The 104,836-nt window shown below is 40.1% G+C and overlaps 14 protein-coding genes across 17 annotated transcripts; 8 read left to right on the top strand and 6 right to left on the bottom strand.

Annotated features, from left to right (window-relative positions):
* Window positions 1-12,379: 12,379 nt before the first annotated feature.
* On the top strand, window positions 12,380-16,489 carry LOC113774739 (serine/threonine protein phosphatase 2A 57 kDa regulatory subunit B' beta isoform). Its single transcript, XM_027319350.1, has 2 exons — window positions 12,380-13,956; window positions 15,763-16,489. The coding sequence occupies exons 1-2, from the start codon at window positions 12,784-12,786 to the stop codon at window positions 16,063-16,065; spliced, it is 1,476 nt and encodes a 491-aa protein (XP_027175151.1). The 5' UTR covers window positions 12,380-12,783; the 3' UTR covers window positions 16,066-16,489.
* Window positions 16,490-23,877: 7,388 nt separating this feature from the next.
* Window positions 23,878-25,230, bottom strand: LOC113773451. Its single transcript, XM_027318099.1, has one exon. The coding sequence runs from the start codon at window positions 25,228-25,230 to the stop codon at window positions 23,878-23,880; it is 1,353 nt and encodes a 450-aa protein (XP_027173900.1).
* A 6,380-nt stretch (window positions 25,231-31,610) lies between these two features.
* On the top strand, window positions 31,611-35,691 carry LOC113775797. The gene is made up of 4 exons (XM_027320813.1): window positions 31,611-32,023; window positions 32,179-32,289; window positions 34,342-34,410; window positions 35,158-35,691. Exons 1-4 carry the CDS (start codon window positions 31,874-31,876, stop codon window positions 35,206-35,208), a joined length of 381 nt encoding a protein of 126 aa, XP_027176614.1. The 5' UTR covers window positions 31,611-31,873; the 3' UTR covers window positions 35,209-35,691.
* Window positions 35,692-36,439: 748 nt separating this feature from the next.
* On the top strand, window positions 36,440-37,684 carry LOC113776499 (transcription factor MYB27-like). Its single transcript, XM_027321677.1, has 4 exons — window positions 36,440-36,628; window positions 36,724-36,853; window positions 37,050-37,150; window positions 37,296-37,684. The coding sequence occupies exons 1-4, from the start codon at window positions 36,493-36,495 to the stop codon at window positions 37,658-37,660; spliced, it is 732 nt and encodes a 243-aa protein (XP_027177478.1). The 5' UTR covers window positions 36,440-36,492; the 3' UTR covers window positions 37,661-37,684.
* Window positions 37,685-39,659: 1,975 nt separating this feature from the next.
* LOC113773160 (probable pectate lyase 12) lies at window positions 39,660-43,391 on the bottom strand. The gene is made up of 5 exons (XM_027317723.1): window positions 43,340-43,391; window positions 42,877-43,253; window positions 41,215-42,118; window positions 40,170-40,372; window positions 39,660-40,018 (listed from the first exon to the last, which is right to left on the bottom strand). Exons 2-5 carry the CDS (start codon window positions 43,005-43,007, stop codon window positions 39,841-39,843), a joined length of 1,416 nt encoding a protein of 471 aa, XP_027173524.1. The 5' UTR covers window positions 43,008-43,253; window positions 43,340-43,391; the 3' UTR covers window positions 39,660-39,840.
* A 7,158-nt stretch (window positions 43,392-50,549) lies between these two features.
* Window positions 50,550-52,271, top strand: LOC113772857 (alpha carbonic anhydrase 7-like). Its single transcript, XM_027317347.1, has 7 exons — window positions 50,550-50,712; window positions 50,809-51,020; window positions 51,242-51,348; window positions 51,460-51,574; window positions 51,700-51,867; window positions 51,992-52,045; window positions 52,183-52,271. Exons 1-7 carry the CDS (start codon window positions 50,595-50,597, stop codon window positions 52,255-52,257), a joined length of 849 nt encoding a protein of 282 aa, XP_027173148.1. The 5' UTR covers window positions 50,550-50,594; the 3' UTR covers window positions 52,258-52,271.
* Window positions 52,272-52,275: 4 nt separating this feature from the next.
* LOC113772856 (E3 ubiquitin-protein ligase RZFP34-like) lies at window positions 52,276-55,726 on the bottom strand. Its single transcript, XM_027317346.1, has 13 exons — window positions 55,549-55,726; window positions 55,227-55,339; window positions 54,993-55,080; window positions 54,811-54,870; window positions 54,205-54,237; window positions 53,929-54,006; window positions 53,801-53,844; window positions 53,419-53,459; window positions 53,253-53,335; window positions 53,082-53,173; window positions 52,910-52,979; window positions 52,767-52,808; window positions 52,276-52,672 (listed from the first exon to the last, which is right to left on the bottom strand). The coding sequence occupies exons 2-13, from the start codon at window positions 55,313-55,315 to the stop codon at window positions 52,535-52,537; spliced, it is 858 nt and encodes a 285-aa protein (XP_027173147.1). The 5' UTR covers window positions 55,316-55,339; window positions 55,549-55,726; the 3' UTR covers window positions 52,276-52,534.
* Window positions 55,727-59,053: 3,327 nt separating this feature from the next.
* LOC113773450 (aquaporin TIP1-1-like) lies at window positions 59,054-60,143 on the bottom strand. The gene is made up of 3 exons (XM_027318098.1): window positions 60,091-60,143; window positions 59,630-60,002; window positions 59,054-59,425 (listed from the first exon to the last, which is right to left on the bottom strand). The coding sequence occupies exons 1-3, from the start codon at window positions 60,141-60,143 to the stop codon at window positions 59,054-59,056; spliced, it is 798 nt and encodes a 265-aa protein (XP_027173899.1).
* Window positions 60,144-68,613: 8,470 nt separating this feature from the next.
* LOC113775953 (zinc finger protein ZAT5-like) lies at window positions 68,614-70,035 on the top strand. Its single transcript, XM_027321012.1, has one exon. The coding sequence runs from the start codon at window positions 69,014-69,016 to the stop codon at window positions 69,926-69,928; it is 915 nt and encodes a 304-aa protein (XP_027176813.1). The 5' UTR covers window positions 68,614-69,013; the 3' UTR covers window positions 69,929-70,035.
* A 5,875-nt stretch (window positions 70,036-75,910) lies between these two features.
* On the top strand, window positions 75,911-77,942 carry LOC113774926 (tankyrase-1). The gene is made up of 6 exons (XM_027319586.1): window positions 75,911-76,148; window positions 76,291-76,382; window positions 76,965-77,043; window positions 77,128-77,222; window positions 77,368-77,463; window positions 77,539-77,942. Exons 1-6 carry the CDS (start codon window positions 75,968-75,970, stop codon window positions 77,617-77,619), a joined length of 624 nt encoding a protein of 207 aa, XP_027175387.1. The 5' UTR covers window positions 75,911-75,967; the 3' UTR covers window positions 77,620-77,942.
* Window positions 77,943-80,036: 2,094 nt separating this feature from the next.
* Window positions 80,037-82,734, top strand: LOC113773365 (ras-related protein RABE1a-like). The gene is made up of 9 exons (XM_027317996.1): window positions 80,037-80,299; window positions 80,950-81,022; window positions 81,121-81,221; window positions 81,424-81,489; window positions 81,666-81,763; window positions 81,857-81,919; window positions 82,147-82,239; window positions 82,337-82,428; window positions 82,663-82,734. Exons 1-8 carry the CDS (start codon window positions 80,227-80,229, stop codon window positions 82,415-82,417), a joined length of 648 nt encoding a protein of 215 aa, XP_027173797.1. The 5' UTR covers window positions 80,037-80,226; the 3' UTR covers window positions 82,418-82,428; window positions 82,663-82,734.
* Window positions 82,735-82,739: 5 nt separating this feature from the next.
* LOC113773364 (ras-related protein RABC2a-like) lies at window positions 82,740-87,349 on the bottom strand. 3 transcript variants are annotated; one of them, XM_027317994.1, is made up of 7 exons: window positions 86,623-87,349; window positions 85,842-85,910; window positions 85,163-85,228; window positions 84,206-84,310; window positions 84,070-84,086; window positions 83,565-83,693; window positions 82,740-83,163 (listed from the first exon to the last, which is right to left on the bottom strand). In XM_027317994.1, exons 1-7 carry the CDS (start codon window positions 86,774-86,776, stop codon window positions 83,056-83,058), a joined length of 648 nt encoding a protein of 215 aa, XP_027173795.1. In that variant the 5' UTR covers window positions 86,777-87,349; the 3' UTR covers window positions 82,740-83,055. The 3 variants fall into 3 exon arrangements, with proteins under 3 accessions (XP_027173795.1, XP_027173794.1, XP_027173796.1); XM_027317993.1 differs by having other exon boundaries at window positions 84,070-84,147; window positions 84,267-84,310; window positions 86,623-87,347; XM_027317995.1 differs by lacking the exon at window positions 84,070-84,086 and having other exon boundaries at window positions 84,189-84,310; window positions 86,623-87,348.
* Window positions 87,350-91,845: 4,496 nt separating this feature from the next.
* On the top strand, window positions 91,846-95,118 carry LOC113773362 (splicing factor 3A subunit 2). The gene is made up of 6 exons (XM_027317990.1): window positions 91,846-92,244; window positions 92,828-92,904; window positions 93,419-93,484; window positions 93,686-93,760; window positions 93,845-93,919; window positions 94,463-95,118. Exons 1-6 carry the CDS (start codon window positions 91,923-91,925, stop codon window positions 94,850-94,852), a joined length of 1,005 nt encoding a protein of 334 aa, XP_027173791.1. The 5' UTR covers window positions 91,846-91,922; the 3' UTR covers window positions 94,853-95,118.
* A 1,214-nt stretch (window positions 95,119-96,332) lies between these two features.
* Window positions 96,333-99,995, bottom strand: LOC113773363 (phosphatidylinositol 4-phosphate 5-kinase 9-like). Of its 2 annotated transcripts, none has more exons than XM_027317991.1 (5): window positions 99,886-99,995; window positions 99,157-99,344; window positions 98,283-98,440; window positions 97,220-97,382; window positions 96,333-96,877 (listed from the first exon to the last, which is right to left on the bottom strand). In XM_027317991.1, the coding sequence occupies exons 1-5, from the start codon at window positions 99,982-99,984 to the stop codon at window positions 96,598-96,600; spliced, it is 888 nt and encodes a 295-aa protein (XP_027173792.1). In that variant the 5' UTR covers window positions 99,985-99,995; the 3' UTR covers window positions 96,333-96,597. The 2 variants fall into 2 exon arrangements, with proteins under 2 accessions (XP_027173792.1, XP_027173793.1); XM_027317992.1 differs by having other exon boundaries at window positions 96,333-96,874.
* Between the last annotated feature and the right edge of the window lie 4,841 nt (window positions 99,996-104,836).

Below are 104,836 nucleotides of genomic sequence, written 5' to 3'. Positions count from 1 at the left end.
ACTTGCACCGAGTTACCAGCTCAGTCGAATCCAAGAATATGGTCGGCCAGTAGTAACCAGACAGCATTCCTTTCTTGGCCAAAACCCTCGGGCCGACGTGGTTTCCGCAGATGCCCTCGTGCAACTCACGCAGGATGTAGTTTCCCTCCTCCGGAGTAATGCACCTCAGCCACGGGCGTAGGTAGGATTTCTTGTAAAGCACCCCATTTGAGAGCTCGTATCCCCGCGACCTGAGGAGGACCCTTCGCGCCTCCACCCGGTCTTGAGGGAGCTCTCCATTAGCTAAATACCGTATAATGGGATCCATCCATGAGCTCACTACTTGAATAACAAGCAAGTCCACCTGGTCATACGCCCGATTTCTGACGACTTCCACCAAGACTTCTTTGTTCAGCGTGCCGACCGAGGTGGAAGCTAGCTTGGACAGAGCATCCGCCCTCTTATTTTGGCTCCGAGGGACCTGCTTGAGCGCGAATACTTTGAACTGGGCCCTTAGCTCATGCACTTTGGCGACGTACCTTCTTAGGGGCTCCTCCTTAACTTCGTAGCTTCCCCCTACCTGGTTGACTATCAGCTGTGAGTCGCTGTAGACTTCTATTGACTCGGCCCCCAACTTCCGAGCTATCACCATCCCTGCGACCAGGGCCTCATATTCGGACTCGTTGTTAGAGGCCCTGAAATCAAACCTCAGGGCGTAGGCCAACTCATCCCCCAGAGGGCTAGTCAGGAGGAGCCCGGCTCCGCATCCTTCCTTGCTTGACGATCCATCTACGAACAGGGTCCAGACTGGAATGATCTGATCAACTTCGCCAGTGGCCTGTTCGATCTCGACAGCCTCTTCGGCGTGTTCAGCCTCCGCTGCGTCTCCGATCTGTCCGGCCTGAGCTCCCTTTGTGGCCTGCCCGACCTTGACATGCCCCTCCGCCTGCTCGGCCTTGAAAGCCTTGGCGGCTCGCTCGACCTGGGCAGCTTTTTCGGCATGCCTGGCCTCTGCCGTGCCTTGGGTCGTCCGGGATCGGGTCGTCTGCGCGGCCTCGACAGCTTCTCCGACCTGCTGGGCCTCGGCTGTGTCTCTGGTCCGTTTGGCCTGCGGCTCCGGTTGTCCGAAGGAGACCCCTTCGGCTATAAAATCTGCCAATGCTTGGGCCTTAATGGCCGTGCGAGGTTGGTAGCCGAGGTCGTATCCGGACAGCTCCACGGCCCACCTCACCATTCTCCCTGAGGCGTCAGGCCTTGAAAGAATTTGCTTGAGTGGCTGGTCGGTCATAACCACCACAGGGTGAGCTTGGAAATATGACCTGAGCTTCCGAGCCGCGTGAACTAACGCCAAGACATATCGCTCAATCGAGGTGTACCTTGTCTCCGCGCCCTGCAGAGCTCGGCTGACATAGTATACAGGCTTCTGGACTTTTCCTTCTTCCCGAACTAGTACCGCACTGATCGCCTCCTCCCCTACTGCTAGATAGATAAATAAGGTTTCTCCATGCGCAGGAGAGGTCAAGGAGGGCAATCGTGCGATGTGGGCTTTCAGCTCGTCAAACGCTTGCTGACACTCGGGGGTCCACTCGAACTGAGGGCCTCTTCGCAGGGCCCTGAAGAAAGGAGAACCCCGAACTGCAGATTTCGACAAGAACCTGTTCAAGGCCGCCATCCTGCCAGCCAGCCTTTGAACCTCTTTTATGCTTCGGGGAGGAGCCATGTCCATGATGGCTTTTACCTTGTCGGGGTTAGCCCTTACTCCGTCTTTTGATATCATGTATCCAAGGAACTTGCCCGACCTGACCCCGAAGGTGCATTTCTTGGGATTTAGCCGCATCCGCGAGCTCCGTAGGACGTCAAAGATCTCCCTGAGGTCGTCGACGAACTGCTCCTGAGTTCGGCTTTTCACCAGCATGTCATCCACGTATACCTCCATGTTTTGGCCGATCTGGTTCTTGAACAGCTTGTTGACCAGCCGCTGATAGGTCGCGCCTGCATTTTTCAAGCCAAACGGCATGGTGGTATAACAATACGTACCGCATTCGGTGATGAAGGCAGTCTTCTCTTGATCCTCCTTATCCAGAGCTATCTGGTGATACCCTTTGAAAGCATCCAGGAAGCAGAAGATCTCGTACCCAGTTGTTGAGTCGACCAGCAGGTCGATGCGAGGGAGAGGGTAGCAATCCTTTGGGCAAGCCTTATTCAGGTCGGTGAAGTCCACGCACATCCGCCAAGCCTTGTCCTCCTTTTTGACCAGCACCGGGTTGGCCAGCCAGGTCGGATAGTGGATCTCCTTCACAATTCTAGCCTCCAACAGCTTGCCCACCTCTTCTTTAACGACCTTGTTGCGTTCAGGTGCAAAGTTTCTCTTCTTCTGCTTCACTGGCCGGATGCTCGGATCCACATGCAGCTTGTGGACTGCCAGTTCGGGAGGAACTCCTGGCATGTCATCGGCACTCCAAGCAAAGATCTCGGCGTACTCCTCCAGGAGGGACTCCAGGGCCCTCCTTACCTGCTCGTTTAGTCCAGATCCCGCCTTAACCACACGATCAGGTCGCTCGGGGTTGACAAGCAATTCAAGCAGATTTTCGTCCGTCTCCAACCTCTCCTCCTTCTCAGTAGGCTCCCAGGGCTCCAGAAGGGCTGTCTGCGCCACCAGCTTCTCCTTACCCTTGAGGGTTGCAATATAGCATGCTCGAGCTACCTCCGGGTCCCCCTGCACCTCGGCCACTCCCTCGGGAGTGGGAAATTTCATGCTGAGGTGTAAGGTCGAACAGACAGCTCGGAGTGCGTTTAGGGTTGGACGTCCCAATATCATGTTGTAGGAGGACGGCTCCTTTACCACCGCGAAATTTACCTGAACAGTTCGGCACCTTGGTGACTCCCCTATGGTGACCTGGAGGGTTATCATTCCCTCAGGCCTTACCGGCGGACCTGCAAACCCTATCAAGGGGGTACGAACTGGAATGAGCTGTTTATCTTCTAGCTGTAGTTCTCTGAAGGCCTTGTAGTACAACACATCGATGGCGCTCCCATTGTCAATGTATACCTTTTTGACCTTATAGTTACATGCGACGACCTCTATCACAATTGCCTCGTGGTTATTGGAAGCTAGAGGTACCGCATCCTCCGGCCCGTAGATGATCTCCTCGTACATCTTTAAACGCTTGTTTGAGCTCTCCCCACTGGGGGGAGGCCTGTTATTTCGCCGAGCCGAATGGCTATCCCCTCCAGCAGGTCCCCCTGCAATAGTGTTGATCACTCCCGCCAGAGCCTGCTCCCCGCGTACCGGAGTCCGCTCCCGAGGACCCCGAGGTCGGTCGTGCGAGCTGGGCGCCCGATCTCGCTTGAATCCTCCTTGCTTATGATCAGTTCGCCCTTCGCGGACGAACTGGCCAAGATGACCCCTCCGGATCAGCTTTTCAATTTCCTTCTTAAGGTGGCGACAGTCTTCAGTGTCGTGGCCCACATCCCTGTGGTACGCACAGTACAGGTCCTGATCTCTCCTGCTTCTATCCCCGGCCAAGGGCCGGGGAGGTCGGGATAGCCCTTCCTGCTCCATCACCGTGAGGACCCGAGCTCGGGGGGCAGTGAGGGAAGTCCAAGGCTTGTCTGCCCCTAAGGGTCGGCTTTCTAAGGCCGGATGATCTAGGCAACTTTTTCGCACCTTGGTCAACACGTCCACGTCCCTTGGTCCTGCTGTCCTTCCGGGCCGCTTGTCGTCCTCTGCCTCTCGCCTGAGCGCTCTTCAAGACGATTGGTGGGCCTCCTCAGCATTGGCCTTCTTCATGGGCTCGATCCCAGCATCTCCCCGAACGCGCTCGGGTGTTCGCTCCACGAGCTCGGTTGTATAACTCTGCTTCCGGTAGCCGTTAATGAAAGCAGCCATGACCACACCCTTGTCATCCGATCACCGGACCTGGAGGGATTCGTTATTGAACCGCACCAATGTTACTCACGGCAATGTGATTCTCGACCCCTTTGTTTGGATGGGGTCATAAGATGAGCGTGCTTTTAGAAAAGGCTCGTGCGGAGAACGAACTGTGCTGAGAACCATCGAGCCGAGCTGGGTGAAAGAACTGATCGATCGTCGGTGCAAGTCCCTGGAACCACTGCCGAGCCCTTCCTTCTAGGAACATCGGGAAAGGTCTTGCACCTGACCCGCATCCGGCGGGCCGTTTGGCAAGCGCATCTGCGTCATGAACACGAACAGGTGGTCTTCCGGATCCGTAGTAGCGTCATAAGATTTCATGGTTGGAATTTTGAACTTCGCGGGCAGTTGGTATTCCTCGATGTCAAGCGCAAAGGGGGAAGTAATGTACCTGTCCGCCTCCGGGTCGAGCATCAGGTCCAGCTCGTCCCGTACCTGTTGTCGCTCCTTCCGAGGGGAGAGCCCCCGGACAGGCTCCGGATGTTCAGTTCGGGAGTTCTTGTGAGATGGCTCTACGACCTCGACCTGTTCCCGCGTGAGTTCCCGACGCGCACGCTTGGCCCCGTGATTGGGGCTCCCAGTCCGGGACTCTGACAGGTCGGCTCCTTGGACCTTATGCTCCTTGTCGAACTGACCTCCCGACTGCCCTTTGAGGTAGTCAATGATCGCCTCGAAGGTGGGCAGGTTTGCTGCCACCGTTTGCACCAGCTGTTCGGGTGGGATCCGTGAGGGCCCTGCCCCGGTTCCTTCAGGTGTCGGGTCCCGATGAAGGTTTTGGGGACCACTTCGCTCCATCCCCTTGGATCCACCAGCGTTCCTCTGCGACCTCGTTTTCGGCATGATTCGCGAAGAAAAGTAACGTTTTCCCACAGACGGCGCCAATTGATGCGACTGCCGAGGTGAAGGTCCGACCTAGTCTGGAACCTGGGGAGCGAGCTGCTTCGTCCGACCTACGCGCGAGCGAGACGCGGGGCTAGGTCCCCTGTAATAACTCCGACGAGCAAGTCAGTAGTGGATGTGTAAGTAAAGAGTAGAGATTGTGCTATGAATAGCGTACCTTGTGCCTCTCTTGGGAGTAGTATTTATAGATGCTCAGGTAGTAGCTTCCTGGTAGGACAAGGAGTCCTTACTGGAGTGAATGACTCCTAGGGCTCCATGACACAAGCCTAAGGATGCGGACCTCGTAGCCCCTCAGGCCCATACGCCTGAGAGGCGGCGCCCGCATGGGCCGACCTGAAACCCTAGCCCAGCTCCTCCAGCCCGAGCTCGTGGGTCGGACTGGGCTGTACGTGGCCCGGGCCGATGCGCGTCTGGGCCCCACTACAGCAACAATTATTTCTGTCTCGTACAAGAGTGGTTTATCTTCCAACAATAATATAGAAGTGGGAAAATCATTTTGATTGAACGGGCAACAAGCGATATAGTGATTCTCAGCAGGACCCACTTAGCCTTCTCTTTTGACTTCTTGAAATGGAGGTGTAACTGATTGGCCTGTAATAGTTACACGTACACTCGTCACCTGAACATCAATCGCAACCATAGCATGCGTGCAGTTCTGTGCATTCCTCAGGAGTCTGGGCCAAAGTGTCTGCAGAAGTCTTAACCACTTGTTAAATGCACACAAGAAGTTTTGTAGTTCAACAATCACATCGAGTAGAAAACTACATGATCATGGAGAAAGAAGGAGCAAATGGCCACGAAGACGTGTTTTTTCTCTAATTTAGAGGGAGGAGATTCGATGTGAGGAGAAACTCTATCGAAAATGATCACGGAACACCGTCACATATTATGACAAATTTTTGTGGACCTCCCGCGCCAAGGCTTGGCAGACCACTGGGCCTTTGGCTGGCAACTAGAGTTCGGGCAACTATATTCCCACATAACAGAAATCCCGCGGCTCCCCCACATGCCTAACAACAGCTACTAACTTAGTGAATATACCCGAATCTTTGCCTTTGTTTTTTACCTGGATAATTTGTCAGTTTCAATGGAGCCAAACCAACTAATTATAATTTTCTCAATTAAGATGTCTTCCATCACCCTTTTACTCTCCCTGATCCAAAGGATCATCGGTGGCCAATCAAGTTGCCCAAATTTTTTACCTCCTTGATGAAACAGTCAGGATCAAGTTAGTCCGAGTCAAGCTATTGTTTCTGTGGTAAAGAAGTCTAAGGTGGAGAGAAAATATTGGAAGGAGTCCTTCTGGGCCAGAATCCACTTGCCTAGTGCAGTTGTTTCGAAAAAATAGTGGATGCTTAAATCCCAAAAGTTTTGGTGCAGCCATATTTACAGTTCAAAGGCAAAATATATTTCTAATCACAGAAGGGTGTGAAGGTTCAGAAGCTGCATGTAAGAGCTCGTGGAAGATGCAACAATAAAAGGGAAGCCTATACAAAAAGGAAACCTTAAACCATGTAACTTTTTACTTTTGCAGCTCATCATTTCTTCAAGGAGGTCTTTAGATTTATCTAAATTGAGGTGAAATTTGTACTTGTATGAAACAAAAAACCAAAAAACAACAAATAGATATATCCATAAATAAATAGAGGGCTAATCTGTGCAAACGATTGCTGAACTTTAACAAGAGTCTCTTTTGGTCAATTGAACATTTTTCCATATTAAATTGATAATCCAACTATTGCAGGTGTCACATTCTACTGATTTAGTCAATTTCATCCATTAGCTTCTTTAACTTAGGACCCTATATCTAGATTCCTCATCCACTCTAGGGTATTTTAGTCAGTTTGATTCACCCAAATATGAGTTTTTACCAAATCAGGAAAAAAAGAGAACAAAAATTTTCTCATGGACAACATCAAGAAGCTAGCAGCGGAAATTTTAATAACACTCCTACCATTAAATACAGTTGATGTACTCATCCTTTTTGTTGTGCGGTGCGTAACATCACAGCTAACAGACTTAATTCCCAATTTGCTCACTCACAAGCTCAAGCAAAGAGTGATAATTTGGTGGAGGTAGCCCAGATAAATCTGTTACGAAGAACAGTCCAAGATTATGATGTTCTCCGAAGTGCACTATTGCCATTCAAACAATCACTTGCTTTGCGTAGTGGTGTGCTGGATCTATATTATTTTCCTTTAGGGCAAAATACTCTTTGCCCCTATGGTTTAGCAATTTTTCATATATATATCCCTATAGTTTCAAAAACTATATATAATCCCCTTATAGTTTGGATTAAAATGTTAAAGTGACGGAAATGATAATTTGTAATGGAACATACGAAAATGTTGAAATTGCTCTTGTTTAAAAATTAAAATTGCTGAAATGACCAATATATATAAACATAATATGTATGGCACTCTAATTTCGTATGATTTTATATTTTATCATATAAACCTTTTTTGGTTTAGTGTTTTATCATAACCCACTTATAGTTTTCAAAATATATACATAATCCCTTATAGTTAATAAATAATTTTTAATTTTACATAGGGGTACTTTTGATATTTTATTTGACTCCGTTATGAAATACAAATTCCGTCATTGTAATACTTTAATTCAAATCATGAAGAGGTTATGTATGACTTTTGAAAGTATAAGGGAATTATCTGAAAAGCGCTAAATCACAGGGGATAAAGGGTATTTTGCCCTTTCCTTTAACCAGAGATTTACAGTCAACTATAATGACCAAAAACTGGTTCTTGGATCATTTTGGAACCGGGGAGGGGGGGGGGGGCGGGGCTATCTATCGGGAAGTAAGACGTACACGAGTTTTAAAACTGTTCAAGACAAATTTATGGGATTCAACTTTGAAAAAAATTGAGTTCCTTAAATTTATGCATGTTAACGGGTTGAATTTTATTCAGATGTAATCCGAATTTAATATACTTGAGTAGGGTTTGTATTGTAATTTTCTAAATTTAGACCCTACCCAAATCAGACCCTGTAAGAGACCCAGGCCCAAAACTTAGTATGAAATCATATTCCTTCATTGAAACTGGCAAATCGGGATTGTATTCATGTCCAAGAACAACAAGCCAAAACTTAGCATGAAATCAAAATATTCTTTCACCTCCTAAAACCGTTACAAAAAACTGGCCATGTCAATGTTTCATTTTAGGTAATAATCAATATTTTTAAACTCGGATTAGAGAATGAACTGAAAAACCTTCCGATTCATGGTTCGATCAGTTCAATCGATTCGATCCCCGTTTAAAGGTTTAATAATTTTTTATTCATTTCAGTATTAAGAATTTTGAATAAAACTAAAATATTTATTTTAGAAAATAATACTTAATAAAAACCGATTAAACCTCCCAATTTTTATCAATTCAACTGGTTCTTGATCAATTTTGATCGATTCAATTAATTATTTGATTTTTAATTAAATTGGACCGGAGACATGACCGATTTGTGGTTAAATTGGTGGCCAGTCCGATCGGACTTTCAAAACATTGGTAATAAAGAGGTGACATCGGCCTACTTCTTGGTCACCCCGCATTCTGCCTATGCCGATACCAACCCAATTGGTCACTCGAGGCCAGTCGAGCTCCCAAATGGGGTACCCAAGTCATGGATCTCGTGAAGAAAGATGTCGTTAACATGATTGATGTAACTTGTGCCATCTAACACTATAGCGGGCTACCTCTGTCGTCAAATTCTGGCCCGTTGGTTCCACTATCCAATCGATTACTAATCCTCGAAGACAGATTGGGCAGCAAAACCCATTTTCTGACTGAAAATTTTGGCCAATAGTACCCCGATTCATTCATTGTAGGAACCTTGGAGTTTAAATGGTAAAATAAGAAAGGAAAATAGGAGACACAAGTTAGGCTTGGTACTCCCTCCGTCCCACTTTGATAGTGTTGTTTTCTTTTTTCGTCTGTTCTAAATTGTAATCCACTTTCCAATTGAAGAATGTAGTTGTATTTTAATTTTTCTAAAATACCCTTATTCAATGTAAGTTGTTGTTACTATAAACTTACTCCATTTAATGAGAGTTAATTCTTTTTTTTACCATCAATTCAAGTTCCCATAAAGTTGTACTCTAATTAATGTGAGGGTATTTTAGGAAAATAGCTACCTAAATTGATTGTTCCAATAAAGTTAACTACTTTTTATTAAATTGTGTGAAAAAAAAAATCAAAATTATCAAAGTGGGACGGAGGGAGTACTGACTAAAGAGCACATCAATACTTTAGACGACGGGATGCAAATTCAAATTATACGCTGACAAGGCAAAGCATAAACTCATCATTACCAAGAATCGAGAGAAATGAATGAATGAATGAAGGCACTTGGACTCGCAAGGAACCGGTCTCCTTTAACTGTCTTAAACTGTTGTAGGAGTATTAATTAGTGGGAGACTCCCTCCGGTGGAATTGGACTTTAAGCCAAGTCACACTGACCAATTAAGCTCTTTGACTTTGAGTGAGGGAGCTGATGAGTCGGTCAAGTCATGCCTGCCGAAAGCCGACGGCGCTCTCTGGTCTTCGAAATTTGCTTGGTCAGGCGCCTTGTTACGTTTCCTTTCTTCTCTTTTTTGGTACCCAAAAAAAAAAAAGGAAAAAAGACTTCCTTCTCTTTTAATTTTATATTCGGTTGGCCTTTTCTTATTTTCACCTTTGCTAACTTAACTAAGCTTCATACATCGTTGTCAAAGAAAGAAAGGGAAACCCAGAAAAACTTTTTAACATATCAAGGAATGGAAAATAAGAAAAAAAAAAGACGTGCTTGGATAGCTATTTTTTATATAAAAAAATTACTTTATACATTTCTTAATTATTTTTTTAATCTCGCATTCATCACATTTTTATAGTATATAAAAAAATTACTTTATACATTTCTTAATTATTTTTTTAATCTCGCATTCATCACATTTTTATAGTATATACATATATATTTTTTTTTTTACAAAAAATCAAACTATCAACTAAGTGCAAATCATTGCAGAGCAAAATCGCCGAAACATACTCCAACCTTTCCATACCTCTAGCCCACATTTCCAAACCTCTAGCCCACAATACCCATAAATATATATATATACACACACACTCGCTCCCGTTCGCCTACTTATAATGGATTCGATTATTTATTTAATTTCACGCACATCTATTCATGCATTTTACGTGCCTATAATAAAGTAAAAACATGTTATCTGATCATCTTCCGATGCCAAGTTTCTTTTTTTTTGTTATTTTATTTGAAATCTTCTATCATGTATCTTAAAATAGGGTACAAACGAATCGAATTCGATAAAATTAAGTTAAAACTCGACTCGATTATATCAAAATTCGATTCGAGTAATTCGTTTGCAGCCCTATTCCTAAAGGCATGCACGAGAGAAGTAGTGGATAGGGTATCACTTTTTATTGGTATAACGCAGTATTCGAAGTGAATAAACGTAGTAGGTTTATTTAAAGGGATAATTTCAGAAACCTCCCCTGAGGTTTCTGACATTTACACTTACCTCCCCTGTGGTTTAAACAATTACACTGACCTCCCCTGAGGTTACTAATCCTTTACAAATTCAGTCCAAATAATTAAAATATTATTTTAGAGAGTGAAATTAGAATTTTGTACCTGATTTGTGCTTTGTGTTACATGTCCAATGAATGATAAAGTGTTACAAATTAATTAACAATTAATAAACTTTAAGAAGCGTAGTTTATAGGCAAATACGTATTACATATTTCAAAGTATCAACTCTTTACGGGTATTTTACTTTCAAATATTTACTTTATTACAAATATTTATTCTCAAATACAGATTTGTATTTACTCTCAAATATTTAATTTTTGTTAAACACAAAACCTACCAGTTTTTCTTCCGTAGAAATATTAATATAACACTTTTTCAATTTTAGTTATAAATATTTATGTATTTAACATAAATTAAATGATTCATGATAAAATATCCATAAAGAGCCAATACTTTACTCATGTAATGGATGAAAGCCATAAAAAATTAATATTTTATGAGGCCATTTATTTTTTAAAAAATATTTAATTTATATTAAATAGATAACCTACTGATTTTTTTTGCAAGAATATTACTGTAACACTTTTTAATTTTTAATTACAAATGTTAATATATTTATCATAAATTAAATATTTGAAAATAAAATATCTGTAAAGAGCCGATACTTTAAATAAGATATGCGTATTTGCCTATAAACTACACTATTTAAAGTAAGGAGTATAGTTTATTGATTTAAGTTAAAGAGTGTAGTTTATTGATTTAAGTAAGGAGTGTAGTTTATAAGCAAATACGCATAACTTATTTAAAGTACCGTCTCTTTACAGGTATTTTATTTTTAAATATTTAATTTATAATAAATATATAAATATTTGTAATTAAAAATTAAAAGGTGTTACAATAATATTCTTGCAAAAAGAAAATCGATAGGTTATCTATTTAATATAAATTTAAATTTAAAAAAATAGCCTATAAAATGTTAATTTTTTATGGCTTTCATCCATTACATGAGTAAAGTATTAGCTCTTTATGAGTATTTTATTCTGAATCATTCAATTTATGTTAAATACATAAATATTTGTAACTAAAATTGAAAAAATGTTATATTAATATTTCTACGGAAGAAAAACTGGTAGGTCTTGTATTTAACAAAAATTAAATATTTGAGAGTAAATACAAATCTGTATTTGAGAATAAATATTTGTGATAAAGTAAATGTTTGAAAGTAAAATACATGTAAAGAACTGTTACTTTAAATAGGCAATACGTATTTGCCTATAAACTACGCTCGTTAAAGTTTATTAATTGTTAATTAATTTGTAATACTTTGCCATTCATTGGACATGTGGTACAAAGGACAAATCAGGTACAAAATTCTAATTTCACTCTCTAAAATAATATTTTAATCATTTGGACTGAATTTGTGAAGGATTAGTAACCTCAGGGGAGGTCAGTGTAATTGTTCAAACCACAGGGGAGGTAAGTGTAAATGTCAGAAACCTCAGGGGAGGTTTCTGAAATTATCCCTTATTTAAAGGCAGGAAGGAAAGAAGAATGGTGATACTACACTGGTACCACACTCTTAAAGAACTTGAGACAACTGAGGGACACAATCCTGCAACTGTGAGATTAAGACCCTTTAGTGGCTAATGGAGTACTTACTTTGGTTCAGACTCAGACCTCATACTTATCTGCGATGCCATTGGGGGAGAGGGACAATCCCATGTGTCCTCTCTGCATTCCCATATTTTGACCTCGGCCCACGTGTACGCCCACATTTATCTAAGGTTTATACTCCCGATTATCAAAAAAAGGGCAAAAAAAAAAAAAACAGATAATGGATAAAATCCGATTCGATTTACTACTCTCCCAATCCTGCACAATTTCTCTGTTGAAAATAATCAAAACAAAAATTGATAAGTAAAACTCGTTTTCGGTAAGAAATTCCAGAAAATGTTAAAAAAAAAAAGAATCTCCAATGATTCGTCCTCGCCATGCCCACTTTAATTTATCTCCAATTTCCTCTCTCTCTCTCTCTCTTTTCGTTACCTTATTCTTTCTCTGTCTAAAATATTTACATAGATATATATGTAAATCTATATCTCTATTTCCCTCTCTCTAATCCGTTTCTCAATTTAATCGCCGGGAAAATTTCCATCCTCTTCCTCCGATCACCTCTCCGGCGATCCATGAGCTCAGCTCCAATCCATCCCCTACCTTACAGCAATCGTTTCCCTCTGTTTCCAGAAGTAGATCCATTCACATTCAAATTCGACACCCTTGCTACAGAGAAACTGAAACTTGGAAATTTTCTAGGGTTTTGATCTTTAATGCTCTTAATTATTGTTTGATTTTTTCTTAATTTGGTTATTTATGTATTTAACGGATATATAGCATCTGGGGTTAGGGTTTTTGGATTTGATTGGGAGGGAGGAATGTTTAACAAAATTATAAGAAGAGGGCACCGTAAGGTGTCCAAATCAGATGGCGCGGATTACGGTTACGCACCCCCTGGTGGTGGAAGGAGTTCCGGCTCCGTTTCCACTTCCAATGTGGTGGTTAACCACGCCTCTCGTGGTGGAGCTCTTTCCAATTCCGGACAGCTTACGACAACAATGCCTGCTGCAGCGCCTTTGCCCCCTTCCGGGACCATCGAGAGCCTGCCTTTGTTCCGGGATGTGCCAGTCACTGAGCGTCAGAATTTGTTCTTGAAGAAACTGCAGATTTGTTGCTTCCAATTTGACTTTTCTGATACGTTGAAGATGGTTAGGGAGAAGGAAATCAAGAGGCAAACTCTGGCGGAGCTGGTGGATTACGTACAATCAGGGTCGGGGAAAATTACGGAGAGTAACCAGGAGGAAATGGTGAGGATGATTTCATTGAATATATTCCGGTGCTTACCTCCTGCTTCGCATGAAAATACAGGGTCTGAGAATGTAGACCCTGAAGAGGAGGAGCCGTATCTCGATCCCGCGTGGCCGCATTTGCAGCTAGTATACGAATTGCTGTTGCGATACGTGGTTTCATCTGATACGGATACTAAGGTAGCCAAGAGGTACATTGATCATTCATTTGTGTTGAAGCTACTGGATTTGTTTGATTCTGAGGATCCAAGAGAGAGGGAGTATTTGAAAACCATTCTTCATAGGATATATGGGAAGTTCATGGTGCACAGGCCATTTATTAGGAAGGCTATAAATAATATCTTCTACCGGTTTATATACGAGACAGAGAGGCACAGTGGGATTGGGGAACTGCTGGAGATTCTCGGAAGCATAATTAATGGGTTTGCATTACCTATGAAGGAGGAGCATAAGTTGTTTCTTGTACGGGCACTTATACCACTCCACAAGCCAAAGCCGATTGCCTTATATCATCAGCAGTTATCATACTGCATCGTTCAGTTTGTTGAAAAGGATTACAAGCTGGCGGATACAGTCATAAGGGGTTTGTTGAAATACTGGCCAGTCACTAATTGCCAGAAGGAAGTTCTCTTTCTAGGGGAACTCGAAGAAGTGCTAGAGGCAACACAAGCTGCTGAATTTCAACGTTGCATGGTCCCTCTTTTCAGACAGGTAGCTCGTTGCCTCAACAGTTCTCATTTTCAGGTTTGTGGCAAACTTTTGGATTTTAGTCTGTTATTATTTCAGCACAGAGCTACAGTTTCGGATAAACTGATCGCTTCAGATTCCTTGCAATTGTTGCTTAAAATGTATTTATGCATTGTAACATTCTGATGCTTTATAACCTTGTATAAATTTCATTAATCCCACTTCTTCCAAATGCTTTTACTGTCGTATAGCTGTTTTTAGAAACTTTAACTGTCAGATGGATGCTGATTTAGAAACTATAACGCTGTTTTTGTTTTCACTAACTCATTGAGCCGTTTATATTTGAGCCACTAGGCATTTTATTGTTCCTCATTGTTTGTGTGCGTGCCTTTTTTTTATTTTTTCCCAAAATTCAGTTGGTGGTAATACTTTTGTCTTTCACGTGATTAGTTCCCTTTCACGTGGTTAATCTGTCTCAGTTTCTTTTGCATTGTACGCTTGACATATCCAGGTGATATATCTTTAGTGGAGGGTTTGAGAGATGGTGCCCAAATGCTTAACCTCTAGAATCCCTTTTTTGTATAAGCATATATTTGCAACCCTGTCTTTTCCCCTCTACAACGTTGATGACCTTTTGTACCTGCTTAGCAGTGCAACTGGGTCTGTTCCTAGAGCTATGTTAAAAGCATTTAGATATCTTACGTGAAATTCGACTTTTTCTTTCTTTTCATACTGAATTTGACTTGTATGATAAACTTCCGTGCAATGTGTTTGTAAGTTATTGTTTGCAAAGTAGGCAGTTTGGGAATGTTGTGCTTAGGGATAAAACATGGTTCCCCTTCTGCTATCAATTTTGCTGACGATGTGAGAAGTATCAAGAGTTATTTAAGTGGTTCATCTTTATGCCCTGATTGAGCCTTGTTCTTGTGGCTGCTTCATGTTGGATGCGCTTGTGATTAAATTTGTGACTTTGCCTCCTCGCTGTCATCTATACGATTAACCTAATGGTTGCATCTTTGTCATTGTTATGGATTTTTTGCCCATATGTCTTGTTAATTGATCCTTTCTGGAGTTCTGTTGCATCTGTTGGTGATTATGCTAAAGCTGTTTCACACAGCTGGTATCAGCTTAAGTAGATTTTGATGGGGATCCAGCTAAACTTTTTGATATATTTGATGTTAAGGATTCTGTAGGAATTCTTTTGTTGGAACAATTATTTAGTAGCATTAGTTGCTGCTTGTCACTAGGGAGCAGGTTCGATAGCCACAATTACAATGCCAGTGTTGCATGTACTTGGTATTGTAGGTTAATAAAGAAAGTGCTTTGTTTAAAGTGCTGGTTATCACCTTGGACAGCATTTGTGGTACGAGCGTATTAAGTTAATAAAGATGCACTTCTTTTGACTCTGTCTTCATTATCAGTATTCTGCTGCAGTGGAATACGAAAATTGACTACAATCATAGCATAAATTTTTGCTTTCCTTTTCTTTTCTAATATGTAAATGATATGTAAAAGGATTGTGTGATCTAACAAGATATCAGCATATTTCTTGTTTATATTATTTGGCAGAGGCTGTTACGGATTAGATTTAGTTTGTAAGATATACTGAAATTTGAAATTCTTTTTCTTTTTCTTTTTTTGGGGACCATTTGATGCTATTTTACAGCCTGTGCTGTATAATTATGAAATGAATAATATTTGCACGCTATAGTGTAAACTAGTGCAGGATGCAAGTAAAAATCCTCATCCATCTTTGCAATTTTACTATTTTGGCATCTTAGATTTTTGTTGGCTAGTATCATAGTATACATGCAAGAGATTTTATGTCTACTAGATCCTTTCTAAGGCTATACATAATTTTAGGTTGCCGAACGAGCTCTCTTCTTGTGGAATAATGAGCACATTGTGAGCTTAATAGCCCAGAATCGGAATGTGATATTACCAATTATATTTGAAGCTTTGGAAAAGAACATACAGTCTCACTGGAATCAGGCAGTGCATGGATTGACTGTAAATGTCAGAAAAATGTTTTTGGAGATGGATGTCGAGTTATTTGAGGAGTGCCAAAGGCAGTATGCAGAGAAAGAAGCCAGAGCCAAAGAGTTAGAAGAGCAGCGACAATTGACATGGCAAAGATTGGCTGCTGCTGCAGCACAAGGGGGCTGAATGGATGTTGTCATGGAATACCTGATCTCTCCAGGTGGTATAGATTGCTTACCAGATTAATGGATGCATGATCCATGGACATGCTCTTCTCTTATTGATGGTATTCTTTCTTTTTACTCTTTAAATTTTCATTTTGCCTGAGCATTGAAGATAATGGGTGATGTAGCAGGCATGTAATTTAGATGTATTAAAATTTCTGACCATGTTCCCCAAATTAAGAGTGGTTTGTGCAATATCTCTTGTATTTGTTATACGTTTTCCACCAGATGAGGGAAATTTTAATTCTCTTGTATTTGTACTTTCAATAGCGGTCTTGTTTTCTGTCGATGTAGTTGTTTGAACCATACCTCTTCCCCTCTCCCTCTATCTAGAGAAGCATTCACTAGGAGAAGTTACAGTGATTTAGTGGAATACTTTCATTGCTTATAATGAGAATACTCTCTGCCTGTTTTGTAATGCATTCCTTATACTTGATTCCTAAAATGAAGAAGTAGGATTAAAAGGTCGTGCTGTTGTGGAAGAGCTGAAACTAAGAAAATATTTAAGGATGGCCAGTCCATGATGGTACATGATTTAGATTGCGTTTTGGTTACTTTGATGTTGAAAAATTTGGACGTTACTGGTCCAATTAGCTTCAATTTTGTTTATAGCTTCTCGAGCACAAGTGCTTTTCTGTGAATCTACGAGACAAAATGCCTAATTGGCACTAGATACTGGGGACAGGGTTAGAGGTGGTTAAATGATAGAGCTGCTACGTTCCACGCATCTTCTTGGCGAAGCAATGCCGTCCGGTTTGCTTGAAAAGTGGCGTACTACTTGCATGCGATGCGATCTACTATTATATCTTTCTAAACATCAAGAACATGGCTAATTTCTTGGATTATATTTTGGCAAACACGGTCGATTTTTTGTTATTCTTCGCGATTATGATAACTTACAAAAGGGGAGTAGAAAAGTGAAGGTATGAAATTTGGATTGGAGAGATGTTTGGCTTTACGTGGTTAATGTTCCAGAGGGTTATGGGATCTCTTATCACAAATGTAACAGCAGACGGGACGGGGACAAACAGAGAAAAATAAAAATAAAAAGGACTAAATAAAAGGGATGTAAGCCACGAAATTCTCACTTCTTGATAAGGTCCTAATTCGCTTATCAGCGCCGCGCCGGTCATGAGATGAGCCCTCAAACGTTACTGAAGAGGTGAATCTTGTCCTGCTGGAGTGAGCCTTCAGCTTTGGGGAAGAATCCTTACTCTGGGCAGTTCACTGGGATGAGGTCACCTGCTGAGATCACGAGAGGGGTTGAATTCCCCAGTATAGCTCCGAAGCTTAAGTCAGCTTGGCAGTGAAGAAATAATATAGTAGTAAAGAAGATTAGTATGCTTTACCAGAGAATTGGTCATCCCCTCTCTTAGTGGATACGTTGGGTATTTATAGGGGATTCGTTGGGAAGAGGGACTGGCATTGTGGGTCCCTAAGGATCGGAGATGATCAGTGCATCTGGTGGATTTGACTGCCCTTTATGAAAAGGTTCGATTGGACACCCGCCAGGTTCAGACGGCGTGTGTCAGAGTAGCTGTCCATCAGATGTCAGGTGTGTCAGGTGTCATTTCCTATCTTTTGTAGGCGTCTATCAGTCAGGCGTCACCTCGGCTAACGACCTGAAGATTTTAGCCGAGGTGGTACACTGGTTATGATGTCCTCGATAAGTAACGTGCCGAGGCGGCGCCTCAGGATGTATCAGAGTACCAGGCCTCGGATTATCTAAATCGAAGTGACCATCCTCACCAAGCCCCCCAAGCTTCGGGAAGGGCAATGTCGTGGTTTTCCGAGGTCGTTCCTTCCCGAGGCTAATGAGCGGGTAGAACACGCAACACAGTAAGGACACGTCAGGACTGTATGGATGGGACTGATAGAGGAATGAAACGATGGCTGTCAGCTTTGACGTCGGATCCGTAAAATCAACCGTCAGATGAACAGTATCTTCATTAATGAGGAGAGAGAGTGAGCGCTTTAAGGAATCCCAAAGGTTCCGCCTCTTCGGTCTCCCCCAGTTGCCTATAAATAGGGGCCCTTTTTACCGTTCCATTCTTCACCAAAAATCGTAAATCACCTCAGAGCTCTGTTCCTGCGCTTTTTCACTTCGGCAATTTTCCCAAACAACCTCTTCAAAGTAAGTTCACTTCTTTCTTCTTCGTAATAATGGCCAGAACGGCCCGCACACACAAGGAAACGGTAAGGCCTAACTTTACCGAGGCAGAGATGCCTGACCCCTCCGAGGAAAGAACTGCTTCCGACGTCGGGGAAGGAGGTGCTGAGGTGTCTCACCAAGCCGGGGCAACTGAAGGGCAGCAAGATGCCGAGGCGGGGCAGCACGAGGAGTTCGAGATCGAACCCGAGGTCCTATATAACGATGACCTCGGGAATGAGGTCCCTAGGGACGCAGGCGTGCAAGAACCATCCTCTCCTCCGAATGTATCGACACTTAACTACGGCCAGATGCCTGCCTTTAGCAGTAACATGGGGCGAGCCTCCATTGCCGAGGTGGTCCGCAAGTATCCCTGGAGGAAGGACTACAGTATTTATGTACCTCAGCCACACCAGTCTGCCGCACTGCCTCCGAAGGGTAGAGTGGCAATTTACGTGGAACAACTGGAGGCCGGGCTCAGGGTGCCCACAACAAGATTTCTCCGGGACTGCCTGAGGTACTGGGGGTGAGAATCACTCAGCTCACCCCGAATGCCATTCGCGTCCTCGTCGGCTTCCAACTGCTTTGCCGACATCAGGAGATAGAGCCCACTGTCAACCTCTTCCGCCGTTGTTACTCGCTCAAGAACAGCGGAAGTGAGAAGGGTTGGTTTTACTTCGGGAACAAAGTTCCTAAAGTAGTGGTTGACGCTCCGAGCTCGATAAAAGAGTGGAAGCGAAATTTCTTCTTCATCCCGACCGAGTACTTCCCCCGGGGGTTCTGGTGGAAGCCTTCCACCCCGGTTAAAGAGACGTCCCCGGGCAAGTTAGAGGAGCGTAACCTCCAGAAGTTAACGGGGTCGGACCTCAAAATTAACTGCTGGGATTTTCCCGAAGTGGTGCTCGTGGAAGGAGGCCTCAGCCGAGCATTGATCAGCTCGGATCACTCCATCCTCATTTCTACTAGGCTGAAAAGACCTAGTACTTTTCTATTTCCCTTCTTTATTTATCCATCTTGAGTTCTAACTAACTCTTTCACTCTTTGCAGTGAAGAAAATTTCTGATCTGATAACCTCGGGAGACGTCGAGGTAGTAAAGAGACCACCCAAGAAACGCAAAGACGCTGCTGAACCCTCCGCCAGGCCAGCTAAGAAGGCCACCGCGACAACGGGCAGCCGTGAGCCTGCCGTGGTGATCGTAGGCGAAGGCTCCCACACCTTGGCCACGCCTAGGAAGAGTCTAAAGCCTCCGCCATCCCGGTAGGGGTTCCTATCCGAGGCGTGACAATAGCCACTCCACCTCGGGGTCAAGGTGTGACCGTGCTCCCGGAGAAATCTGTCACGGGGTCATCGTTGTTCAACCTCCATCACGTGCCCTCGAATGAGGCCGGGGAGGACAAGAGGCACCCCGGAGCGCACTGGTGTCCGGAGTGGGAAATCAACGTCAACGACTGCTGTAAAAACCCCCTGGTCGCGCATGAGCTTCTGGTGCACTCGGTGCTGCCTCGGGACAACACCTACACAAGGAAGCTCACTCCTGCCGAGTTGATGCAGAGCGCCTCGGTCTCCTGGGCTTCCATCACGGCCTTCTTTGCCGAGATGCTCCAACGTTATGGGCATTTCATGCAGAATTACGAGCCACCTGCCGAGCTTCAGAAGAGGATTGCCGATCTAGAAGAGAAGCTAAGGGCAACTGAGTTGGAGCGAGACAAGGCCGAGGTGGAAAGGAAGAAGGCCGAAGTCGCGAACAACTCCCTGATAACTGCCCTTGATGAAGAGAGAGGGAGAAGGACCCAAGAAGAACAGTCGACCAAGGCGGCAATAGACAAGGCCGAGGTCACTGCCGTGGAGGCATTCCGGAAGTCGAAGTCCTTCACTCACGACCTCGGCGAACTCACACGCCCAACCTTTATGCTTGGCTACACTTCGGCTGTTAACGATGCGATGCCTTTTCTTTCTTCTGGGCAGCTGGAGTCCCTTCAAAGCGCTCCTCACTACAATGAAGATGCCAAGGAGCTGTGCGACCGTATGGCCGAGGGCATCCAGGCCGGGAGAGACTTAGCCGAGGTTCGTGCTGAATTCAACAAATGGCTCCAGGAGTTTGAATTAGATGGTGAGGGCAGTGAAGGGACCCAGGCCGACGGGGAAGCTGAAGGTCAGCAAGGCGCCGAGGCCGAAGGTGAGACCGTGGGAGGTCAGGATCCTGGGGTAGGGAGTGCTTAGGAGCACGTGCTTTGTAATAGAGGGCCGAGGTCATAGATAACCATGGCCTTTCACTTTTGTAACTAGGGGCCGAGGTCATAGATAACCTCGGCCTTTTACTTCTCGCACTTCAATAAAGTTGACTTTTTGTTCTTGCATATTTTTGCCTTCTTTTTGATTGAGTTCGGTTTTCTTCTTTTGACTACTGCTTTGTCCCCTTATTTTTCACTTGTAATGAAATGAGAAGAAGTGAGAAATAACTCAAGACTTAAAATTAGAAACACGTACCCCTCAAGGGTAATACAGCTTAAGATTTTCAGCGTGCCAAGTTCGGGGCACCCGAGAACCATCTCGATACGCCAATTTACAATATCCATTTTGGCTGGACTCCACAACTCGGTATGGTCCCTCCCACTTAGAGTTCAGTTTGCCCTAAGGTTCAGCTCGGCTGACCGAGTTCTTCCGGAGCACGAGGTCTCCCGGGTTGAACCGTAGGTGTTTGACCCGAGCATTGTAGTAACCAGTTAGGATATTCTTATAGAGAGCAACTTTGGCGGCGGCCATATCACGTCTCTCCTCGGCGAGGTCGAGGTCAACTCGCAGTTCCTCCTCATTGACTTCGGCGGCATATGCCGCCATTCGTGGACTTGGGGTAATGAATTTGGCTGGGACAACAGTTTCGGACCCATAAGTTAGAGAAAATGGAGTTTCTTGCGTTGCTGACCTCGGTGTGGTTCGGTAGGACCACAACACGCTGGGAAGCTCTTCCATCCATGACGATCCAGCTCGATGGAACCTGGTCTTGAGGCCGTGAAGGAGGGTACGGTTGAAGTTTTCGGCCTGTCCATTGGCTTGAGGGTGTCCAACCGAAGTGAAATGCTGCTTGATCCCTAAGTTTTCGCACCATGCCTTGAAAGGATTATCCGCGAACTGCCTGCCATTATCCGAGATGACCACTCGGGGCAGGCCGAAGCGGCAGACCACACTCTTCCAAAAGAATTTTTAAACGGCAGCTCCAGTGATGCTTCTCAGAGGTTCAGCCTCAACCCATTTGGTAAAATAGTCCACTGCCACGACCACGTAGGCATAATTTCCCGGAGCCCTGGGGAATGGGCCGATTATATCAGTTCCCCATTACTCGAACGGCCACGGCGAGGTGATGGGAATCATAAGATTGGTTGGCTGGTGGTGCTCATGGGCGTGGTGCTGGCAAGAGGGGCAACTAAGGACCATGACCTGGGCATCCACCCTCATAGTGGGCCAAAAGTACCCGAGCAACAGAGCTTTTTTGACGAGCATCCTATAGCCGACATGAGCACCACAGAGTCCCTCATGAATGTCCTGGAGGATCCTTTCGCCTTCTTCTGACGTAACGCACCGCAGCCAGGAGCCAAGGTACGACCTCTTATACAGGAGATTCTGTCGTAGGGTGTACCGAGTTGCTTTGCGTTGAAGCTTTCTTGCTTCAGCTCGGTCCTCAGGGAGCTCATTCCGGCTGAGAAACCGGATCAGGGGGCCCATTCAGGTGTCCCCAGGGTAGACGGGGTACACGATCTCCCCTATGTATCCCGGCTCGGCTAACACTTCCACGAGGACCGTTTTATTCAGGTCAGAGAAGGAGGTGGAAGCGAGGCGGGAGAGGGCATCAGCCCTTCTGTTCTGTGACCGAGGTATCCTTTGGACTTCAAAGGACTCGAAGTGTGCTACCAGCTGGAGGACCTTGGTGAGGTAGCGACGCATCATCTCTTCCCTGGCCTCGTATTCGCCTAGTATTTGGCACACGACGAGCTGAGAGTTGCTGTAGACTAGAATGTGTGCGGCCCCGAGCTTACGAGCTAGCTGCAGGCCGGCATTGACTGCCTCGTATTCGGCCTCATTGTTAGAAGCAGTAAAGTCAAACCTCAACGCATATGAGCATATTTCTCCTTGGGGGTCTTTGAGGAGCAAGCCTGCCCCACTACCCTCACTGTTAGACGAACCGTCCACATGCAAAATCCACCGTTGAGACTCGGCGGGAGCCGGGGTGATGGCTGGGATGGCTTCCTTTACTTCATCAAAGGTGAGCTCGGCTAGAAAGTCCGCAAGAGCCTGAGCTTTGATTGATGTGCGAGGTTCGTAAGACAGGTCGTATTCTCCCAGTTCGATGGCCCACTTGGTGAGGCGTCCATAGGCCTCTGGCCGTGATAAGACTTGCCGAAGTGGTTGGTCAGTTCTCAGGCAAATGTGGTGGGCTAAAAAGTAGGGCTTAAGCCTACGGGCTGCATGGATTAAGGCCAGCACGAGCTTCTCCGCCTGAGTATATCTGGTCTCCGGACCTCGGAGGACTCGGCTGACATAATAAACAGGCATTTGTACACCTTCTTCCCTTATCAACACGACACTTACAGCTTCGGCTGCAGCAGATAAGTACAAGAATAACTTGTCCCCTGGATTAGATGAGGTGAGTGTTGGGAGGTGATGAAGGTATTCCTTCAGTTGTTCGAAGGCCTGTTGACATTCCTCGGTCCAGGAGAAGCTGTCCGCCTTTTTTAGGACCTTGAAAAATGGCAACGCCTTGGAAGCTGATTGCGATAAGAATCGATTCGGGGCGGCCAACCGCCCCGTCAGCCTCTGGACGTCGCGGATGCACCGAGGTGGAGACATTTCTTGAATTGCCCTCACCTTGTCTGGGTTTGCTTCAATACCCCGCCTGGAGACGAGGTAGCCCAAAAACTTCCCCGAAGTGACCCCAAGAACACACTTCTTGGGGTTTAGCATCATTCGCGTCTTCCGAAGGACTTCTAGGACTTCTTTCAGGTCGGACAGGAATGTGGAGGTCGTCTGGCTTTTCAGAAGGATATCATCTACGTAGGCCTCGACAGTCCGTCCGATCTGAGATTTAAAAGTTTGGTTAACCAAGCGTTGGTACGTGACCCCGGCGTTCTTCAGTCCGAAAGGCATGGTGGTGTAACAATATGTGCCTTGGTCAGTGTAGAAGGCGGTTTTCTCCTGATCTTCCGGACTCATTCCGATCTGGTGATACCCCTTGAAGGCATCAAAAAGCAAAGGACCTCATAACCCATTGCCGAGTCCACCAAGGTGTCGACCTTGGGCAATGGGTAGCAGTCCTTAGGACAAGCTTTGTTGAGGTCGGTGAAGTCGACACACATCCTTCAAGCCCCGGTATCCTTCTTAACCATGACCGGATTAGATAACCAGGTGGGATATTGGACCTCCCGGATTATCTTTGCGGGCAAGAGTTTGTCCACTTCTTCACCCACAGCTCGGCTGCGCTCAGGGCCGAGGTGCCTTCTTTTCTATTTAACCGGGCGGACTTGGGGGTCGACATTCAGCTCATGTATCATGAGATGGTGTGGGACTCCTTGAACCTCATCTGCAGCCCAAGCAAAGACGTCCCGGTATTCTCTGAGGAGGTCCACCATACCTCATCTCATCTGCAGTCGGGTGCCGACGCGGATCGTCCGATCAGGCTTCGTGGGGTCCAGGGGAATCTCTTCGACCTCATCCCCAGTCTCCAGCCTTGGAATCTTCTCAGCTTGCTGAGGATCAATGCAGTCTATCGAGAGGATATTTGACCTCTTCTCAGATCTCACATCGGCGGTCGATGTAGAAGCTGCTTGTAAGGTGGCGAGGTAGCACTCCCGAGCAGCGCAGACGTCGCTGCTGACCTCGGCGATCCCCGCGGGGGTAGAAAACTTGAAGCTCAGGTGGTAGGTAGAGTATACCGCCCGCAGGGCATTAAGGGTAGGTCGACCCAGAAGCAAGTTGTATGGGGAGTCGGCCTTAACTACCACAAAGTTCACAGGGATAGTTCGGCAGCGGGGGTGGTGCCCCACGGTCACCGTCAGGGTCACCATGCCCTCGGGGTGGACGATGTGTCCCCCAAACCCTACGAGGGGAGTTCGCACCGGGGTCATATGCTCCCTAGCCAGCTTAAGGCTCTCAAAAGTACGAAGGTACATGACATCTACCGAACTCCCTGGGTCAATGTAGACCTTCTTAACGATGTAATTGTTGGTGAGCACTTCGATCACTAGTGCCTCGTGACTGCTGGAGGCAGCTGGGACGGGATCGGTAGGGCCATAAGAAATGACTTCGGATAGGCGAGAACTCGACTCAGCCTGATCCGGGTTAGCTTGCCTGTAGGTCCTCTTCCGAGAATTCTGGCTATCTCCTCCCATCGGACCTCCGGCAATGGTGTTGATGACTCCGGCAATGTTTGGCCCGTATCCCAACCCTTGACCTGAAGATCCGTCTCGAGGAGGCCTTTTTGGCTCCCTAGGATCCTCAGGAGGTCGGCAGCTGGTTGTCGATGTACGCCTTTCGTCTTGGCGTTGGTCACCTCGTCTATCACGTCGGTTTTCGTCACGCTGATGACTTCCACCTCGGCGGATGAACTGCTTCAGGTGTCCCTGCCTGATGAGGTTCTCAATCTCCTTTTTGAGATCATTGCAATCCTCAGTTTCGTGCCCTATATCCCGGTGATACAAGCAGTAAAGGTTCGAATTCCTCTTATCTCGGCTGCCGTACATCTTGGAGGGTGCCTTCCCGAGGTTGTTTTGTTCCATTACGGATAACACCCGAGATCGGGTGGTGTTCAGGGGAGTCAGTTCGGACTCGGGGATGGGTGACTTCCCCTTGGAGATCCTGTCAAACACACTGCGACGATCTCGGCCGGGACTCTGGAAGCCGCTTCCTGTCCCCGTTTCACTTCGGCCAAGCTCCTTCCCTCTTCGGGGGTCAGCTCTCGGGCGGGCAGCTTGGACTTCTTTTTTCATGCAGTTGAGGTCCTCGGCCTGTATGCCCTTCTCGACTTTCAACCATTGTTCGTGGAGTGTGCGGGGATACTTCTTGTGGATCCCCGTGTTGAACACTCCGGACACAAGCCCATGGGTGAATGCAGCAATGGTGACTTGCTTGGTATTTGTACGCTTTCCTCATGGAACCTCTGGACGTACGACCGAAGTGACTCCCCCGGGTTCTGCTGCATGTTCAGCAAGTAAGCCGAGGTCCTGGTCGTAGATCGGGAGGAGATGAACCGATGGAGGAATCTCTCCACTAATTCCCCCAGAGTCGAGATGCTCCTAGGTTCTAATCCCCAGAACCATTTTCGAGCTGTCCCCTGGAGAAACACTGGAAAAGCTCAGCATATGACAGGGTCAGGGATGCAGTATAAACGGAAGGCTGAGATGAAGGCGTGGATGTGATCTTCGGGATCACCTCGGCCGTCATAAGATGGTATCGAGGGGAGCTTAAAGTTTGGAGGAAGCCTTTCCTCATTAATGTCATCGGTGAAAGGTGGAGCCCTCATGTAGTTCACCCCGGGTATTCCCAGGGGCCGAGGTTCTTCCTCAGGTCGTCGCCCCAAGAGCCCCCGGGAAAATGCCTTGGTCAGGGAGGCTACCTTAGAGGTGGCTTTGGAGAATGCCCGCTTCGAAGCACTCCGGCTTAGGCGCCTCCCATCAGATTCCTCGTCAGATGAACCTTCAGGGGATCCATCTGACTTCCTTTTGGAGGACTCAGCTTTCTGTTTGCCCTGCCTTTTTAGGTACCTCCCCAATTCCTCAAAGATGTTGGGGTTCTCGGTTACAAACTCGGCCATACGTGTTATGGCTTCTTCGTTTGCGGGTTGAGTCCTTGGGGACTTCTGCCCTTCTGAAATATCTTCCTGTTGAGCTGCATTGCTTTGCTCAGCACCAATAGTGAGAGCTTTCCTGCTCTTAGAACGCGTAGGCTTCATATTCTGATATCTTCACGTTCCCACAGACGGCGCCAATTGAAGAGGTGAATCTTGTCCTGCTGGAGTGAGCCTTCAGCTTTGGGGAAGAATCCTTACTCTGGGCAGTTCACTGGGACGAGGTCACCTGCTGAGATCACGAGAAGGGTTGAATCCCCCAGTATAACTCCGAAGCTTAAGTCAGCTTGGCAGTGAAGAAATAATATAGTAGTAAAGAAGATTAGTATGCTTTACCAGAGAATTGGTCATCCCCTCTCTTAGTGGATACGTTGGGTATTTATAGGGGATTTGTTGGGAAGAGAGACTGGCATTGTAGGTCCCTAAGGATCGGAGATGGTCAGTGCATCTGGTGGATTTGACTGCCCTTTATGAAAAGGTTCGATTGGACACCCGCCAAGTTCAGACGGCGTGTGTCAGAGCAGCTGTCCATCAGATGTCAGGTGTGTCAGGTGTCATTTCCTATCTTTTGTAGGCGTCTATCAGTCAGGCGTCACCTCGGCTAACGACCTGAAGATTTTAGCCGAGGTGGTACACTGGTTATGATGTCCTCGATAAGTAACGTGCCGAGGATGCGCCTCAGGATGTATCAGAGTACCAGGCCTCGGATTATCTAAGCCGAAATGACCATCCTCAGTTACCCAAACCCCCCTCCCCCTGATTATAGCGTCCGTTTGTCATCTGCCAGCCAGCCACGGAAGATTTTGGTGTATCTACTTTATGAATTAGCACTTTCATATAGTATTTTGATTGAATTCGGGGGCTTCTCACATCGGAGTGAGATAATGAAGTAGGTAGGTACCTTCTTCTCTGCCGAATCGAAGTAAATACAGCCACCTCATTAAGGATTGGTGAAATAGGTGGGTAGCTTAACAACATTTTTTTTATTTTTTTTCTTTAAATAGAGAAATGGATAATTAATTGAGGATGCTAGTTGCAGTAAATTATCTATTGTGGGTAGACACATTAAATTTTCGGAGTTACAATAATAATTGCATGGTTCATCAGTCAACAGCCACTACGTGTAAATTTAGGATTTGAGGAATGTCAAAATATCTGAAAATGAAAGTCGATCTGGTACCGCTGGGCTAGGAAACAATTCCAGAAAGAATTTAGTGGTAGTAGTAGTCACTAAATATTGGATGAGATAATTCTCTAATTCTGGGGCCTCTGCCTCCAACTCTCACGTTCGCTGTCTAATTTCTCTTTGGTTCACCCATTCTTTTTTGCTTTTTGCTCTTTTATCCATTAATTTATCCCGACTGAAGACGCTTATCTTCCGTTCTCCTTCAGTCCCACCCCACACTCAGCACTGCAGTTCTTTTCCTCCAAACAACACCTCATTCTGAGAGCCGCCGCCGCCGCCGCCGCCGCCGGGTGATACTCTGTTTAATATTGGGAGGACTTAAGTTTACTACGTAGTAATATAAAAAGATGTCTAAAAAGGGTGGAGCAGTGCTGCAAAAAGATGTGCCCTGGAGGGCCTCATCCCCTGCAGCCAAGCCCCTCCCCAAAATCCACCAATCTCCTCTGCTTCGCCTTCCTCAGACCCGTTATTCCAATTATGCCCTCTCCCTCATGAAGGTTTTTTAACATTGCTCCTCTCTCTCTCTCTCTGTGGAATAAGGGCTTATTTTATTGTCGGTAGAAGAAAGTTTTGATTTCTCTGATAATTTTTTTCCTTTTTCATTTTTTCTTTCAAAGAAATGAAAAGTTTCCATCTGGTGCAGCACCAAAATCCAATTGGAAGCGGGTTAGGGCAGGAGGCTATAGTGGAAGCTGCGGGTCCAGACTGTATTGTACCAGGCCAGACTCCGCCCCAATGGTGAGAGCCTTTCTGCTCTTAGAACGCGTAGGTTTCATTTTCTAAATGTTTTTAGTTTTTCACAGACGGCGCCAGTTGAAGAGGTGATTTTCGGGTTCAGCAAACGGTACCTGAATGCGGGAGTAACTCTCCTGAAATGGGTACGGCCCCGTAGAAGTCACTTGCTCAAATTGTCAGAGGTGGGGTAAAGTCCTTCGGTTTACCTTCGACGATCTAGTTAGTCTAATTTCAAGAGGGAAGCTGGAGATTTTAAATATAGTGCTTCTTACAGTGTTAAAAGCGTCTCCCTTTCTTTTGAGTGAGATCCCAGTATTTATAGGGGACAAATGGGAAGGAATGACAGTAGGAATCAATTTTCTAAGTCCTGACTGACTGAGCGTGTCAGTTTGTCCCATCAAGTCTATCGGACGGGTCCCATCAGATGTCTTGTCTTCCTATAGGTGTCAGACTGTGACCTGTTCTTAGCTGTCCCATCAGACTAGGACCTCATCCCAAATCGCTCCGTGGACTGGGATGATTGGGTCGGATGGCGGACTCGACTGTGCAACTCACCTCGGTACGGTAAGCCGAGGTGAAAGACTAAGAGCCTTATTGCCAAGGAGGGTGCAGCCCAAAAGAGTCGAGGTGGTTGAGTCAAACCGAAACAACCACCCTCAGCGATCATTAAGGATTGATGAAATAGGTGGGTAGAACAACATGGATGGAGGCCATTTTTTTATTTTTTTTCTTTAAATAGAGAAATGGATAATTAATTCAGGATGTTGGTTGCAGTAAATTATCTATTGTGGGTAGACACATTAAATTTTTGGAGTTACAATAATAATTGCATGGTTCATCAGTCAATAGCCACTACCTTTAAATTTAGGCTAATTTCTTAGTTTATAGGTTAAAAAAAAACAATTCGCCAAATGTACCTCTGACACGGATCTTTTCTCAAACTATAGCGACCGTGCTGAGTCAGCACGGACGCATAATTAAAAATTCCACCGAAACCTGCTCTGTACAAAATTCAGTGGGTGTCAGAGCGGACGTGCCTAGTCAGCACGTCCGCGTCTGACACATGCACAGACGGTAGTCAGTTTGGGATATGTTTATTGTAAGGATAAGTGACAGCCGGCTGGGCTCAACTGACAGAAGCTTAGTCCATCTCATTAAGTTTTGCCAACCTCCTTTGGATGGAAATGGAAGGGAAAAGATGCTAAAAATATATTCCAGAGAAAGTTCTATATTTTTCAAGTTCAATTCATTTTTCAATTTTTTTAAAATTGGGAATGGAAGTTGAGAGGACAAAAAAAAAAAAAAAACTCCCGGGGGGTTAGGGGTGGGGGGGTTGAAGAAATATAGAGAAAAAAAAGAGAGAAAGAAATAGAGAGATTTCCTTAATATCCAACTAGTCCATTTTTCTTCTACTCTTATCTTCTTTTTTTTTTCAGTGGGAAGAAATATTGGAGAGAGACTTATTCACTAAAAATTGTTGCAATGCCTTTTGCTCATCAAGCAAGTATCAACAGATTTATACAATATGGTAACGTTTTCTTGATCACCTTTTCTTCTCTCAAAACAGCTCCCAAAAAAAAAATTTTTTTTGTACCACAATCCTTTCTCTTCTAAATTAAATTTTCTCTCCTCGTTATTTTTTCATTGAACTGCCAAAGTCGTACACTTGAGTTTCTTTAAAAGGACATGAACATATGAAGGCAAACCTTTTCTCCTAAATTCTCTTTAAGAAATTTAAATCTCTTTTTTTTTTGTGTCATATCGAATTAAATTAGCCAAGGACATTCCTTGCATAATTAATTTTCTTTTTACGAAATTCGCATCTCTTGTATTTCGTAATAAATGATTAAATAAGAAATAAATAATTCTCACACGTTTTATATTTTGTACCAAATTTATACCTTATGTCACAATAAATAATCAAATAAACAAAGATAATCCTTGCAATATCAATAACTGCACCTTTATTTCTCATCAGAGGCAGATCTTCTCTGAAAATAAAAATAAAGGCACTTTTTTTTACCCTTACCGCGTTTCATGTTTGGCCTTAAGAAATTAAGCATAAATTCCAATGTTTCATAAAAGTGTATTGTGGCACCAATAGTTGACTTTCGTTGCCTCTTTATCTCTTTGATTACGGAAGAATTGCAAGGACAAGATTTCAACAAAACAAGAATTGGAAAAGAAAGAGACAACTAGGCCTTGCAAAATGTATTATGTTAATGATAAACATATACTAAATAAAAAATTTAAAGAATGACCAAAATTGTTCACACTATATAGATTATTTGTTTAACCCAAATTACCGTCCCAAAAATAATGGAATGTAGCATTTCAAAATTCTTCAAGAGATCAAACTGCTCTTTAAGTCTTGACTTGCATCCTTGTGCGCAATTAATAATTTTTTTTTTAAAAAAAACAAAATTGTAATGGAAAATAATGGAAGACCCGAATTGCCATGCAAAGCCAATAATACAATCACTACTCTGTCTTCTTGTCATTCAATTTTTAATTTAATTTAATCGAAATCACATGAAATCATAATATAAATTTATAGATTTTCAAATCAGGAAGAATTAAATTAAATAAATCACGAAATTTTTTTTGATATTTTACCCTTTGTCCAGTTACAATTTTCCTGACATTTTAATTTTTGGACAATATTCCAAATAATTCCCCTGCTTGTCCTCCCGCATACCAGTAGCAATAGTACCTTTAACTTTTCCAATGGAAAGCAACAAACTCAAAAGCAACCTAAAAAATCAGTCAGGAAAAGCGTGGAATCTTATTCCTGGTTGCACATTGATTGTTGAACCTACTAAATTGCATTCCAAGATAATTGGATTATCCCACTAAGGGGAAGCAACAAATACAACAAACTACCCGAACTGATGTGGTGAGACACTACTGCTCTCTGATGGGCAAATACGCAGACGCAGTCAGTGGGTGTCAGAGAGGACGTGCCTAGTCAGCACGTCCTCGTCTGACAGATGTTCAGATCAGCAGTGGCCTGGTCAGTCGCGGACGTGCTGATTGGGCACATCCGCACTTGACCAAACTGACTGCCGTCTGCGCATGTGTCAGACGCGGACGTGCTGACTAGGCACGTCCGCTCTGACACCCACTGAATTTTGTGCAGAGCAGGTTTCGGTGTAATTTTTAATTATGCGTCCGTGCTGACTCAGCACGGCCGCTATAGTCAGACGCGTCAGTCGCGGACGTGCTGATTGGGCACATCCGCACTTGACCAAACTGACTGCCGTCTGCGCATGTGTCAGACGCGGACGTGCTGACTAGGCACGTCCGCTCTGACACCCACTGAATTTTGTGCAGAGCAGGTTTCGGTGTAATTTTTAATTATGCGTCCGTGCTGACTCAGCACGGCCGCTATAGTTTGAGAAAAGGCCCGTGTCAGAGGTACATTTGGCGGATTATTTTTTTTTTAACCTATAAACTAAGAAATTAGCCGTAAATTTAGGATTTGAGGAATGTCAAAATATCTGAAAATGAAAGTCGATCTGGTACTGCTGGGCTAGGAAACAATTCCAGAAAGAATTTAGTGGTACTAGTTGTCACTAAATATTGGATGAGATAATTCTAATTCTGGGGCCTCTGCCTCCAACTCTCGCGTTCGCTGTCTAATTTCTCTTTGGTTCACCCATTCTTTTTTGCTTTTTGCTCTTTTATCCATTAATTTATCCCGACTGAAGACGCTTATCTTCCGTTCTCCTTCAGTCCCACCCCACACTCATCACTGCAGTTCTTTTCCTCCAAACAACACCTCATTCTGAGAGCCGCCGCCGCCGCCGGGTGATACTCTGTTTAATATTGGGAGGACTTAAGTTTACTACGTAGTAATATAAAGATGTCTAAAAAGGGTGGAGCAGTGCTGCAAAAAGATGTGCCCTGGAGGGCCTCATCCCCTGCAGCCAAGCCCCTCCCCAAAATCCACCAATCTCCTCTGCTTCGCCTTCCTCAGACCCCTTATTCCGATTATGCCCTCTCCCTCATGAAGGTTTTTTAACATTGCTCCTCTCCCTCTCTCTCTCTCTCTCTGTGGAATAAGGGCTTATTTTATTGTCGGTAGAAGAAAGTTTTGATTTCTCTGATAATTTTTTTTCCTTTTTCATTTTTTCTTTCAAAGAAGTGAAAAGTTTCCATCTGGTGCAGCACCAAAATCCAATTGGAAGCGGGTTAGGGCAGGAGGCTATAGTGGAAGCTGCGGGTCCAGACTGTATTGTACCAGGCCAGACTCCGCCCATTAAATTACTTGGTCTTAAGGTTCTTTTCTTCTTTCCTCCTCTTTCTATGCTATTCTGAATGGGTTGGTTGCATGAAAAGATGACCAATACAACCTTATTTTGGGTTTAATTCTCTGTTGCTTTGATTTCCTATTCACTTTTATGATGGACTTTACTTGAATTTTCTTTTCCTTCTTTTTGTAATTCAAGAAGAAGTTCTAAATACACCAACATATGGCAATTACAGTCTAGTCATATAAAGTTTTTATGGTTATAATGCTATAGTGCTTTTGATCTTTTTTCTGATGCTACAGTTACTTGAAATCAAAGGCTTATGTTTTTTGCTGCGCTTTGTGGTGCCAATGATGTTTTCAAAGAATGGTGATGGTGGTGGTTGGGTTGGTTTATGGTAAATGAGTGAACGGTAGTTTCGTGGGGGGTTTTCAGTCCTTTGTTTAGAAAAATTGGCATAAGTTGGGCATAACTTATTTATCATGAGCTGAATGTCAAACAGAATAGGTAAAAGGTACCTGCTTGCCCGTTGACCAGACTGGGCTTAGTTTGCGAGTTTGGGATAGAAAAGAATGAGAAACCTTAAGTTGCAATGGAAAAGAATGGAAGAGAAAAGAAGGGAGAAGGTTATTGTATCGTTTGAGAGTTTAGAAAAGAAATGGAAAGATATAGGACGTATATGTAAATTTATTTTTCTTATGTAGCATTCTGAGGGCAACAATAGCATTTGGAAAAATTAAAATAGGCATCTTCCAACTTTCTGTCCATATCCTCCCAATTTGGATATTTTTTTTTTTCTAACTGTAGTGCTCCATTCTATCAGTCCGAATCCATCCGTATCCTTTCTCTTCTTTCCTCAAATATATCCCAAACAAAGGAAAGCCCAACTTTCTTTTCTTTCTAAATCCCTGACTCTCAAACTAGCTCTGAATGTTTCCCAAAGATGACATTTCAGCTGTTCTGCATTCTAATTCTTCTCTAAAGCATGTGGATTTGTGTAAAATGTTATTAAAGCTCTTGCTGTCAATGTGCTTCGAAAGGGAGCTTTTGGGTTGAAATGGAGTAGGAAAATAATTCAGCATACAGTAACCTAAACTTCAGACATTGACTGGAATGAATGACCTTGCTTGCAAATAAACAATGATTCTCTTGGCTATATTTAACATTCACTCAGAAGCTCAGTAACTTATGATGGATTTCAAATCATGATGGTTTTTTTAACTTTATTTTTTCTTGCCTTTTCCTGATAAGTGCATTTTGGGACATAAAAATGGTTATTTTTAAGTTCCAGATCTTCTGGATGAGTTAAGCTGATTGTTGAAAACCTTCTTAAAGTTTTGTTATGTTTGATGTGAGATGTTGACTGATTGACAGGCATTGGACGAGAGACTGTGATGTGTGTGTTTAAGGAGGGTGATTGATACAAGCAGTGGGAGTTTGATTGTGAATATAACGACTTCCAAATAGGATTTTAATGAACTTACAACTCAAAGCCTTGTTATGTACAATTAGCTTCTTTAGGTAAAATTGGAGTAAATTTGACTAGTGGTCTATGAGAATAACTTAACAGATAATTTGGAGCCCATCCCAAAAAACTTATATACACAGATACCTAATAAGTGATTTTCCAGATGTTTGCCTTTTCTTGCACATCTGTCTTGCATCCTTCAGCTGGGTCATTAACCTTTCTACCTTTAACTAACTTGACTTGATGGAAGAATATACTATTGTTTCAATTTTAGGTTTGGTTTGTTTCCTGATATATTGGCTGCTCATTTCTTATCTTGTTTTGTTTTGTTTTTTGTTTTTTTGTTTTGGTCGCTCTGTAGAGTGAATTTGATAGACTTGATTATCTATAATACACTGTCTTCCATATCTTTGGTTTTAACCCACCTATTATCATTGTCTATCTTTAGAATGAAGTTTTAAGATTTCTTTGCCATATTTTCTGTCACAGCTTATTTAAGCTTCTTTTTTTTTTTTTTTTTTTGCATTTGATTTGAACAACCATCTGGTCCTCATCCTATAAACGTCAAGTATTCTGATGTCTCCTGGGTTTTCACGTCTTGCTTTGTCTCAGGTGTGGCCTATTGACATTGACCTGAAGTTTATGGAACCTGTTGGGCGAGAGCTCCAGTTAGTTGGCAAGGTGAAGTTGCATTCTCTGACTTGATATTTTCCACTTTCTGTTTACATAAATACTGTTAAAGGAGGCAAAGTCTCAGGTAAATTAGGAAAGTGAACTTGCAGTTTTTCCTCCACAATAAGAAGTTGCAGTACCATTTTGATGTGGTCTGTTGGTGTTAAAATTAGAGTAACATTCTTTCTGCATGGATAATTGAGGTATATGTGTGTCCATCGAGTTTTGTTTGCTTCTACGAGATTTTTAATTGCTATTTGCTTTCTAGTTTCTCTACATATTTTATTCTACAAATTGATGCTTGGAGTGGAACTTGTTTTCGTACTATTATGGGATAAGAAAAACATCATGGAGTGGGCCCAAAAAATTGGACTTGAAGCATGTTATGTGCTTGAATGGACTGGTGTTACCAACTTCTAGTGTTGATGCCCTGCATGAAAAGATTAGATTGGGCTCAATTTATGGACCCAAAATTTACAGGTTAACATATGCTTGCAAAGGCATGCACTTGCATTGGCTGTGGGAACCTGTACGGGGTCCTGTATATCATCTTGTGGATGGTCTTAGACTGACTCGGGATTTTGAAAATAGTTGGTGAAGGGATGATTTGAAGCACCATTCTTTCCTGCTTCTGGACTGAAATACTGGTGAATGATAATTATAACAAAAAATGCCACGTTAAGCTAATTTTGTTAAACCTAGTTCTTTGTTAACTTCATTGCCTGATATATTTAACTTCTTGACCTTTGGTTGCAGTTCATGGATTCGGCTGTTGAACTTATGAACAAGTCCTTTATTGACCGCTAGTGGTGTTTAGGCTGTGAGAGAGGATGGGACATGCCTTATAAAAGCGAAGCAAACTCCAAGTGTAGTTGGCCCTGTATTTTTCCCCGTCCAGTTTTGATTGATACTCTGGAACTTTTTGTACTGAAGAGGCACATATAGTGAAGGATTTGTGCCTTCTCTCCATGCACTGTCCACACCCACGCTCCACGGGGTTTCAAACCTGGATGTCATGTGGAGCTATAGAGTTTAATTTGTATCTGAACTTGCTCCTCTCGATGTTTACATTCTAGTCGAGTTTGTTACTGAAAGATCGTACCCAATTCATTCACTGGTCTAGAATATAGATGTTTTTAGAGTATGGGGGTATTATCACTTCTGGTTGTGGAAAGGAGATGCTCGTTTAGAGGTTGCGTTAGTTTCTCAAACTCGATAATAACGGGGAACAGCAGTATATCTTTGTTGTAGAATGTCAGAACGTGGGAAGAAAACCAAAATTGCAGTACAGTCAATATTCTCCTTAGGCCTCTTTTATCCTGTGATAGAACCTTCTGACACAAAAATGTGGTTGAATTGCAAGAAAATCTTGCATTTCAACACGACTCATTTCGGATACATCTTGAGGTGCCATTGCCTCCTTCTTAGGCATATGGTTTACCAATGTGAGACCGCAAGGTACAAAAGCATCCAGAATTTTCGTTGCTTGCTATCTTCGTAATAGAACAAATGCTTTTTGCCTTAATCTTTGGATGATCACATGTAAAATTAGCTGTTGACAGGTATTCTTTTTCATTGTCAACGTTGGACATTGTCAACGTTGGACGAATGATAACTATGTAAAATTTAAATTTGAAATTTAACTTTTACACACATGTCATGAATCCAACGGTGATAGTATATACACTGTAAGTGTGTATAAGATTTACTCCATTAATTATAATGGGATAGAGAGTTAGAGACAAAACGAGTACACTGACTGCTATAAGACTGGCTTCTTTTATAGCAGAAGTGAATGACAAATTCTGTAGACAACCGACCAGAAATAGTGATGCAAAAAGGAAGATAAAACTTCCCCTTGATCATAAAATCCAAATTAATATAAAATTCGTGGGGAAAGACCTAATGGGAGAAGCCTCTTGAACATGTAATCCACGAGGAGATTTGAGTGTTTTCCAGCGAGTATGCCATGTAAGATGTTTGGAGCCATTTCCATGCCCCCTTTTTTTTTGGTCTATTAATTCTTGCTCACTTTGCCACCTAGTACCTTGTATAAGAAGGATACTATGCTTGTGGTATCTTGTAATAACTATGGACCACTATCAAGTAGCCATGCAAGAAGCGGAAATGCGTAAAGGTCCCGGGCTTGAGGAGGAAGATGAAAGATTAATTGCTGCTGTATCTATCCTAGGAGAACGACGATGGGATTCTTTAGCAAAAGCATCAGGTGATGATTCTGCATCCATCCATCATATGGATCTTGACTTTTGAAGCTAGCATGAGCTGGTAATATATGTAAAAAAGTTGCACGTGCATATGCAGGGTTAAGGAGGAGTGGAAAGAGCTGCAGGTTGCGATGGATGAACTACCTCCGTCCCAATCTAAAACACGGCCATATTACTGAAGAAGAGGAGCATCTCATTATCCAACTTCATAAACAATGGGGTAACAGGTACTCTTCTTTATCTACTTCCTTCACAAAGATGATTAACACATACGCAAAACAGTTCACAGTAGACAGGTTGTAGAACTAACTAGACAGAAGAAATTTAAGACAACAAAAGAAAAGCTAGCTAGCCAAACACCGGACTAAAGCAAGCATTCCTTTTTCCATGATTAAATTAGATGATTCGCTATCCATTTTGCAGGTGGTCAAGGATTGCTCGTAGTTTGCCTGGAAGAACTGATAACGAAATAAAGAATTATTGGAGGACTCATCTAAGAAAGAAAGCATTAATTCTGGAACAAGGTCTATAGTGAATTCTTCATGCTTCATGATTTTGCTGCACTTCGATTTTGAGCCATTCTTCCCTGACATTTTTTTTTTACGTGCTTATAAATTATAATTGCATCTTGTTCTTTGCTTTCCTGACATATTCGTAATGTTATTGCAGAAAGCTCCGCGTCCAACAGTCGACAGAGTGTTACTACAACTGCTAGTACTGCTGCTACCACAAATAATTCCGAGCAAAACTCTCCGCTTGGAATATGTGAAGCCTTCAGTTCATTGCATTCGAACAATGGAGACTGGGATTCTGAGAAGGACGATTATAATCTGAGGACTTGTGGTGACCTTTCTGGCGAGGTTGAGAAGCTATCCAGCTTGGGATTAGCCTATTCACCTTATGCAACGAGATTAACAGACTGGACGTCAAACTGGCCTAATTTGGAAAATTGTGGTGACGAGTATTCTTCTAGTGGATATGATGATGAGACTAATTTGTGGGATAGTTCACTCTTCATTTGGAACATGCACTAGTTAGTTCTCAAGGGCATTAATTTGCCACCAAAAACAAATAATAAATGTTGTAGACTTGTTGTATTATATGTGTTCCGAGAGAATGTATATATCAATTGCAAAACAGCTCGTGCTAATGAGCTGTTTTTGTTATATTTCTTGGCGCTCATCATCTGGTCAAAAAATTTTAATTAAGGCTTTTGTCAGAAACCATGCGTTCTATTTTCTTGGTACTTCTTCTTGTAGAGGGATGGGGACCATAGGGTGCTTTCTTGTCACTTGCTAATTATTAGATGTCTGATCTCTTGGTTCCTAATCGGCGGATTCGAACGGGACTAAAGAAAGAAAGTCGCACCTTTAAACAGAAAGGGCGTATTACTGCACATCTTTTGAATTTAATTACAAGAAAGATGATGGTCGCCACAGTGATTCAAGTCCGTATAGAAAAATGTTGATTGATTGATTGACTGACACATAGACGTTAATGCGAGGAGAAATTGAAATGTGGATGAGTAAATGTTTTTGTAGCTCATCCCAACAAAGACATTCCTGTTCTAAATATTATCTTTGTCACAAATAAATTTTATTTGATTGCCGTATGAACTTCTGAGTGAGATATATCATATATGAAAGGACAAAAACAATTGCATTTGTCAATTGTTTAGCAATCGAGGGCTTGATTAAATGAGAGTTGATCAAGTGGATATGCAGATTTATCCGTACCAATTAAAACAATTGACTAGTAAGATGCTCTGATTTATCATATTGTGCATCAATACGTGAAATTTACACAGTATTGCTACATCTTGAGCATCAATTCCATGCTGTAGCAGCATATACACAAAATTGTGTTTCAAATTAAACTGCGTCTTTGTTCTTGTTTTTTGCCCACTTTCTTCCTTCTTTCACAAGCGCAAGTGCTTTTTCTGCAATGATCTTTATAGGTCGTCGTCACAAGGGTTGGTCAAGTCCCAAGTGACCAAAAGGGGATAATGTTTTTGTCATATGGGAACTAATTAAATCAAGATTCGGAAATGAGATACATGTTTATCAGTCCAAATAAAATGCACTTGCAAAAAGAGATCATGCAGTCTCGAAACTTTCCTAGTTATCAAATTCATTTTCATCATCTTCTTTATCCCATAACCTACCTCACAACTACATCATCCGCTTCTGCCGCTCTTACTCATTCATTTGCTTTTATAAAGTGCGAAAGAAACAAGTTGCAATCTTCATGTGCAAACTGGCCTCCTCTCAATTAGTAGAATGACGAGCACTTACGCGGGAAGGGGAACATATAAAGCATTAAAATAAAATCAACTGACTACATACAAATAAATTTAATCTTTTTTCTTCACTCAAAATAATACGAAAAAAAAATTCTGATCTTTGATCGGATGCAAGGTTGATCAAAAGCTTCCGAAGAGCAAGCCTCAGTCAAAAAAAAAAAAAAAATTTAAAATGCTGTTTCTGTAATGTATGACATCATTGATCCAAGGCCAGCTTGAAAATTAAGGGATTTCCTCTTTTGGTGGATACAAATCCTTTAGGAACCATGCTTCCTTTAATCATGTTGGAACCATCTTTAAAGTAAAATAGAATATCATGCTCACCAATAATGGACTCTTTTAGTCGTCTATTATAGCTCCCTGAATCCTGATCAGCAACTTGCTCGAACGCTTTCTCTTTGGTTCTGAAAAAATAATTAGCCACTGCCCGCTTCTACTTATCCTGTTGTTTTGAAACCTTTTTGTCTAAGACCTCTCCTTCAAAGGGAAAAAATGGAACAAAGAAAGATAGTAGTATGTTGAACCATGGGGTTTTAGAATAAGCCTTCTTTATCCTCCTTTCTTCTTCTGGGATGGAAACTGTTGTCCTCTCCTGAATGTAACTAATTTCCTTCCTAACTAAGATATACAACACAAGTATAGAATTCTTACAGCCATATATATAAAGAAAAGAAAATGCTCACACTTGGATAAACTCGATTTTCAAAGACCCAAGTTTTAAAAACTAATAAGTCTACCAAAGTTTTGGCCAGAGAAAAAAGCGTTAAAGTGCCGTTAATGATTCAAATTGCATCAAGAAATTCAAATTGCTGTTTTTTTTGTTTTTTTAGTCTTGTTGTCGTTAGATTCCTTGCGGAAACAACATGGACGTCAATGGTTAAAACTTCAACCCAAAAAAAAAAAGAAAAGTAGTTATGACTCAAAAAACAACAATGTTGACAGAGCCAGGAGAAAGGATAACAAGGTGGGAAAGGAGGGGGTTTTGCAGCTGCCGGAGTCGTCGTCGTAGTCATCGTAGTCATCGGAGTCTCCGCCCAGATCACTCCCACCAGTTCCGTTACCCGCAGTCCACCGGCCCATCCGACTACCCCTGCTTACAACCAACATTTTAACAAAGGCTTTAATTCGGTCGAAGCCAGCAACAGCCCGACCCTTAATGGGCCAGAAACTGAAAACGGAGAGGGGACAAGAAAAGGGGGGAAAACAAAAAAAGTACGGGAGAGAGAGAAAAGGGTAAAGACCTGGAGCCCCAAACCCCGGCATTCATGGTGAGCTGGTCAATATATGCAGCAGACTTGGGCTCCACGCTGTATGCCTTCTCGTATTTGACCTCAACGCCCTCGCCAGAGGTTACAAAGTAGGCTCCATTTACCATAATGTCCCCATCACTCCTCCAATTCCAGCCTTTCCATGCATCCTCTGCTGTCTCCACGCGCTTCGTCACCTGCCCCAATGCAACACCAGTCAAGCTCCAATATCAGCAGCATCCAATGCAAAATTAGTACAGCTATATCTAGCAGACCCTTACTTTTTTTTATTAAAAAAAAAGAATGAACTTTTTGGGTACGCTGCTTTTGTTTTTTTTTTCTCTTAATAGTGAAAGCTACTCGATGATACCATGACAACAGAAAATTCTCCCAACCAATGATATATAATTGGTAGTGTAAAACAAATTTTCTTGTTTGCTGGAAATTATGAAAATCCGTAGTGAAAATTTGAACCATGAAGAGAACCCTTATATATATATATATATATATATATATATATATTTTTTTTTTTTCGATACGATAGCTTCCTACACTATAAAGAGGGAGGATCTAAAGAGGTCTTAGGGTAAGTCGAAGAGAAGTGAACCATCGCCGGACAAGATCACATTTAATTATAACAAATTGGTGAGAGACAAGATTTGGTGATAGCCACCAACATTGCCTCCTACCCTACCAAGCCTTATTGCATTGGTGGTGAGACCTTGTATACTCCAAAGTTTTTGGTATTTGCAAGTGTTGGTGCTAATGGTAATTTAATCTGTATGATGGTCAATATGAATCCTACCAATACCATACATATTTCGTGATCAAACTCAAATGCTACGTTTCTTCTACTCCCTAGATTGCAAAATAAACATTGAATGCTCGTAACTAGGGGTTACTCGTCGTCGTCCACCACCGGTGTCTAAACAACAAATTTGTAGTATAGCATCAGGTAAATAATGATGATCCAGAATGAGAGTGGTGTTATATAATTACTATTATATAGTGAGTGAGTGGTAGTAGTAGAGTAGAGTACCTCCTTAGCATTGCGGTCGGAAGGGGCGGTGTAACGGTTTCCTTGGCTATTGATGGTGGGATTTCCGCTTCCCCCAATGGCGTACATCTCCCACCGTGTAAAGTCATTGTTGACCACATGAATATACCCTCTCCGGCACCTGGGCATCCTCTGAATCAACTTTTGACCGAAGTGATTGAATGCAATGGTGACCTGCATCCCCGAATCCGGCAAATAATCGTCGCTGTGCCCCAGTAGCATTACCTCGTTGTGGTGCGAGAAATGGTTGTTCGAGATGGTAATCCCCGTGGACCCCATCACCGCATCAATCAGCCCGTCTTTACAGTGTGATAAAGAGCAATGATCAATCCAGATATCCCTCGCTCCGAATATGGATATCCCATCACCGTCCGATAATGTCCGCCACCCGTAGTGCGTGGGGCTCGACCGTATGTTTGTCTCCCCCGCCTGGTAGCAGTGATGTACGTGAATGTTGTGGATTATTATGTTAGTGATGTATTGCAGCGTTATGCACCCTCCCCCCGTTATGTGGACGTTAGCCCCCCGGCCGTCCATGGTTTTGTAGGAGTTGAAAATTAACTCTTCGGATAGACTGATGACCATGTTGGCGGCGAACACTATCCAGAGGGGCTCCGTTTGGATAACGGCGTAGCGGAGGGTGCCTGGGGCAGGGTTCACAGGGTCGTGGTCAGAGGAGTCGGTGACCACGTAGTAACGCCCCCCCTTGCCCCCGAGGGCGTACTGTCCGAAGCCGATGGCGCAGTCGGCTAGGCGCTGGCGGTCGAGCTGCCAATTGGTGTCGCAGCGCCAGCAGTCGTCGATTGGATTGCCGGTTATGCAAGAGGACTGGTCGTTGGACTCGTACGACAGCATTTGTCTTCTTGAAATTGACACATTTACTTTTCTGCGCAATGATTAATTAAGAGGTAAATTTAGTATCACCTCATCATATGCTACCCGTCTCTGTTTAATGTTTAGCAGCTTATTACTACCAAAATAATTTTCATCTTTGTTCTAATCACCACCATTGATGGAGAAAAGCCATAGTAAGAATGTGGACTAATTAAAATACGGGGTCCAGTAATAAGGGGGCTAGGGAACCAATAAATACGCAGACAATGACGCAATTTCTTCAATCACAAAAATAACAAAAAAAAAAAAAAAAAAAAAAAACAGGGACAAAAGTTCTTGGCTTGTTTAGATTTGCCGGAGAAGCAAAGAGCTGCAGGTCCCTAAAGAGAAGAAAAATGCAGTACACAATGCATCCACCCAAAGGGACGATATATATATATGGAACTAGCAAAGAGCTACATTTACATTGAGCAAACAACATCTATATTGGACGAACTTATCAAGTAGTGCTGTCTATTCAGTCCCAGTTGAGGGGTGAAACATGTCACCCAAAAAGAAAATGCTCATGATACAACAAGGTAGTTAAACCGGATCTGTAAGACCTCAGCAAAAAAGGAAGGCCTCCCCTTGTTCTTTCAGAAGAAAAAGAAATTCTCAATATACATTAACAAAGAAAAAAAAATGGAAGGGGTAACATCTTTCTGTTTGGGGTGTTTAGACAAAAGCGAACCTAGACAAGTTTATAATGTGGCTTGCTAGAGTGCCAAAAACAGGCGACAGAGTCTAGTAAACTGTAAGAGATGGTAAAACCTGTGGATATCTTCAACAACAGCTTCAGGGTTGGGGTGTTGACCTGGAAGAGTAAGGTTGTGGAATGCTGAACCAAAGGGCAAGAATGAGATGGCAAGGCAAGCAAGGACAATGCAGGTACTGTGGAACATCTTCACCACTGTGTTGATTTTTGAGACAAATTGATGCACTCGTTTCAGTGCAGGGGAAGATGCCTAACGCTTATAAATGCAGCATTGTTCCGTATGCAGTAAATTGAGTTGTTTTCAGTGAGACAGTGAGCAAAAAGAAAGCTGAATGGTAAAGTTAAGTAACTATATGTGGCTGGTGGGATTAATGTAGATGGAGAAGAGAAGATGCAGTCGTGGCTTCAACTCTTCTTCCTCCTCCTCCTAGTCCTACAACATCAGAACAAGAGCCCCTGTTATTTTCCTTTTGCCATGATTTATAATGATCTTGTTCAAAGAATCTCGGGGATACTCACTGTTGCAAAAGCTAAAAGATTGGGAGGGAAAAGAGGTCCTTCTAATATGCTTTTCTTTTCCTTTTCTTTATTTTTTTAATTCTTTTCTATATATATATATATATATTGGGTCTCTGGTCTGTCTAAAATTCGATTTCATTCTTCTGGGATGGCTCACTGCACAGTCTTCTGGTAAGAGAAATTCAGAACTGCTAGCATGCGTTGATACGCTATTTTGACCAAATAGCGGCAGTTATGAAGTTTAAGTTTCGACAAAGCAAAGGCAACAAAAAGAAATAAATACAAAAAAACAGGGACAAAAGTTTTCGAAATTCTAGCCGTGAGACTAGTAGTCTATTTTGATCACTTCATTACCCAATATGGTGAATTTGTTAATAAGTTTTAAACAACCGAAAAAAGTTTTGACAAGCTAATTGTTACCACTGCTATCTATATTGTAGGATGAAATTACTACTAGTTGATAACCCAAGCAATGAAAGGGTGGGTCCTGGGTAGTGTTGTATAATCTCAATTTTTTTTTTCGAAGATGATAACAGTTGTATAATCTAATTTATCCTATACTAGGGAGAGGGGGCGGACCTAAGGAGGTCCAGAGATAACCCGGAGAGGATAATTATTGTACAATCCCAATTGCTAAAGTTGTTTTCTCATTCACATTCTCAAATGAACTAAAATTTTTGAAGCAAAATAATGATCTCGTTCGATAAAAAAATCTTTAAAAAAAAAGTTCGGATTAGTTTTCGCCTAGTGCTAAAAAATGCTTAAAAAATACATGCGGTGTCCTTTTTTTGTTGTTGACGCGATAGATTTTACAACTACTCTTACGTTTATTCTACATTAAGGGGAAGGGATCCAGACCAAACAGATGTTTTTACACCCATTGGTGACTTTTTTCATCCAATAAGAGTTTTAAGCATATCTCTGGTGGCCAACTACTCCAGAGACAGTTGGTTTCTCATCGACCTAGATCAAGGACAGTGCGAAAAAGACAAGAAGAAAGGTAAGAAAGAAGGAATCCTATGGTTATACCAGTGGGTGAGGTAAGTTGCAAAGGACGCAAGTCAGAATAACGTTAGTGAGTGTGCTACTAACATTTGACTCCGCAGTACAAGTGAAAACGGGATATTATATAAAAACTGGAATAAATTTTTAGATAAGACATAAACTTGGTAAATTGAAATAACAAAAAAAAGTTTTGGATAAGGTATAAACTTGGATTAAATTGTTGTCCCAAAAAAACCAGATCAAATTGTTGGACAAGGATAAAATTCAAATACGCAAGTTACTAAATCCACAGCCCATCGATTCGCTTCGCTTGAGTTGTCAATGATTAAAATAATAAATTCCTCTAAGAGAGTATTTAACACCGATTAGTATCTGTTAAATCAAAGGGGGTGACTGTTATTTTTTAAACTTTAAGGGGTCTACTTGTATTTTGGCTAAACCACAGGGAGGTGGATGTAATTAACCCAAAAAAATTACAAACTGTGTATGATTAAGAAGCAAATAGATGAGTTGGAGCGGGGCTCAAGTTCAACTCAAACCAGCTTTATGGATTATTGCGCTGAACTGAGCCATGTGCCGCTACCTTTTTTCACACTCCCGTTTCAACGTTTCTGGCTTCGGGTTATATGTTTTTTACGGATAAAAATCCACAAACAACCCAGTGGTCCTCTGGTCCACATTTAACTGAAGTTTGTCCCAAAAACTGGGCCTACGTCATAAAAGTCGTTACTAATTTACTCTATGCGCCACCATCAGCTGATATAGGGATCGGCGACGAGCTTCCTTTCTTCCGTTCGGTCTTTCTTTCTTTCTTTCTGGGGATTCCGGAAGGAATGGAGCGCCCATTTAGTCGTTGGACCCTTTGTTCTTTTCATGCCATTGTCTCTCGTTCATGCTTACTGAAAACTTTATGCTCCTGTTGAGCTTTTCCAGGTACCACCCGTGATTAACTCACTTGCATAGGTAAAAGCTTCCCTTATTTTTGGCTACCCTTCTGTCCTGTCCCAAACCAACTGATTTTCGTCAATTGTTTGTGACAATTCCTAATCTTACCCGGGAAAATTTTTCAGAATAGACATTGAGTATTCACATAGCTAGCATAAGACTCTTTTTTCTTTTTTTCCTTTTATCAAGTTCTCAATTGATGGACATCTTCTAACGAGTTTGGCAAGGTTGAAAATGTATAAAGCTTAGAGGAAAGAAGTCCATGCTAGCGCATAATCAAGTTCCACAGCATCATTTATCATTATTAAAGAAACAATTATAGTTGGTATTTTTAGTGTTGCACTGATATGCTTTGCCCCAAAAGTTTCCCAAGGATCATGCGCTTTGATACCACTTTCACTTTGAAGATGCTGAAAAATTGTGCATGGATAAGTGTCTTTTAAATAGGTAAATCAACGTTTTTCCAAAAAAAAAAAAGAAGAAGAAGAAGGTAATCCAGTTGCGGCCGGCATCGGGATTACGTAATTAGAGGGACAAACATTAACATTTAAATTTGGAACAATTCTTATATACACTGACAGTGTATACCATATCACGATTGGATGCGCGAGATATTTGTAAAATTTAAATTTCAAATTCAAATTTGAATTATATGTCATGCATCTAATAATAAAAAAGTATATACACTGTCAGTATATAAAAAATTAATTCTTAAATTTAATCAACAAGAATTAACATTTCGTGGAAGGCGATAAGTACCACGGGGATGACCATTTTCCTTGGCATATTGGAAGGTCACTGGGCCAGGCCTTTCATTTATTTATTTATTTAATTTTTTTCATGATCCTTCATGGCTGTTGTAAAATGATGCGGATAGATGACACGAATATACAAGTCCAGTCTGGCCTAAAAAAGGCTCATTACTCGTATGTAGGAGAAGAACACGCATGCTTTAGACAAACGCAGAATACGTTAAAGAACCATCTTTTCTCTCTGTGTCTAATCTCGAAACTGTTGTCTAAGTAATAATAATTGAGGTTACCTTTTCTTGACTAGTAATTGAGGGGTTTTGCATTTTCACCTTTGAGGCTTCCCTACACATGCACGCATAGGAATAGGATAGGAGTATTATTGGTGTAAGATGTGGACTGCAGTAGATGGTATGTTTTCGTCAACAAATACTGGATTGATGAATGATGATCAATTGAATATTAAGATTGGAGGTGTGCTCCTCCTCTTTAGGGTATGACCACTTACCTGGCAACCAGGATTCGAGTCCCGGGTTAACGTCTTCGGTGTGGAGTGGGGCCTTCTCTCCCGGAGCGCTGGGGGATTAATTGGGCCCGTAAGAATTGACCCGGACACCCCCTGTGTCGACCAAAAAAAAATAAATTAAGATTGGGTATTGTTCATTCGCAAGGCGAAATTCTTCGGGGACTGATTTAAAGCGACTGTGGAAAGGATGCTTTCAATTTGGATCCAACATAAGGCGGGCCAGTGGAACTCATCTTTTGACTCTTGTTTCCGCTCTGTAGGCCCATCAAACTTGACCTTTAACCGTTTGGTGGGTCGCTCACTTTTTGGATTTTCATCATTGTGCATAAATGGCGGCCAGGTAATTCAATGAACGACGAAAGACGGATTTGTAGCACATCAACAATTGAGCAAAACTGTTATCCATATCATTCCTTAATTCTCTATTGTTTTTTTTTTTTTGGTCTTGCAAAAAAGTGGTTACCTCTTGCTAATCGGAGCTGGAAAGACTTTCTTTGAGATTAATTCAAGCCTGGAAAATTATATGAGTGGGCCGGACTTCTGAGCTTAAGCCCATCTGACGCAATCAAGCTCAACAGACGAAGGACAGGCTCTCCTAAAAACAAAACATATATTGCTGCTTCTTGGAAGGGAGTACCAAGGACTAAGGAAAACTGGGAGCTAGTTCTTGAACGGGAAATGTTTTGATAGATTTTGGCATTTGCATAGGATGCATTAGCGTAAATGTACTGGGCAATTTTGACGTATAGGTAGCTGCTTGCTACTGTGTAAGAATTTACTAGTCCTTATCAATAAAATTTTCAAGCTTACCTGAAAAACAAAAAGGGGGAGTTGTAATTATGTTGCATTTTACATATGAAGCATTTAATCCTACCCACAAAAAAAAAAAAAAAAAAGTTTTTTGTGGATTAAAAGTAGAAACCGCTAATGCTATTACAGTACAAGTTTTTTTGTGTTTCACATGTGTCATTGTAGGTGGTCCGAGGAAACGAATTGGAATTTGGCGAGGAAGATGCTAAACGCGGCCATCATCAGAAGTCCTGCTCCGGACTTCCCCGTTTTCCTGAGCATTATTAACCCGCACGGTAGCTGGTGCATACGGATTTTGGCCACCGTCCCAGGAATGCCTTGGAATTTTATGATGATTGTTCAAACCAGGCTGATCATCATCGTACGTCGAAATCTCTGTTGCCACGTTCTCCTCTTGTGCCCCCGCGGCCAAGTTGATGTTGGCCATTCTTTCAATCATCAGCATCCTTCTCCCGTTGAGGGCAAAACTCGAGCTTAAAGCCCCGGGAACCAAAAGCAGTAAGGCTATTAGGAGCTTCATCGGCGGAGAGTGGATTCCTGAAATCGATCATCAACTTCACAGGCGGGTGAGGTGAGTCGAAACTCGGTGGCCGTTTATGCCTACGAAGCTAATACTCCTTACATAGAATTCTACTGAAGTGGGTGGAGGACTCAAGAAAAATCTGTGACTATTTAATGCGATTGGCAAAAGATTTTGTCTGGTGGATTCAGCCTGCTGTTGTAATGCTCCATTTTGTGTCTCCTGCAGATATTTTTCTACAGGAAAATTGGAGACAGAAAGATTATCAAATAGAGAAGCGCCATCTCGCGCAGTGATAGGGAGGGCCACTTACACACTCATTGTTGCTGCAGTTTGAAACATACAGAGTCTGATCATCAATTCATCATCAACAGCAAAAAGCGGCAAGCGAAGGTGCACTAAAATTCCAGATTGTTCTAATTCAAAAAAAAAAAAAATCTAAACCAAGATGCACTAAAATCAGGGCAGGCACCTTTCTTTTTTTTTTGTCTGGCGGAGGGGATATTCGAACCATCGGGTAAATCGAACCCGACTAATCCCCCATCGGCCCTGGAGGAGAGGCTCCATCCCCGAACACATTAACCATGGAATTTGAACCCTTGCAAAAATGGACAACAGCTGCCTTAAAAGACCTGTCGTGACCAATCGAGCTACTCATGAGGGGCGGGCACCTAACACATCCGTGTTCGTGTATAATATTTCTCACTAAAGCTAGTAGGTGCAGTTTTGATTCCTCTCGGATTTTCTGCACAGCTGGTGGTGTGATGTGATATATTGGGCTTTCCGCGAAAGTCAGTAGACAATAAATACTGGCCTTGAGTCCTCTCAAAAGAAAAAGATATACCGGTCCGTCTTAGGTGTCCATACCTTGTAAACAGTGATTTATGCATTTGCTGATGACTGTATTCCTGTACTCTTCGGATGTTAAGTATTTTTTTTTTCTCTGCCCTAAGGAAATTAAACGTTATCTAAGCAAAAAAGAGAAACTTCCAAGAATTCTGGTAGCATCACATCAAATTGCGTGGAGGTCTAAGAGTAAAGGGACTGATATACTTAAAATCTAGAGATAAAAGGGCATACAATAAGTAATAGGATTAAGAGAATTGCGTGTGATATTCAAAATTACATTTTGTTTGTAATTTCCTTCTTGTTGAAATTATAAATTAACTGAGGAAGAAAGGGTTATTTTTAAAATGGGCAATGTCATAATTATTTTAGATAAAAAAGGGGGTCCGTGTATAACACGACTAATTCTTGATGTATAAATTAGTATGATAAGGAAAGAAAGATCGCAAGGAAACCAAGAGGATGAAGGAATGCCTGTCATTGATAGGAGAATGAGTGATTAGGCTCTTATCTACCTAATTCGATCACGATTTTTAATTATATCAAAGCTGCACATGATGATTAAGAACTAAAGTTTGCCATATGCATAGTGCAGTAAAGACGGTTCAAGGGTAAATGACCGAACTACCACTTTCCAGAGCCTAGGAAAGTGCAATTAATTCATATCACGATGGCGCTTGGGACTAATTCCTCATATTATATTGTTAAACAAAGAAAAAATCGCAAGATTTTGACAGGGTTATGATACGAGACTTTGACTAAGCCCAGCAGCAAAAAAAATTTTTTGTTAAAATTTCTGAGCTGAGCCCGGCAGCCCACGTTCAACTTTTTTTTTTTTTTAAAAAATGATATCATCAAAAGCAATATATATATATATATATATATATATGTGGGGATATTAGACGATGGCTCCCCACTTTGATGGTTCCTGCAGTTGCTTCCGGTATGATATGAGGGGATGGATTGTGGATTCTCACTTCATGGGTTCCATCTTTATTCAAAATTAACCCTTCAATCTGCACGAGCTTCTTGCCTACACCAAGGTCCTGAATAGCGTATTATATGATACTCTGGTCAAATAACAGGAATGAATACTTTGGATAGTTTATTATTCAGTTTTTAAATCCATATAGAGCAGCAAGAAATGATGATAAGGAGCACAATAACAATTTCGGTAGTGTAGTGCAGTTGCTGCGGAAAAATTGTAAGGTCGATACAGAGTAATTAAATTGGAAAAAATGATTTATGCTAATATACCATTGTATATCAAAAGGTTTTCAATTGCGCATTGGTTACAGTCTTGGATTATTTAGCTATCAATATCATACTAGAATTAGTCAAGAGTAATAATGGAAGCAAAACAATTTTTAATCATGGAGTTTGTAAGCTTCCAATGCCTCATAAATTTGCAAGGAAGAGAGAGAGAAAGATACCATCACTGTGAATTGAAAAATAAGCGCACAAGGCAAGTCTCCACAACTACTTTAGAGAAACAGTAGTGATAGCCAACTTTTGCCAGAGATAGACAACAGCAACCTTTCAATATGATGGTTTGGTAATCAAATAGACTGTATTATTATATCTCTGTTGGCATTTTCTGATATTAAGAATTCTCATGTTCATACATAGCCGACAACATTTGAATCCAAGAAACCTGCTGGAAACTCCAACAATCCTGTGACAGCACGACACACGTAATCAACCCCATAGGCCTACTATCATCCTGGACAGCTATAATGCTTATAAAAAACATATAAGCCTCAAGAGATCAAGCATCCATAGCAACAACTCTCACGCCGGAATTTGGGTTCTTCCATCTCTAGCCTACACAAATATTTGTCTCACTCAACAAAGATGAAGAACCAAAATAACACTACTGCTTCCTTTCTTGGTTCGGTAATTGTTTTGCTACTAGTAGTAACATCTATTCTTCTTCTATTTGGTGCAACATCAACCAAAGCTCAAGAAGTTGGTAATGCCCGAAACAATTCCATGTATAATCGAACTTCTCGGTATAAATCATAAATGTATTCCTGATCTGGTTTTCCTTCCAATATGTTGGATGCAGAGGATGAGAGAGAATTTGATTACGCGGAAGGAAGCAAGAAGGGTCCAAAACGGTGGGGGAAGCTAAAGAAAGAATGGGCAGCATGTAGTAATGGAGCCTTCCAATCTCCGATAGATATGTCAAACGAGAGGGTTCATTTGATTTCGAAACCGGAGAGGCCCATATACAAGCCCACCAATGCAACCATAAAAAACAGAGGCCACGACATCTCAGTAAGTGATTCTTATATTTCTCATTTGTTCTTCACTTGTTTGTTAATTTCAAGCCAGCCCTGTGCAGAACAACGACCACAGTCTATCCACATGAAAATGCAGCTTCTTCCCTTTCAACAATCTGCCTCATTCACCACTAAATCCAGAGTTATCCGACTTCTGAGATGTGAATTGTCAAAAGAACGCTGCTTTAACTGATTTCCCTAAAACCAATTTTGCAGCTTCAATGGGGAGGTGATGCAGGATCGATTGCCATCAACGGCACCGTGTACCCTCTCAGACAAGCCCACTGGCACTCTCCCTCTGAGCACACCATTCGAGGCAGAAGGTAATTATCCCTATTTTCCGGTTTCTTGTGTTCTTTTTTCAGGTTTTGTCTTTTAATTTGTTGTGAAGACAGTCGGCTCGATGAAATACTCTTCCCATAATTTGATTACAGGTATGACTTGGAGTTACATATGGTTCACCTAAGCACCGACCCGAATTTGAAAAACAAGATTGCCGTTATCGGTGTCCTCTACAAGATTGGCAAGCCAGATAAATTTCTGTCCAAGGTAACTGCTGACACTGTCAATTTTATGCCTTTGGTTATTTATGCCTTTCATCCACTTGGAATAATTATTTTCATTGCCCAATAGTTTTAACGGTATAAAATGGATGTTGAAATGCTGTATTGCAGTTAACGAGCTACATCTCGACTATGATCGATGAGAAGGATGAGCAGAGAAGCTTGGACGTTGTTGATCCAAGACAAATTAAGATGCACAGTAAAAGGTACTACAGGTACATGGGCTCGCTCACCGTCCCTCCATGCACAGAAGGCGTTACTTGGACCATCAATAGAAAGGTAAGATCCCTCAAGATTCATTCATTCAACCTGGCTAGAGCTTGCCCTTGCCATCAGCTTTCTTGTTTCTTATTATATTGATTGTGTTTGATGACATTCTCACCAAAACCTAAACTAATTTCAGGTGAGGACTGTTTCGAGGGACCAAGTGAAGTTGCTCCGAGAAGCTGTACACGATGTAAGTTGCAGTCACCAAGACCCCTTTTTTTTTTCCTCTTTTCCCAAGCATGATTGGAGGCTTCTTTTCATTTTCTCTCTTTTTTGTTTTTTAAAAATTTATGTTGACCCCTTTTTTGGTTCTACATTTTTGGACAGTATGCAGAAAGAAATGCAAGGCCCATTCAACAACAAAACGGAAGAGACATCTATCTTTATGGCCCAGCATCATAAGAATAATCAAGAACTGAATCATCGTTAACCATGTCTACTATGCATGTTTCAATTTGTTATTCTTTTTCCCTTCCGGGCTCCATCTGGAAGGTTGATGCAAGCGATTACAAGACTACATCAATCAAATATGCTTCAGCGGAAATTTACAGACTCTGTGATTAAATTAATCTTTTTTCTTTTTTGAAAGTCAAAATAATATCTCGTTTTACAAAGTCGAATATAACGGATAACTTGTAGCAGACTACCGTGACCAAGAAATCGGTCATCCAACCATCTCTTAGATCCTTGAGGAGCACGAAGCCGGTCCTCCTCTTGTCTGCCTCGTATTATATGAGCTGCATTTCAGACACTTGTGTGCCACAATGTGGAAGTTCACCTCAGACGTTTCCCCACAGTCATTGCAAAGTATCCAAACCTAACCGATTGCAAAAATCATGCTTAGATTACAACAGCATAATCCCAACAACAGCAGCTGTAAATTTGACAAAAACAAAAAAAAAAAGTAGTACCATCTTATCCCGATAAATTTGAGGCATCGCTGTAGAAGCAACCTGGGCATCAAACATTGACAAGTGATTGTCAGTTTAGGGTAACGCCCAATTAAAAGACATATTTGCCACATAAATGTCAGTAACCACAACACTGGTAATACCTCCTGATCAAGCTTTTCCCACACACGAGACATATCGCAATATGATTTTGAGCAAACAGGACATGAGTACCTGCAGAATTGATTTCCAGCAAGGGACATGTTCAATAAGACATTGGTTGTCGGAGTAATGGATGTTTCATGAAATAATATATCCGCAGGGAAGAAATCTTACTTGAAATGTCTTTCCATCTCTTTCACACAATCAAGATGTATAGTGTGACCACAAAACAGGACTGTAATGTCTTTTGTGGTATCAAAAAGGTACTGCACGAGAAAAGAATAAATCATAAACAAAGTAATCCGATCAACTTTCTATCATCGTACATATGAGTTTCATGATTACCTCGAAGCAAACAGGGCAGTTGTGGTGCATTGCTCGTTCTATGCAAGTATGTGAATCCTTTAACAAATTCGAATAGCAACACCCTGAAACACAAAGAAATATCTTGCATAACTGATTTGAAAATGTAGTTAAATTCAAATATTGTTCCATTCATGATCTCGCTTACCACATCCATTGCAATGAAAGAAGTTCTCTTTACCTCCAGTCCTGTGGTTAAAAAAAAAATATATTTTAAATTGAAGAGAATGGCGTGAAATAAAAATAGAAAATGACTATAGGCGTGAGTAAACTAGCGAAATCCTGAGAAGCTACAAGGAAAACAAATCACATATGCAATGATGCGTTCCACCAATAATTGCATTTGTACAATTGATATAGTTCTGCAACCACTACACAAATTAGAGGTGACTCAGGGAACACAACTCTAGAATCAGAGGCCACATTGTTTGATCAGTATGCAAGTCTCCAGATAAAATCAAAAGCTTATTGTGAACTTAGAGGATTCATTGGAATGAAAAGAGACGCTTGAACAGGCAAAAGATTTTAACCTGCAGATTCCACATCTATCACAGTGGTATTGATTCTTTGAGACCTAGACAAGGAAACCAAATCACTTAAGCAAAACGCAATAAGCAAACCTTGAACTTTGGAAAGCAAATGCATAAATAACTCTTACATCGTCATCAAAGAAGTTGCATATTGAGCAAAAGTACTCTCCCATACAAATTCCACACTTGACACATTTTTGTTGAACCTGCAGAGCAAGGAAAGTCAAAACTACTACTTCCTTTTCTATTTTCGAATCCAGACATATGAACTAGTCTTTGTTTTCACAACTATATCATCCTCTTGGACTACAGTCCATCAACAATTTCTTACTCCATCTCGACAAGAAAACCACAAGAATTATTCAGTGCCACTACAAATTTGGAGTTTGGAGAAAGAAACTTACATCTTGTTCTGTATTGCACAATGAGCAAATGACCTGAAAAGAAAAAAAAAAATCAGCATTGCTACATGTACTTAGTTCAATAGAATGAGCACCCATAGGAACTAATACCAAAACAGAAACAGAACGCTTTTACAGTATAGATTAACGAATTACATTGGGAAAAGAATATATTAGTACAACAAAGACAGGATAATCACAACAGAGACACAATTGTGATACCACAAGACAATAAAGTGCAAATTCATAAATGAGAGTAGCAAAGCCTCATCCAATACAGCAAGCATTCTGCGATACAAGCCACAACTTATCCACACGCAGATAAGCAAAGGAAAAATAAAAGGTTGAACACGAAAGGTGACAAAATTCTTGTGACCAGAAACAGTCAGAAAAAAAAAGAAAAGAAAAGATAAATTTCCCTCTTTTTTCCAAACTTAGAAGGAAGAAAGTGTAGCAATGAAGCATAGTGTCCTTCCTTTCCTTTCTAAACGACAAAGTTTATTGGAAAGAAATCAGCAAAACTAATAAAGAACCAAAGGCGAGCCCAAAAAAAAATCACATAAAAGGGCTAGTGTGCTAATAAAGCAGAGAATTTAAAGATGAGCTAACCCTTTTAATCTCATGGCGAGGAATATCATGCCTTCTCAAAGGATCAACTTCAATGGAATTCTGTTCAAGAATCAATTGACCATTAAAATTTTTTTTTTTGGGCCTGCACTAAACGAGATACTAGCTACTAATATTCAATCACATTAAAATAAGATAACCGTAAAATTAATAGAAAAGGGCACCTTTAATTCGTCGTGGCAATGCCTACAGTCAAAAATCTCATCACAGCAAGGTGCTCTTATCTTACATCTCCTTTTGTAGTGTGAGCACCTGAACAGGGATCATTATAAACAACTCTCAACATTAGCAATCATGTCACCCCGCGGGATTACAATTTAGCGTAATCGGCCGTACAAATCCCAAGGACAGAAGAAAAACATTGGAGGATCAAAATGAAGGAAACGAAGAGTGAATACCCGTAGTGTCCAGAAGCCATCTCCATTAAGGACTCGTCAGTGCGAGACGAATGAGAAATGCTCTGATGCTTCGATCCACTACTCTCCATTGTTTCTTGGATTGGATTAGACACCTGAAGAATCCACAAAGATTACCATATTGACTGGTGTAGAATATATACAAAAACAAGAGACAGAACAGAAGCGTTAATAGATTCAGACAATCTAACGAGTTTAGCACCAATAATTGATGGACAAGATGGGGCCATGCTAGTTTTGCATTATCGTGCAGTGGAATGTAACCCAAGGAGAAAATAATGCAGCCAGTTTTAAGTTTAACCACCTGAAACGACGCCGTAGACGATCAAGCACAGGAGCAGGAGGAGCAATTTTATTTCCGCACAAGAAGGAAGAAACCACCCGTGGTTAAAGCAGTGCTTAGATTAGGATGTTGAGTTTTTTTTTTTTAAACTGTACTAGAATTTCTCAAATCGATCCCACAGTCTCACCTAGATATGCCCTTCCAATGGATGGCCTTTGCATGTGAGGACTGGTGGTCCGTGGTCTATATATATACACCCTTACTGGATGGTCCAAAGTACCTTTAAGATGCCAATTGCCAGCTGCAGTTCAATACGCAGGTGGAAAAATCCACGTCTGGTTCAAATTTTAAAGGAAAAATCGTTCAAACGCGTCGAATATTTTGTTAAAAGAAATTTTTCATCATTTACATTTAAAATACTAATTTTATGTTCCTTACAAATTTAATTTAGCAAATTTTAATTCAAACTAGATTTTTAACAATTTTTTAGTCTAAAATTACTATGTGACCCATATGCAGTCATTTTTTATATGCAAAAAATCAAAATCTCATTTTTTAAGTGATAAAATGAATATGGATTAGGACAAATCTCAAATTTTTTTTCAAAAATGAATGAGGTTTAAATCAATTTTTAATTTTTTAAGGACAAAAATGAATATAAATCGGGTCATTTATTTAACTATAAATGAAATCTAACCTTTTTTCTCAAAAAAAAAAACTATGTATGGATCATGTGATGGATTCAGGCAAAACGTAATAAAAATCTAGGTTGGGACTAAAATTTATCAATTTGATTTTGTAAGAGACACAAAGTTACTATTTAAAAAATGAAAGACAAAAAAATTCATTTGGCCAAATGTAAAAGATGTTTTGATCCATTTTTCATTTTTTTATTAGCCTATATCCTAAGTTTTTGTTTATTTTGAAATTTGAGAAATGTTCAGTGAATTCTATTTTTTTTATAACGGCATTCTCACTATCTTTTTTTTATTATATGGTCTAATAAATGAAAATTAAACTATATAATAATAATGATAGTGGGAATGTCATTATAAAAAGTAAAGTGTTATTAATATTTTTTTTGAAATTGTATTTATAATACACGACTTTCCTTAGCATGAGGTATACGCATGCAATTAATATGCCATTTGAAAGAAATACTTATGAAGTTAGTGGATGAAATAAAAGAAAAATGTTAAGCACCTTTTTTCTTTTTTATGTATGTAAGAACTTGGCAGGTAATTCAGGGAAAGCAGTAAAGCTGGATTCTAGTGGGGTGGGCGGGCTTTGAGCGAAATAGACGTGTGAACCACAGTTCAATTATGTTAATCTGTCAATTAATAAATGAATTTTGGTATGAAATGAATTTTGAATGGATCTAAATAGTTATTCAATTAAACTTATTTAATTGATGGCCAGTGAGTTGATTTGACTCATCCATTTATACTTATTTGAAAATAATTATACATTTAAACTCAATTTTTAGTGAATATTAAGCAAATAAATATGAATTTATTGTCGATCTAATAACAATAAAATGTCATTATTTCGTGTCAAATAACATGCAAAAAATTAGAAAAAGGGTAAAATTTCATGTGAATCATAAATGAATAATTGAATATATTCCTACCTTTTTTTAAATGGATATAAATAATAAAGAATTAATATCAGTGTATATATTATCAATATTAGATATATAATACATATATAAAATTTAAATTTAAAATGTAAAATTTTACTCATAAGTAAATTAACTCAATTATACTGTTACTCAGCATGACCGTTCAAACCCTCTTCGAGTCACCTATTTTGACAGATGTAGACGGAAGGAAAGGAGACAAGCTGGTTCGAGGAACGGAATGGATGGATAGGGTCAGTCAGATCTTTCTATCCAAAAAAAAAAACGTCAGATCTGATGAGGACTGGGTCCACTTGGCTGCTGCTGCTTGCGTAAATGTAATGCTACGATCTTCAGGACCAGAAATCGGATCTTCTGAGAGACCACAACGATGACCTCAAGTTGGATCCTGGATGCTGCCGATTTGCAATTCAGACTGTACACTTGAGAATGAGAATTTCCCCAGAAAGGTAAAGAGCGAGAGGCAAAGGAATAAACCATTGTACAGTCAAGAATTTAGGGCCGGCAATTGAGCGACTCCAAGACAAAATCGTATATTTGTACAGAAAACCTCCCACAACTAACAAGTTTGCTTTAATGGTGCTAGACATAAATTCCAAAGCGAGTTTTTTTTTTTTTTTGAAAAAAAATTGTATTATTTGCCAGGACGACGGAGGAACGTAAGTAGTGGGTTGAATTAAAAATAAAAAAGGTCAGCTGGAAAGCTGTAATTCCTGGTTGGCGAATACATACACTTTCCATGGATTGAGCTATTTGTACAAGATAAGGGAGCAAAAGAATATGGCACCATATTCACCTTGGAACAACAGCTGGGAGGAATCCTCTGTTGGCTACAATCAATTAACAGGAGATTGCTGTGAAATTTCGTCGATTTTCGGTCGCTACTAAATCTTTTTTGACGGCTGTTGCTTTCATCTGCGAATCCCCCAACACGGAATGGTGGTAAAGTGGTGAAAAACTGAAAAGGAGACCCCTTCTTGCTCTACTTCAAACTCAGAATAACTTATCACCGCCATCCACGTTGTCTATCTCTTTGAGTATTGATACTACTACTACTATCACTCGGCATCTTTGGTCGAGCATTCGTTTTGCGCAGAACGTGTGAAGAGATAAAGTGACCTGGAACGAATGCGCCACTATTTTATTCACTTTGGTATGGTTCCATGAAACCTCTCCTGTTCTCCTTTATTGATCCTTCTCTCTCTCTCTCTTTTTTTCCACTTCTGAGTTCTGATGGTAATTGAAAAGATTGGACAGAAATAACGCATTTGGTCGAACTCTTCTTTAATGTTAAAGATAATAGTTATGAATAGTCATCGACTTCTGAGAAAGGCCGGTAGATGGGACCTATTATGAAACGTACAATATATCACAGACGCATGATCATTGCATTTCAATCGAGTTATTCTATTCCACCTCTTAAAAAGAAGAGAACTTAAATCAAAATACTCAATAGCATGGCGATACATTACACCGGGATTAGAGATGAAAGATCGTGCCGTTAACAGCATCCCTTCATAAGTGCAGGGGAATGTCGGAGAAGCATTGAAAGAAAATGCAAAAACAGGTGAAAAGTGGAATAATACAACCCAACTACCACAAATACCACAGCCAACACTCATCTGCGACGATCCAATTCCAAATGAAGTTCATCGGAAAAATTAAAGAACAAGGAATAAACCCTTACAACAAGCACGAGAAAGAGAAAAAAAAAAAAAAACTGAGGGAGGAGTTTAGGTTGTGTTTGGATTGTATTTTTTTAGATATTTTGTAGAAAAATTACTGTAACGATTTAATATGTGTGAGGTAAAAAAGTGATTAGGAAATGTGTTTGCGAACCTGCCTTAGTTTTTCCGGGATCAACAATCGTCTTCGCGCTTCCGGTCCTCAATTGTCAGTTGTTGGCAACTCCTCGTGGGACTGGGGGATAAAGAAGAGCTCATAGACGACTCCAGCAAGGCCACCACCTATGAGTGGACCGGCCCAGTAGACCCAGTGGTTCTCCCAGGTCCAGCTGACCACTGCGGGGCCGAAAGACACTGCTGGGTTCCTTGACGCACCACGAAAGGCCCCACTAACCAAGATATTGGCACCCACGATGAAACCACTAGCCATGGGGGCTATGGTTCCCAATCTGCCCCTCTTTGGATCCACTGCGGTGGCGTACACGGTGTACACCAGTCCAAATGTCATCACAGTCTCCAATACTAATGCGTTCCACACGCCAACTCCGGCGGACAAAGAAAATGCAGCAGTTTCCTGCCAAAGAAAATAAAATGAATAAACTTAACCGCGAGTGTGAACAGATATCAGAGACACTGCGCTTTAATCTGTTGCAAACGTGTTTTTTTGTTTTTTTTTTTGGTTTGAAGATCGTGAAAAGGAAGGTATGCAGGGGTGTGCGACTGTGCGTAAGAGTTTTCCTCGATGCCATGCAATGATAGCTGGAAAGACCAAACTCACCAAGCCACCGGTGGCGAGCTTAAGAAGCAAGCAAGCCACGACGGAGCCAAGCAACTGAGCAATCCAGTACAGGATACCACGGAGAAGGGTAATGTTACAGCCAACAAAGGCACCAAAGGTGACGGCAGGGTTAACATGGCCGCCGGAGATGTTGGCGCTGACTGGAACAGCCACGAACAGTGCGAAGGCGTAAGCTATAGCGGCAGCAATGAGGCCGGAAGGGGTATTGGCTGCATTGTTGGTCAGCTTGCTAAAGGCCATGCCTGACCCTTCACCTGCAAACACAAAGATTAGGGTAGAAATGAACTCGGCCAGCGCTGCCTTGAGAGCGTCTGGGTGAGCGGCCTCCTGGGGCCCTCCGATTGATCGGCATCTTGGGGTGATCGATCAAGATCAACGACTGAAAATTGGGAAAGATGATATGATCACACTAAGACTGCTTGAGCTAGCACTTCTCGTACTGCTCTCCACATCTCATTCTCATGCAGTTCCCGTTGCTTTTATATATAGTCATAATTCAATGCCAATATGCGATTGCCGTGCCTGTACCTTCTGTATCCGGTTTCCGGTTAACTTCTTATGCAAACATGGAAGAGTCATAGTATCTACTAATATTAATGGTGAACAGTTTGGGAAGATGCGGTTTTGTTTTTTGAATTGTTTAACAGCCATCGTGGTCTAGAGACTAGAGAGAGCATTGGAATTGGATGAGATGGATTCAAATAATGCAGAGCATGAAATATAGGGGCAAGCGGCCTGAAAGATGGGGTCGCGGTTTAGTGAGTTTGGTGCGATCAATTTTCTTAGTACATATCTTAATTAGAACTTGGTGTCTTCGTCTGTTCCCCATTAAGTGTACTTGTATCGCTTGGCATATATTTAACCTAGGATCATCATTATCGACCATCGAAGACCCCACGAGGGAATATATAAATCCGAATAATGATTCACAAATACTTAGTTTGTACGGCATTTTGTTCATTCATTTCTCTCAACGTGCATTAATTTGGGGTAATAATTTTGCTTTGATTGAGAGAATTACAACCAATGATGTTCTAAAAGAGGTAAACAATCCTTTTTCCCACCTAACTGCCATACCTCCTCTTCCATAATGATTTACTAATAGGGACTTTGCAACAGCAATGATAATCACAGAACGAAACGTAGCATTTTTGTCAATCAAATTATTTTGCTTTTCAAACGAAGGAAAAAATGAAGAAGAATATTATCAAAAACTTCTATATATCCTTGCCACTTAATCTTATTCATATGTATATCGCACGGCACAAGGAAGACCCTGATAGAGCTACTATATATTAGTCTCTTCTTTTTGGCTAAGTAGTACGTAGTAGTAGCACATTTTGATTTTACCTGCTGCTATAAAGGGAAAGAAAGGGAAGTGCCCCGTAAAGTGGAAATGCCAAAACGAAATAAAATTCTATGCTATCTCCCCATCAAACAGGGCAAAATGTGGCATGTGAAGAAGCCCCGCCGCGAGTGAAAGTAGGACAAATATGATCACATGAGGCACCGCCGCGAGTCATGCAACCAGGCTGGCCTTTTTGATTGGTCAGGTGATACTAACTGGCCAATCATAATTTCAACGGCTAGCTGGAGAGCTGATCCTCTTTTAGCAATTGTTCCGGACCATCTATGGCTTAGCTTGCTGCTTCATGAGAGGATGCTTATTCTGTACTGACTAAAGGTCGTTCCATGAATCCCTCCCTATTCAGTTCTTTTTCAGCCCGAAATACACTCCAAAATTTCGAACTCGTGACAATTTTGTGGAAACAGGATAGGATGGTGACAGTGGGTAACTTTGTGATGGGGCTACTGACAAATTTTTTTAAGGGAAAATCGTTTAAAACGTCCCTCACATTTTGCAAAATGACTTTTTTCGTCTTTCACTTTTAAAAATATACTTTTACGTCCCTTACAAATTCGCATTGATCAAATTTGATCCTTATCTAGGTGTCCGACTAGTTTTTTGTCGGAATCCACCACGTGCCTTGCACGTGACTATTTTTGAAGGGCAAAATTGTCACATCAAAGTTTACATCATCCAATCCATAGTCTCTCACATTTCACAAAATAAATTTTTTTATCCCTCACATTTCACAAAATGAATTGTTTCGTCCCTCACATTTCACAAAATGAATTTTTTCATCCCTCATTATTCATGTGTACGGATAACTTTTTTTTTAAAACTAATGTATATATCTATTTGATCTCACATGAACAATACGAATAGCATGTAATATATATCTATTTGATTTCTCCTGAACGTACTGTTCATGTGAAATTAAAATAGATATATACAGGAGTTTAAAAAAAATTGTTAGTTTTTCACTCATGTTCATTCCTTTTACTTGAAAATTGAAAACAAAGAAGGCATTTAATTCTAAACATTATCAAGTGTTTATATCGAATTAAATTTAGACAGAAAAAAATAAACAAAGGAAAAGTATGACAAAAAGAAGTAAGTAATTGACACTTTCAAAATTTAAAATAATTATAAGGCAAGAAATTCAACTGTTGGTCTTAAAAGTAGCGAATAAAAATTTCAAATTTAAACTGCAATTTGTTAGCATGACTACAGAATTCGAATTAACACCTATTAATTAGATACTCTTATTAAACAACTCAATAAATGAATTATTACTAAAATAAAAAAGGCTACAAATATTGGATAGATTCACATGGTGAAATCACATATATATATATATAGGTTTAAAACAAAATTATTAGATTTAAACCCATATATATATCGATCTGTTTAGGTGAAATCAAATAGAGATATATTACATATTATTTGTACTGTTTAGATGAAATCAAATAGATATATACATGAATTAAATAAAACTATTCGTACACGTGGTCAACGAGAGATAAAAAAATTCATTTTGTGAAATATGAGGGATGAAAAAATTTATTTTGTGAAATATAAGGGACGAAACAATTCATTTTGTGAAATGTAAAGGACTATAGATGAATTATGCAAATTTTAATTTGACAATTTTGCCCCTAATAAATGATCACATGCAAGACATGTGATGAATTCCGGCCAAAAACTAGTCGGAAACCTATATAGGGACCAAATTTGACTAATGTAAATTTGTAAGGGACGTAAAAGTACACTTTTAAAAGTAAGGGACGAAAAAAGTTATTTTACAAAATATGAGGGACGTTCTGAACGATCTTCCCTTTTTTAATGGGACTAGTTTTTTCACCCACCGGCACCTCCCTTATATCCATCTTAATTGCCGTGCTCCATTTTTGACCCAACACCCCTCCGCCCGTGAACCCTTTCTCTTTCAGCCCGAGTTTCTTTCGCGGCTGCAGCAGCCATCTCTCCTTGGACGGCAACTTCGCTCATGCCTACTACAATTCTTACTTCATCTGCTAATTTTTTTTTTAACCGTCAACATTATTCCTTTTCCTACCCAAAAAAAAAAGAAAAAGAAAAAGAAAAAAGAGCGGCACTCGTTATTATTCCTTTCCCTCCCAAAAAGAATAAATAAAGAGGAGGAATAGACGGCCCACATGGAAATCATAGACTCGTTACTAACGTTTCGAAATTGGGCTTAATCTTTTTCTGAAAACAGGCCCAAATTAAGTTGCCCGCTTCCAATCACAACTGTTGCCCATCTAGCAGCACTGTTTCTTCAAATTGTTGTTCAGAGACAATGGCGGGTTTCACCTTCAACTAATCAACTGTATTGCATGCATAAGGTCAATTTAAATCCAAACCTTTAATGCAATTAATTGAGTTGCAGTTTTTTTAATGTCTGTCTCTCCGTGAACAAGAGAATTATTTCCTGTTCAAAGAATGGATTAAACAATAAAACATAACTATTTTATTGGGCAACCGAGAAAATTAGGCCGTAGATATTGAATGATTGATTGATATTGCGATCGAAATAAAGATTTAGGAGTGATTTAGATATCGACATGGTCTTGGATAAAACAAAAAAAAAAGAAAGATATTGACCGGTAAAACTCCTAGTTTGAACAAAGTAACTCAAACTTACTAAAAGAGACAAGATTGTTGAAAATAAAAAATTAAATTAAATTCATTTTGAGAAAAAGAACAAAAGACTAACTCTACAATATTAATGCGTGCCTATTATTGTCATTAGCAGCCTTGTTTTGAAATGCTAAAAAAAAACTAAATGCTTATAAAAAGTCTTTTTGGAAAAAATAAAATACTCACAAAAAACACATTGGAGATCGTATCTAGTGAAAGGGTTTAGCGTGGGAGTGCACATCAGCTTCCACCGAGTCAACCGTGTCCTCACCCGATCGAGAGGGGTTCTCACTTCTCATCAGGCTCACGGGCCATTCATCCGGCTGTAGCAGTACTTACTACTTTATGTATGGAGTAGAGGTAGGAACTAGAAAGCTGAAAGCGGTACTCGATCGTAACAATTAATTAAAAATCTTTTATCATCCCATCATTAATTTTGCCTTCTCTCTTTTATTTATGCAGTATCTGTTTTTTCAAGGGCGATGTAGCTTTTCATGTCTGATTCCTCCTCAGCAAAGCAACACAAAAAGAAGATCCTTAATGGATCGGGATCGAGCATGATGACTTCTGAGATCCATTTCATCATGTTAATCAATACTAGTGTGTGGAGAAGCACTAAAATTACTCATATAAAATAGAAAAAAAAAGGACGATTTTTTTAGCTACTACTCTGCTATCTATCGTGGTATAGCAATGAAGTTTATTACCACTGCATATCCTGATACGGTGCATGCTCCACCAATTAAGCATCTCTTCCCCAAACTTCCAATATAACCCAAGAAAATCTGTGATGTAGACCGTGTATCTTAATCGTGCCTTGATTATTATCTTAATCTGTAATGTATACATTATCATCGTTGAATTTATGACATATGTATAAAAGTTAAATTTCAAATTCAAATTTTGCATGACTGCCATTCACCCAACGCTGACAGTATATACACTATAGTGTAGAAGAAGATTAATACATATAACAGTACAGGGGCAAAACACATGTATCCTACAGTGCAATTAAATATGTGTATAGGATGGGTTTGCCAATGTTTGACAGAGGATTAATGAAACGACCAATGATTGCCCTCTAAAACTAAAAAAGAGAGGAGGCAGTAGCAGCAGCAGCAGTAGTGCTCATATTGCTCAACGCACAAAACATGCTAGTAATATGTGATGCAAAAAATTTCAAGTCCTTCTTCGCCGACATGCCTGCATTGCTTGTCAATTCTTCTTCTACTTTAATTACTTGCATAGCTGTTGTCTGCTACTAAAAAATATATTAAAAATCGAGATACACATGTCTGACTGACGGACTGCATTCAAATTCTACAAATGCAGCATGATCCCACGATATCATCCCAGAAAAAATTAAAAAAAAAATGTCCATGAGAAAAGTGATGCAGAACCAAGAGAAAAATGGCAGTCGACAGATGTAAAGCAGCCTGAGTTATTCACGGCAGCCTACAAGATGATATCATTCTCAAGTATTTCAGGAGAGGAAAATAAAACTCAAAAAAAAAAAAAAAAACTTTTCTTTAGGTTCTTCAGAACTGCTCTCTCTCTCTCTCTTTGAATCAAAGAGAAAGAGAGAGAGGATAGGGAGTTACGTGCCTAGGTCTCGCAATCCACCTTCCCAATTCCACTCACATCCTTACGCCAAGAATCTTCCCTTCTTCTTCTTTATTCTTAATCACTCCTATCGCTACATGCGACTCCCGTTTCTCCGACAGCCAGGAAATCTTTGGTACAGCCAGCCACCGCACCGCCCCCTATATTCGTTGGATCCGACTACTTTTCTTTTTTAAACCATCCCATTGGGCCATTATTGATTTATGGGCATTCATCTATAAAACACTTTTCCGGTTCTACACATTATCTTTGTATTTGCCGTCCGCCCACTCAACCCCCCCATAAAGAAAAGAAATCGTTCACGTATTTCTCAAATTCATTTCTTAGGCTGTATTACTTCTAATTCGGGAAAATAGCCAATTTCATCCCTAAACTTTTCACTAGTGTTGATTTAATCCCTAATTTTTATTCCTAACCAATTTGATATGTGAACTTATTTTGCAGTTCCAATTAAGGACTTCAGTGGCGGCTTCATCACCTAAAACTAATTTGACTCTTAATTGACAAGGTATTTTAGGAACATCGATCACTTATGGGGCTATAATAAATCAAGTAAATTGTGTAAAAAATCACAATATTAAACTTTAAAAAAGAAGTACATGGTGATTTTTTACACGATTTAAAAGTTTTATTTAGTGATTTTTTATAAGATTTACTTGTTTTATTATAGTCTCGTGATAATACCCCTATTTAATTAGTCAATTAGGAGTCAGATCAGTTTTAGGTAGTGGTGTCATCATGAAGATCCTTAATTGGAACTACGAAATAAGTTCAAGTATCAAATTAGTCAGAAATAAAAGTTATGGACTAAATCGGCACTAATAAAAAATTTAGGGACGAAATTGGCTATTTATCCCTTCTAATTATTATGGATTTCTTTTTCCATAAGCTCCGGTGTGTGTGTATATATATATATATATAGGTTTCTCCTCTTGTTTTTTTTTTCCCCTTGGAATTTCTTTAGCAGTTTAAAATTGCAACTCTGCCAAGATAAAGTGCGTCATTCTAACCTCACCTCCAGTTGATTTGAACCATGTTGGATGGAAGGGGATTAAAACCATGTTGCAAATAAGATTGTGCATAGCTTAGCAAATTTTGCTAAAACATACAACCTTCTCGAATCTCTCTAGAGCTCTCCCCTGACTTTTGTCAAATAATTAGTGTTGGATGATTTCCAACAATTTTCGTGATTAATACAACCTTTAATTTTTTTCAAAAACAAAAAAAGCCAAGTAATTTTACGTAGCATGACAAATTAAAGCACTTGTCTGAATTCAGTTGCTTTGATTAGGTGTAGTACGTTAGTGGAACTGTATTGATTGGGTATTAATTGTAATCAAAGAATACTCTGATTTGATGACATACATGCATACATACACTAAGCAGCACGTTCATTTATGTACTGCTGTAGGGGATGGAATTACATTCATGAAAGATGGATATTAGTAATTAGTTGTCCATTGTGTGAAATAAGTCGATCGAACCAAACATTTATTAATTTGCTTCGCTTGTAGGTGCTGCAATTAGGGGTGTTTTTCATTTGAAGATCTAATTCGGCGGCGACGTGCGTACTTGCCACTACTCCCTTAAGCCAATTGGTCATACAATAAATAAAGTATGAGACTCGTCTCATTTAATTTTCATTAAAAATCGGGGGGAGGAAAAGGGCTAAGGAAGCTGGGAGTTGGACGTCCAAACTTGGGACTCATAAAAGACTAAAAATAGACAGCGCACCTAATTCCATACAGACTAAAACGACGATGCAACAACAAAATTTCCTTCACCAAAATTCTCGATAGATTGTAGTGTTTTAAATTTGTTTCCTTCTGAAGGGTAATATTTAAGAATCAATCATTTATACACTGACAGTGAACCCGCATTCATCTTTGAATGTATGACACATAATCTGAATTTGAATTTGAAAATTAAATTTTGTATATGTGTCGTGCATCACACCGTAATAGTGTATACGCTGACGTCAGTGTGTATAAGATTTACTCAATATTTAAAACTGAAATGTTTCTGGATTATACTGCAGCTGTGCATTTGCCCTGTGTAAAATTTAATTAATACAAATGAATGTATGTAATGTAAACTTTATGGGTTGAACTTTTGCATGCTAATGGTGGCCACAGCACACTGGACACTTACACTTATTGTTTGATCAAAAGCACCAAATTCCAAAAGCTGCTTCATGCATGAACCAAGTCGCACACTGACAAGTACGTAACGTAATTAGCTCATTCAATCATAAAACAAACAAATTTTATCCCCCTGCTCCCTCATGCTCCATCGTGTGCAGTCTCCTAAACTGATCACATTTGATTAATCACTCTTTCTCATCATCCCGAGCGAGCTTAATTATCAATTCTAGAATAAAGACCGACGGCCTTGGACTTGGACTTGCTAGTCAGTTTAGTTATTAACGTCGAGAAATTCTGTACCCCCGTGGAGTCCTCGAGGGAACGTGTCACTGTTCCTTGCCGTACCTCACCAACCCTAATCATTGGCTAAAAACATATTAATCTCTAGCAATGGTCGACGCTAATATAGCATGAAATTAATAATGGAATGACGAAGCCGGCGTGATTTTTGGGTCATACTCCCTCCCACCGTTTAACAAGTGATGAATGTGCAGCACAAGGGTGAGTGGATCAACTGCACATGGAATGGAATTTGCTCGAATATTGGTTTAGCAGCACACTAATTAAAATTAAAACTCAGCAGCAGCAACAACAACAACAACGCTAATTAATACTCTTAATTATGATCACCAAACTATTTCGCTCTACGTACCCTCCTCATCATCATTAGTGTCCCAGCCATCCTAATTGAATTCCTAATTCATCATAGTATAGAAAGTCAAGAATTAAATCCTTTTGATTCGGTCTTCCCGGTCCCTCTATATGTAACTACTACTGATCACAGGTTTTAGTGGGCCGGGGAGAAGAAAAAACACAAGAAGAAGATGGTGGTGAGTTAAGTAGCTGTAGCAGCTCCGCGAGCTTGTGAAATAGTAGTATAATATATGTATATTATATACATAGATATAAATATAAAAAACGTAGAGAAAAAAGAAGGAAAGGAACCGGAAAGAAATGAAGAAAGGAAGTGGGGAGGCTGAACCGCAAATTCTGTGGTGCCAGGCTTGCACTCTAATCCTCCACAAGGAATCGTTGGGAAAAAGTAATGGGTTTGCTTCAAAGCCAACCGAATCTCACTCGTTTCCTGACCTCTTCATGCTTCTTACGTTCCCATCCACCCCATCCCATCGCTTTAAATTAGGGGCTTCGCTATTCACGACTGTGGTTTTTCCGGTGGAAACCTAATCAACATTAACTTATCTCCAACCCCTCCCTCTCCAAAATCATTTTCCTTTGATCGAAATCCCAAGTACTGTGGAGTCTAGAAGAAGAAACAGAGGAATGATTTATTAGTTTAGCAGTAAACCCCAACAATCATTCAATTTCAGGGTTGGTTACTATTCACGGGGACGGCTTTTTCACACTACCAAAAAACAACCCTTTCACCAATATTCACTGCAACCAACTACTGCTACTTCCTCTCCAGACTCCCCACTTTCTTTTCCCCTTCGTCTCTATATTATATAACCTCCCCTCCGTTACACACTTTCCTCCTTCACACACCTTAACTTTCCTCAGGAACCCTTTCTTTCTCTGCTTGTGATTTTGGTTGAATTTCTAGTACTCGATCCTACTACAATACTATTATATATGGAAGTTCATCAAGAAGAAATTATCTTGGGGTCGAAGCATATGATCTTCAAAGGAAAGCGAACCAAGCGACAAAGAACCGTGCCTCAACCACCCTTCCTCTTAACCATGGCCACGACAACAAGCTCGTCCTGTAGCACTGGTACTCCTGGCGGTGACTCGTTTACCGCTTTCAATCGCGTCACCACCTCGCCTTCAAATTCTGGTGAATTGACACAGACCTCCGTAGTAGGTGTAGATCAAGAAGAAGACATGGCCAATTGCTTAATTCTTCTAGCCCAAGGCCGTGCCCGGAAATCAACGCAACCCACTACTCATCCTCCCATGCCTAGTACTAGCACTGCAAAGTCATCTTCCGCGGTCCATGATGTCTACCAGTGCAAGACATGCAACCGTAGTTTCCCTTCTTTTCAAGCGCTTGGCGGCCACAGGGCAAGTCACAAGAAGCCCAAGCCAACTGATCTCGAAGGCAAATCCCCTCCTCCTTTGTCCTTAGGAGCACATCAAGAATCTACTGTTGGATTGATCAGGGATGAAGATACGACCTTGTCGCTTCAGATTCCAAGCGGCCGAAAAGACCCCATCATTGCCGGTGATGTCAATAAGTCTAGGGTTCACGAGTGTTCGATATGTGGTGCTGAGTTCAGCTCTGGCCAAGCCTTAGGGGGTCACATGAGGCGACACAGACCCCTGCCGACGCTAACTGGCACCAGCAGTAACGACGAGGAGGGTTCTCGAGAATTTGCAGTCAAGAAGCCAAGAGCCCTCCTGTCTTTAGACCTGAATCTTCCGGCTGCCCCAGACCAACCTGAAGATGATTACAGCACAGAATCCAAATACCCCTTTGCATCCGCTAAGCAACAAGTTATTGTCTTCTCCGCATCTCCTCATCCCTTGGTCGATTGCCATTACTAATCAAATCAAACCCTCTGTTCAGCTATTCTTTTGTTAACTGATCTGATCAACGTTAATTAGGAAATTAATTTGTCAAATATCGACATTAATTTGTCTTCATTTGTTAATTATACATCCACAATATCGTAATAGAAATTTATCATTCTTTAGAATTCTTTTATACTTCAATTTCATTCTGAAAACTTGCGCGCGCTCTGAATCAGATCATCTTCTTTCAATTCTTTGAGTAAGCTTTTACTTTGCCCCTAAAAAGTTAACAACATTAGGTACATCTATGAGAGGTTTTCTTTCTTAAATTATTTTTTTTGCTCAAAATTTTTTCTTTTTTTTTGAGTGGCATGTCAAAATTCAATTTAGTTAGTGAAAACATTAGTTAGCTGACCATGATCATGATGAGTAAGAGCGGTGTTTGTTATCTTAGGAACGTAGAGAGGGTAGAAACCTGAAAGGTGAGGAGTGGGAGATGGATCTTGACTACATACACTGATACAACACAAGCTGGTTGATTAGCCACGACTACCTATGCTGATGAGCTACATCACAACCAAAAGTGGTGGGATTAGGTTTCTGTTGTTTGATTCACAAGAAAGCCACCACTATCTTATATATGTCTGTTTCATTAAATTGACAAAGGAGATTAAACGGTCACGGCGCAAGTATAGCCAGTGGCATACATAAAACTGCCCTTCTTTGATGGATAACCCACCCGTCTGTGCCACTTTCTTTTGCGCTCTCAAGCAACATGTGTCTTAATGCGGAATTAATTGAGGTTTTGGACAAATGTACAGAAGAGTACCCTTTCACGTATCAAAGAGGTATGCGTCATTAAGCTGCTTACCATCAAATGCTGCTAACATCCCAAAGAAATAAGAAATTTCTCAAGTATCTGATTCCATGCTTACATTAAATTTTTTTTTTATTTTTGGTGAAAATCATAAATTATAGTAATACTAGTATTTATAGATTGCTTCACACAAAAGCGTGGTTGCACACAAAATTTTATGCTTATACTCGCCTCCAATACAAGTTATGTCGTCAATGGTTTCCTCTACGTATTTATGTGTTTTAATTGCCTTCAAATAGGAACATCTCGTTTGCTGCATACCTGTCATCATCACACCCCATTACTCTTCCAGATACCTTGAGGTATGTATTGGCAAGTGACAGCAACAGTACTGGCACCTTCAGAAAAGCTGATTTATTAGATGCTCTTTGGTGGGTTTTTTTTTTTTTTGGGTGGAGGGGGGGGGGGGGTGTGGGGAGGGAATGATGTTGTAAACTTCTTTCAGTTGCTTTCCCTAGTCAAGGCACTTAAGAGATTTGTCATTTGGCGGCAGTATGAAGACGTCTCCTATTATCTAGACAAGAATAGTGCGATTAACCACAAGAATCAAAAGAAAAGGATGATAATTGTGCGATTAACCACAAGTAATGCCGAACAGTTTGAAGCACAAGTGAAGTTATTTGGAGATGTGATGGTCGGGGAACTGTTTTGGAGTTTAATTCTTTGGAACAATGTGGATGGACGACCGTGCAATGTTGTTCCCTCATTTACCATTACGATTGATCCCACGGTTACATCTTGTAACCCTCTCCAAAGGACAAAGAAAGACGTACAGAGACTATCCTCTAACCATCCAAACATTTCACAATATCTATCTATATATGTTCTTGGACCTTTAATCATAATCTTTTTCAAAAGCATAATCGCAGATACATTGAAATGAGAAAAAGAATCTTGTTTATAACTGGCGGTGGGCAATGTACGGTGAAGATATATAGGTATACGACAACTTGAATGAGCGTAACCCATGATCTTTTCTTTGTAAATTAATTTAGTTAGCCTTGACTAACTAATACTCCATAATCTGGGAGAGAAATTTCTAAAATTATGATGAATTTTAAAAAATTTCTACAAAGGGGGCATTTTGAGTATACAATTCCGTCCAAGGGGTCTTCGCATTCAACAAATGCGAGCTCAGGAGTTCGCATTTGCTGAATGCGAAGTCCCCTTGAATTTTCGACCCACAGAATCCAAAAAAAAAAAGAAAAAAGAAAACCAGACCTCGCATTTCAAAAATGCGAGGTCACTTACCTCGCATCTGTTAAATGCTACCTGGACAATCGCATCTGTTCAGCATCTTCTTCCGTCACTGGACAATAGCATCAGAAAGCTTAACTTATTCACTGAAAGCTGGCTGTAGCTTCAACATTTTCCGGTCTCCATTTTGCAGCTTTCTGGGGCTTCAACTTTCTGGCGAGAGCTTCCAAAATGACCAAAGTTGGACTCCCTCCCTCCAACGGCTGCACTCTTGATGAATGCTGCTACTTCCGAGGATTTCAATGACGGATTTGGGATGCAATTTCCCTTCAATTTGTATTTCCCAATTTTGTTGTTTCTTTGGGTTTTTTGGTTAAATGAGTCAAAGAGAGGACTGAGGTTGAAGGAGCTGGGTTTTCATGTTTCACCGACAGACAAAGGACCTCGCATTTGAGAAATGCGAGGTCTATTTTAAAAAAAAAATGCTACCTGGCTTTTTGTTAGCTCGCATTCAGCAAATGCGAACCACCTCATTTTAGAAATCACCCCATAAATAGCCTCTGTTGTAGAAAAACTTTTTTTTTTCATAATAATTTAAGAATTTCCTCTAATCTGGGATTAGTTTCTGGAGAAAATTCTTAAATTGTGATGAAAAAAAAAAGTTATTCTACAAAGAGGGTAATTTTTGAAGTTGGTTCTAGACTTGTGATCTTCGCATTTGTGAAATGCGAGTTCAGGTACCTCGCATTTCACAAATGCGAGGTAAGTATTTCCAGAAAAAAAGAAAAACAAGATCGCATTTTCCAAATGCGAGCTTGCAAGCTCGCATTTGGAGAATGCGAGATTGTGTACCTCGCATTTCTTAAATGCGAGGTACTCAATCTGAAAACAATCAAAATTCCCCTCCAAATGCATAGCGGTTGTAGAGCTGCTGGTAGTCGAGGATGAGGCTGGAGTGATTACTTCATCTGTCATGGTATCGTAGGAGGGAGGAAGAGCTCGAAAATTGAGTTAACACTTGGTGCTTTTAGCCTCTTCAGACCAATTTTTTTTTTCCCAAAAAACAAAATCTTTTAAAAGAAAAAAAAATTTAAGTGGATTTGGATTATTTGATACAGTGTAATATTTGTCTGGAAATAGGCAATTAAGTGGATTACATCAGAATTCCGATTATGTGTTATGTGCATGAATAACATTTTATGATTACATCAGGAGGAGGGTGGTGTGATAATGATGAATGCGGCATAAAATTAATGAATAACATTTTATTGACTCATGAAAATCTTGTAAAAGCTGCAAGATAAATGAAAATTATTAAAATCAATCCGTTTACAATTTTTTGAAAAAAAATAAGCGATGGAAAACTTGTGCAAATGTTTTAAGAATTTTTAAATTCTTTTTTCTCCGCAATACAATTTTCAATTTTTTGGTATTATACCATCTTTTATTTTTTAATTTTTTAAATCATTTAAGGGGAGCTATGTGAGATTTCTAAAAATTTAGGAGTGTTGGGTGAAATTAGGATAAATCTCAAAGGAAGTTTCTGGAATTAACCCTTAAATAAATATAAAAGTTTGAAAGCTATAGGAAAAGTCGTTCATTGAAGGGTTTCCAGGACTGGAAAATGCACCCACATTTTACTAATACTAAATTAGTTGAAAATGCTGGTCCAGTTAAGTTAGTTGATCATTGCTTTGTATTCCGATTTGTCTAAGTGACCTCGCATTTATTAGATGCGAGGTAACGGACCTCGCATTTGTTATGGTTTTCTTTTTGTTTTTTTTTTTGGATTTTGTTGATCGAAAATTCAAGGAGACTTCGCATTCAGCAAATGCGAGCTCCATGAGCTCGCATTTGCTGAATGCGAAGACCCCTTGGACAGAATCCCATATTCAAAATGCCCCCTTTGTAGAATTTTTTTAAAATTCATCATAATTTTAGAAATTTCTCTAGTTTCTGTATGAATAGGAATACCAAAACTGATGGAATTAACTGAGGTTTTATATATGACTTTATGTACGTAGTTCGACATCCAATGGTACCTCAGCTGGAGGGAAAACTTCTTTCAAGAGAAATCTTGTGAACCGAAGAAGGACGTATGTTCTTAGGGAAAGAGTTCGTACTACTATCCTTTCTAGGTCAGCGAAGATCAAACCTATTTCGTTTCAACTGTCCAACCTTTTCGTTTTCTACAGCTGGTGTGATCAAAACACAGATAAAGGGGTGGCGGCCTTGAATAAGACAAGCAAGAACCTTTTGGCAGAATCCACGGATAGATGGCGGGGATTGGGAAGAGAAAGCGGTCCATTGGCACTGCATGTAGGCATGTTTCAATGTTGATTGCCGACTCGCTGTTGCAACTTGTACCCAAATAATTCCCCCCAGAAACACAGTCCATGATTTGTGGCTCCAGATATTGTTTTCTTTTCTTCGATTTAATACTATTTGTTTGAGAAATTCATGGTTTACTGTTCACGCTGTCCCTGCATGTTTATGGACACAGGCATTCCAATGCTACATTACGAGTTTACGACTAAGCGATGATAAATTTATTGTAGTTAACTTCGATTCTGGAAATTATTTTGGTTGCTATATGAAATACAACCTAATTATCTCACATTATCTTCTTCAATCTTTAATTAACTTCATTGATTCTCACCCTAAACTGATGAATAACTCTAAGCTATACCTTTTTTGGCCTAAGTGCATTCATAACTGAAGGGCAAAAATAGTGTCAATTTCAGTTTTTGGCCAATTAAATTGGCCCGTTCAAACCGGCCTACTAATGAATGGAATTAGATATGACATGAACTTTAAATGGGTTCATATGGATGCCTCAATTAAATACAATTAATTAGTGACTGATGGGTTGACTCGCATTACTCATTTATACCCATTTAAAATTGCACATTCAAACACTTGATAGGTGTGAAGTAGATAAATTTGAATGTGTAGAGAAGCAAATCCACCAGAGCCACGTGTCAGTTCGGACATGGTGACCTGTCAGTTCGGCCAGACCAGTTCGGACAGGAGGGATGCCAACTTGTGCATGGCCGCTGCCTCCCAGCTGGATGGGCCTGGTGGGCCGCGGCCTCCGAACCTTTCGGAGCTAGCCGATGGAGCCCTAGAAGGACTCCCTCTCCAGTCGGACTCCTAATCCTATAAGGAAACTACTACCCACAAGCCTATAAATATAGCACCACAAGACAACACAAGGTACGCCATCTGCAGTACTCTATACTGTTACCCTACTCATAAGCTCTACTGACTTAACCATCGGAGTTGCTCCGGGGAACTAGCTCCGCCATTTGTCCCTTTGCAGGTCGGTTCGCTCACCTCACCTGCACATTAGCTCTTCCCTGACCAGCTCGCAGCAGCTCAGCTCGGATCACGTTTTTAGCAGTCGCATCAGAATGCCTTACCAACCCAATAGCAACAAAAATTCGGTAATAAGTGGAATGTTCAACGGGATATAATTGGATAATTAGATATATCCATACCAATTTAAAGCATATATCCATTTATAACCCGCACATTTTGACTCACTTATTAAATAAATATAAATAATTTGACTCGATATACCTAATATCTTAGTTATCATCCATCCAAATCACTTATTTTGACATTTCTAAAATTCTAAAGACATGCCTTGTTTCGATATGGAGTAGTGTTTATTTATTTTGCTAAAAACTGAACCAATGGGTAGCTAATATTTAATGGAGCGTTGCTTTTTATTGGGTCCTAGTTGGCCCATCTGGATTGAAACAGAGTAGACTAGAAAGGTTTCTAGATCTGATTTGTCCAATTAAAGTATACCCAATGCCGAAAGCTGAGGGAGCTGTTGGCCCAAATGCATATCTACCTATTATTTGGATCTTGGGCCAAAAATTTATTTGCAAGCAATTACAGTACTTAAAACAAAAAGTTTCAAGGATTTCAGTTGTTTCGAGTGTTTGCGCAACAGACGGACGGCTAGAGAGAGAGAGAGAGAGAGAGAGATGGCGGTAGCAGGAAGGCGGAACGGCATGGAGGATGAAGAAGAAGGAGAAGAGGGAATACTTTTTGACGAACAGCTCGAGTTCCTGGGAGACGTCTCCGACTCCGACACCCCGCCTCACCTCCGTGACCTAGCCACGGCGGCGGAGCGTGGCAACGTCGAGGACCTCCGCTTGGCCCTAGGTTAATTACCTCATATGTCCACTTTTCTTGTGTAATTACTTTAGAGGAGGGCAAAACAGAGTTGCTCGTTAATTTATTGTTTAGATACGTCATGGGCTTATTTTTTACTGTGTGTCTGTCTCCTCTTTCATGGCTAATACAGATAATTTCATTGGAAGTATTGATGAACCTGTGGAGGATGGGGATACTGCCCTTCATCTTACCTGTTTGTATGGCCATTTACCTTGTGTCCAGGTTCGTTTATAGTCATTTTCTTTGGTAGAATTTCTCTACTTTACCTTGGAATATGTTTGATAATAATTTTATTACCTTCTGTCATGGTTCCTTGAAGCTCGTGCTCAATTGAGCCTTGAAACCGCAGCTTTGCCCCACCTCAGTTAGATAATAGCTATACTCCCACTTGACTTGGCTGAACTCAACTGCAAAGCCAATACAATCTTAAGACTTAAGCCAAAGTCAGGCCATATTAGACCTTTACACAATCCTCGTAAAGATTACGTTTATTTTTTGCGTACAAATCAAATAGATACCAAAGTTGAAATATTTGTTAGTGGAACTAGTGATGAACACTAGAATAATGATGCTCTACTCAAGCATGTAGTGTGCTGAGTAGTGTATCCTGGAGCTTGAGGTTGACTTGAAATTCCTTGAAATTCAAAAGAATTCCGTTTAATTTAGCCTGAGTGGTTTATTTTAAGTAGTTCACACAGGGGCTTCACTTGTTTGCACCCTGAGAAGTTTCTCGATCAACAAGTATTATTAATGCTATTGGGGGATCAAAATCTAAAAACTGTTTACTATCTGATCATTTCACAGCTCTTGTTGGAGAGAGGAGCTAACTTGGAGGTGAAGGACGAAGATGGAGCACTTCCCCTTCATGATGCTTGTGCAGGAGGTAGTCCAGGACTTTCATGGTACTTACGTTCAGTTTTTATTGCAAATTTTACTGATTTTGCTTAGGGAAGATGACTGTATGCAGGATATACAGATATAGTCCAGCTTCTACTCAACAGTGGTAATAGTCCGGAATGTGTTAAGAGAATGCTGGAATCTGTTGACCTGGATGGTGATACGGTGAGAAGTGATTGTAGGTTCTTCTAAGTTTTTCTGCTTTTGGGTTAGCTTGTAGCATTTTTAATTGAGGGAAGTACTAGCTATAATTTGTACAATCTAAACAATCCTTATTTTGCTAATGACTTCTCTTGCTACTCATCTCTAGCCCCTTCATCATGCTGCCAGAGGTGAGCACATGGAGGCTATTAGGTTGTTGCTGGCCTCTGGGGCGTCTCCTAATAGGGAAAATGTCTATGGAAAGGTAAAGCTTATTTTCAATTACTTATTTTGGTGTTATTGCTCATACTTCGGCCAATACTAATGCATATTTTGGCAGACTCCACGTGAACTTGCTGAACCCGACACGGAAGCTAGGAGAATTTTGGAAGAGGCTGCCAGTGCCATGGCTGGCCATTAGGATTTTCAGTCATGATTTTGCTTATGCTTTGGTCACTGCTTTAGTAGTAAATTAGGATATATAGGTTGATATCCTGACCTGTCGGGAAATTGTGAAATGCTCGTGGTTTGTAATCGAGATATATTCTGTATCCACGCTTGAGGGGATGATTCTGTAGGTTAGCATTATTGTTACAGAGTTTATCTTCTTGAAATTGACTTAATATCAAGAGAAGAATTCATCCCCCTCGTTCCTGCTGAGTATGTTGTTGATATGTTCAATATGTAATTAACTTGTCATGCCCTGCTTCGTGGCAAATGCTGAGACCCTCTGTGCTTCCTCCAGTCAAAGTTTGAATGTCATTGTACCTGGTTGGTTAAGCCAATTAATATATGATCCAAGCTAACGATTAGACTCAATTAAAAGATTTGTTAGGGACTAAAGTATATATTGGCATGTCTCAGCACTCTTAGGTGTCACAAGGGGAACTGATGCCGGTCTATTAGCATATGGTGCATTCATGGGATATGTTCCAATGATTTGCGGATCTTCTGCATCATTTCCTGTGTCTAGCGGGGCGTTGCTGCTGATTTTACTTGATAATACTTTAGCCTCGACATTCTGCAGCTCTTTTTGACTTGCTGCCTTCATCTCAGATGTCTGAAAGGGCATGTACTTTGTTGGGTGAGAAGTAGGGATGTAATCGAGTCGAATCAAGTGTTGAGTATCGTTATACTTGAATTCGAACGAGCAGCAGAAATGGAATTCGAATTCGAACTCGAAGAATGGTTCAAAAACTCGAGATCGATTCGATTATGTTTAATTTTCTTGTTAGTATAATCGAACTCGAGTATTTGACTCAACTAAGAGGGTAATTCTAGTAATTTATATAACTCTCAAGTCTAAAAGACTAAAATTGTAATAACTAAATATATAATTTTTAATTAATTACTTTGTGCTCAATAAGTCTCTATCAGCCATAGTGAAAAATCAGTATTTGAATTCAACTTGAATAATTATCGAATTACTCGTGCTCGACTCGCACTCGATTTTGACCAAGCTACTTGCGAGGAGCGCCGTTCGATTACATCCCTAGAACTGAGGAGATATTCTGCGTAATTTCTTCTCATGGTCCTTGACAGTTGATAAGAATAACATGGAGTACGATGCTTGATAGGACAGTAGTGGTCCTAAAATACTGTCCTAAAATTGTGACCAATTGCCTGTTTGATACTCCAACATGGCCATGAAACAGTTACAGCACACTAGCACAGGCGAATACTCGTGTCCTGTTGAAACTTGTCTATTCATAATCATGTATGAGATGCCAAATGCAAAGACATCTTATAAGAGTTAAACACCGCAGACTCGGATGCCTATAGAATGTTACTATATAAACGGTCAGTTATCGTCTCCTCTTAATTCTTCAACGGCCATTCACCTCTATTTAGCCTAGTCACAGTTTTTATGCATATAGCTGCATTCATTGTAAATGTCACCGACAAAATATTTTCAAATTGATTGGAAGGATATATTTTGTTTCCGTCCTTCAATTTAGCCATTGAACATACGATCCTGGCCAAATGCCTCTATATCCTAGTCAAGGAAGTATTTATCCTTGGTTTTCCTAATAAGTGCTCACTTAGCACTTGTTAACACGCATAAAATTTATCTAATCTATCATATATATATACACATGCTAACAATTATCATTAACATTTGCATTTATATTCTTTTTCTATTTAATCTTACCAATACTCTTTTATATTTATTTACCTTTTTTAACTAATTTTATATTTTTAAAAATATGACATCAAAAATATATTTTAACGAGCATCCAATAGACACTCAAACCCTTTATCCTCGGCCATCTGCATATGAATGTATATGGATTAGCGCAAATGGCTCAAGCCATAACTTTCCCCGAGCAATACATCAGCATTCTACTATCAATTTGCGGATGAGGGGCAAAAGCGGTCATCAGAAGGACCATTCCTGAGCTGTTCACGGCCAGATTTTGGCCAAAAAAATGTGTGGTCCAGATCACTTCTTGTATCTCGATTTTCACAACGTGTGTAAAGCTCACAAAATTTTGTACTAAAGTTACACGTTGTGCAAACAAAATTACGCTGTGTGCAAACAAAGTTACACGATGTGCAAAATGCACAAAATCGCCAGGAACGGTCGCCCCTTGTCCATCAATCTGCCATTACAGCTCCCTGTTCGTCTTAATATAGAGCAAATTAATATTAGTTTATATTTACCAAATAAAAAAAATACCATAGGAAAGGTGGGAGCTGCGGGGGCCGCCCGGGTGAGTGGGCCTGACGGTCAATTATGAAATAGGATGGATACCTGGTCATCCGATAAAGAACAGCAAATAATTCAAGAAGAAACCTGAACGTCAGTCTGCTCTGCTCCAAAAGAATCAATTTCGTGACCCTGTATCGTAATGTAGACGACCTCTTCTCTAACCCTTTGTACTGTTTCTTTTGTCAATTCTTTCCATTTGTCTTTCACTAAACTGGTACCTAGTACACGACTAAAGACCAGTTTCTTCCAGTTACAAAACCAGCTACTCTCGAGAACCATAGATAGAGGAGGTTCACAAACGGCCTCAAGAAGAAAATGGCAGCCACTCCTACTAGAGCACGAGCTGACTATGACTACCTCGTCAAGCTCCTCCTCATCGGCGACAGCGGCAAGTCTTCCTCTTTTCCTCTCTCTCTCTCTCTCTCTTTCTCTTCATGAACATAAAACAAATCTTATCGAGCTTAGGACTTCGGAGAGGTGCTGCTTTTATAATAATAATAATAAAAAAAAAAAAAAACCTCGTTTCGTCATTCGTGTCAAAAAGCATGCGGTTGCTGACTTGATAGTGGTACTAAATTTGACATGCTGCGTTAGTTGTTTGTAGCTTTCTTGTTTTTACATCAGAAGGGTGCTTGTTATTCTTTTCCACTAGAAGCCTCAGTATCATTGAAACCAGGTTCACCCGAATCACCTTTTTCCTTTTTCTCCGTCACATCCTTCTCGGAGTTTTCTAACAAAATAGGGAATTTTTACCGTAAGCTTGATTTTCACATTCGAAGATAGAATCCTGGTGGAAGAGTTTCCCGACCACTGATGATCCCTCGTACTCTCTTTTAAATCTTTCACTCGGGGAGTCTCAATTCAATTCGAAATGGTCTTAGAAAAGAGTAACGGTGCGCTACTTTGTCTCCCATTGCACCACCTTTGTATGAAGATGGAGACTACCGTATATCATTAGAGCCCTGCAACCCCAATCACTTTTTCCCTACTCCGTCTTTCAACTTTTCCTGTACACTGACGTACGTATCTTGGCTTCAGGAGTTGGAAAGAGTTGCATTCTATTGAGGTTCTGTGAAGATTCATTTACAACGAGTTTTATCACCACCATTGGGTACTGTGCCAAAAAAAATATGGCCCTTGAATGGATTAAACTCGATAGCATATTCTTAAATCTGTTCCAGCCCGCTGAAACTCTGATGTTTCTTTCAGCATTGACCTTAAGATTAGGACAATTGAGCTCGATGGAAAGCGCATTAAATTACAAATATGGGATACAGCTGGTCAAGAACGTTTTAGAACTATCACCACAGGTAGCTAGCTCTCTTTTCAAAATCTATATGTTAAGTTTTTGTTGTATGAGGATGTAAATCTGCTCCTTGCTTTTTCTGAAAACTAATTAAGCAAGAAGTCAGTCATGAATTTTGAATACAAACTCATCTGACATTGCGGTGAAGTATCAAGACATAATATGTTTGTGAAGTTATGATGACTCTAATTTTCTCTCTTGTGTAGCGTATTACAGAGGAGCCATGGGCATTTTGCTGGTCTATGATGTTACGGATGAATCGTCGTTCAACAGTATCTCTCGTTCCCACTTCCCACTTCCCACTTCTCTTTTTTTTGTTTGAAAAAGAAAGGATTTACCGCATCCATCCTTTGATTCTTTCAAAAGGGGGAGTTTTAACTTTAAGCTGTGATGGATGGAAATCATATGATTCCTACACTAATGAGCCAAGGTTATATATTTTTTGTAGACATCAGAAACTGGATTAGGAATATAGAACAACATGCTTCCGACAGTGTGAACACCATTCTCGTTGGAAATAAAGCTGACATGGATGAGAGCAAAAGGGTAAAGATTTACTAGTCATCAACAAGTAATTGTTCCGCTGCTCTTGCTTTCTCTCCGGTCAAAATGTAACTACATTTAATTTCCATTTGGCAGGCAGTGCCAACATCACGAGGCCAGGCATTAGCCAATGAATACGGCGTTAAATTTTTTGAGACGGTGAGCAAACAAACAAGCCCACGAGTTTATGACCCTCACGAGCTAGTCCTCCCTAAAGATTTTTTTTTTGTGTGTTTTAACACAGATTTCGTAATGATGGCTTATTTTAGGCATTTGCTGTATTCGTGTTGACATGTTTGCGTGCAATAAAATAAAACTAACTTCCCCGTGTTGTTTTAGTATATTAAAGGACGCTGAAACTCATGGGACTTTTTTGACTTGACTAGAGTGCTAAAACAAATCATAACGTGAACGAAGTCTTCTTTTCAATTGCCCGAGACATAAAGAAAAGGCTGGCTGAGAGTGAAATCAGAGCAGAGGTAGACATCTATTCTCATAAATCCTGCTGTTATGATCCGAATCTTTGACGGCTTATGGCATATAAAATTCTCTGACTCGCCTCCTACTTTCTTGTAGCCCCCAACCATCAAAATCAAAAAACCAGACCCAGTAAAGATCTCAACTGCAGAACCGCAAAAATCAGCTTGCTGCAGGTGAAAGTCGGAGTGGTACGTGCTGACTCTTTGCAATTACGAATTATTATGATGTAAACTATGAGAAGGCAGTAATAAGCCAATGTTACACAGTTTTGATATGTTGGTGTAGATCACTGTCATTGTCTCCGTTCCTTCCCTTAATTATGCAAGGTAGACTGAATACTATAATACACACGCATATTTGTTAGAATACTTTTTGTCTTGCAAAATCCATGTATTCACCTAGTGCATTTTAAATTGATGCAGCCAGCATTATGTGCTGAAAAACCATGCAAGTGATGCTTGTCACAGAGTTCCTCAGTGGTGTATGGCAGCTAATTATATTCACAGCGCAGCGTAAGAAGTTGAATCTAGATCAGAATAAATACAAGCAATTCTGTTTCAGTGACAATTTGAGTGACGCTCAACAAACATAAGCCAAGAAACAAAAGATGCTAGTAAATTTACACATGCTAATAGATGTTATTGGCGTCAACATCCCAGAGCACCAGCATATGTACCAGCGACAACTCAAGCACAACAGCAACATTAAGGAAATCAAAGGTTACCATATATGTATTCTGGTCATCATTTCGAAGAAATGCTCAGCTTCTGGGGCGATCACTTAATAAGTCCTCCAAATATAAGATCTGCAGTGTTTTATGAGCAACAACCGCCACCAGATGTGTGGTGCACTTGTTTCTGTTTTAAAATATTTCTCTTCCCCACAGCAGATCCTTCTTCCAAAAGACTGGGCACCTCCATAATCTGGGTTAAGTGAAAAATAAACTAAACACATAAGGGAATCGTGGGGCTATTCAAACGTAAGGTACCGTTGTTGGTAAAATTCATAAGCAACTTTAGTAGAACTGTAATGGAGAATAATTCATACTTCAATAAGCGTGCTAAGGTTCCCCAATAAACTTAGTAGTAGATTGACATCAATTTGAAAGTCAGATACATGACATAAGTTTTACATTCCTAACCCTGATATATTGAGTTTGGTCGCTACAAATAATAGATACATTACCATCAAATTTATAGCATATAGCTCTAAATCAATTAGCATCAACCACAGCGCAGAGTTTTGTATCTTTGCAACAGGTTTGTATTGGAGTTCAAAACTATGGGTGCAACATCAAGAATCCAAAAATGATGAATTTCTGTACCTTCAAAGCCAGTTCTTCAAAGCACTGCTCCACATTTTCTCGCGTTCTGGCACTGCATTCAAGAAATAAAGACCCTAGCTCTTCTGCAAGGGTCATTCCTTCTTCCTTGCTTACAACTCTTTCAGACTCCTAAAAATGCAAAGCAATGCAAGTTAGCTAACTTTTACCTTTTTACATTTACAGAAAATAAAGATGAACAATCATTGAATGCAGCACTAGTCCATCTTTATGACATTATATATAACTTGATCAAACCTGCTCAACTGGTGCCCCACCCCCTTCCTCCCCAAAGGGAAAAAAATAAGGGAAAAAAAACAAAGATGTGTTTTTGGTGGGGAGATAATAGGATGTTGAATCAGCAGTGACAGTGGGCTCAAGTTAACTTGCCTATAACATCAAATCTAAATAAGCGACCATGCTTTATTCTTTCCTGACAAAGAAAGACATGGAGCTTGAATGAACAGAGAAAGCTAGCCAAAAACAATTTATGGATTTATTAGCTTACCTTGTCAACTTTGTTACCAACAAGCATCTTGACACAATCCTGATTAGTTGAATAAAGTTCGACTTCTTTTGCCCATATATCAGACAAGCCAAAAACAATTTATGGATTTATTAGCTTACCTTGTCAACTTTGTTACCAACAAGCATCTTGACACAATCCTGATTAGTTGAATAAAGTTCGACTTCTTTTGCCCATATATCAGACAAGTCTGTAAAGGTTTCCCTCCTTGTCACATCATAAACTAAACATGACAAAACAAAATACGTCAATCAGAATGAAATTGCAGACATTTAAAAGCTATACGGCAATATTTGTTCATGTACTGAAATGATTCATCAATAATTGCATGACACTTCTCCAAAACAGATTGACAATGCTCGAACTCAAAATTATTTGTACAAAATTTTCAGTTTCAACAAATATACTGGTCCTATCATGCTCATATGATTTAGGACTCATAGCTTCTTTTAATTTGAAGCTCTAAGAAATGTTACAAGTGCTTTCCTTTACAAAAAGGAAGTGGCAAGAGCACATATAGATGATCATCTTAGTGAAACAGTACTATCGAAACCTAAAGGTTCACAGTACCGTACAATATTTTGGGCAGAATACCAAATGACTGCATAGACAATGCCTAATATGGACAACTTCATATTACTCAACTGGGAAGAGTCTCCCACAAAATGAAAAATTCTGGACTGTGGACTTGGATGGCAGCAGTCTGGTCTTAAAGCAAACAAAGAAATATGCATGAAGGAACCTTACCAACCATGTTGCAAAAGGAAAAGGATCAAAGAAATTCTCCAACAAGAGAAACAGCAAATTTTGCATGGAGTTCAGCAATCTTAAAAAATGGCCAATGCGCAAAAGTTAAAAGAATGATTATGTGTATTCTGTTTTTCTAAGCAATAGTAGTCCATAAATTGACCAGAAATCTGAGAATGATGATAATGCAATTAAATAAACAAAATCTCATCTTATCAATCACGTCTTAAAAGAATAGCTTATTTTGCAGGATGACAAAAAGGTTTCATAAATATGAAAGAATCAAGCCCTTTGCAAGAAAAACTATAGTGATCTATCCATGACATACCAAGAACGATCCCTTGAGCACCTCTGTAGTATGAGCTTGTCAAAGTCCTGAACCTCTCTTGTCCAGCTGCAAAAGGTGTCATGAGCCCCATCAGATCACGGAGAACAAAATATGCAGGAATAGGACGGAGGAAACAAATAGCAAGAGGGGCGCACTATCATCAGAAAGTTGTAGCTTGGATTACTTATGAAAAAGGAGGCAATGAATCAAGGATCCCAACAATAAATTTCCATTAGCAGCACTAGGAAAAAGAGGAATACAAACCCAAATTGGGTCTGATCATGGTAAAGTAGTACTGATTGTCGGTTTCTAATCTTAAGGAGGAAGAAGTTGCATGATCAGTTGCGATGGCAAGACAACACCTTCTGACAGATAAGAAGATTTACATATAATAACAACTTCGGGGGAAAATGTTAATTAGGATGGCACGGCATGTTGAGAACAGTAGAGAAAGTACAAACATTTGACTTGTACTAGGTAAAGTGCAAAATCGCCTGCTGTATTTTGTGAAATTACAGCTAGTTCTATGTGCAAGAGATTTACCACTTGAGCCTATGACAGAAAAAATCAAATAAAAGTAAAGGTGTATCATAATATTTGCACAATAGAACTTCATAAAGAGAATTTGGAAAGCTGCCATAAACAGTTAGCAAAACTATAAATGATTGGCTCTGCTTACCGGTATCCCAAATTGTAAGCTTCAACTTCTTCCCACCAACAGTGAGCAGCTTGATCTTAAAATCCACACCTGGAATGAGGCACAAAATCGTCTGTTAGCAGATGCAGATTAAGCTAGCTCACAGATTCAACTCTATATTGGAGAGAGAATCCTTGTTGTCTGATAGGATACATTAAAAAAAAAAAAGTGCTGGTGTATCGACCAGTCATGTAATTGTAGCCAAACAAAGTGCAGATTCTAAGGATTTCACCAAGAGGAGGAAAGTTCAAACTAAAACAATCACTCTCTGACATACAGTCTACATAGAAAAATCTATACTAACATGTGATGAAAACTTGCTGCCGAGAAATCTCCATATTGATCCAATTAATGTGCGCCCCCTGGCTCTTAAAAACCGATTTGACAACCAAAATTTTGCTAATTAAACAGTGGCTAATGATTTGCAATAAGTGCAATGGATGATTGGAGACGACAAATTAGTTCAGTCAAAATCATAGAGCAGAACAGGAGACGCTACTTGTAACAGTAAAATTGAAATCTGGCATCAAAATCATTGTGCTTTAAAGATGAGATCACTCAGTAAAACACAAAACAATAATTATCATAAAAATGTGCAGTAATGCATATAATCCGCATTCTTAAATTTCTTCATTCGATGTACGATCGATACATAGTATTAGATAGAGGTGTACCCGTATCATGTACGCAGAGAATTGTAGAGGGGGCATACAAGCATATAGAAATGGAAATAGAAAAGACAGAAGCAAAGAGTAAAGGTTACCGATGGTAGGGGAAAGATCTTCAACAGAATTGGAAATGAAAGTGACGAGGAGGCTGCTTTTGCCGACTCCGGAGTCTCCGATCAACAAGATCTTAAATGACAGATCGTAGCTGCTGCTGCTGCTATTACTACTGCTGAGTCCGGTGGAGGCCATTCCTGCTCTTCTTCTTCAAGTCGAGAATCTTTCTGTTTCTCTCTCTAAAAGAAGCCTTCTTCTTCTTCTTCTTCTGACGCCCACATGTACATGTATTTGCGTGCCTATACGAATATACTACTACTGCAATTTATATGTAACAGTAACAAATGAAATGCGTGTATTCAATGAGAGAGAGAGAGAGAGAAAGAGATGGAAATATACTACTAGTAGCAGCACAAAAGGCTTAAAAGCAAAGTGTAAAGCTCACGAGCCATTACACCTCCCTCCCTCCTTCCCTTTTTATATACTCCTCTACAGTAGTATCTGTGAGTAAATTGAGAGAGAGAGATATATCTACATATAAAGATGATGGGAGGGGGCGTGAATGATGGAGAAAGAAAACGGGCTTAGCTGAAGAGTCAGGACAACTCTTATTCTTTTCTTTTCCCTCCCCAAAGTACTCCCCCCTCCTACGCTTCTCTTTATTCGCCACCACTACTAAGTTATTAGTGACCGCTGCCTCCTGGAAAAAGGGATGCGCAGATGCTATTCCGTTTTCGCGCGGAATCCCCCCCAACGGTTGCTGTCCTGTTGCCTTCTGTCTCCCCCTGTTTCTGCTAGGCCTACACCTCCAAATATTTTTTTTTAAAAAAAACTCTCTCTCTCAACTTATTTTACTAGATTTATAACTAGTCAATGTGGATTCAACTCCCAGTATTTGTTTCCGTTCACACGTTTCATTCGTGATATTTTTGAGTTGTACATTTCATGATTTTTAGGTTAGTTTGTAATTTGGACCTGTTTGGAAGGTGAGTTTTTTTGGATATTTATATAAAACTTTATTGTAGATCACTGTAGAAGTTGTAGAAAAACTTTGTAAAATTAAAAAAAAAAATTTGCTTTTCCTTTTTTTTTTTTCTTTTTTTTCTTTCTTTTCTTTTTTTTTTTTCCTTTGCGATTTGGTCACGCGACCAGATCGGCTAGGGGGAGGGAGAGGGGAAGAGGGGAGGGGAGGGGAGGAGAGGGGGTGAGGGAGAGGGACAGAAAAAAAAACTTTTGAGGTGACCGGCGGTGGAATAGGTAGCCGGCGCCAGGAGAGGTGGTGGCTGGCGTGGTGGGTTGGGTGAGAGAGGAAAAAGAAGAAAAGTTGAAGGGAAATTTTTTGTGTATTAGATTTTTGAAGTGTGTAGGTAAAAAACTTTGAGAAGTTTTTTGAAATTCCTGTAGCAAAAGTTGTTAAAAAACTAGTTTTATACAAACTTGCTAAAAAACTACACTTCCAAACAGGCCCAAATTATTATAAAAAAAAAAAACACAGACGCACATGGATCTTCGGCTTTTTTTTTTTTTTTTTTTTGTCAGATATGATAGACCTACACTATTCTATACTAGGGGAGGGGGATAAGTGCACTACGCACCCGTATGAATTTTTGTTCAGCAAGCTCACATATTGTAACAATTAATGGGAGGTAAGGTTTGAACTCTGAACCTCCCACTCCACCAAGCCTTAATGGTTTGGTGGGTAGCCACCAGCCCAAAGTCTGGTGGTTCCTTCGGCCTTGTTTGGAAAGGGATTTTTCACTAAAAAATCTCTACGTTTTTCATGAACACATTTTTCAATTATTTTTTTACCTCACATATATTAAATCGTTACAATACATTTTTTTACAAAAATTCCAAAAAATTACAATCCGAACACGACCTAACTTAAGGCTCTATCAACTTTGTGCTACAATCACCACAAAAATTGAAATTTGCATACCAAATGATCAAGTCTATCCGGTAGGAAAACATAAAACTTCGTTCATTTGAGCTCTAGCTCAAACTGTAATCTAAGTAAACTCCAGAATACACTTCAGTTTGTGTAAAAGTCAATCCACACAATTAAATAATATTCAAAGCTTTACTCATTTAAACCATGCTTTAAAACTAGGAATATAATAACAAGGCAACCACTTTGGTAGATTTAGTCTACATAGATCATGTGATCTAAATTTTGCCATACCATGGAATAAAATTTTACCAATGATTTTTTTGATGTGACAAATTCTAAACCACATGATGCAGAAGACCAGCTCTATCTAAGTTTTTTCCTAGTAATAGAGCGTGGGCGATGAACAGAGTGGCATCGTCGTAATTAGGGAAGGAGATGGGGTCTGAAGACCAAATGTCAGTTTGATGCGTGAATTGGGCTCCATGTACTCTGGTGGTGGGTCAATGTCTCAAGTGGGCCTTATCTTGCACAAAAGATTGGTTTGAATTGGACCCAATATGTCTCCAGCTTTCCGGCGTTTGTTGTTCAGGGTCCTTGGAAGAAATGGTGATGATCTTAACCTGTTATTGTTTGGTTTCTTTGCTGAAAAAGGATTTTTTTTTGAACTGAAAAAAAAAAAGATTGACTAATTAAGTACATGCGTGTGTTCTTTTAACCTTTTGACACAGAAAAGCTGGAGCATGCATAAATGGGTCGGGGAAGTGATGCGCTCTTTTGCCAATTTTAACGGATTTCTTTGATGACAAGCTGCAGGAGAGCGAATGGCAATAATGTCAAGACATAAGGCTATAAACAACACCATTAAACAATAGTGGGGTTTTGCACTGATTGAGATATTTCTCTGTTCTGCTTTTCTTTTCGCGCATAATCAGTGGGTGAATTTGTTAAAGAAAAATCGGAAAAGAAGAGAGAGAAGAATGTTCTCAAAGTTCATTATACTAACATCGAGAATACATTCCAACTAGTACACCATTTTGGGAAGAGTAAGGTTTTGTTTGATAATTCAATTCAGTATTTAAATTTACTGGCTTCAGATTTTAATACGTTCAGACGCGTTTGATCACAAAAAATAGAATATCTGAATTGATTAAATAGTATTGTTTTTTTTTTAGGCAAAACATACACCTAAAAATAAGTGATAAACTATTCACTTACTACTTAATATGATATATACTCAAATGTATCAGCAGATTTTGTACTTAACAATTTAACAAATTAATGGATTCAACTTTCAGATTTCAATTTTACCAGACACACCGTAAACGTTCCCCTCGTACTTATAATCGGTGGCTAATCCTATCATGTTCGACAGCTCATGTTTAAGAATTGGTTTTACAAGTTCTAGTTGTTCCGTTCCAAAAGTTCTCTATGTTACATTAACACCCGATTTAGATGCTTTCACGATGAATCAACTATTAAAGGTCTTGGCTTGGTCAGATAATACGATATCATACTGTTACTCCTTTAGTCCTTTCCAGGCATCAATTTTGATTGTTTAGAACTAATTGATTGCCTGAGAGGGCCAAAGCCACACAATCTCACCTTTTTCTCTTTAAGTTACAAGCATAGAGTACTACACATCGGTTTTTGGCACTAAACAACCCAATACTTGCCCCTTTACCAAAACCCCTTTCCTTCCTTGTCTGTTTCTTGTACTTTGTAATCAATGTACCGATGCAGCAAGCATATCACAGCCCCACCAGAGCCATGCCGGTTAATGTTTTCAAATTTGATCTGTCCCTCTCATCATTATTCGTTAACCATCCTAGAAGGGGAAAAAAAAGGAATTGAACCATCGTGTTTCCGATAGTAGATCATGCTCTCTTTAATAGTAAATCATACAAAGAATGGTTACTAGTTAAAAAAGGAAGCGGTCCAGATTTCAGAAATTCATCAGATAGATTTAAATAACTTGGAAAGGGACACAAGCAGTGCGAGATGCCGTGGCTATGCAGGACAAGGACGGGGTCTGGATGCAAGTTTTTGTTGCGCGGCATCCCTTTCTTTACAATCCAAGAAACGATCGCCTGATCAAACCTTTGTTGGAGAGCCATGACATTGACCGGCGTCACCATCTGGATCTGGTTCCCGATCGGTTGGACAAACCATCTGCCTACTTCACTTGGTTTCCAGTTTCCACAATAATACCGGAAGACCGCGCTGTGGACTCCATAATACGTAATATAAATTTGTAGGCAGTTCTTCTTTCTTGTTCCCTCCCTTGATTTCTCTAAGGAGGATCAACAACCATGGCACTTACAAAGGACTTGGAGCAAGGAACAATTGTCAATCACAATTATTTGAAATGGTTCATGGTTCAACCAACGGCCTTTTGAGCGGTTGACCACCACTAAAAATTTTAAATTTTGATGAAATGGGAAGTCAAAAGTTCAAACCCTACCCCCTATCAATGTGCTACTGTACGTGGCTTCTTCTAAATCTATACAAATGCGTAATACACTCGTTTAATCTGATGGTGATTTAATTCTTGTCTGTTTTTATAGATCCCGTTGGGCCTCTTCCACCCCCTCTCCCCCAATAAAGTGTAAACTAGAGTAGAAGTAGGATAGACTAGCAGTTGCCGTCTAATTTTAAAAAAAAAAAAGTTATTCCTTCCCCATTTTTCCCTTACCCACAGATAGTCTTGGGCCTTTTTTGAGTTAACAAAGGATATGATTTGCAAGAAAAACCTGTTTTGCCAACTCTTAGAATGTTTGTTTGACAATTCTGTACTTTTTATCCTTGGAGCTTTTAAAGCATTATTTGGAGCGAAAATGAGTTAGTCAGACAGGTGTTATTCGTTTTAGCAGAAAATGAAAAATTAATAGTGCATCTGAGGAACATATTTGTGACTGGCTTGCCGACTTAGGAATGAAAATGTAAGTTATTCACTGGACATATAGTATAGTAGAGAACAGAGTCATTTACACGTATAAGCAAAATGTGCATGAAAGAAAATTATGTACATCTTAAAATTTTGTATAATTATAATTTCGAAGATAAAATGCTGTATTAATGTTCTGAAAAACGCATTATTGTACATCCATCATCAATTTGATTGGTTATTCTACAACTCTAACTTTGTGAGTTTTTTTTTTTTTTTTTTTTTTTAAGTCGAAAGAGATTCTATGGTCTCATAAGAGGAGGGGAAGCGAAGAATGTGAGGGTTCACTCTGAACCCGTTCAATGTTGGAAGCTGCTAGGCTTCCAACTTTTGGGCCTCCGCCTCTTTTACATTTTGATCAAAACCGGCCCAAACGATAGACAAATCAAGAACCGGGTGGCCAACCCGATTTCCATATACTGGTGGTTCCTAAAATTCCCGCACGCTGTTAAACCCTTGAGTTGAGCTATCCAAATTTTGGGTCGCTCCGGCAGTGCAGAAGAGCGATGGATAGAGAATGGGGTTCGAAGCCAGGCAGCGGAGGTGCTGCCTCCGCCCAGAATGAGGCCATTGACCGGCGAGAACGGTTGCGACGACTTGCCCTCGAGACTATCGACCTTGCAAAAGATCCCTATTTTATGCGCAATCATCTGGGCAGCTACGAGTGCAAGCTGTGTTTGACGCTACACAACAATGAGGGGAACTATTTGGCTCACACGCAAGGGAAACGCCACCAGACTAATTTGGCTAAAAGAGCCGCTCGCGAAGCCAAGGAGGCTCCTGCTCAACCCCAGCCTCACAAGCGGAAAATTGCACTTAAAAAATCGGGTAAGAATATAGTGTACTAATTCAATTTGCTTTTAGTGTGTGTGTGTGTGTGTGTTTTTGCGCGTCTTTGAATTTTGTTTGGAACCAATTTTTGCTCTTGATTTAGAATGTTTGGCTAATTAGTATGACTTGTAATTGGAGAGCTTAAGATGAGGACTTTTAGGGTTTTGTAGGTAGGCTTTTTCAGGAGCTAAAATACTTTGTTAGTCCATTTGAAAAAAAAAAAAAAAACACTTTAGGTGATTGTTTTTCTCCTCCTAGACTTACAAATATAAGTGATTTTCTGAATGCATAAAAATTACTTCCAGGAGTTGCTATTTCTAATAATAGGTTCTCTTGGAGACTTTGTGATTTTATAACGTTGGGTTTGATTTTTAGTAATAAAACGTATCTAAACTTATATTTAGGACCTTCAGATTTGATCGTTCATGTGCTATCTAGTTTGTGCTTTTTACCTGCTAATGCGTAATGCATGATCTGAGTTTTCACAACTAGTTCAGTAAGTCATTACTTATTTACTCCTCCTCCCCATAGAAAACATGTTTATGGACTTCAATTTCGTAACTTTCTGCGTTGTTTTTAGTTAAAATTGGCAGGCCTGGATATCGAGTGACAAAGCAATTTGATCCAGAGACAAAACAAAGGTCACTTCTCTTCCAGGTGAGGCAATACTTTTCTGTGCTTGTTATGATAGGGTTCTCATCTCAATGTTGAGTTTAGCTCTTAGCTGTTCTAGTCCATGTACTCTCTCTCTCTCTCTCTCTCTCTCTCTCTATTGGGGGAATACCATATTAGCAAAGTAAGCATGGAGCTATAACAGAAAAAGGGTGCATCTAGAGCAGGAGTGTTAAACAAAGCTTATAATATGAATCAATAATTGAATGTGTTTTGGTTCTCATGTATTCACTCATCAGAATGTCAAGTATAAGCTATTAATCTTGAGATATTTTCTTCTGTTTTCTGGTTCTCCCCTTTATTTTCTTTTACTACCTTCTGAACTCATTTATTTTGTTTTTTTCTATCGATAGAAACTAGCTAGTGGTCCTTTTGGCTAAGGATGTTATTTGCATTTTAATTGTCACTCAAAAACCTATTATAGACCTTCTTCTCTTTTCAAGGTGATTTTGGAATTGATATTGTGACCAGATCAGCTCAATGTTTCTGTTGTTTTCAGATTGAGTATCCTGAGATTGAAGACAACACAAAGCCAAGGCACCGTTTTATGTCATCCTTTGAGCAGGTACCCTATATCTTTGCGCAAGTTTCATGCCCAGAGTACTGGCCTTTGAGACATAATGTCTTCTTCTTTGGTTGATTTTTGTGCCTTAATAGTCCATTCAAAAAAAATGAAATGGCAAAATTTAGTTGCTTTTTCGGAAAGTTTCTGAAGTTAACATAAGATGCTAATTTTTTGTGTTTTCTTTTTTGATCTGATTTGCAGAAAATCCAACCTTTTGACAAAAGATATCAGTTTCTTCTATTTGCGGCTGAACCTTATGAAATCATTGCTTTCAAGGTAATTTGATCACAAGATCTTGATGCTTAAAAATGCATTAATGCTGGTTCAGTAATGGATTTTGACTCTGAATTCATTTTGCAGGTTCCTAGCACGGAGATTGATAAATCAACTCCCAAGTTCTTCTCACACTGGGATCAAGACTCTAAAATGTTTACGGTATGAATTAAATCTTCCTTCTGCTGTGCCTTGCAATGGATGTCCTTGATTCTTTCCTTTTTCTTTTGTTCATCCATGTAACTATTGGTGAGACCAATTCTGTTTGATATTCATATCCATGAGAGCGGTCTTAGCATCTCTTAGCTAGGGTGTGGAATAGGCTGGCACCATCCAGAGAAGTCTCAGTGAAAGCTTTTCAGTTGAAATCTTGTCACCTAGATAATTAGGCTGGATAAGCATTTTCTTTCTTTTATGAAGCATGTGGTATTTAAAGCTATTTTTTTTCACCTCAATGTCCACTGCTTTGATACAGGGTAATACTGTCAAACTAGGCCTTTTCAAGTTGAGTAGTGGCTGGAGTCTTATCGAGAATATTTGCCCAATAGATAATTCCTTCGTTCATATCTTAGATATGTTAGATGCTTCTTAAAAATTCCTATCTGACCAAAGCTTATATCCCTGTTTAGTCTTGCGTTCTATTCCTTAATATTGGAATTTGTGGAGTTATGTCTGATGATCATCCTCTCGTGAAATGATGTACAGCTCCAGCTATACTTCAAGTCAAAGCCACCTGAAGCAAATAAACCTCAATCTGCTTCTGCAGCCAATGGGACAGCGGCTCCTGCTGCTCCACCTAGGCCTGCGCTGCCTCCACCTCAAGCTCCACCACCACCTCCACCACCTCAGGGACTCCCTCTGGCAGCTCCATCAGGGAATATTCCAAGAGGTCCACCTTCTATATCTGGTTCCGTTCCCCCTCCGCCACCTATAGCAAATGGTTCTATGCCTCCTGGTGGAACTTTGCCTGCTCCACCACCCCCAATTGGCAGTGGCGCAATGGCTAATTTTACTCCTGGTACACAAATGGGAAGACCGCCAATGGCGCCTCCACAAGGCTTTCAAGGGCCACCTCCACCACCGAATATGGGTTGATGGGTTTTTTCTCCACTTCAGATCACAACGTCAAAGGGAAGATGAAATAGTTCTTTGTATCAAATATGAATTTAGTGCCTTGTATTGAGCCTGATTTCTTGCTGCATGGGAAAAAATTGAGCTTAAATGTTGAAAGTCTAAAAAATTAGGGAGACTTCCGGAATTATGGAGTGAATATCAATAGGAATCTGAAATTATTAGATAACCATTTCCATTGTTTTTCTCGAGTTGTTTTCTCAATGTTAATTTGGCGTGCTTTCTGGATTCTTCTGAGAATAAATCCTGGCTGAGTGATATTAACACGACCCCGCAACACCGGTTAGCCTGTGCTTGTGCAATTGTCACCTTATGTCCTATGCAGCCTGCACTACAAGGTTCGTCCAAAAGAAATACAATCTCGACTGTATAAAACCTCTTGTGGCGTTAAAGCCTCACTTGGTTCTGATTAATTTTTCTGATTAAAATAACCTTTTAAAGACTTTTTCTTTGGTAAGCCATTTCGGTTAATCAGGAGATGATTTATACAGAATGTGCTGTTTCAAACATCTTGCATGTATATTTATTGTAATCTTGTCATGATAATGTTTAATGGCTTATTTTTCACATTAGAAAGTGAACACAACATTGAAAACTCTCTCTCAAGACGTCTACGAACAAGGGTGTATCCAGCAAGTGCTTGTTCAGATCAGAGCAGAAAGGGAAAATTCTGCACTACTATGACTGTACCATATTCTTCATTTCTTAACTTACTGATTGTATTGAATTAATAATATTACAGCCTAACCAAATGAGCCAAAGGGGCATTGGTATGGTGGGAAAGTTCCAGCGAGAATACAAAGTGAACCTACTTCAGAAGCGCCATCACATCTACTCGCGGAATGCCATATCAAATAGTGACCCCAACGCAGCCACCGCAAAGCGAGCAACAAACCACCCAATTTTATGTAATATCTTTTAAGCAAGCACCTTTACCTGGATTAAGGGCTGACAGTTGCATTTGCACGCTTTCAAGTCTAGACACCAACACAACCAACTCCCAATTGAGGAGTTGGCCACCATCAAGCCTTTAAGGCCTGGTGGGGTGCCACTAATTGCCACAGGTGTGGCTCTCCAAATCTAGACGGGTGCGTAGTGCACTCGTATGATCCGATACTTGTACAAAACATGACACCACCACCGCAACATACAAAACATGACAGACTTTCTCATTTTTTGATACTTGTACTGAAAAATTGTGTTAGTGTTACATCCGTTCCGCGTCTTTTCCACATTGCAATTGTAGGAACCGCTAATCCCCTCTGCTCGCTCCCTCATGTAGTTAACTTATTTCTTCGTACCTTAACACCCATTAATCGCATTATTGACACCATCTTGCATACAGATCAGGGTGCTAGAACTGAATGAATTTCAGATGCCCTTTTCAAGGAACGCTCCTCTTAAGAGGAACAAACACGACTAAAATTATGGGGCTGGACAAAAGTTGGTTCAGCAGCTGTAAAACAGATTTGTCAAGAGAAGCATTTTTCGTTGAACAAGAGATGTATCACCGTGGGAATAAATTCTAAATACATACAGCACCGGACGTAATCTTCAAGCAATCAACAACCACAGATTGGAAAAATCGCAAACAAGGAAAGAGCTAGACTTCAAAACGTTCCACTATTCTTTGCGCTGTATCATGTTGTCAAGGCACTGAGAGGACAAATTCCACCAGCAGGAAAAGACCAATTCCGGGCCTAAATTTTCTAATTTGCTACTGTATTTGGAGGGAACACCTTCTGAATAAATTCCAGGAACCTCTGGGAATAGAAAGTAGGATCCACGGCAGATATGGAAATGGAATCAAACTGGATAGACTTGTATGCATGTTCTATCTTCTTGGTTATGTTGTACTCTTGTAATATGTCAATGATGCCCAGATACAAAACAACATCATAAGCCTCGTGAAATATCTGGTTGTCATCATTTCCCGGAGTATGCTCTGCTCTTGCAGGCATATTAACTCCAAGCTGGATCTGGAGCCTGCTAAGCATCAGACAGAAGCAAAAGATATCACTAGCAAAGCAAAGCCCCACATAAAATGCAGCACAAAAATCTGCATTTACTGTAGTTACTAGTTTGTAAGCCCAAGTTTCTTTATTTATCACCTAAATTATTATGATAAGTTACATATCAAATATACCAGAAAAAGCAAGTTAATTCAGTTCTATCTAGAACAAGTATGGGAGTCTAGAATTAGGAGGTTCTGCAAGGATTATAGGAGCACATTCTTTTTCCCTTTGATAATGACATCCAGTTTAATGGGCTTTATAAGAATTGAGAATGGAATACTAAATTAAACTTCAATTACACAGATGAAAGAACTACCTTGCTGTACCGGGAAGGAGAAGATCCACTTCCTCATTGCCAGTTGCAGACGATGTCCGTAATCTGCTACCTCTAATATGGGAACCCACGACAACACCATTGTCATCACCACCACGAGGGACCAGTATGAGGCCTTGTGGAGATATTTCATCCTCCATAGCCTCTGTGGTGGAAAGAGAAGAGCATCTTAAAGTCAATCAATAATGGGGTTTGCAACCAGTCATAGAAGTACAAGGACAGTGTATCAGCACAAGTTTGTTATTCACTAATGCATTTTTATGAGTATTAAAGCATTCCAAGTTGTCTTTGTTTCGAAAACCTCTACAGTAGAAGGTTTTTCAAATACAATGCTACAATAAAATTTTTGAAAAACACCCGATCCACACGGACCCCTAGATACAAACATTGTTGACAACAATGCTAGTCCATAATGAGTTGAAACAAAATTTTCCTCTTTCAGAAAGGGAGTCCTGTGGTAGTGATTCTGACTGAGGCAAAAGTAAGCACTACACAGAACTGGGCCCAAAGACACGTGTATAAATATGGGATTTACCCAAATTTCTCAAAAGTCCAATGGTTTCGCAAGGAAAACATGCTACTGGTAATTTGAAGAACCCTTTCATCAAGGAGTTGATGACCTCAAGTCAGAAGCCACCTTGGTGCAACTGAACTGTTGTGGCAGCAAGGTGACAGGTTATAGTACCCATCTGCAATATTCAGCCCATAAATGGGCACAAGAAGGTGCATTTGAACATCACCAGTACCCTCAAATTAGCAAATTATATCCAGTTTCATGAATATGGATTGCATCTTCAACCGGTAGCTTAAAAGATGGTTAAGAAGCCGAAAGTCATATTAACACCAACAACCCACCCCCCCCCCCCCCCCCCCCCCCAAAAAAAAGGCTCTGAAAGAAAATGGTCTCTTTTCTCTACTTCTGGCTGCTCTGCAGAATTCATACATAATTACACCCACAAATACTTGTGGTTTTTATGCCCAATAAATGGTTATGTTAGTTGAAGTACAAGTTTACAATACCTGTTTATTGAGGTAGGAAGCATACCTTCTTCTGCAACAATTTCCAGTCCATCTGCCGTCATCCGTCTGCTGGTCGACATGAGAGATCTTAGGTGTTGAGGAGCTCGGTAGTGAACCCCCAGCAAAAGGCTATAATCCATTATGTGCTGTGATTCCAGAAATTTGCTATCAATTTCAATCTGCCTGCATGTAGAACCCTATGGAATGATAAAATTGCAAAAAAAGATGTGGCACTATCGACCAGTCTTATTTATGACTAACAAAATCACTTCTGCTTGTGCTCCCACCACAGAAGAAAATGAAGCTGTTCAACTAGAAGAATAATTTAATAAATTACATAGTGGTGGATTAAAAACCATAGTTCAACAGTAGCAGCAAAAGTAATAGGTTAGCTAATTAATGAGGCTCTTGAGACCAGATGAGATCAATCCGATTTATGTAGTAGTCATAGAGCAGAAGAAGAAGAACTCAATAGTATGCCCGTAATTAAGGAATTAAAGATAAAAATGATCTTCAAAAGCATGAGGTCATGAACTTTAAAAGATTATGTAGACAATATACAGCCTAGAGAATAAAATAACAGACACAAGAAGAAGAGCTACTGCAAAATGGCACAGACGTCACTAGATTTCTCAGCTCTTTGAGATGGAACTTCTGAAGAGCCAATGCATAATTGGTATGACAACTAAATAGGCTGTGAAAATTGAATTTGTTACAACAAAGTAGACAAAAGCCTGATAAGAAATTTCCCCTTTATAGCTTTGCAATTTCTTTACATTCTCCTTTCAGGATGAGCATTTTAGACATAAACCAAGAGAAATGGGCGAGAAAAAGAAAAAGTAACAACAAAAATTTCAGTCCTATGAAGAAAGGAAATGAATCTTTTGCATATCACTTACTTCAGAAGGGATTCACGCCATGAAGGTTCTAAAAAAAAGCAATAGTTCAAGTCCAGATCTTTAAGTATTGTGTTCTCATCAATTTCAACCTTGTCTGCTGAACGTCCCAATGAAGAACCTTTTAGATCAAACCTTCTATGGATCCTGAGCTCTGTGCAAAACATATTCCCCATTACAACAAAGCGAAACTGCGACACAAAAATAAAAAATGATTAGTCCTCCCTATTAGCATAAAGCACTGGATCCTGACAACTTGTCATAACTCAGAATTCAGTAGACTGGTAAAGGAAACAATATTCCCTACCTAATAGTGGGAACAGGGTGGTGTTGAAGGAGGCCTACATGCAGACTTTCTAGGGCATTCAGCGAGAACATTTTGCTTCCTGGAAAGTGCTTGGATGGTTTCTTCTAATGTTCTCAAAGGGTTTTTAAGTGCAGATTGATGTTTATTAAAAAAAAAATTTTTTTTGAGAGAATGGCAATGCTACACTATTGAAAAATGAAAGAGCAAAGGCAATTTGGTAAACTAATCAAGCAATGTTGCTTTGGGTACATAGATCAAACAGGAACTGGGATGTGATATTTCAGTTCTTTCAAAGGGTCATCAATGTGGAATTTTTCTAGTTTAATAGATGTCCAAAACCAATGCCTCATAAACAAGTGCTATGTGGTTTCACAGTGACAGAAGGAAGAAAAGAAAAAGATTTCATAATCAATGGTGTTGATTACCTTTTGACCACTAGAAGGCTTTATCCTGTGAAGGCCAAAAAACTTGGTGATCAGCGTGTTCTCATATTTTTGCACATGGTGATGATAGGATGGGAGCATCCTCAGAAGCACCTGCAGGTGGAAATTTTGATCAGCGAAAATTTAGCTAACTCAAATGAATCATTTCCACATCAAATAAGTTTCAGGTACTAGTCAGTCAAAATGGAAGGACTCATAAGCACATCCTTGGCCATTATAATAGTCAAGAATTTGAAACCCTGAAATTTGGCAATGGATTAATAAAGTTCCACTATCTTGGAAAACCCTCAAGGAAATATTTCAAACTATCATGACTTCTCCTCTCCATTGGCAAGTATTAGTAAAAACATAGCAAGAATTTGCATTCTACAATTGACATTATATATCTAATTATGCTACCTAGACTTGGTAACTTTATTTACTATGAATTTAATTGTTACACAGGTAAATATATTACCTTTGACATATAGAAATGAATATATCATTAGGTCCCGTATCTCGTGTGTTTTCTCCACAATTTATTCATCTCTTTAGGAGTTCTGAAAATCCAAAGGCAGCCTCTATTATCAGGAATGGTAATTGGGCGGGGCCAAGCGGGAAAAATTATACTGCAGCAGTGATTTAGTCGGTTGCTGCCACCCCTCCTTAGTTCCCTTTGATTACTCAAGCTGACTCTGCATTTTGGAATCCTAGTCTTAATAGTCATTGTATATGGTAGGTTATACTAATAATTGCAGAGAGGGAGTCCCTATAGTTTGTGTACTCTTCTTGAGAATCAACAAAATGATGGGAGCTTACCAAAAAAAAAAACTAATATATCATTTATGAAAAATTAAAATAAATTTGAGTAGATGTTTAATTGTAAAATCTAATTACTGTCTCAAAGATTACTTGTTGTTTCTTTTTGATGCATTATACTGTTTAATGAATACTAATTATGACTTTGCAATCAACTTACATATCGAAGTTTCTAAAAACTAATACGGTAGTTAAATGCTTGGAACACAATAATAATTTTCTGATATAAATACGAATAATATGTAAAAACACTATTGATGATTTATTTATGATTCATAGCAAATTACAATAAAAATATTCCATGCTGACACATCGACTATATATATATATACTTTGACATGCTTAAATCGTTGGCTCCACCAGAAAAGGTGAAGTATAATTACAAGCAAGCGTCTATACAGTGACTTTAGAAGTATACTGTTTGATTTTTTGTGATTTGGAAACTGGATGTTCTAGGACTAGTACAATCACCGGTCCATGGCGGCCTAAGGGCATAGTTGGCCGGTTGCTTCCATTAGTTGCTGGTCCTGCTGCGGGTGATCGATCATGTGGAAAACATTCTTCCCTTGGAGACTCGCCCTGGAAAGAAGAATAGAGATGAAGAAAACAGCATAAACAGTGTTTTTAATTCACTTATAGAAAGTTATGTTCAACATTGTTACGTGCCAATGGTTTGTAAAAGTACTCAATATCTCAGGTGTTTAGATTTATTTTCTCTGTAACTTTTTTCTTTTTGGTATATGCTTCGGACAATGTTGAATTTTCAGGTCAATCTGTTGTAGTTGACCAAGCAGCATGAAGGGCAACTGATTGGGCAACTGATAAAACCACAAGTCCTGTCTTCACGTTCCTGTCGCCATTCTTTTCATTTGATTTAAAGAACTAAATATTTTTCTATCGACAATGTTTCCATTTCTGTACCCAAGTGAAGTGAAGAAATCAGGAAAAGAAGGTGACGAAGCAAGCATGAATACTTGGTGTAGGAGGGAAATGTTCGTACTCTTGAGAGCCCATTCAATTTAGAATTTGATGATTGAATACAAAAACCAGCATATTCTTTTTCTGCTAGGGTGATTGTCCTTGTGAAAATTGGCACCGAGAAATCTTAGAACAACATAAAAACAAAAGAAACTGGAATTGTTGTGTAATTACTTAGGAAATATACTAATTTAAGCATGTCAAAATATCACTATACATCCATTTTTTACTTAGAGAAAAATACAATTTTAGTCCTTAATATTTGGTTTGTGTGCCAAATTAGTTCCTAATGTATCGATCAAAGCAAATACAGTCACAAAAATTTTTAGAGAAAAATTCAGTTTTAGTCCTTAATATTTGGCTTGTCTGCCAAATTAATCCCTAATATTTCAACCAAAACAAATACTCTTCCAATTTTTTTTTATTTCAGCCATTAGGACAATTGATGAAAATTTCAACAATAACTAACGGTCATTGCCATTAGTCAACAATTTTAATTTTGCACTTATGGTCCCCAATGTTTGGAATTCGAATCATAATTGTCCTCTAAATTTTAAATAAGGATATTGAGGATTTTGGAATTAAATAAGATGCAAATTAAAATCAAATTATGATAAATGGGTAATAAAAGTCTAATAATAAAAATATAAAAGGAGCACATCACTCATAAGGGGATAGATGTAATTTAGTCAAATCACAAGGTTTATTTTGTAATTTGGCCAAGGCACGAGGGAGGAAGATATAATAAACTTGTAAAATAAAGTACATATGCACCTCCTATTGCTTGAGGGATAAATTTTTTATGAGGATTTATGAATACTAGATCTTATGTACACTAACATTGGATAGGCTATCACATTTGGATAAATGATATTTATGCACAACCTATGGTTTCAAAATCTATACATAACCCCCTCATGATTTGGATTAAAGTATCAAAGTGATGGAAATGGTCATTCGTAACGGAACTTTTAAAAATGTCAAAATTACCCTTATAAATGCATGACACACTAACTCCGTATGATTTTATATTTTACCATATAACCCCCTTATGATTTAATGCTTTACCATATAACCTCCTTATGATTTTCAAAATATACACATAACCCCCCTTGGTTAATAAATAATTTTCAACTTTACATAAGTGTATTTTTGATATATTAGATGACTCCATTACGAATGATCATTTTCATCATTTTGACACTTTAATCTAAACCATGAAAGAATTATGTATAGCTTTTGAAACCATAGGGGGGTTATGTTAAAAAAACTAAACCACAAGGAGGTAAAGTGTAATTTGTCCTATTTTCTTTCGTTTATATATTTGATATCCTAAATTCACAAACATACTTGTACGTTATATAAAGGTTTTCTTTATTTCATAACGTTTTTTTTTCTAAAAACATTTTCTAGCAGGAAGAGGTGAGAATTAAGGAGCGGGGAGGGAATAGTGAGATTTGAATCCAAGACCTCTAATTTTTGAAACCTCAAATCTCTATTTTGCAACCTAAGAATATATGATCAGCACATAAATAAAGGGTAAATTACACAAACTTGCTTGTAGATTCACAAATTGCCACAAAACTCTCTAACATTTTAAAATATCTACAAAACTCCCTATGATTTCAAGCAAAGTGAAAATTTGATAGAAAATAACCCCCATAAAGTCTTTAGTTGAAATATCAGTATTGTTCTTGTTTAGGTATTAAATTGACAATGGCACGAGCATTTTTCCATAAAATCATATGGGAATTTCGTCAATAAATGCAAAACTTACAACCGTAAAAGTGGATATTTATGTAAATTATAAAGGTTTAGGCGAATATTATGATTTTGTCATGCACATTTTTTTGATCACATCTAGATGAGTCACCGTAATAGTTGGTATTTTTGTCTATTTTCTACTTCACATAAAATTATAGGAGATCATGTAGATATTTTAAAACCTTAAAAAGGAACATGTAGCAATATGAAAAATCACAGTGGAGTTAAGTGTAATTTACACAAAAATATAGATGGACTAACTCTCACCTTAGAGCCTTCATAAAATCCATCGAGATAAATAGCGGCGGAGGAGGGTGAACAGACCGGGTTGAACGAAAAAGTGGCGAGGATGAAGAGGAGAAAGATCAGCAGGCAATCAGACTTCAAAATCCCTGTTGATGTAGTCTTCGATGTGCTCAAAAGACTTCCAGCAAAGTCGCCCATGCGATTCAAAGCGGTCTCTAAGGCATGGCATCGCCTAATCTGCGATCCCTACTTTGCAGAATCTCACCGTGATTATTCTCATATTAGGCCTGATGCCTCCTATTTTCTATTTGGATTCGTTCAAATACTATTGTCCCAACAAATCTTAATGAATGCTTTTCCTCCCAAATTCCTACTCATGCTTTCCAAAATTATGTGCTTTGCACCGAAATTGTGCTTGGCCTTGTCTGTTTGTTAGAGAAGAAAATTCTGCAGCCTCACATCCTCAATCTCACCACAGGGGAGAAGATGGCTCTTCCATGGACACCGTTGAGTGCTGTAAACAGATACGAAACTGTTAGCCGTTCTTATGCCATGGGTTTTGATCCATCTACCAAGAAATATGTAGTCATCTTCATACTTAAAAATAAAGAAAATTTAAATAAGGAGTGTAGGATCCTTGCCTTGGGAGCCCCATCATGGAGGAAAATACACGAGTTACCAATTTGGGGACTTTCTCAAAGGAATATATGCGCTAATGGAACCATATATTGGATGGATGAATTAGCCATGAATGGTAGGAGAGGTATTCAGTGTTTCAGTGTTGCTGGGGAGAAATTTGAAGTACTTTTTGGACCTGAAGGTGTCAAAACCACAGGGCAATTAGCACAAGTTAGAGGGTGTTTGACTTTTTTATGCCCGAAAGATGCTTCTTCAGGCATGTGTGACCTCTGGAGAATGGACAGGAATAAGAACAAAGTCTGGACCAAGACCACAATTCAAATCAAATTGTGGGACTCTCCTCCTGTTATGCTTGAAATTAAAATTATTGGCTCCACAAAAAGAGGTGAAATCTTAATTATAGTTGGTAGCAAGTGGCCACCTAGGGGCAAATTAATTGTTTATGATTTGGAAACTGGAAAATTTAGGACTACTTGGATCACCTGTCCATCGCATCCTAAGGGCAAAG

This window comes from Coffea eugenioides, chromosome 6, assembly GCF_003713205.1.
Source record: "Coffea eugenioides isolate CCC68of chromosome 6, Ceug_1.0, whole genome shotgun sequence".
In the NCBI taxonomy this organism is placed as follows: Eukaryota; Viridiplantae; Streptophyta; class Magnoliopsida; order Gentianales; family Rubiaceae; genus Coffea; species Coffea eugenioides.
This window is presented reverse-complemented; position numbering and strand designations above follow the sequence as displayed.

What these genes read in the sequence shown, in the direction of transcription:
- LOC113774739 (XM_027319350.1), top strand. Translation starts at nt 12,784, where the DNA reads ATGTTTAACAAAATTATAAGAAGAGGGCACCGTAAGGTGTCCAAATCA. An exon ending in TCAACAGTTCTCATTTTCAG is followed by an intron (nt 13,957 to 15,762) that starts GTTTGTGGCAAA and finishes ACATAATTTTAG; the next exon opens with GTTGCCGAACGAGCTCTCTT.
- LOC113772857 (XM_027317347.1), top strand. Translation starts at nt 50,595, where the DNA reads ATGAAGAACCAAAATAACACTACTGCTTCCTTTCTTGGTTCGGTAATT. An exon ending in AACCAAAGCTCAAGAAGTTG is followed by an intron (nt 50,713 to 50,808) that starts GTAATGCCCGAA and finishes TGTTGGATGCAG; the next exon opens with AGGATGAGAGAGAATTTGAT. An exon ending in ACAGAGGCCACGACATCTCA is followed by an intron (nt 51,021 to 51,241) that starts GTAAGTGATTCT and finishes CCAATTTTGCAG; the next exon opens with CTTCAATGGGGAGGTGATGC.
- LOC113773450 (XM_027318098.1), bottom strand. Translation starts at nt 60,143, where the DNA reads ATGACTATATATAAAAGCAACGGGAACTGCATGAGAATGAGATGTGGA. An exon ending in AGAATGAGATGTGGAGAGCA is followed by an intron (nt 60,003 to 60,090) that starts GTACGAGAAGTG and finishes GATCACCCCAAG; the next exon opens with ATGCCGATCAATCGGAGGGC. An exon ending in AGCTCGCCACCGGTGGCTTG is followed by an intron (nt 59,426 to 59,629) that starts GTGAGTTTGGTC and finishes TTTCTTTGGCAG; the next exon opens with GAAACTGCTGCATTTTCTTT.
- LOC113774926 (XM_027319586.1), top strand. Translation starts at nt 75,968, where the DNA reads ATGGCGGTAGCAGGAAGGCGGAACGGCATGGAGGATGAAGAAGAAGGA. An exon ending in TCATGATGCTTGTGCAGGAG is followed by an intron (nt 77,044 to 77,127) that starts GTAGTCCAGGAC and finishes GACTGTATGCAG; the next exon opens with GATATACAGATATAGTCCAG. An exon ending in TTGACCTGGATGGTGATACG is followed by an intron (nt 77,223 to 77,367) that starts GTGAGAAGTGAT and finishes ACTCATCTCTAG; the next exon opens with CCCCTTCATCATGCTGCCAG.
- LOC113775953 (XM_027321012.1), top strand. Translation starts at nt 69,014, where the DNA reads ATGGAAGTTCATCAAGAAGAAATTATCTTGGGGTCGAAGCATATGATC.
- LOC113776499 (XM_027321677.1), top strand. Translation starts at nt 36,493, where the DNA reads ATGGACCACTATCAAGTAGCCATGCAAGAAGCGGAAATGCGTAAAGGT. An exon ending in TTCTTTAGCAAAAGCATCAG is followed by an intron (nt 36,629 to 36,723) that starts GTGATGATTCTG and finishes GTGCATATGCAG; the next exon opens with GGTTAAGGAGGAGTGGAAAG. An exon ending in AGCATTAATTCTGGAACAAG is followed by an intron (nt 37,151 to 37,295) that starts GTCTATAGTGAA and finishes ATGTTATTGCAG; the next exon opens with AAAGCTCCGCGTCCAACAGT.
- LOC113773160 (XM_027317723.1), bottom strand. Translation starts at nt 43,007, where the DNA reads ATGTTCCACAGTACCTGCATTGTCCTTGCTTGCCTTGCCATCTCATTC. An exon ending in CCGACCGCAATGCTAAGGAG is followed by an intron (nt 40,373 to 41,214) that starts GTACTCTACTCT and finishes GCATTGGGGCAG; the next exon opens with GTGACGAAGCGCGTGGAGAC. An exon ending in GCCGGGGTTTGGGGCTCCAG is followed by an intron (nt 40,019 to 40,169) that starts GTCTTTACCCTT and finishes GGTTGTAAGCAG; the next exon opens with GGGTAGTCGGATGGGCCGGT.
- LOC113773364 (XM_027317994.1), bottom strand. Translation starts at nt 86,776, where the DNA reads ATGGCCTCCACCGGACTCAGCAGTAGTAATAGCAGCAGCAGCAGCTAC. An exon ending in TGCTCAAGGGATCGTTCTTG is followed by an intron (nt 84,311 to 85,162) that starts GTATGTCATGGA and finishes TGTCATGTTTAG; the next exon opens with TTTATGATGTGACAAGGAGG. An exon ending in TTGAAGAACTGGCTTTGAAG is followed by an intron (nt 83,164 to 83,564) that starts GTACAGAAATTC and finishes CACTTAACCCAG; the next exon opens with ATTATGGAGGTGCCCAGTCT.
- LOC113773362 (XM_027317990.1), top strand. Translation starts at nt 91,923, where the DNA reads ATGGATAGAGAATGGGGTTCGAAGCCAGGCAGCGGAGGTGCTGCCTCC. An exon ending in AATTGCACTTAAAAAATCGG is followed by an intron (nt 92,245 to 92,827) that starts GTAAGAATATAG and finishes CGTTGTTTTTAG; the next exon opens with TTAAAATTGGCAGGCCTGGA. An exon ending in AAGACTCTAAAATGTTTACG is followed by an intron (nt 93,920 to 94,462) that starts GTATGAATTAAA and finishes AATGATGTACAG; the next exon opens with CTCCAGCTATACTTCAAGTC.
- LOC113775797 (XM_027320813.1), top strand. Translation starts at nt 31,874, where the DNA reads ATGTCTAAAAAGGGTGGAGCAGTGCTGCAAAAAGATGTGCCCTGGAGG. An exon ending in ATGCCCTCTCCCTCATGAAG is followed by an intron (nt 32,024 to 32,178) that starts GTTTTTTAACAT and finishes CATCTGGTGCAG; the next exon opens with CACCAAAATCCAATTGGAAG. An exon ending in AGCTCCAGTTAGTTGGCAAG is followed by an intron (nt 34,411 to 35,157) that starts GTGAAGTTGCAT and finishes CTTTGGTTGCAG; the next exon opens with TTCATGGATTCGGCTGTTGA.
- LOC113773365 (XM_027317996.1), top strand. Translation starts at nt 80,227, where the DNA reads ATGGCAGCCACTCCTACTAGAGCACGAGCTGACTATGACTACCTCGTC. An exon ending in AGTTTTATCACCACCATTGG is followed by an intron (nt 81,023 to 81,120) that starts GTACTGTGCCAA and finishes TGTTTCTTTCAG; the next exon opens with CATTGACCTTAAGATTAGGA. An exon ending in ACATGGATGAGAGCAAAAGG is followed by an intron (nt 81,764 to 81,856) that starts GTAAAGATTTAC and finishes TCCATTTGGCAG; the next exon opens with GCAGTGCCAACATCACGAGG.
- LOC113773363 (XM_027317991.1), bottom strand. Translation starts at nt 99,984, where the DNA reads ATGCTCCCATCCTATCATCACCATGTGCAAAAATATGAGAACACGCTG. An exon ending in AGCCTTCTAGTGGTCAAAAG is followed by an intron (nt 99,345 to 99,885) that starts GTAATCAACACC and finishes TTTGTGTCGCAG; the next exon opens with TTTCGCTTTGTTGTAATGGG. An exon ending in TGGCGTGAATCCCTTCTGAA is followed by an intron (nt 98,441 to 99,156) that starts GTAAGTGATATG and finishes TTCTACATGCAG; the next exon opens with GCAGATTGAAATTGATAGCA.
- LOC113772856 (XM_027317346.1), bottom strand. Translation starts at nt 55,315, where the DNA reads ATGGAGAGTAGTGGATCGAAGCATCAGAGCATTTCTCATTCGTCTCGC. An exon ending in ACTGCCCTGTTTGCTTCGAG is followed by an intron (nt 53,174 to 53,252) that starts GTAATCATGAAA and finishes TTTCTCGTGCAG; the next exon opens with TACCTTTTTGATACCACAAA. An exon ending in GAGATGGAAAGACATTTCAA is followed by an intron (nt 52,980 to 53,081) that starts GTAAGATTTCTT and finishes TCAATTCTGCAG; the next exon opens with GTACTCATGTCCTGTTTGCT.
- LOC113773451 (XM_027318099.1), bottom strand. Translation starts at nt 25,230, where the DNA reads ATGAAAAAAGAAGTCCAAGCTGCCCGCCCGAGAGCTGACCCCCGAAGA.